This window comes from Oryctolagus cuniculus, chromosome 5 (genome assembly GCF_051225735.1).
Source record: "Oryctolagus cuniculus isolate XC-2025 breed Fujian yellow rabbit chromosome 5, ASM5122573v1, whole genome shotgun sequence".
Taxonomy (NCBI): domain Eukaryota; kingdom Metazoa; phylum Chordata; class Mammalia; order Lagomorpha; family Leporidae; genus Oryctolagus; species Oryctolagus cuniculus.
The window spans coordinates 37,045,145-37,189,323 of record NC_142871.1 but is presented as its reverse complement, the minus strand read 5'-3'; the positions used below and the strand labels follow the sequence as shown (position 1 = coordinate 37,189,323).

The 144,179-nt window shown below is 40.8% G+C and overlaps 1 protein-coding gene and 1 pseudogene across 3 annotated transcripts; both read left to right on the top strand.

The window, feature by feature from the left end:
• The first annotated feature begins 53,704 nt into the window (after positions 1 to 53,704).
• ENPP1 (ectonucleotide pyrophosphatase/phosphodiesterase 1) lies at positions 53,705 to 129,772 on the top strand. Of its 3 annotated transcripts, NM_001082742.2 has the most exon segments (25): positions 53,705 to 53,947; positions 85,060 to 85,132; positions 87,288 to 87,404; positions 88,126 to 88,251; positions 88,689 to 88,749; positions 90,413 to 90,510; positions 92,296 to 92,375; positions 95,533 to 95,652; positions 98,018 to 98,127; positions 100,118 to 100,183; positions 100,448 to 100,520; positions 102,958 to 103,066; positions 104,672 to 104,803; positions 106,839 to 106,870; positions 109,936 to 110,063; positions 111,428 to 111,497; positions 112,165 to 112,252; positions 113,277 to 113,446; positions 114,271 to 114,322; positions 115,464 to 115,618; positions 117,988 to 118,117; positions 119,529 to 119,609; positions 120,414 to 120,546; positions 122,988 to 123,150; positions 125,905 to 126,075. In NM_001082742.2, coding segments are annotated over 25 exon segments (2,781 nt in total).
• LOC103349887 (RNA-binding protein FXR1 pseudogene) lies at positions 93,551 to 95,208 on the top strand (annotated as a pseudogene).
• Positions 129,773 to 144,179: the final 14,407 nt, after the last annotated feature.

Sequence of the window (144,179 nt, the reverse complement as noted above, 5' to 3'; positions counted from 1 at the left end):
GGAACAGAGTAGAAACCACAGAAATAAATCTATGAATCTACAACCAGCATCTCTGGTAAACATGCCAAAATTCCTGCAGAAAAGACATTCTCTTCAACTAATTGTGTTGGGAAAATTAGATTTCCACATGCAGAAGTTTGAAACAAAATGTCTACCTTACACTTTATTAAAAAATCAGCTCCAGGGGCCGACACTGTGGTATGGTGGGTAAGGCCACAGCCTGCTGTGCTGACATCCCATATGGGTGTCAGTTCAAGTCCTGGCTGCTCCACTTCTTCTGCTTCTTTTTTTTTTTTCTAAAGTGTGTGTGTGTATAATTCTAGAATTTTTTTTTTAAGATTTATTTGAAAGGCAGAATTACAGAGAGGCAGAGGCATTGAGAGAGAGGTCTTCCATCCAATGGTTCACTCCTCAGATAGTCACAACAGCCAGAGTTGTGCCAATCTAAAGCCAGGAGCCAGGAGCTTCTTCCAGGTCTCCTACACAGGTGCAGGGGGCCAAGGACTTGGGCCATCTTCTACTGCTTTCCCAGGCCATAGCAGAGAACTGGATTGGAAGCAGAGCAGCCAGGACTCAAACCGGCACCCATATGGGATGCCAGCACTGCAAGTGGCAGCTTTACCCACTACCCCACAGCGCTGGCCCTGCTCCATTTCTGATCCAGCTCTCTGCTATGGCCTGGGAAAGCAGTGGAAGATGGCTCAAGTCCTTGGGCCCCTGCAACCACATGGGAGACCTGGAAGAAGCTCCTGGTTTCTGGCTTCGAATCAGTGAAGCTCTAGCCATTGTGGCCATCTGGGGAGTGGACCAGCAGATAGAGGGCCTCTCTCTCTCTGCCTCTGCCTCTCCGTAATTCTGCCTTTCAGATACATAAATGAATCTTGAAAAAAAAATCAGCTCCAAATGTATCAAGGAGCTAAACTTAAGACCTGAAACTATCAAACTACCAAAGAAAAGCAAAGGGAAAACATTGTAAGACATAATTCTTGGGCAAAGACTTTTTGGTAAGACCCCCAAAGCATAGGCAATAAAACCAAAAATAGACAAATGGGATTATATAAAGTTAAGCTTCTGCACAGCAAAGGATACAGTAAAGTGAATAGACAACCAACAGAATGGGAGAAATATTTACAAACTATGTATCTGGTAGACGATTAATATACAGAATACACAAGGAGCTCAGAAAAGTCAACAACAACAAAACAAATAACCCAGTTAAGAAATGGACTAAGGAGGGGCTGGTGCTGTGGCACGATGGGTAAAGCTGCTGCCTGTGGTGCCAGCATCCCATATGGGAACGGGTTCAAGTTCTGGCTGCTCCACTTCTGATCCTGTTCCCGGCTAATGTGCCTGGGAAAGCGGCAGAAGATGGCCCAAGTTCTTGGGCCCTTGCACCTACATGGGAAACCTGGAAGAATCTCCAGGCTCCTGGCTTCGATTTGACCCAGCTCTGGCCATTGTAGCCATCTGGTGAGTGAATCAGCAGATGAAAGATCTCTGTCTCTCCCTCTCTCTCTGAAAATCACCTTTCAAATAAATGAATAAATCTTTTAAAAAAAGGAAATGGATAAAGGATATGAATAGACAATTTTCAAAGGAAGAAATACAAATGGCCAACAGACATAAAAAAATGCACAAGTTCACTAACCATCAGGGAAAAGCAACTAAAAATCACAATGATTATTCCAGTTGCAAATGGCTAGTACTAAAAACAAAACAAAACAAACAAACAAACAAAAAAAAAACAAACTAATGCTGGCAAAGTTGTGGAGAAAAAGGTAGCCTAACACACTGTTGGTGGGAATGCAAATTCGTATAACTATGGAAAGAAGTATGGAGAGTCCTCAAAAACTAAAAATAGATCCTCTACTATATGAGCCACCTATCCCACTTCTGGGACTATATCAGAAGGAAGTGAACTCAGCTATAAAAGTGATACCTAAACTCTCATGTTTATAGCAGCCCAAGTCAAAATAGCAATGATATGGAATCAACCTAGGTGTCCATCAATGGATGAAATGTGATATATATATATATATACACACACATACATAGATGATGGAAGATTGTTCAGCCATTAAAAAAATGAAATCCTGACATATGCAACAAAATAGTTGGAATTAGAGGTCATTATGTTAAATAATGCCAGACCTGGAAAGACAAATATCACATGCTTTCTTTTATAGGTGGAAATTAACATAGAGTATAAAACTTATATGGATGCTGTATTATTTGGTATATAATTATAAATATTGTCTTCCCTGAATTATACCACATCCATGATAATATACCATTCTTTCCTCACTTTATGATCATTGTAGTGAATTCCACATTCTGTGGGATTCATGCTCCTGTTTTCAAGAAAAATGGTATGTATGTGTATTTATATGATACTTAACTAGGCAGTGAATATAGCAAAATGTTAAAAATTGTCAGATCTAAGCCGGCGCCGTGGCTCAATAGGCTAATCCTCCACCTTGCGGCGCCGGCACACCGGGTTCGAGTCCCGGTTGGGGCGCCGGATTCTGTCCCGGTTGCCCCTCTTCCAGGCCAGCTCTCTGCTATGGCCAGGGAGTGCAGTGGAGGATGGCCCAGGTGCTTGGGCCCTGCACCCCATGGGAGACCAGGAAAAGCACCTGGCTCCTGGCTCCTACCAGGATCAGCACGGTGCGCCGGCTGCAGCGGCGGCCATTAGAGGGTGAACCAACGGCAAAAAAGGAAGACCTTTCTCTCTCTGTCTCTCTCTCACTGTCCACTCTGCCTGTCAAAAAAAAAAAAAAAAAAAAAAAATTGTCAGATCTTAAAATTTTTTAAAAAATTAAAAAAGAAAGGAAAAGCAAGTGTTTGAAACTCCCAAACAGCAAAGGTGAAAATGGAAGAATAAAACTACCTCGTGCTTCAAAAAGCAACTAGGGACCACCCTCACACTGCACGATAGCCCTGGAAATATGTTGTCTGAGGTTTTAGCAGTACCAATGCGTAGAGAAAAGTTTCCATACAGCTTTAATAACCAAGCAGAGTCAGAGTGACTCAAGACCCGTCTGGACTTTAGACTTATTTGATGGAAACTTTGTAGGCTGGGTTTTCCTCTTTTCCCACTCGGACTTTACAAGCCAGGGCCCACATACTTGGAAACAGTAACTGGGCAATTACTAAATGGTTGCTGAGTGATGGTGTAAATAGCTGGAAAAAAGCTTGAATTTGGATTCATGACCGTGGTCAAGGTAAGTCTTCAAACTCTTGTGTTCCAGTTTTATATGCTGCTAGGGTGGACGTACAACTATTGAGGGAAAGTAGAAGTCTTCTTTGTATTTGTGGTTAAAACTCATCTTCTTCATCAAATCTATTCTGCAGAGAAAATCACTTTTTAGACTTACAAAAAGAATTTTCTGCAAAGATGATTGTGTTAGAAGGTTTTATGTGCTCACAGAAACTGCTATAATGTGCTTTTTAAAAAAAAAAATTCATTGCATAACCTTAAGGTGTACAACATGATGTTTTGATAGGCATTTACATGGTGAAATGGTTACTCCAGTCAAGCAAATCAACATATCCATCATCTCACATAGTTACCCCTTTGGTGTGTCAAGACACCACAAATATACTATTTTAACAAAAATCCAGAATTTTGAGAGGCAATACACAAGAGGGTTCCCACATAAAGGAAGCTTAAGTCAAAAAGTGCTGGTCCCATCACTGGCCAGCCCATCAGAAACCCAAACTCAGGGAAGCAATAGGCTGACAGCAGGCTTGAGCGAGTCTTCGTTACTTTCATATTGTTTATTTGTCCATCTGGTGGAAATAATATTATCTAAGCAGCAGAATTCCACCACCAACACATCCCTTCCTCCCACACACAGCTGTGTCACAGGTGAATGTTTTCATAAACTATGGGAGATGGAAGGTGTAGCAGAATGGACAGATTTGACTAACATGGAACATTTATCAATCGGGTTTTTGTTTTTACTTTCACAGGTTTTGTGGTGATGATGATGGATGGTGTTTGTTGAGGGCTTTGTTGACTGCCTACCTGGGTTTCTTTTTGGTAGCAGAAATGGAAGCCAAAGACTAGCTTTGAACGTCAGGCTAATGGATGAAGTATTTTAATTGACAGGAGATAGAAATGAGTTTGAGGCCAAATAGTGAAACTGACCACTTTTGAAATTTTGCTGGGTGGTATATGATGTAGGTTTGCTTCCTAAATTCCCCTAGAAATTGTCAGAAAAAATGGATATGACTTAAAGATTCACTGTAGTGTTAGATTTTCCTGGGAGATGAGGCAGAATGTTGAGTCTGGCTTCAGACTAGGCACAGAATAAGAAGATGAATTGCCCCAGTATTCCAGGTACATCTGTGTTCCTGCAATGACCCATTTCTTCTTCATTGAAAATGCTGTTGTGATTGTTAGGTTATCTGCTAATTAATACCTTCCCTCTAAATGTAGAATGTTCAAAAAATTTCTAAGTATTTTCTTTCATGCTGTATCTGTAATTTATACACATGTTAAACTCCTAACAGAAATAGAACATTTTACAGGTTTTTCCCATTTTACAAATGGGTACTTTCCATTATACAGTTAACAGGGAAATGGCCAGGGTATAAAAAAATTCATCAGTACTGAATTTAAAATATTATGAATGTAGAATCACCCATTTATTTTACTTACTATAAAGTTAAGGCATTTATTAAACAGAGAAATGTTGATAGGCAAAAGAAATAAATACTCAGGGTACCAGCAACCACAACAAATTGCTATCGGGCGACGTGTCCTTCTAGAGCTTCTGGTGTAGGATGTCGTACTCCGTGTATTACTTACTATCTGCTGTGTTACTTACATCCAAGCACTGTGCTGAGTTCTCTGCACACATTATTTCCGCTACTCCATTTTTAAAACTGTCAGGTAAATGCCATTTTTACAGATGAGGAAACATTTGGAACTTCAAAGGGGGTATGTGGAACTCCTCTGTGATTTCGCAAAGATTGGTCTTATTTCCTTATGGCCTCTGGCACATCAGATAGGTCAGCTCCATGGCCAGTCATGGTGAAACATCAGCCATAGCTCTAGCTGCCTCGATGCTGGCTTAAGTTGGAGAATTCAACTTGGAGGAAGTAACAGGAAGATCAAAAACTAGGAAACAGGGAGGGAAGCGTCACTATGCTCCTAAATCTATATATGAAATAACTTGCATAACAAATAAAATTTTTTAAAAAATAAGGAACCAAATCTAACCTCTTTATGTACTGAGGAAAATTTTCAGAAGTATCTGACATAAAAAGAATCCCCTGAATGCAGTAGAATGTATCTTCCTACTGGGTCCATTTTCCGCTGTGGAAGTGTTAGGATTGTCAAGGGAAAAACTGGGTGGACCCAAGTAGAATACTCAAGGTGGCCATGTTTGAACTTCCATATTTTTGGTATATTTGGAAATCAGGTAGTATGATAATTATTGACAATAATTATGGTTGAAAAATGAATGTAAAGACAATATGATGATATGAAATTATATTTTGCTATAAAAAGTACCCCATAGAACAATTTCCAGCTTTGGTAAGCTGTGTACAATTTCTTCACATACTAACGTGATCACCCAGGAGTTGAAAGTAGAATAGTGGCTGAGGAGAGAAGGGTGCAAGGAGGGATGGGAAAGGTTGATTAATGGGAGCTATGTTCTATAAGAGAAAAGTTCTGGTGTTCTGTGGCATGGCCGGGTGACTACAGACAATGATAATATGCCATTTATATACAGATGTAAAGCTACAAGGTGGGATTTTTAATGTTTTCACTATAAAGAAGTGATCAATGTTTGAAGAGACAGTTATGTTTTCCCTGATTTGGCCAATATTTATTATACATGTGTGTCAAAACATTACAATGTTATCTATCAGTTAAAACTTTTTTAAAAATTAAAAACTAAAAAATTCTTGATGTATTTTTAACACTTATACTATCTTTTTGGGAAATATGTAGATTTTCTTCCAATTAATCCTTAAAGGCAAAATCTTTGAAACATGAGTCACCGGCGAGACTTCCAAGAAGTGAGTGCTGCTGGGTGTCCTTATGCAGAGTGATTCATGCTTCCAGGATGTTTAAGCAGATATCCTAGAAGGTGGGTGGCAGAGAAACTAAGAGCAGCAGTGAAATATTAAGGAATAGAATGTGTCTCATTTTACACAAAGCTGTTTCTCATCCAAATGCATGTTCCTGCTATTCTCACCTATTTTTTTAACTACCTGTTATTTGGTTGGTTTTTTTTTTTTTTTTTTCATTTCATTCCCTTTGATGGGTGGTAGTTTGCTGAGAGTACCAGGGGTGAGGCTTTTGAAGAAGCTATAATGTTCATGGGCCTGAAGGCTTACATTTTAAGAAGCAGTATTTAAAACCACAATGTTACTGTAAACTGTAATGCAAAATGCATCACAGCCTTTCCTGCTCTTCCAAACAGATTTTTGTAAACATAATCACCATTTTCCTGAAGACCCTGTTCACTGTCATGAGCATCCACATACTTTGCCCCTAGTTTAGTCTTTCTGTCTTGATACTTTGCACTTGATCTTTATTGTGCTGTCACCCCTCCTCCCCTGCCTCCTGCCCTGAGCTCCGACCTGCCTGCTGCTGTGTTCTCTCCCTGGGTTTCAAGTTGTCAGATGTTTCTTCTGTCTCCACTGTTGTATGACTTCTTATCCAGCTCTGCTTATCACTGTTCTCATTTGCATAACAGCGATGAAGAAAAGATTACCTTAGTTCTGTCTCACATGGAAGAAGAATTTCCAAGCAGACACAGCAAAGACAGAAGCAAGATGTATTGAAAAGCAAGCTTTATTTAAGTCAGAGACCTCCATCCAGAGTGGCCTGGAGAGGGGCTAAAGAGAGGAAAACCCAAAGGGGCTGGTGGTGGTAGTTTTTAAGCACAATTTTAGGCAAGAAAAAAGCTTATCAGCTTGACATTCAGTTACAAGGCAAGGACAAACCCATCAAAAGACCTGATCTGTAATCTTATTTGCCAGGGGTAGGATAGGTAACTTGTCTTTACAGTAAACCGTGAACTCAGAAAGATGGAATCACCACTCCCTCGCTATGCTTATGGTAAAATTGGGAGCTCTCAAGGAGAGGAGCAGGCATTTTGAACTTGCTAAAGATAATTTTTTGGGGGAAGCAAGCACTCTGCACCCTCAGTTTCCACTGGGACCAACCTGGCTGCCTATTAACCCATCTGACTTCTCACATCACAAAGAGAGCTCCTTACAGAACCAAACATGTTGACACCTTGAAGTTGGGCTTCCGGCCTTCAGAACTGTGAGATAATAAACTTGTGTTGGTTAAGCCACCAAGATTATATTATTTGTTACGGCAGCCAAAGCTAATTAAGGCACATAGCCCAGAGCAAAAGCAAAGGTTCCAGAGGAACTCAGGAAGAGGGTTTAATTATTTATCCTTTTAGTTGTTCACCTGATTGGTTACACATTCATTTACTTATATTTCTTTATTCATTGTTCTACAAAATTTACTCAACATCATCTATGCAACAGAAACTCTGTTAAATATTTGTGGGTTTTTTTTTTTTTTTGAGATTTATTTGAAAGTCTGAGTTATACAGAGAGAGGAGAGGCAGAGAGAGAGGTCTTCCATCCAATGGTTCACTCCCCAGTTGGCCGCAACGGCTGGAGCTGCACTGATCCGAAGCCAGGAGCCAAGAGGTTCCTCTGGGTCTCCCACGTGGGTGCAGGGGCCCAAGGACTTGGGCCATCTTCTACTGCCTTCCGAGGCCACAGCAGAGAACTGGATCAGAAATAGAGCAGCCGGGTCTTGAACCAGCACCCATTTGGGATGCCGGCACTTCAGGCCAGGGCGTTAACCAACTACGCCACAGTGCTGGCCTCCACATATTTGAAATACAACGGTGAACAAGCAAAGTCCTTAGTCTCACAGTTTGCATTCTAGTGAAAAGGTTGATAATATACCAACAAACAAATAGGTTACTTGCAGATTATGAATGTGCAATGAAGGGAAGACGTAAGAATGGTGAGACAAAACCAGGAGCTAACAGATAGAATGCCCAAAGTAGGTGTTTCTGAGGAAGCGACATTTAGCTAAGTCCTGAAAAATGAGAGTCAGGCCAAGGGACAGTGATCCAGGTAAATCTGCATTTTCCAAGGCTAAACAAGAGCTGCACACATTCTAGGAACAAGAAGGAATACAGCAAATAGGGGACCATAAGGGAAGCAATGAGTGAGAGAAAATAGAAAGAGAGGAGGCTTCTGTGTGCCATGCCCAAAGCTTGTGGACAGTGGGGAATTCTATGGTGAGCATTTTGCTCACTTTGATGGTAACATTGAAGATGTATTTGTAAGGATGCCAGATAAATTACAAGTTGCCCAGGCAAAATTTGAGAAACATTGACACTGAATAACTATTAGCTATGTATCTCAACTCAAACTTAGCTGAACAGCCTGTATTCTAATTTGCTAAAGTTGGCAACTCTAGTTGCACAAGAACAGAGATGTGATGGCTCATATGAGAGTTTGAAATTGAGGAAAGTGGAGGATTGAGCAAAAGAAAAAGGAGGCAGAACAAGGTAGATACATAAGTTAATCACTTTGGACAGATAGAGCTTCAAGATTTCTGATGTGCTGTTATGGCATTATCTATCATTTGGATATAAAAGAGAAAGCACATTCGGGGGTTGGGATGAGTTTGGTTTGAAAAATATTGAAGTTAGGACTGGTAGGTTAAGACAGGGCAGAATGCAGATTTCAGTCCTGGCTGCTCCACTTCCACTTCAGCTTCCTGTTAATGCCCCTGAGAAGACAGAGGGAGTTGGCCCAAGTACTTGGGCCCCTGCCACCTGTGTTGAGAGACCAGAATGGAGTTCCTGGCTCCAGGATTTGGTTTGACCCAGCCCTTACTGTTGCAACCAGTTGTTGCAACAGGGAAGTGAGCTAGTGGATGGAAGGAAGATCTCTCTCTCTCTCTCTCTCTCTCTGACACTCTTTTTTTTTCAAATAATATAAAAATTTAAAAGAAAATATTGAATTTAACATGCCCGTGGCCCATGCAGGTGAAATTATATACAAGAGGCAGTTGTACATGTAAACCTGGGGATCAGAGCATTCTGGTTTAAAAACTCTGGGTTCCTGGTTTGTGTGCCATCAGCATGTCTGTGCTGGTTTTATCTATGAAAGCGACCACACAGCAGGTGAATATAGAGTGAGTGAGAAGGGATTCAGACAGACCCTATGATAACTCTGGTGTCTAAAGGGGAAGAAAACAGGAGAAGAGGGAAGAAGGGACTCCACAGAATGTGGTGACACCAAAGAAAAGGAGAAAAATTCAAAGAAGAAAGTAGTAAGCTCTCAGTTCAGTAATAAGAAGGACCAGAAAAACAGGAAACATCCTTGTAGAGTGACATCTAGATAAATTGAATAAAATGTGACAAACACACTCTAACTGCGTAGCTACACTGGCGTAAATGAGGGCTATCCCCTAGCCTATACCTCAGGAGCTCAGTGCTTGAGCCGAGTAAGTGTGTGAGCTGATGCCATAGCAGTCTTGAGGTGAGAAGCTTGGCTTCCATGAAGGAGCAGGACATGATATATTGTAATTTTAAAAAATTAAAAATAATCTACATATGCATACAAAGGCAACATGTGAACAAATTATACCACGTACATGCTGTGAACATACTACTAAAATGCAGTCACCGTGAGCTATGTCATATGTAACATCACATATAAATCTCAGAAACAACACTGAAAGAACAAAAGATGTGTAAGCATGATTTGATACTATGCCATATAAATGGAAATTTTAAGAGGGTTAACTGATTAAATAGTATTAAGTTAGTATAGTACAAAACTAATATAAGATATAAGCCATAAAAATTGGAGTCATGTTAGTGGTTACTTCTGGTGAAAGAGAGCCAAGGCAATGAACAGAGAGAGGTTACATAAAAGCTTCTGTAATAGTTATAGTGTATTCCATTCATAGGATGGAGGAAAGCATTGCAAACTATTAACATTGGCCATAACTCAGTGTTTAGTATGTGGGGCCCTGGAGTATGCGTGAAAGACCTGTCTCAGTGCGCTTGTGCAGCTATAAAACACTCCATGGACCGAACAGCTTAACAGCAACAGAGACCTTCTCCTCAGGGTCTCAGGCCAAGAAGTCTGCCACAAACGTGCTGACGCTGTCTGGTGAGGGCCCACTTCCTCAAAGGTCTTCTCCCAGCCTGCCCTCGATTGGTGCGAGGGATCTGTTTCTGGGTTTTTCTGTCAGGGCACTAATCCTATATGGGATGTCACTGATGTAATCACTGATGTCATGATGTGATCACCTCCCCCAAAACCCCACATCCTCTTAGCATCACCTGAAGGGTTATCATTTCAGCATATACTTTGGGGGACACAACACTTAGATCATAGTCATACATTAATAATATTTTTAAAGACTAAGAGAAGAAGTGGAGATCTCTACCAGGAAGCTATAGAAGCCAGGGGTGACACAAGAGTGCATAGTGTAGCTTTAAGTGTGGGTGCACAGGAAGGTGAGCATGCGAGTGTGTGTGATGAAGGAGAACTGGAGTGATTTGATAAGTTGTACAGGAGCCAGTGCAGATTTTCTCAATTGAGTGAGCATAAGAATAAAAATAAACTAAAGATGGCCTTAAGGTCCTCTCTCATCTGCAGAGAGAACAGAAGCCAAGGACTTGAGACCTGGTGGAATTAAATACTAAGTTCTGTGAGGCAAGGAAGAGGAAGCTGTCTGCAAGGGGTCTTTGAAAAATTCATGAAAAACGCATAATATGATAAACCATGCATGGATTCCAAAAGTTCCTTGCACTAAAATAAACTGATCTTTTAATTCCATTTCTCATGATGTTTTGAAGTGCTCTCCAGGAGGTAAAAACAAACAAACAAAAGGTGGATTGAGTTTTGGAAGCAAACCCACCAGAAGGCTGAATTCCAAATACATGGAATATTATAGTGTATGTGGGTGCAAGTATCTGAGTGCATCCACCTCCCTCCTATGTCTTTTAGTGCACTGGCACACTCAATCATGTTTCTGCTTGGTTTCAGTGTCTGTCCCAAGTTTATAGTAGCAAGGAGATATGACAGAATGGGACGTAGTTAGAAGACATGTTCATATCCTGATTCTGTGAACTAGTGAGCTGAGTAACCACAAACAAGTCATCTTACCTTTCTTTTTCTTAAAAAATCAATCAATAAATAAATGTGTATTTATGTATTTGAAATCAGAGTTACAGAGAGAAAGAGAGAGAGAATCTCCCATCTGTTGGTACACTCCTTAGATGGCTGCCAGACTGTGTTGGGCCAGACTGAAGCCAGGAGCTAGGAGCTTCTTCTGGGTCTCCCATGTGGGTGTCAGGGGTTTGAGCACTTGGACCATTTTCTGCTGCTATCCCCGGGCCGTTAACAAGGAGCTGGATCAGAAGTAGAGCAGCCAGGACACAGACAGGTGCCCTATCAAGCATGGCTTCTCCCGCCATGACACTATGCCAGCTCCTCATCTAGCCTTTCTAAGGCTCCAAACTGCACAAATTGGTTGTTTTGGGATTACATGAGATGATATTTCTCAGAGTTTTTGAAAATATAGTCTTAAATATCCCAATTATGATTTATTGAAGAAAAACTGGATCTTTCCAAGAAATGAAGTCTTAGAATTAATAAATGGCAAATGAAACTAGGGCCAAATCAGGTACAAGTAACAGGTTTTTGTCTAAAGTGATTTTAGGGGGCTGGTGCTGTGGCACAGCTGGTTAACACCCTGGCTGGAAGCGCTGGCATCCCATATGGCCGCCAATTCGAGACCCGGCTGCTCCACTTGTTAGGCCGTCACAAAACACACCAAACACCAGAGTAAGGGAAAGGGTTTATTGAGGAAAACCCAGCAGAACAGAGGGAAGGGGCAAAGAAGGAAAGAGAGAAGGAGAGTGTAACAGAGAGAAGGAGAGAGAGAGAGGAATGGAGCTAGCGAGGAGAGAAGAGACAAGAGAAGAGAGAGTGAGCAGGAGAGAAGAGAGACCAGAGGAGGAGGCTAGAGAGCCACGTGTTCAGGAACAGGTCCTTTTATTTTATTTTTTTTTATCTTTTATTTAATGAATATAAATTTCCAAAGTACGACTCATGGGTTACAATGGCTTTCCCCCCCATACCGTCCCTCCCACCCACAACCCTCCCCTTTCCCACTCCCTCTCCCCTTCCATTCACATCAAGATTCATTTTCGATTATCTTAATATACAGAAGATCAGCTTAGTATACCTTAAGTAAGTATTTCAACAGTTTGCTCCCACACAGAAACATAAAGTGAAAAATAATAGATGATTTTTTTTTAAATGATGATGAAATCAGATCAGACCTATTGTCATGTTTAATCCCAGTGAGAGTCAAGTTGGGAATTGATAATTTTTTTTTTTTTTTTTACAGAAGATCAGTTTAGTGTACATTAAGTAAAGATTTCAATCGTTTGCACCCCCATAGAAACACAAAGTGAAATATACTGTTTGAGTACTCGTTATAGCATTAAGCCTCAGTGTACAGCACATTAAGGACAGAGATCCTACATGAGGAGTAAGTGCACAGTGACTCCTGTTGTTGACTTTACAAATTGACACTCCTGTTTATGGCATCAGTAATCTCCCTATGCTCCAGTCATGAGTTTCCAAGGCTATGGAAGCCCCTTGAGTTCTCTGACTCTTATCTTGTTTAGACAAGGTCATAGTCAAAGTGGAGGTTCTCTCCTCCCTTCAGAGAAAGGCACCTCCCTCTTTGAAGACCAGGAACATGTCCTTTTAAAACTTTGCCATAGGGCGGGCAGGGAAGCAGGAGCAGCAAATCCCATTAGGATGGGGATGGAGCTTGACACCGGTGGTTGGGCCATGTGGCCGCCTGGCTTCCAGCAATGGCGGCGGGGGCTACAGTCTAGGATGCTGTCAGGGTATAGATTGCACCATAAATAAAACTGAGCCATTTTCCTAACACTACTTCCGATCCAACTCTCTGCTGTGGCCTGGGAAAGCAGTAGAAGATGGCCCAAGTCCTTGGGCCCCTGCACCCACGTGGGAGACCCAGAAGAAACTCCTGGCTCCTGGCTTCGGATTGGCGCAGCTCTGGCCTTTGCAGCCAACTGGGGAGTGAACCCTGGGATAGGAGACATTTCTCTCTCTCTCTGCCTCTTCTTCTCTATGTAACTCTGACTTTCAAATAAGTAAATAAATCTTAAAAAAAATAAAGTGATCTTAGCTATTAAGCAGATTTTTGTGTATAGAAGTAGGTGTTCATTGTGTTTACTGTGGCAATATCATATAAATGATGCTTCCTGCTTGACTAATTAACCCATATGAGGAGACTTCCTAAAGTTCATGGCAATTCAAAAGTAAAAATTAAAAATGTAAATTTTATTTCTTGGCTCAATAGGCTAATCCTCCGCCTGCGACACCGGCACCCCGGGGGTTCTAATCCTGGTCAGGGTGACGGATTCTGTCCCAGTTGCTCCTCTTCCAGGCCAGCTCTCTGCTGTGGCCCTGGAGGACATTGGAGGATGGCCCAGGTCCTTGGGCCCTGCACCTGCTCCTGGCTTCAGATCAGCGTGGTGCACTGGCCGCAGCGGCCATTATGGGGTGAACCAACGGAAAAAAGGAAGACCTTTCTCTCTGTCTCTTTCTCTCTCTCACTGTCCACTCTGCCTGTCAAAAAAAAAAAAAATTATTTCTCAACATAAGCTTTATCAAGTCCCAGAAACCTTTTGTAAGTGATAATACAAGTCATTTGGTCCATCCCTAAACAACATAGTGTCCTGGGAATTTAACCATGTCAATGTTGTCTTTTTTACATGATTTTTCAAAGTTCCTTTGTTTTTTGCTTGAAAGAAGAAAAAGAGGGACAGAGAGAGATCTTCTGTCTTCTTGTTGATTGCTGAAATGCCTTCAAAATTTGGGACTGGGCCAGGCCAAAACCAGGAGCGAGGCTCTCCACTCAGGTCTGTGCATGAGGGTGGCACTAACCCAGGTACATGAATCATGACCTATTGCCTCCAAGGGTATGCTTTAGCAGGAAGCTGTTATCAGTATTGGAAGTGGGACTTGACCCAGGCATTCCAATATGGGATGCGGGTGTCCCAAGCAGCAGCTCTACCTACGGCACCACAATGCTTGTATTTTTTTATGCTATTAATTTAGAAAAATGGGTGCTGCCGGAGACCAGCTCCAGCTAGTCCAGGGGCCCCAAGGTGTGAGAGGTGTTGGCACTGGAAGAAATGAGAGACACTCACAGCAAGGCTGATGGCATGGCTCTGGCTTTCGAGCACCAGACTTTATTTTTATATCATGTCACACAATGATTCTTTCTTCTTACAATGAAAAGTCTGTTGTCCATTTTTTTTAAATTACAATTTCTTTTATTTTCAAGGGCATATTTAGAGTACAGGTTACAATCACAGACAGGTGTGAGTAACGGGCTGCCCACATCAGCCAAGGCCTGGAGTGATGCTAAACTATGCAGAAATTGGCTACACAAGCTAGAATAGTATCTTCCTAATCTAATCTTTTTTTTTTTTTTTTACAGGCAGAGTTAATGAGAGAGAGACAGAGAAAAAGGTCTTCCTTCCGTTGGTTCACCCCCCAAATGGCCGCCACGGCCGGCGTGTTGCACTGATCTGAAGCCAGGAGCCAGGTGCTTCCTCCTGGTCTCCCATGCAGGTGCAGGGCTCAAGTACTTGGACTATCCTCCACTGTCCTCCAGGGCCACAACAGAGAGCTGGACTGGAAGAGGAGCAATTGGGACAGAACAGATGCCCCAAACAGGACTAGAACCTGGAGTACTGGTGCCACAGGCAGAGGATTAACCTGGTGAGCCGTGGTGTTGGCCTCCTAATCTAATCTTTACTAGAAGCCCCAAGTTCAAAGCAGACCCTTTTTAAAATGTATCCCCTCTTTGAAGTTCTTTTTGTAATTCTTTAATTTCTTTATTGTACTTATTTAAAGGGGGGGTGCACCCACGCAGGTGCAGGGGCCCAAGGACCTGGACCAACTTTCATTGCTTTCCCAGGCCATAGCAGAGAGCTGGGCTGGAAGTGGAACAGCCAGGTCTGGAACTAGCACCCATATGGGATGCCGGTGCTTCAGGTCAGGGTGTTAATCCACTTTGTCAAAGCGCTGGCCTGTAAATATTGTTTTAAATAATTAAAAAAAGATTTGTTTTATTTATTTGAAAGATAGAGTGACAGATTGAGAAAGAGATCTTCCATTTGCTAGTTCACTCCCCAAATGGTCACTATACCTGTGGCTGTGGTAGCATGAACACAAGAACCTGAAACTCCATTCAGGACCCCCACGTGGGTGGCAGGGGCCCAAGTAATTGGGCCATCCTCCATTGCTTTCTCATGCCCACTAGCAGGGATCTAGATTGGAAATGAAGAGGCCAGGATGCAAATCAGTGCTCCAACATGGGATGCCAGTGTCATAGGTGGTATTTAACCCACTGTGCCACAATACAAGCCCCAAAAAGTTTTTCAAAGATTAGGAAATAAAAAGAAGTCAGGAAGAGCCAAGTCAAGACTGTTAGGTGGATGCCTAATGATTTATAATTAAAACTCTCAAAAAATTGCCACTGCTTGATAAGAGAAAGGAATGAGCAGAAGCATTGTCTTGGAGGACTCTTTTTCCCCCCAACTGTCTGAAATGTCTACAACCTTGCTATGGATTGAGCAGGGCAAGGCTTCAAATCATTCAAAACTGTCCTGGCCAGCACTGTAGGGTGCACGGGGTCACAGCAGGGTGGAGAACTCCTGAGGTAGCTTTCCCAGCATTTTTATGTCAAAGCTTAATTTAATTTTCTCAAAACTTTTTTCCTAATAAGCAGATACTATCAGTCTTTGGCCCTCCAGAAACTCTACAAGCAAAGATCCTTGAGTATCCCACCCAAAAACTGTTGCCATGCCCTTTGCTCTTGACTAACCTTTGCTTTGACTGGACCATTTCACCTCTCGGTAGCCATTGCACTGATCATGCTTTGTCTTCAGGATTGTACCAGTAAAGCCATGTTTTATCTCCTGCTACAACTTTTCAAAGAACTACTTCAGAATTTCAATCCCATTTGTTTAAAATTTTCATTGGAACCTCTGCTCTTATCTGCAACTGATCTGAGTAAAACAGTTTTGACACCTACAGAGAAGAACTTTAATTCAACTTATAATTTAACTTTACTCCACTTTAATTCAACCAATTGATATGTCTCCTCCTCACATGGGGCACCAAAATGTTAGGAAAAGAGGCACAGAATAGAGAGGAGGCGGTGTACGAATTTACAGCCAGACTGTAGAGTTGGGTGACCAAATGCCTACATGAACATGATGGAGCATGAGGCAGAAGGCCTTGACTCCCAGGGGTCAAGCCTTTTTAAGGAAGGCTAGGGCTGGAGGTGTGGGTAGGGAGCAGCAGGAGGAGGGGATTTCCTGGAACTGAGTGAGGCCTTGGGGACCTGGAAAAAAAATGCAGGGTGGGGTCTAAAGGCAATAGGGTGTGAGACCCAATTGAGTTTCAAGGGCAAGGAATACATTCCAGAGTTTATCTCTTTTGGACAATGAGGGAGAATGGCTGAGGCTTATGTCCTTGTTCCATCATCTGTAGTATTTTTTTTTTAATTTTTTTTTGACAGGCAGAGTTAGACAGTGAGAGAGAGACAGAGAGAAAGGTCTTCCCTCCGTTGGTTCACCCCCCAAATGGCCGCCATGGCCAGTGTGCTGCGCAGATCTGAAGCCAGGAGCCAGGTGCTTCCTCCTGGTCTCCCATGCGGGTGCAGGGCCCAAGCACTTGAACTATCCTCCACTGTCCTCCAGGGCCACAGCAGAGAGCTGGACTGGAAGAGGAGCAATTGGGACAGAACAGGTGCCCCAACTGGGACTAGAATCTGGAGTACCAGTGCCGCAAGTGGAGGATTAGCCTAGTGAGCCGAGGTGTCAGCCTCATCTATAGTATTGACTATTGATTCTGTTGTAATCATCAATCTTCTTCAAGTAAGATCCAAACAGGATTAATTTTTAATTTTTCCCTCAAAAGTTGATGTGAATGATCTGCCCTCATGGAAGTTATCGCAAGTATCAGTTCACCTCTTCTCTCTTTTTTTTTTTTTTTTAAGATTTATTTATTTACTTAAAAGTCAGTTACACAGAGAGAGAAGGAGAGGCAGAGAGAGTCTTCCATCCACTGATTCACTCCCCATATGGCTGCAACAGCAGGAGCTGTGCCAATCCAAAGCCATGGGCCAGGAGCTTCTTCTGGGTCTCCTATGCCAGTACAGGAGCCCAAGGGCTTGTGCCATCTTCCACTGCTTTCCCAGGCCATAGCAGAGAGCTGGGTTGGAAGTGGAGCAGCTGGGACTCAAACCGGCACCCATATGGGATACTGGCACTGCAGGTGGCACTGCTACACCACAGTGCCGGCCCCTTTCACCTCTTCTTAAAGCAAGTTTTCCATTGATAAATGACTGATTTGGGGGACACCTTTTTCTCATAAACATGTTATAAAGCATCAATGATTTCACCATACTTCCACATAGGTTTACAATCAAATTGTTTACTCTTGCTTAAATCTTAGCAGAATTCATGTTGCTCCAGTAGAAGCTCTTTTCAAATTTATGTCTTATCCTTAGTGCCTCAAACTAGATGCTACTCAGGTATGTTATAACAAGCTAGAGTGAACTTATTTTGATACAAAATGTGAAATTCATGCACCATTTTTTCATGATATTCATGTTTGTGAACTTTTTGAAGACCCCTCATGTATGCAGACAGAATTGAAGATGCCCTTAGCTGGATTAGAGACATCCTCTGATGAGCTGTACTGTGTTGCAGTTTGATACAAGGACCCTAGAATTAACTCTAACAAAGTACTTAACTTCTTCCTATAAAAATTAGGATAAAAATGGCATTTGTCTTATTATATGGCTATTACAAGAATTAAATAATGCTAGATTTATAAAGCATTTCAAAGAATAGTTGATACCAATAATCACTAGATAAGTATTATATTAATACCTCTGTACCTCTGAAGCATCAGCTTTAACCAGCCATTGCAGACTAGTTCTTAAACCAAATGTTGTTTTCCTCTCATTTTTTACCAACGTTAATACACCTAGCATTGTCTTCTTTGTGAGATCCTCAAGGATTCTTCACTGTTAGGCAATAATCATCTAACTCTGCTCTGTGTCCTTTTACAACTTTGGGGTGGGAGTGACAGAGTAACAGTGGCTTACATCATCTTAGTGGATTGGAAGAGTCCCAGTGGAGGGGACTTGTGGTAATGCAGTGAAACAGCCTCCTCCTTCGCCCAGGATTTTTCCTGGCCTCATTGGTTTGCTCTGCTCTTTTAGATGGGCTTAATGGCATTTTCAGTATTGCTAGTGAAGCTACGCTATCGGGTGCCGTTTTTCTCAGGATGTTGTTTCAGAAGCCTTAATAGGGGTGATGGTTCAGGCCGTGGCAAATTATATTGAGGCAATAAGTAGTGCTCAAAGAAGCATGAAGGATGCTGTTGACATGTTGTTTACAACAATAGCGAGAAGTGGGATACCACCTAAATACTGAACAAAATTGAACTGATTTTTAGATGATGGTGTTCATATACTACAATTAACAGTGCAATAAAATGAGAAAAATTCCTACTTTTACAAGAAAAGGTCTTTGTGATCTATTGTTAAGTAAAAAGCAAATGACAAAGTCTTGTGTAGAAATTGATACATTTTTTAAAGTAGTAGCTTTCATATGTTTGTATTTGGATAGGAAAAGTGCTTGGGCCCCTGCACCCATGTGGGAGACCAGGATGGAGTTCCTGGCTCCTGGCTTTGGCCTGGCCCAGGCCATTTGGGGAATGAACCAGTGGGTGGAAGACCTCTCTCTCTCTCTCTCTCTCTCTCTCTCTCTGCCTTTTAAATAAATAAATACATAAATCTTTTTTAAAAATCTGCTCATAATTATGTTTTGAGTGTTTTAATTTACTACATTCTTTTGGTTTATATTTTCTAAATTTTTCAATGATCATGAATGAAATGCGTAAGAGTAGGAAAGGAGAAAATCATTTGGAAGAGCACGTTCATTTGTTTGGCTGGTTTTTGTCATCAAATTATTGTGGGGGTGGGGAGGGGGGAGTTCTTGATGCAAGAACCCAAAGAGGCTGCTGCTCACCTTAAGAAATCACATTTTTTACTCCTGACTCTGCAGTGCCTGGCAAACGCCTCGGGCTTATCTGAAGGCTGCTGATGTAAACACTGTGCTGCAGAGTGGTACAATGGACACTTAACTTCTTCTCACCTCCCCCCCTTTCTCCTCCAGTTATTTTCAATGGGAACCAGGGTATCCAGTGCACAAGGTCAAAGGCCTCTCCTATCTAAAGCCTCCAGAGGGAAAAAGGAGAGAGAGAACAATCCTTATCTCCACCTCAGTATTCAATGGTGGGCTCTCTGAGCCACAATGCCTTCCTTCTGCTGAGCCCATTATCTTGGGTGTAAGACTATCTCTGAACCCCTCCCAACAGACTCAGCAATCAAGAGAGAAGTTTTGGAGCTTTGGGCTAACAACTGCTGGGGGCTGCCAAAGGTCTCCTAAGGCTGTTCTCAGCCTTTGCTGGCAGATTTCCAAGGGCAGAAACCAAAACACATTAGGAAAAAAAAAAAAAAAAAGCAAAATCAGAAAAGGGTGAGATTCTCCTTTCAGGCTTACAAAGCAAAGCTGTGGTTGTGGCTGCAGGTGCACTAGCCATAAGACCCAATCTCACACCTGCCAGGGCTTTCCTTTGGTTTCTACCGGCTGCACGGCCCAGGTCTCAGTAACTCATTCCCACTTCTTATATCGCAGGCTTGGCTTAGGCAGCCATGGAACCAGCCTCTGTGATGGAGGACCTTGGCTCAGGAAGTGCTTGAGCAAAACAGTGAAAAAGTAGGGCTTTGGATTTTCGTCACCACTTATGAGCCAACCAAATGTTCAAGCAGAATTTCTAAGCCTCAGTCTCTGCCTGGACCCACTTCAAGAGGATACTGTGATGGTTAAAGTCAATCATGAACTTCAGGGAAATGCAACACACAAGCAAACACACACACACACACACAAGACTTGGGAGGGAAAGATTGGCCTGATTGTGGTTTGAGATCCTGAGGAAGGACCCCTTGCAAAGAGACCATGTCTAGAATTCATGCATTGTGGAATGTGATTCCCCACCCCATCCCAACCCAAGCCAAGTATTCAAGGCAGTTACTTTCTTAGTAAACAGGACACCTTTCTATCCCCTCACCCCACAGCATAGTATTTAAAACAGCACTACTGCTTAATGAAGGTGATGTTTTAAATGCCTGTTTTCTTGAATAGTTCTTAAATGAATGACCCTAGCTTTCCACAGCTACAGAATTTTAGGTGTGCAGAATCTACTGGAAAAGTCACCAGAAGAGAGAAATGCTACTGCTTACGTTGTTGGTGTCCTTGTGAAGGAAACAACAGAAAGCTCAGAATATGCAGTTTAGTAGGAAAAAGTGAAAACTAAAAACCAAAAATGAAGACAAGTCATTGAATCTAGTTAAGCTGTTCGCTGCAGCTGGCAGTAACTCATTGAAAGTCAGTTCCACAAAATGTGATAGCTTTCAAAGAGGCTTTTCATATATTTTCCGAGTCTCTATGAAAGGACTCTTTTCTTTGTGAACATTGGTATTAAGGAGGACTTCTATAAACCAAAACAAATTTGAAGGTAAGCATGGTTGTTAAAGGAACAGAAGCCTGGTTCAGAAACGCTTGTTGAACTGGAATAAGCTAATTGATTTTCCCATTGAGGTAAGCTAATTTTTCTCATTTCTAAAGCCGATCAGGCTTTTTTTTTTTTTTTTTTTTGACAGGTAGAGTGGACAGTAAGAGAGAGACAGAAAGAAAGGTCTTCCTTTTGCCATTGGTTCACTCTCCAATGGCCAGCGTGGCCAGCGCGCTGCGGCTGGTGCACCACGCTGATCAGAAGGTAGGAGCCAGGTGCTTCTCCTGGTCTCCCATGGGGTGCAGGGCCCAAGCACTTGGGCCATGCTCCACTGCCTTCCCGGGCCACAGCAAAGAGCTGGCCTGGAAGAGGGGCAACCGGGACAGAATCCGGCGCCCCGACCGGGACTAGAACCCGGTGTGCTGGCGCCGCAAGGTGGAGGATTAGCCTATTGAACCGCGGCGCCGGCCCCGATCAGGCTTTTAAAAACTTATTTTTATTTATTTTCATAATTTGAAAGGGAGAGGGAGAGGGAGAAAGAGAGGGAGGGAGAGGGAGGGAGGAGGGAGGGAGAGAGAAAGAGAGAAAGAGAGAGAAAGGGCATCCATCTGCTGGTTCACTTCCCAAATGACTGCAACAGTCAGGGTTGGGCCAGGCTGAAGCCAGGAGCCTGGAACAGGTGGCGCTTTAGGCTGTACTCTCTGTGTCTTTTCAGATTACCAAGTCAGCTCTGATTTCCGGAGCAGCTTAGGTGCCTCCCACGATACTTACACATCTGTCCAGAAGGCCAGTGTACTTTTTTGTTTTCCTCTTCTAAGTCTTCCCTGGCCTGAACTGCTTTGAACTTTCCCAAGCACTGAGAATTAGCTAACACAAGAACAGTCTCACAGAGCCCTGGGAAGATGAGTCTGTCCACACAGAAGAGATGTCTTCCGGTGTTGCCGGCTTGGGGAAGGAGATGGGACGTGTTTGTGGGCAGAGTTGCACGCTCTTAAAAACTCCAAGTAAGAACCAAAGGACACGATGTCCCTGAGGCGTTCCTGACTCAGACATGCCCCATAAGTGTTCAGTCTCTTCCTCCTGTTCCGCTCCTCCTGCAAGTTCCTTTCCACATCGAGGAGCTGTTACGCGTTTCCTGAATCTTCTTTTTCTCTGAGGACAAACACCTTGTGCTTTGCTTCTGTTTTCAGTTGGCCTTCATATGACAGAATCTCTGTAGTGCCTCAGCATTTTTGTTGTTGTCCTCAGCTCAGCTCAGCTTAACAATGTTTCTTTTCTTTTTGATTGGGGGGAGGGGGCTGAACTCAATACTACAGGTGAGGAGCACTCCCAAGCATGGGGTGGCCTTTCAGCCTCTCTGAACTTGATTTCTCTCCTTGATCAACCCACAGCACCTGCTTGGCTCGCTCTGTGTACTGTTCATCTACATTGGATCAGCAGTCTCCTACAGATCTCTCCTTGTGTCAGTCAAGCACCAGTCCCTCAGCCTTTTGGGAAGATAGCTACTTATTAGTGTCTTGTGAAAAGCTTTGTCAGACACTCCCTGGAGATCCAGCTGCACAGCAGAGCCCCACTGCTTAGGCGGGAGCATGGAGTTATTTTACAAGTGAGTGGGGATTTTTTTTTTTTTCAAAATGACAATTCCTGAGTTCCTGGCATATGGTAGATGCTCCGGAAGCGACTTTTGAATGAAGGAGTGTTTCTTTTCACGGATACATGGACTCTTATAATTCTCTCCGACTAGTTCTAATATAATGTGTCTTAAAGCCAAGCCATGACTTGTACAATTTACTTTAGGGAACACTAGCAGCCTTGGCTGTCATTTTCTGACCCTAAGCAAATATTATTTCTCAGGTCCCTTCTCAAAAGTCACTGGAGATGGCTAGGAAATCTCAAGTGCACTTTCTATGAGTGAGTGCCTATCACTTGAACTTACGAAGGTGAAGCAGTTCAAAGCATGTCCCTTTGTCTCACAGTCTCAGGATAGAAGTGTATCTTATCCTCCTATATCCCCCCATTCAAGCTTCCTCTTCTACTCTTGGTCTGAAGTCCATTCTTCTTAAAAATTAACTGAAAAAAGATTGAACCAGTTTTTATTCCTGCTTTCTCTCTGTCATCTGTCTTTATTGCACAATTTGTCCCAAGAACTGGGCCTGTACTCTGTATTTTGCTAATTTTAAATGTTATTAATGAGACCATTTTGTTATCTGTAGGCGTTCATGACTTAAGAAACTCTGGGTATTAGACAATTCTACCTTTTATTTGCTGGTATATTCCAGTAACTTACTGAACGGGTGAAATCTTCGCAAAGTCAAGAGGATTTATGCTATTGATGAGCTTGAATAGTTTGAGTAGAATGTAGGATGTCAAAGTGAGTGCTAATTTTAGTATTGAAAGTATAGCTATGATTCACAGAAGATTGGAAAAACACAATGCTATGTGTTTTTAAAAAAACTAACATAAAAATATTGTATTACAAGTAGAGTAAGTACACTTAACAAAATCTAGGCCATGCTGGGTATTTCACGCACAATTCTCATGATGACACTATTCATACATTTTCACAGGTGAGGAAACCGAGGAGTCAGAGCACGTACCAAAACTTTCCCAAGCTTACCCAACTGGAAAGTTCAAACTCAGTGTTTCCTACTCAGAGCCTATTCTTCCACTATGTTAGAGGGGTCTTGAAAAGTTCATTATAAAAAAAAAAACAAAACTGTGCAACAGTTTCAATTGTTTTACATCAAAGCAACCTTATTTTTCAAATTCATTTTCCCATGAACTTTTTGAAACACCTTCATTTTATTCTGCCTACTGAATTATCTACTTCTATTTGAATAATATGTATTGAGTGCATAATTTACAGCAGGCATTGTTGTAAGTGTTTAGAATATAGCTGAATAGAGACAAAGCTTTCTGTCTTCATGAAGTGCGGATTCTAGTGAGAGACAGATGAAGAAATCTTGTAACTTTATATAAAATTGCGCACATACTAACAAGTGCCAGAGGAAACAAGAGAAAGAGGAACAGAAGAAAAGGAATCAGGAAGACTGGTCAATGAGGTAGGAATAGGTCAAAATATGGAATGGAAGGCAAGCCTCATTGGAAAGGTGTCACTGAGTAAAGACATGAGAAGGGAGAAGCAGGTCTCTGGCCATTCCAAACAGGTGGAACAGCCAGAGCGTAACCAGCCTGTGCCAGGCATGTCCCAGGACCAGCAAAGAGGGAGGATGGTGGAGTGGAGGGGACGAGGGACAGAGAAACAGGAGATAGGTCAGAGGGAAATGATGGTCCCTAGTCAGGCTGTGCAGGCCACTGTACCTGAGTTTAATGGGATGGGTGGAAGGAGTCATAGACATTTTGAACAGAAAAGTATTACATTCCTATATAGTTTTTTTTTTGTTTTTTTTTGGACAGGCAGAGTGGACAGCAAGAGAGAAAGGTCTTCCTTTTCCGTTGGTTCACACCCCAATGGCTGCTGCGGCTGGCGCACCATGCTGATCTGAAGCCAGGAGCCAGGTGCTTCTCCTGGTCTCCCATGCAGGTGCAGGGCCTAAGCACTTGGGCCATCCTCCACTGCCTTCCCGGGCCACAGCAGAGAGCTGGCCTGGAAGAGGGGCAACTGGGACAGAATCCAGCACCCCGACCGGGACTAGAACCCAGGGTGCCAGCGCCGCAGGTGGAGGATTAGCCTATTGAGCCACGGCGCAGGCCCATTCCTATATAGTTTTAGCAGGCCCACTTGTTCAGCCTTGTTCAGGCCCACTTGCTAGCATTAGCCTGCTGGCAGAGAAAATGTGGAAGAAAACAGGCAATATAGGAAGTTATTACAAAAATCAAGGCAAGATTTAGTACCATTTAGTGTTGCAATTCAAGACCTCAGTGGTATCGGTGGAGGGAGTAATAAGTCAGATTCTCTGTGTGCTTTGAAGGAAGAAACCACATAGCTATAGGATTAGAGAGGAGGGCTGAAGGAGAGAGAGAAATCATGATGGCGCCTGGGCAACGGAAAGAATAATGCTGACATCAGCTAAAACAGAAAGAGATGGTTTTATGGGCAAGATAAATAGCTTAGTTCTGACACATTACAGTTTACATGTTGATTGCCTGTGGCTTTAATATATATCTTTTAATAAGAATATATATTTATACACACAAACATATATACATAAATTATGCATCAAAAATTGTCCACTTCACATGGGTGGCATCTGCAAAATAGAAATATATACCAATTGAGAAGAATTTACTTGATTTATTGATAATATAAGTAATACCAAACTTTCCTATATTATCACAAGCTAGTGAAGGGAAAGTGATTTCTTATTAAATGTATGGACTAAGTAGATAGCAATGGTGACAGGGAAGTGAGTGAGTGAGTGGAGGAGCCTGTAGCAAAAACCACTGGGAATCTGGGTTTTGAGATAGGCATTCCTCTCTAGATAGCAAAATCCATTGGTGTTCAAGCACTTTATATAAAATGGTATAGTATTTGCATCTGACCTATACATATCCTCCTGTCTAATCTTAATCGCCAGATTACATATAATACCTAATGGAGTGTGCATGCTATGTAAATAGTTGTTATACTGTATTATTAGAGAATAATAACAAGAAAATTGTCTACATATATTTAACAATTTTTCCACATATTTTCAACCTGTTGTTAGTTGAATATATGGATGTGCATTCTGCAGATAGGATGAGCCAGGTTCACTCGCCCCCTCTGCCTGATCCTGAGTGACCAGACCATTAGAAAAGTAAGCCATGCATCTTTGCAATATCCCCAGTGTCCTCACTGGAGATATTTTTCTGGACTTTTGGGGCCATTTCTCTTCTATCTGCTGTGATTGAGGTGAGGAATGGCTAAGACCCTTAGTGTATAGCCTACTTATTTCATTACCATGGAGATCTTTCTGGGTTTCTTGTCCTGAGGCTAAGAGGAGACAACCAAATCGCTTAGGGGCAGAGTTGGGAAATATCTCAGTTCATTTAGCTGATTTCCATGATTTTTTTTCTAGGCACAAATTCCAAACTACTTGGTTGAAACTGGACTCAGTTATGGAAAAAATGAAATCGTGTGTCTGTATCTATTTTTACAAGGTCTCCAGGCTAACAGGCAGGCCCATAAAATCTGAACAAGCCAAGATTTCCTACAGTTTCCTGACCTACACTCAGCTCTCTGGAGAGAGAGTCAGAGAAATCTGTCGGGGAACACACTAGATCTAAAAAAATTCACAAGGCATGTCTAATGGATGACTCAATACATCTTCAGAGCAGAATGTTGCACTAACGTCCTATATGCCTCCGTCTGCAACACAGGTGGTAATATGTGCCATTGGCAACTACACAGTGCAATGCTTAGGAGCCCTTGGGAAATTTCTTAATCTCTCTAAGCAACAATTTTTCCATCTATAAAATAGTACAATAATAGCATGCTCCAGGGATTTTTATGAGCTAATACATACAAAGAGTTAAGCCTTGCTTATCATAGGTCTGGCACTGAGTTATTGTTCTAAATAGTAGCCTCTAATATAGAGAGAATTTAAGAGACTTTATTGTGATTACAAAGAGTAAGGTGGGGGCTAGAATCTAGTGTCTATTGATCACTAGTGTCAGCTGAGTAATGCTTAGCCTCAGATTCAATCTGTGTGAACTTGAATTATTCTTAAAAGGCTTTGCCCTTTTAAAATGCTATAATGACTTTTGCATGCTGTGAAATATGAAATAGATTGAAATAGTTTGAAATATAGCAGCACTTTACTATCAAAGTTTTCCTACTTTATGGGTTAGGGTTTGTTTACTCTGTGCAGGGACAAATAAGAAGGTCTAGGCCCTGGGGACACCCTGGAACAAAGGCAGGCAAAATGCATGCCTTGGGGTTCACAACCACATGTCTCATCATTATTTTAGTTCAATTTGCTTAATGAGAAAAATGCCGATGTCGCTGGTTGTCAGTTCTCCCTTATATGACCTCTGTCCCATAGTTGTAAAAAAAAAAAAAAAGTCAACAGCAAGCAAATTCCTATAGACCTATGTCTCTGTAGCAACTAAGAGCACACAATTCTTATTTAAAAAGGAATCCACTGATACATCTGCAATTGAGGGAAACATGAAATATGTAAAGATCCACTTGCAGAGGTTCCAAACAGGGCAGAACATCTAGATGCACACAGCAAATCCGCTGACTGCCCTCAGAAACAAGGGCTATGAAGTCCTTATGGGTCCCTTAAGGGATGTCCCACAGTGGTGTTCAGTGTTTCTGGGATTTGGGGACCCAAGGAAGAGTTGGTTGGAATTATTGTTCACTAATAAAGCTCTTCATGGCCTGGCCTTTTTGCATATTCACCTCTGCCCTCCAGTCTCCTCCTCCACTAACTGTGTTCCTGCCACACTTGTTTCCTGGGGGTGTTCCTCAGACTGGCCGGGCAGGCTCCAGCTTCAGCGCTGTGCACCTCCTGGGTTCCCCTTTCTGCAATACCCTCCCCCATGTACCCTCTTTCACTTCCTCAAGTCTTCATTTAAATGTCACTTTCTCAATGAGACCTCCCCCTGATCACCATGATTAAAATTGCAATTATCTCCTCCTAACATACCTTCTTTCTCTCCACTTAATTTTCCTCAGTAGAATTCACAGCTCCCTAATATAATATATGCTATACTTATTTATTTTCCTTATTGTCTGCATCCCCATACTAAACTATAATGCCAGCAAGGCAGGGATTTGTGTATATTTTGACCACTGCCACCTTCCCAGTGCCAGTCATGTGTGAGAGGTCTTCAAAAAGTTCATGGAAAATTTGCATTGTGTTTTCATTCCTCTTTTTCATGAACTTTTTGAAGTGACTTCGTAGTGGGCTCCCATTGTCTGCCTGTCTGATACATTGATGGATGTTCATAAGCAACGGGCCCGAGAGCCTTGGTAGTGGCAATGATGACAGTAGTAGATACGGGTTGGGGAGATGCAGGGGCTGGGCGGATCTGAGGGGGTTGGTGAGAGTAAATCTATTTCTGACCTGCTGGCTTTAAATTGGAGGTAGAAGAGAACTCAGGTGAGATTTGCGTCCTCATGCTGCTGATACTAAAGAGGAGCACAGTGTTCTGGAAACAATGGCCTAGGAGGACAGCCAGGAGCACAAGGTCGGAGGGGTGGAGGACACCAAAGTTGGTAGAGTGTGAAGGAGACAGCTTGGTGGGGGCAGGAGCACGTGGAGAACATTGGGGTGCATCAGAAACCAGGGCAACTTCAGCACTTTGGGAATACGGAACACCACGGCATACCAAGGCCACGTGTGTTGTTAGGAGTGCCTAGCCACTAATTGTGGCTGTTCTTCATCCTCTGTTGACTGAGGAATGTTCCATCTTGTCCATCTTGCTCCATTTGCCTTATCAGATGGGGGATTTTGGTTAATCCTGTCTACTGGGTTCTGCTTCCTTTTATCTAGATGACTTTCACTGTCCTGAGAGACAAGGCTTCCAGGAGAAAGATTCAGCAGAAGGGTGGGCACTAAATAAGCAAGCAGAGATCAGAGTCCAGAGTCCTCTTGTGTGTGCCCTCCTTTGCCAAGGCCATTTCAGATACCCGGGACCCTCACCCTCTCTTCCTGCCTTCCCTTGTTAAGATTAGCTCCCGGGTTTCTTTTTTGGTTTGTTTTTTTTTTTTTTTTTTTTGACAGGCAGAGTGGATAGTGAAAGAGAGAGACAGAGAGAAAGGTCTTCCTTTGCCATTGGTTCACCCTCCAGTGGCCGCCGCGGCTGGCTCGCTGTGGCTGGCACACCGCGCTGATCCAAAGCCAGGAGCCAGGTACTTATCCTGGTCTCCCATGGGGTGCAGGGCCCAAACACTTGAGCCATCCTCCACTGCCTTCCCGGGCCACAACAGAGAGCTGGACTGGAAGAGGGGCAACCGGGACAGAATCCGGTGCCCCAACCGGGACTAGAACCGGGTGTGCCGGCGCCGCAAGGTGGAGGATTAGCCTATTGAGCCACGGCGCTGGCCTCCCAGGTTTCTTAACACTGTCTCCATTAAGAGACAACATGAGACACAATATTATTATTACTGTTCTCAATATTTGTGTTTAGGGGCTGGCACTGTCACGTAGCAGGTAAAGCCTCTGCCTGCAGTGCCCGTATCCCACATGGGTGCCAGTTTAATTCCTGGCTGCTCCACTTCCAATCCAGCTCTCTGCTATGGCCTGGGAGAGCAGTAGAAGATGGCCCAAGTCTGGGGCCCCTGCACCTGCATGGGAGACCTGGAGGAAGCTCCTGGCCTGGCTTCGGATCAATGCAGTTCTGGCCATTGCAGTCAATTGGGGAGTGAACCAGTGGATGGAAGACTTCTCTCTCTGACTCTCTTTCTCTCTCTGTGTAACTCTGACTTTCAAATAAATAAATAAATCTTTTTTAAAAAAAATATTTGATTTAAAATTTGTATTAATATAAACAGATTACAAGTAGTTCATAGATACAATTCTAAGAATTTAATGATAATTCCCTCCCTCCTTCCTCCCTCCTTTCTGTTTTCAACTTTTGCAGTAGCATATTTTTAATTTACCTTATATTCTCTTATGCCACTTAAGAATATTTGCATTTTATGAATAAATATTTGTTAAGCCAATTGCATGCTGTTGAATGGTGGGACACTGGAACCCAGAAGCTTTGGCTTCTGAAGTCAGAGTTGATGCAAGCGAGTGCATAGACAAGATAATGTGGGCCTTGCCTGTGAGTCTGACACCTTCCAATCTGTGCATTCTAAGCTGGGGAACCTGGGATCCAAGAAAGACTGCTCTGTGTGTAATGAATGCTCTGTTTTTAACTGCACAGTATACAGACCATAAAAATCTTTACATTTCTCCTTTTTGATTACAGTTTCTTCTGGATCAAGAAAAATTAATTATCCAGTAAATCTTCAGTATAGAAAACTAACCAACTAATTATCTCTTTTTTTAAAATTTTCCCAGTTCCATTTGATACCTCTGATTTGGAAAGATGGTTAACACTCAATCTTTATTTTTTTATGAGAAATAATCAACATTATGACATGAATGCGTCAAGATTTCCCAATACAACACCAGCCTTTGTGACTTTGACTTTCCTATGTGGTTTCTGAGAACGTTGGTTCATAATCATTAGCAGAACTGTCTTAAAAGGATTCAGAGAAAGCAGTTAATCATGCAAAATATTTTCTGAGTATAGTAATGAAGTCTGGTTTCCATATGTTTTTCTAAGTTTCCTAAAAGGCTTAAGGAAACTCATAGTGATAACTGGGGGTTAAGTTTCCCCTTCTCCTTCCCAGCCCCCTTCTCTCTCAGGAGCTTAGTATGGAGTAAAACTCCTCTGCCCTGGGATATCCTCCTCTTGATTTCCAGAAGCTCTTCCAGACTCCCTTGGCTCACTCTACAGGCACATAACCAGAGCTTCCTGTGCCCCTGTGAGTGTTGGGGTCATAGCTACCATAAAAAGGCCAGTTGAGAAAGACATGGGTGGGAACCAATACAAGGCTCCTGCCTGCTGGGCCATGAAGCTGACAGAGGCTGGATTTCTTTCTCTTGCATCTCCTTGACATGAACTCCCAACACAGACCTTGGATCTGGCACAAAAACAGATACGTTTTTGCATGAAGTAGAAAGGGGGCAAAAGTCTGGACAGAATTTCTCTCTTTCTCTTTTTTTTAAAGATTTATTTTATTTATTTGAAAGAGTTACAGAGAGGTAGAGACAGAGAGAAAGGTCTTCCATCCACTAGTTCACTCCCCAAATGGCCACAAAGGCTGGAGCTGCACCGATCCAAAGCCAGGAGCCAGGAGCTTCTTCCAGGCCTCCCAGATGGGTGCAGGGGCCCAAGGACTTGGGCCGTCTTCTACTGGTATCCCAGGCCATAGCAGAGAGCTGGATCGGAAGAGGAGCAGCCGGGACTGGAACCAGTGCTGATATGGGATGTCGGCCAGGACATTAACCTGCTGCGCCACAGTGCCGGCCCCCAGCATTTCTTAATATTTCAACTTCATGTCTCCTCCCATGGAAAACCAAATCAGTAATAAATGAGTTGAAATTTCAAAATAAGCATTTTTATTTGGTTTTCCAGAGACTAAATTGTATCATAATATTGGATATGTGTGTGTGTATGTGTGTGTGTGTTTTTCTCAAAACAAGCATGCTCCTTGCAGGTCTGATATCCTCTACTCCATAAAGGATCGCTATACTGAAATAAGGGTGATCTCAGCAAGGGCTCAGGTCACCCAGGGCTTGGAGGTGGTGGGAATGAAGACCGACTGCACTTGGCCAATTCCCGCTCTGATCGAGTTCACTTTTATTACCACTTCTGGTATTTTGGTTCTGTTTGGAGTGTGTGGAATGCTACCCAAGGGGAAGGATTTGGCAGTTCATACCAGTGATTTGATGAAGAGAACAATCAACTGGAACAATCCAATTTGATGAGCATATTTTCTTTCTTTCCTTGCAATTTGCCTACTGTTTATTCAATAAAGCAGGAGGTCCTCAAATCTAAAACTTGTGCCTATAGTAGTGCTCATAATGGTAGAAAATTACCAACAGAGAATGCTATGCAAGCTAAAAGATTAATAGCTCATTAGATATGCAGAATAATCATTTATTCCTCAGCTGTTTATTTAACGGGATATTTTCAAAGACTTCTTTCTACTATTAGCCAAGTAATAGTTCAAAACCAGCAAAGAGTAATTATTTGCAATAATAGCAATAATAAATCTTTCCATCATTTTTCCTATATATTAATTTATGTAAATTAATTGCTATTTATATTATGTAATAATAATACATCTTAGATATATAAGGAAATAGTGATATGGGAGATAATGAGTGAGAGAGGGCAAAGAAAATGAAAAAACACCCAGAACATATCTTTAGAAAGGATATTTGAATGCTGAAAACGCTACACATCACCTGGGAACAACAAATGCAAAGGAAATGAGAAGAGGCCAGAACGGGGCCAAAGGAACAGCATTGAGAAGCAGCGATCTCATGTGATTTCTGCAGGGAAGAGAGAATTACAGTGAAGAGAGGAGGGAGGGAGGGCAGGTCTGTTTATCTCAACACAGATCTCATACAAAAACACTTTTATTTTTAAACCTAAATTTTACTTTCTCACACAGGGCTCTGTATATTTAGAAATTTACTTTGCATCCTCAAACACGTCTAGAAATTTATACAAGTATTACCTCAAGGTGGAATGTGCTTTAGAGCAGGGAGGAAAAACCAGTTTGTCTTCTCTGAGGTTATCATCTGTAGGTTTGTTCTGGGAGGGGGGGTGTGTTAAATTTTTTTTTGTAATATTCATGCTATGAAAGTAGAAATGGAAATGATATTTTTTAAGATTTATTTATTTATTTGAAAGGCAGAGTTACAGAGAGGCAGAGGCAGAGAGAGGGAGAGAGGTCTTCCATCCACTTGTTCAAGCCCCAGATGGCCGCAACGGCCAGAGCAGCGCCAGTAGCCAGGAGCTTCTTCCAGGTCTCCCATGTGGGTGCAGGAGACTTGGGCCATCTTCTACTGCTCTCCCAGGACATAGTTGAGAGCTGTATGGGAAGTGGAGCAGCCAGGACTCCAGCCAGCGTCCATTTGGGTTGCTGGCACTACAGGCAGTGGCTTTAACCTACTATGCCACAGTGCTGGCCTCAGAAATGAATTTAAAACATTTGATACTTACAAATTACATTTGTGAATATTTATTTAGTTTGAAATCTTAAAAAAGTAAAATTCTAAGGTTTTAAGAGAAAAAAATCCCATCATTTCAAGCACAAATTCACCCTTTAGGAACCATTTACCCGTAGTTTACAACTATCCAATAGTAGTTACAGCGTCCATCACCAACCCAGTGGCCCCTTAAAATTAGCAAAGTGCATTCATGCCTGGAGTCATATTTAATATCTCAAAGAGCCCATTTTTGAGACTGGAACTTTTAAAATGTGAGAACCAAGGCAGAAAGAAGTCAGATATCTTGACTTGGGTCATCCTACTATTAAGTTCAAAAGCTTAGACTTCAATATATTCTGATGCCAAAGCCTTTCTCAGTATTTGATACTTCTTTAACTACCTTTATTCATTAACAGTTGCAGATGACCCTAGAAGAATTCTACCTGGGTGCATTCCAGTTAGGATTCATGCTTACTGGACACAACCTGACCATGAACTTCCCTTCCTTCCTGCCTGCCACCTCCTCTCCTTTTCTTCACCCACTCCTCAAACAAAAATCTCCTAATAAAATACCTGCAATTGAAGTAGGAAGTTGTGTGAGTAAATATATTTAGGAAGCAGAGTTTCCAAACATGCTGGAGTCTGAAAAATAACTATTTCTTAACACATCTTATAACCACTCAGGGATTCACATAAACAGATGGAACTGTAAGTTCTTGGGATGACTTTGCAAATCATAGAAATGACATCAAGAAAACAATGAAACAGGATGTGAAATACTGAAGCAGTAATACAATGTAAGTAATAATGTTCCTTGCTGTTGGTACAAACGGTCAAAAACAAAGATTTACATGCTTTTCAGAGATGATTACAGGAATTACACAGCAACATCTGTGTGTAGCCGTGGGACCACAGCCCGCATTTCAGAAGAATTTGTCTCACCACCCTTTAAGGCCTCCCGGTTTTCTGTTGGGAAACAGGACTGAAAAACGGGCCTAGTAATCCATTTCCAAGGCTGTACTCCCACCTTGAAGACGACACGAGGCCTTGTAAGAAATCACTTGCCCATCCTGAGATGCTGTTTCCCTGCCGTCTGCTCATCAGACCAGTAACTAGGATCAAGTCTCAACATAGCCCAGCTGGGGGTGTGCTAGGCTTCCACAAATGACACACAGGATCTAGTTCACATACACAAGTAGTTTCTAGGAGAGAAACTATGGCAGTGGGTTTTGAGTATGCTGAATCTAGGAGGCTGGAATATGATATATATATTCAATATAATAAGAGTTTATTGATTGAGAGCCCTCTTCCCTGACACTGGACTTGACACCTGCGGAGTCCACTGACGATGATGCTAAAACATTGGGAGGTTGGTTTTGGAAACCTTAGGAAAATTAGGGTTTACATTCAGGTAAAAATTCCAGAACTCCATGATAAATAGTTGAGTAAAGGATCTGAGCACTTAAACAAATGGGCTTATTAGAATGAATATAAGATGTCAGGCCAGAAAGCATCCCAGCTGCATCTCTTCTATAGGAAACACCAGAAAAACGGTTTACCAAGCCCACAAAGAACGTACTGGTGTGAGGGCACCAGTGTTGATGCAGTGCTCAGTGGTGTTCTCTACTGGATGCCAGGGCTGAAGCTAGGGAAGCTTTACGGAACAGGGCTCCCTGAGAGCCCAGGGGTGCTGTTAAAGCCTTTGGAAGCAAGGTGTCTGCAATGATCACAATGAACAGCCATGTAGGAGTAGATCCTGGGTCCTGAAGATGGTTAACAGGGCTTGGCATTCCTAGGGCAAGATGGCTGAGCAGATAACAAGGGTATTGTTCAACCTAAACTAAAAAGGGAACCAAGTATAGATAATCAAGAGGATTAGTGCCAGAACCAATAAAGGCTCACAATCTCTCATGCAGTTTCTAGAGCTAATTTGACTCAAGTAGAGACCGAGTCCTCATGAGGCTACATTGACACAATACAATGTCAGATGGATACATTGATGATTTCCCCCAAAGCGTCTACAGTGATTCACTTAAGTAACTGTTTTCTAGGGAAAGGAATATACCCAGACCTTTTGGAAAACCGTTGAACCTATGGAGTCAATATCAATAGTCAATAGAGTAGGAGTGTATGCAGGTCAAGCATCAGATTGATTCCTGGCTCCTGTGCAGCTCATCTGCAGCTTTTGATTCACAAAGTGTCAACTTTCCAGTCCCTGGATATATGTGTAATGGGGGGGAGGGGAGAAAAAGAGAGAGAGAGAGAGAGAGAGAGAGAGAGGGAAAGAGAGAAGAGAGAGAAAGAGAAGGAAAGGTAAAAAAGAAAATTTATATCTCATAGCAAAATAAATTCCAAATATGTCAAAGAGTGAAATTTAGAAGTTAAACAAAAATGTTCCCAGGATAACATTGGAAAAATAATATGGAAGATTTTTTAAAGTATGATATAAAATCCAAGACTAAAAATGGAAAATCAATAAGTATATTTCATAAAAATAATAGTACACTTCTTAGGAAAAAACCACTTGTGAGCAAAATTCAGAAGAAAAGTTAAAAACATCTTGATTGTGTAAAAAAAAAAGACCACCAACCCAGTAGAAAAAAAATGGACAAAAGAAGTGAATAGCCAATTCATAGAAAGAGAAACACAAATTATTTTATAAAGAATGTCCATCTTACTCCTTATCTGAGAAATATGTCAGCACTGAAATGACATATGCCTTTTATCTCATCAGTTTGGTAGAAGTAAAATTTGAATAACATGGGATTACAAAACATAGACCCTGGAGCCTGAAGCCTGTTGGCTGACTTGTGTCAATTTTGGCAACTTTAGCAGCATCTATTCGCCTGAATTTCCTCACCCATAAAATAGTGATGATAATAATAGTCTTTATGTCTTAGAGTTTTGTTTTTTTTTTTTTTTTGGTGATTAAGTGACTTAATATGAGTACGCCATTCAGAGCAGCCAATGGGATACAGCAGGCATCAATGTGTGATTGCCTTTATTAGCAAATGGGAAAGTTGGGAGATAGAATGGAAACTCATGCAGTGCTTGTGGAGAGTAGAGTCACTCACCCTATAAAAAGGACTGTTTGCCAGGGTCTTTTGAAACTAAAAAAGTGATGATCCTGCATGTCCACGGGTATGGGCCTTGCAAAGGTAATCACACTTAAGGGCCATACTGTGTGTGCAAAGATACTCATTGGAACACTACTTGAAGTAACAAGATTAGCAACAACCTACTAACCAACTGCAAAGGGAATTGGTTTAAAAAGTGGCTCATTGGTACAACAGAATATTGTGAAATTATTGCAAGCATTTCAATCTTAGTTTCTGCAGGTCTCCCATGGGGTGCAGGGCTCAAGCACTTGGGCCACCCTCCACTGCACTCCCGGGCCACAGCAGAGAGCTGGCCTGGAAGAGGGGCAACTGGGACAGAATCCGGCGCCCCGACCGGGACTAGAACCTGGTGTGCCAGTGCTGCTAGGCGGAGGATTAGCCTAGTGAGCCACGGTGCCGGCCCTATTTTACTATTTATCATCATTTATTTTCTTGATCTAGTAGAGTCACATCACAAGGATCTCAGCCTTTGCTGCAAGAAAGCAACTTCATCTCTCACGGCTGCAGGCCAGACTGGTCTCTCACCAGCAGCTGCTTCACTGCCAGCACTGGGGGGTCTGACCGTTGACGAGCACCCTTGTGTGAATCTAAAGTTTTTTTTGCCTCTGCTTGTGATTACTTCTCTGTATTTACAGTGATGCAACTGGAAGACACCTAGGTTGTCTGAGCTGGGGGCCCAATTGCTTCCTTGTGGACAGACTGATAATGGCTTAACATTGTGACCTACAGAGTGTGCATTCCCTGTTTTAAAAGATAGAAAAATTCACAAAAATTCTGATGCATCTTATAGTTTACAACCTATTAGGTTCACATGTCTATATTCAGAGGAAAATGTAAAAATTTCCAAAAGGAATCTGTATGTCACATTCAATCGGCCAGGTGTTCATCGCTACAAAATGTTTTTGCAAGTTTATATAATTGAGGAGAAAAACACATGAGGCATTCAATTTCCCATTATAATATACAATACCACACTTGCAACTTACAGTTAAATCAAGTTAATTGAATTAAGTCAAAATTTATAAAAATCTTTAGTGACTTCCTTCCTAAACATGATTCTATGACTTGATTTCTATTCTACTGGGCTTTTAGATATACACATTTTCTTATTTATTGTGACTTCTTGTTTTCAAAATGTGTATTTGAAAATAGACTAAAATACAAAATGTAACTGTTTTCTTTTTTTAATTTTTTTGACAGGCAGAGTGGACAGTGAGACAGAGAGAAAGGTCTTCCTTTTACCATTGGTTCAACCTCCAATGGCCGCCACGGCTGGTGCGTTGCGGCCAGCACACCGCGCTGATCCGATGGCAAGAGCCAGGTGCTTCTCCCGGTCTCCCATGGGGTGCAGGGCCCAGGCACTTGGGCCATCCCCCACTGCACTCCCTGGCCACAGCAGAGAGCTGGCCTGGAAGAGGGGCAACCGGTGCAGAATCCGGCGCCCCGACTAGGACTAGAACCCCGTGTGCTGGCGCCGCAAAGTGGAGGATTAGCCTAGTGAGCCGCGGCGCTGGCCAAAATGTAACTGTTTTCAAATCGATATTTGAAATATACATGTGGCATTTACTACACGGATAATCCCTAACTACCGTGACTCCACATAGTTTGACTTCACAATGAGGCAAAAGCTATACACACTCAGTAGAAGCTGCACATTACTCATACAACCATTAAATAATTTTTGCCTAACTATACACTAATACGTATGTTCTGAGCACATTTATGGTGAGTTATGGTAAGCTATGATGATTGGTAGGTTAGCTGTATTAAAATCATTGTCAACATAGAATATTTTCAACTTCCAATGAGTTTATCAGGACATCACTCCATTGTAAGTAAAGGAGCAACTATAGCTGAAAGTAGATTTAAATCTGTTTTACCTAATTTACTTTCTCTTCTTATTTTCAAAATGTACTTACTTGAATCACACTTCAAAGCAATATTATCATTATCAGCCCTTTGAAATTGCCTTAGCTAAAAGTTCAAATGCCTCCTTCTCCTCTGATTTCCCAAACTATCTCTGGCAATGTTGGAGGATCTTGAATCATTCTCATGTACACAAGGGAACCTGCTAACTTGATGGCTTAGCAACTGATGTGTGAATAGTCTGAAGGCCATGACTCAGGAGGAATTTCTTTCATTTTTCCTATATGCAGAACTTACATGACAAACAAAATCCATGTTTCAAAATCTTCTTGGTTTGTGGTCATACCTCAGCTTTCTCCAGCTAAGTCCCATTTATCCCTCAAGGCTGTGTTCAAGCACACTCCCATGACCACATCCGATTCCTGCCACAGATTGGGTCAAATACTCTAGTTACATGTTCTCTTAGCCATTTCTACTTTTTCTTCCTAGTGATAACTGCAATTTAAAATTTGTATTTCTCTGAATTTAATGTAATATCTGTCTGTCTTCCCCAGACTCTAAACTCCCTGAGGAGGTTCATGTTTTGTTTTTTTTTTTTTTTTTTTTTAAATGATTTACACAGTTTAGAAGAGTTCTTGGCTCATAGTAAGGGCTCAATAAATATTTCAAAAATAATTGAATGAAAAAGAGATGAAAAATGGATGAGTGACTAAAGTCTCAAGCACCATGACTAGCACAAGGGGACACTTAATAAAATGACAGATAATATTACACATAGCAATACTCCTGCAATTCTTTCTCTTGGACCAGAACATCATAACTCACCCTGTCTCTTAACAGGCTTGTCAAACTCAAGTAATTTCATTTATCTCTTATTTTAGTTGTAGAAAATAATTTTTCAGGATATGATTGGTCTTAGAGTTCCCGAGTCACCTATTCATTCAGTGCCTAGATGCGAAATGCATGTCTCTGGTCTCTCTGTCCGGCTGATTGGGCTCCAGCCTTACCTAACCAGCTGCATTGCAGCTCATAGAAGGAGTTGTAAGTCTCTGTGTATGCTGCTCCTTCAGCATGGAACACCATCCTCCATCTCATTCTTTGCCTAATTCTTGTTGGTCTTTCAGGATTTGTTCAGACATCATTTTCTTCAGGAAGTTTTCTGTGACTTACCATGCCTGTCAATATTGTTTTTGCATGTAACAAAAGAAGTCAGTGTAAGATTAAACAACGGCAGAAAAGAAAGACATTGTTTTAAGGATAGTGAAATAGGGTGGGTGTCTGACCTAGTGATTTCGATGCTTGTATCCCGTATCAGAGGGCCTGGGTTTTGGTACCCACTTCCATCTCCTGACTCCTGTTTCCTGCTAATGCAAACCCATGGAGGTAGCAGGTGATGGTGCTAGTACTTGAGTCCCTGCTATCCACATAGGACACTTGAATTGATTTCCTGGTTGCTGGCTTTGGCTGTGATCTAGCATGTTGTGGGTATTTGGTGAGTGAATCTGTATTTAGGAGATCTCTATCTTTCAAATTAAAACAAATGTAGAGAAACAGGTAACATCCAAAGACAATAAACAAAGTAGAACTGAGAGAGAGAGCTTGGGCTAGGGCACAAAATCAGTCCATTTCATGTTCTCTCCTCTCTTTTTTCCCAGTGTCTACTCCATGCTTCCCCTCCTGTTTTAACAGATTTTTCTGATGAGTCATCTTGCACACAGCCAGACATGGTCTCCATCTACCCCTTTATCAACATGATTCTCATGACCTTCCAGCTACAACTGGGACAAAATTCTCAGGCAACAAAAAACCTCACAACTCCAGCACGGAAAATCTCAGTCACAGCTGAATCAGTGGATTGGCTGGATTTATGTGACGCACCTCTATGTTCAAGTCAATCATGATTTTAGGGGCTGCTCCTGCTAGTGGCTGTCAGGGGAATAGGTTTCTAAGGCAGACTACAGATGTAAACAATGATTATAAATAGCATTATCACCTTCAATTTGGTAGTGACACCTTTCCTCTGGGCTCCCAACACATACATGGTACTCACTCGCCTGTCTATCTGCCTATCTTGTCTGTTTTTCTATTTGTCTTCCCCAAGGCTAAACATTTCTTATGAAAATGGGCTTTTTTTTTTTTAATCTCCAGTGTTTCTAATGCAGTCCTTGGCATACAGTACATAACCAACAAAAAGTGTTCGAAGGACAGGTGTATTAGCATTCACTATGAGTGCTTGAAATCCATCTCACATATTATTTTGGTAACTGTATGGTAATTAGTGAGCTTTGTTCACATGGTAACTCCTTGACTCTGTTGTAGAGTCCTAGAGTTCAGAGACTCTGTTTTAGTTTCTCCACAGAATAAGCCTCCAATTCTCAACGGATAAAGAGGAAGAGAATCACCAGTTAGAAAGAAAATCTGACCCTCTGTTTCTTCTTCTTCTTTTTTTTAAGATTTTGATTTATTTATTTACTTGGGAGGCAGAGTTACAGACATAAAGAGAAACAGAGAGAGAGAGAGAGAGAGAGAGAGAGAGAGGTGTCTTCCATCCACTGGTTCACTCCCCCAAACAGCTGCAATGGTCGGATCTGGGCTGATCCAAAGCCAGGGGCCAGGAGCTTCTTCTGGGTCTCCTACATAGGTGCAGAGGCTCGAGCACTTGGGCCATCTTCCACTGCTTTCCCAGGCTATCAGCAGAGAGCTGGATCGGAAGAGAAGCAGCCAGGACATGAACCAGCGCCCATATGGGATGCTGGCACTGCAGGCAGAAGCTTAACCTACTATGCCACAGTGCTGGCTCCACTCTGCTTCTTTATACATTTTATGTGCTTATTTGAAGGGCAGAGAGACAGACAGAGTCAGATAGAGAGATTTGTCCATCTGCCAATTTATTCCTCAAATGCCCGAAGCTACTTTTTTTTTTTTTTAAAGATTTATTTATTTATTTGAAAGTCAGAATCACACAGAGAGAAGAGAGGTAGAGAAAGAGAGAGAGGCCCTCACAACTGCTTCACTCCCCAATTGGCTGCAACGGCCAGAGCTGTGCCAATCTGAAGCCAGCAGCCAGGAGCTTCTTCCGGGTCTCCCACGCAGGTACTGGGGCCCAAGAACTTGGGCCATCTACTGCTTTCCCAGGCCATAGCAGAGAGCTAGATTGGAAATGGAGCATCCAGGTCTTGAACTGGTGCCCATATAGGATGCTGGCTTTACCTGCTATGCCTTGGCATTGGCCCCCAAAATGCCTTTCAATTCCATTGATTTTCTTTATGTCTTATTTCTGTGTTCAATTTCATTAGTTTCTTTTTTAATAAAAGAATTATATATTTAATAAGGCACAGTTACAGAGTTGGGGGGAGAGAGAGATAGAGATGGATCTTCCATCTTCTGGTTAACTCCCCAGGAGCCCGGAACTCCAAACTCCAACATGGGTAGAAGGGAACCAAGTATTTGGGCCATCTTCTACTGCTTTTCCAGGTAGAAGGGAACCAAGTATTTGGGCCATCTTCTACTGCTTTTCCAGGTGCATTAGCAGAGAGCTGGATCAGAAGTGGAGATACAGAACTCTGGCCAGTGCTCATATGGGATGCTAATGTTTTAGGTGGAGGCCTAACCCACAATGCCACAATGCTGGACTCTAATTTCATTACTTTCTTTTCTTCTCTTTATTATTTTTTCTCTCTGATAATCAGAATTTAATTCATTAATCTCTAGATGGTTCATTTGAGACTTCTTTCTTTTCTAATGTATATGTTCAGGCTATTCAATTTTCAAATATCTGAGGTTTTTTTCTCTCATTTTTAGCTTACATCTATTTAGGGAACATGTTTTGTATGATCTCAATTCTCTTAACCTTATTGAGGTTAATTTTAGTATCTATATTTTATGTGCCTATGGACATGAAAAGAATGTGTATGTAGCTGTGGAGTGAAGTTGATACATGGCACCTACATCAACTTGGTTGCTATTGGCTATTCAGTTCTTCTACATCCTTGCTTATTGTGCATTTGTTCTGACATTACTAACAAGGGACTATTGAAATGGTCAAGTATTATTGCAGATTTGTCTACTTCTTTCAGTTCTAAACGGTTTTGTTTTATGTACTATGTTGTTAGGTACATTCACATTTTATATCATATTCTCTTGAGGAATTGGCTTCTATTTTAAAATTAAATAGCTTTTAGCCATGGTAAGTTCTGTTTTTCTAAAAAAAAACTGCTTTCATCATATTAGTGTTTGCATGACATAATTTTTAAAAGATTAGTGCATTTATTTGAAAGTTAATTTTTTTCAAAATCAAATAATTTTGTTATTATTTATTCATGTTTTTCTGAAATTCTAATACATATGTTAATTATATGTCACTCACATCTTTGATTTTTTTTGTTAATTTCTTTTTATTCATTTCCCCTCCTCTGTGCACTTATTTTGGATGGGTCTATTGTTGTGTATTTAATTTTACTGCTTTCAGCTGTCTGCTATTTCTAATGTATTCTTTTTATTAAAAAAAAAGATTTATTTGTTTATTTGAAAGTGAGGGTTGGGTTGGCGCTGTGATGTAGCAAGTAAAGCGATAGCCTGCAGCGCCGGCATCCCATATGGGCGCCGGTTCAAGTCCCGGCTGATCCACTTCCAATCCAGCTCTCTGCTATGGACTGGGAAAGCAGTGGAAGGTGGCCCAAGTCCTTAGGCCCCTGCACCTGTGTGGGAGACCCGGAAGAAGCTCCTGGCTCCTGGCTTCGGATCAGCACAACTCCGGCTGTTGCGGCCATCTGGGGTGTGAACCAGCGGGTGGAAGACCTCTCTCCCCCTCTCTCTTTCTCTCTGCCTCTCCTTCTCTCTGTATAACTCTGACTTTCAAATAAATAAATATTTTTTTTTTTTAAAGACAGTGAGAGTTAAAGAGAGAAAGAGGGAAAGATAGAGATCTTCCATCTGCTAGTTTATTCTTCAGATTACTGCAATGGCCAGGGCTGGGCCAGACCAAAGCCAGGAGCTGGGAGCTTCATCCAGGTCTCCCAACACTTGGGCAATCTTCTGCTGCTTTTCCCAGGCCATCAGCAGGGAGCTGGATAGGAAGCAGAGCAGGCAGGATGTGAACCTGGGCCCACATGGGATGCAGGGTTTGCAGGCAGTGGCTTCACTGCTATGCCACAACACTGGCCTCTAAAGTATTCTTAAACCCATCCAATGTGTTTTTCTTTTCAGATATTATATTTTTCATCTCTAGAAATTACATTATCCTTTTTGCACCTTCGATTACCCTCTTCAGCATGGTAATATTTTCCTTTAGCTTCTTTAAGATAAGGACAACATTTATAAATCTTTTTTTTTTAATTTTTTTTTTTTTGACAGGCAGAGTGGACAGTGAGAGAGAGAGGCAGAGAGAAAGGTCTTCCTTTTGCCGTTGGTTCACCCTCCAATGGCCGGCGCGGCCGTGTGGCCTGCGCACCGCACTGATCCGATGGCAGAAGCCAGGAGCCAGGTGCTTTTCCTGGTCTCCCATGGGGTGCAGGGCCCAAGCACCTGGGCCATCCTCCACTGCACTCCCTGGCCACAGCAGAGAGCTGGCCTGGAAGAGGGGCAACCGGGACAGAATCTGGCGCCCCGACTGGGACTAGAACCCGGTGTGCCGGCGCCGCAAGGCGGAGGATTAGCCTAGTGAGCCGCGGCGCCGGCTTAAATCTTTATCTGTAGAACCATCACCCTGTCATCCCTGAACGTGTTCCTTTCATTGGCGATTCTCTTATTATTAGTGAGATTATTGCTTTGACTATTTTCTTGATCATGTGCTTTCTATTTCTGCTAAGAGGCAATTCTAACATTTTTTAATCGTCACATTTTTGCTCCTCTTCCCATCCAGCTCTCTGCTGAGGCCCGGGAGTGCAGTGTAGGATGGCTCAAGTGCTTGGGCCCTGCACCTGCATGGGAGACCTGGAGGAAGCACCTGGCTCCTGGCTTCGGATTGGCGCAGCGCGCCTGCCATAGCAGCCATTTGGGGGGTGAGCCAATGGAGGGAGGACTTTTCTTTCTGTCTCTCTCTAACTGCCTGTCAAAACAAAGTTTAAAAATTTACTTTAACATTAGTTTAACTTATGATGTATTTTTTTGAATTACGTATTAAAAATATAATACATTACTTCTCACATTCATTCATTCTGTCAATAGGTATTTGTTAAAAGCACTAGGAGCTATGAGATAATTTTTGACAGTCGCCCATATTCTCTTAATATGCATTCATAGTTTTTTGTGTACATGTTTAAATTTTTACCTTTTAGAGGTTTATTTTAAAATAAAATGTGAGAGTGCTATCTCCTTCTGAAAAATCAGCTTTTCCAATGTTTTGGTTTCTGATGGCATAAGGTATAGAGGTGTGTAGCTTTTTTTTTTCTTCCTATTTTTTGTATTATGAGAAATAGCAAAACTTATAGTAGAACAGATCTCCATGTTTGATGCCCTGGATAATGTCATCAGCATAGTGAAGAACACATTTTATTTTTTTTGGGCTTCACAGCTACCATGCTGTTCCCCATATCTCAAAGTTTCAGACTATACTGCAACTGTGGCATCTTTGCCACAGCTGTTCTCTCAGCTGGGTGAGAGGGCCAGTTGTATACTTTCCTAAGTCTTGGTCCTCTGGATGTCCCAGCTGAAGAATTTTAAAATGTAGGATTTATACACACACACACACACACACACATATATATATATATAATGTATTTATATACTTTCAAGGACATAAGTGGGTAACATTTGAAAAGAATGATGAGATTTCCTTTTCGTTTTCCAATGTGTCTGAGCTGAATCCACCTATCTTGGAGCAAGGGAAGGAAGATAAGAGAAGGGAGGTTTGGAGTTATTTTTGCCAAATATACAAAGTTAAAAAAATATTGTCAACTTTCATCTAAAAAGGAGAATTTTTATTACCTACCAAAGCAATAGTCTTCACTATTGGAGCTGTAGAAAGTACTTGAGTTGATAACCAATGGAGTAATACTGCGGACCTCATAGTTAAATACAAAGTGACCCTGATTAAGAGAGCCCAATATAACGAGTTTACACCATGTTTGGATGTAGGAAATGACAGATGCATAAGTGTCTGATGTTCTACAATGAACTTAGTAGAGTTTAAGGAGTCAAAATGTATACCTGAGGCTTAAGGAAGCCAGGAAAACAAATGAGCAATTTACCTGCAGCACCTCAGAAGACACAAGGGAAAAGTGCCCAATGACCATATCAGACCAGACACTGGCCACACAGATCAGCAAGAATGTAAAGGACTTGAAGAAAGGCAAGGCAGTGCAATGCCTACCCCACACTTCATGAGAGCCATGTCCAACCTCTACCAATAAGCACCTGGACACTAGAGTCTCAGGTAGTTTCATCTGCAGAATTGTAATAAACATTGTAAGAAAGACCTAATACCAATACTACACAAAAGAAACCACATTTTCAACTAATTTTATGTGTTCAATACTTACAAGTGATATCACAGGCAAGTAGGTATTATAATAAAAAGAAAATTAAGGAATAAGGAAATGTAGATTATAAAGGTAAAAATAAATTTGTCACTATTTGAAAATAACTTGACTTTGTACATATTTAAGAAATTCTAAGGAATCTACCAAACCAAATCAAATTATTAGAATAATCAACAAGTTCAGCAAGATCATAGGAAATAAGATAAATATACAAGAGCTAATTGTATTGTTGTATCTTGGTCTGTGTGTTAAAAAAGCAAGCTGTTTTTCTTTAATTCTCATATACAGCGACCAACACACAAGAGTCCTGGAACTTGGGCATAGGGATTTCTTCCCCTCTGGAGGTAAGTAGGCAATCAGTTCTGCAGCAGAGGGCACCAGCTGAACAGCCCCAACTCAATTCATTCCTGACACTGTCTATCTGGAACTAGCATCAGATCCCACAGACTGGGGACTCAGGCCCCAAGACTGTAGCCCCTTTTAAGTGCCAAGTTGTAAGCCTCCAGCTTTACCCGCACTTCTGATCTACTGGCTCTAAAATGGAGGTTCATACAACCCCCTTGGTTTGATTAATTTGCCCAAGTGGCTCACAAACCTCGGGAAGATGTGTTTACTGCTTTAATATAGAAGCTATTACTAAGGATACAGATTAAGAAATGCAAAGGGCAAGGCATGGGAGAAGGAGCGTGAAACTTCCATGTCCTTTCTGAGAGGAGTGCTCTCCAGGAACCTCCATATGTTCAGCTACCTGGAAGCTCTATGTAACCTGTCCGTTTGGGTTTTTATGGAGACTTCATTGCATAGGATTTGTTGCTAGTAGAATAGATGGGAGAAACCCAGCGAGATCTGTCTATTCATCCAGATTCCCCCGCAGAGCTCTTCTGTAGTAAAGGGGGTCTGATGACCTGCTCTCTGAGTTTTGATGGCCTGCCTTGGGGAGGAAGTTCATGAGTCAGTAACCATGGGTATAAACCAAAATGTACATAGTTTAGTTGACTTCTGTCTGTCCCAGATCTGGCTGTTGCAGCCATCTGGAGAATGAATCAGAAAATGATTGATGCGCCTTGCGGCGCCAGCACACCGGGTTCTAGTCCCGGTCGGGGCATCGGATTCTGTCCTGGTTGCCCCTCTTCCAGGCCAGCTCTCTGCTGTGGCCAGGGAGTGCAGTGGAGGATGGCCCAAGTGCTTGGGCCCTGCACCCCATGGGAGACCAGGAGAAGCACCTGGCTCCTGCCTTCGGAGTAGCGCGATACGCTGGCCGCAGCGCGCCGGCTGTGGCGGCCATTGGAGGGCGAACCAAAGGCAAAGGAAGACCTTTCTCTCTGTCTCTCTCTCACTGTCCACTCTGCCTGTCAAAAAAAAAAAAAAAAAAAATTAGAAAATGATTGATGATTCTCTCTCTCTCTCCCTCTCTCTCTCTCCCCTTCTTTCCCTCTCCTCCCCCTTCCTCTTTGTGTTGCTCTCCCTTTCAAATAAATAAATAAATAAATCCTTTAAAAGATATAAAATGTTAAGAAACAAATTTGTCAAAAGAAATGAAAACTTCTATAATGAGAACTATAGTGTACTGCTGAGAAAAGTTAAAGGTGGTCCAAATAGTAACATGCCTTGTTCATAGATTAGAAGACTAAATATTAAGGTGGCAATCCTCTTCAGTTTGATTCATAGAGTAAGCACAATCCTATCAAAATATGTAGACATTTTAAAAAGAGAAATTGGCATGATAATTATAATATTACATGGAAATACAAAGGGCCTATAATAAGCTAAAGCAGTTTTGAAAAGGAAAAAAAAGTTGGAAGCTCTATGCAAGTTGATTTCAAAAATTAATGTAAAGCTACAGTAATCAGGAAAAATGATATATGCATAAAGATATATACAGAAATTAATGAAATGGAATAGTGTCTGGTAATAATATAAGTGAAATAAGCCAGACGTGGAAAGACAAATACCATATTATCTCTCTTATTTGTGGAACTCTTAGAAGTAGAATAGGATGGTGCTTACCAGGCGCTGGAGCGACCATATGGTGGTTGAGGGTATATTGGCCAAAGATTGTTCCCAAGAGAGATAACCCCCCAGCATGGTGAACTGGTTTTTGACAAGGTGCCAAAGTAATTCAATGTAAAAAAAACATAATCTTGAACAATTGGCCATTCATGTATAGAAGGATGAATTTAGAACCTGTCTGACACAGTAGACAATAATTAACTGGGAGTGAATTCTCTATCCAAATAAAGGCCAAAACTACCAACTTCTAGGAAAAAATGCAGGGAGAAATCTTGTGATTTTGAATGAGGCAAAGATTTTCTAGATATACTACCAAAATCATATTCCATAAAATGTTGATAAATCAGATTCTATCAGAATAAAAATGTTTATTCTTTAAAAGATACCATTAAGAAAAGAAAAAGCCACAGACTTAAAATATTTGCAAATCATATATATAGTAAAAGACTTGTGTGTAGAATACATAAAGAACTCATAAGTTAATAATTAGATGACAAATAAAAATAAGCCAAAGATTTGAGTAGACATCTCACCCAAGAAGACATATGAATGGCAAATAATCATATGAAAAGATTTTCAACATAATTTGTCATTAGAGAAATTTAAATTAAAGCCACTTTGAGATACCATCAAACACTCCATTCAAATAGCTATTTTCAAAATACAAAAACAAAGACAATAACACCGCAACGAGTAAGTGTTTAAAAGTAGGTGGACTCCTCATGCATTTCCATGCTGAGACCAGTAAGTGTTGGAGAGGACAGACCCTTTACATGTGCAATAGTACAGCCTCTTGGGTAAGCAATTTCCCAAAAAACTTAAATATTTATAATTTCCACCAGATCTAGCAATTCCACTGCCATGTATCTATTCAAGGGAAATGAAAATATGGGCTCATGAAGACATGCATGTGAATGTTCATAGCGACATTATTCATACTAATTCAAAATGGAAACAATCCTAATGTTCAGTAATTGGTTAAAAGATAAACAAAATGTGACAAAGCCATAGAATGGAATACTACTCAGTAATAAAAAGGCATCACTGAACCATTCATCATCACATATGAACATCTAAATACCGTGCCAAGTGTGAGAAGCCAGACACAAAGGACTTATTGTAACATATAATTTATTAGAATTTCTTAGGAAAGGCAAAGCTATATCCAGAAAGCAAAGCAGTCTTTGTTTGGAGCTGGAATGAGAGCAGTTTTGAACTGCAAAAGTGCAGCAGGAAACTTCTTGACTCAGTGGAAGTGTTCCAAAACTGAATTGTATAAACAGATGTACAACTGCATAAGTTGCTAATTGTTGAACAGTAAAATTATGCTGGGTAAATTTTATAATATGCAAATTATATTATAATAAAGCTATTACAATTACATTTATCCGGAAACTTAGGTTTTGTTAGAGATAGAAGTGTAGGGAAAAAAAAAAAGAAATAGAGATGTGGGATACAATATGGGCAGTGGCAGCAGACTGTGTACAGCAAAACCTGAAGAACTAGGTGGCCACTTCCTTAGATGGGGTGTGCATTTTAAATGTTTGCACTTTCTGTGATTCTCAGTTGCATCATACACGCTAGCTCCTCTTCGCTTACGTTGTGTCCTACTGATCCCTATTGGCATCTCTCCTCCTCAGGGAAGTAGGTGCTCCTTCCGACCCCTTTGTGGAAGCACATCCAGGCGGCTCTGAACCTTCCCAGGAATTGTAAGTCATGTGTAATTTATGCAAAAATAAAATCATTGTAAATTTATTTTTTAAAGATTTATTTATTTGAAAGTTAGATTACACCCCTTCTCTCTGCCCATTAAAAAGTGTATGTGGCTGTGAATACATTCAGACATGTTCGCTGAAAAAAAAAAAGAGAGAGGAGAGGCACAGAGAGAGGTCTTCTCCTGGTTTACTCCCCAAATGACTACAACGGCCAGAGCTCAGCTGATCTGAAGCCAGGAGCCAGGAGCCAGGAGCTTCTGCTGGGTTTCCCACATGGGTGCAGGGGCCCAAGGACTTGGGTCATCTTCTGCTTTCCCAGGCCATAGCAGAGATCTGGATTAGAAGTGGAGCAGCTGGGACTTGAACTGGCGCCCAAATGGGATGCCAGAACTGCAGATGGAGGCTTTACCTGCTACGCCATGGAGTGGGCCCCAGTCATTAAATCTTAAAATTGATTAATGCCATGGGGAAATTGTTCTTTTTCTAGGCCTCATCAAGCTGAAAGGGCTGTGTGCCTTTTCCCTTCTCAGTTGCGGCTGCATGTCTTTGGAGTTTTACCGGTGAATAAGAGAAAGCTGGAACGCTCTGTAGCAGCCACTCAAATAATGACTCTCCAGCACATTTCATTTTTGAAGAGTTGAGAAGAGTCATTTCTCAACTTTGAGAAGTTGTACTTCCAACATAGACAAATAGGTTTTGCTTGGTGTTTTGGCATTATTACCATTTGTTTCTGGTACTAAGTGAGAAGTGCTTAAATATTTATTGTTAAGATAAAAGTCAAGGAATTTATAAAATGGTAAACTGTCATCTTTACTGCTGCACTAGGTTAGCATCCTCAATCAGTCAAGTAGACAGATTAGAGCTGTCGCATTCATCATTCTCCTTAGTACCACTGAAATTGGAGATGACCCCCTAAAATTTACACCAAAATGTGGGTCCTTAAAGTTCCCCAGAAGTGCTATCTGGGGTGCCACATATGCTACCGGAATTTGGGGTGCCATACGATTTCACCATATGCTTACTAATAAATTCCCAATATTAATAAGCCCCAGAGGGTTCTTGCCTAATATTTAGAGAAGAATTCTAAATACTGGCACAGATAAATGAGGCAGCATGGTACATTTTAAGCTTTTATTTAGTGCGAAAGATGCATAGGAGAGTGAGGGCTTTATTAAGAGAGAGAGGTAAATCTGGGTTTATACCGAGCACCAGGAGGAGGAGCATCTAGGCCAGGAAGCCTAGGGCGGGTGGCCTGAAGGCCATGCACCCTGGAGGTGCAAGGCTACAACAAGCCCCCTCCTGGCAAGAGGCCAGGGGAAAGAGAAGGGCCCAGGACACACCATGTTCCAGGTTTTTAACCCACTTCCAAAGGAGAGTGGTTAATGAACCTGATTGGCTGGTGGGGACCCAGGTGTGGCCAGGTAGAGGGATGAGGCCACACAGGAGCGTGGTGAAGGTATCAGGTAGGGCGTGAGGTCACACAGGGGCGTGGAGAAGGCGTGGTCTTCCAGCTCACAAACCTAAGCGATTTGAACCTGTTTGTCTGCCTACTTCACCACTGGGGGCTGGCACTGTGACCAAGTGGCTTACAGTCCTGGCCTGCAGCACTAGTATCCCATATGGGTGCCTGCTGGAGACCCAGCTGCTCCACTTGCAGTCCAGTTCCCTGCCCTGCTAATGCCCTGGGAAAGCAGTGGAGGATGGCCCAAGGAGGGCCCAAGCGCTTGGCCCCTTCACGCTCACGGGAGACCTGTCACCGGAAGCTGTGGGGTTCTTTTCTTGACACAAGAAAGAATTCAGGCTTGAGACAGAGAGTGAAGTAATAAGGTTTTATGGGGGATAGGGCATCCGTCAGAATGAAGGGACAGCTACAGTGCCCAGTCACTGGGACTTGGGGAGAGCGAGATACGTGGTTGAATGGAGAGAATACTCCTGGGCAGGCCTGGCAGGCAGCTCAGCAGACAGCAGAGAGCTGAGTGCAGCCTTTGCTTGGACTCCCGGTTTTTAAGGGGCGTCTCTTTACCCGCCTCCCCCTCTCCTCCAGGACAAAGGATGGGGAGTCCTGGCAGAAGCGTTTGGTGAAAATGAGCAAATTCCTCCTCAGATTTGCTAGTGCTGGGCAGAGCACAGGTGTTTCCCTTAAGGCATCTGTGTAGGTGTTGTTGTGCCATGTTATCAGGTCAGGTAACCCATATGCTCCTGAGAGAAAATTCTCCTGGGCGCTTTCCTTGGGGGAAGGCCTGGGACCATCTGGAAGGTTATCAGGGTCTGAGCAGGACTTTGAAGTGAAAATACTGGGATAATAGAGCTTCCACAGCAGGTGCTGGGCTTTAGGCCCTTCTCACACACACACACACATAGGCTGATTTCTAACTTCCTGTCTAACAGACCCAGAAGAAGCTCTTGTCTCCTGGCTTCAGATTAGCTCAGCTCAGCTCAGCTGTTGCGGCCATTTGGGGAGGGAACCAGCAGATGGAAGACCTCTCTTTCTCTCTCTCCGTAACTTTCAAATAAATAAAATCAATCTTTAAAAAAATTACATAAGACTGAGGCAAGACTTCATTAGAGGCGTTGTAATGTCTTTACATAAACAATAGAAGGGACATACTTGACCTGTTTTGATTCCTCTGATTTTAGAATTGTAATTCGGTTTTTATAAGTAGGCATAAAAATGGCAACTGGTGTGGCCGAGTTATGAACATCGTGAAGAGGCCACATCCTGGTGGCCTGTGTGCCAGATCCACCCTGTAGATGTGTTCCATTTTGTTTGGCCTTTGAATTGTTGAAAAAATTGTTTTTCTGAATTTTATAGACAGCGTTTTGTAACCTGGAGAATTTACACAAACGTTCAAATTCCCTGCTTCTCTTAAGAAGTCTGCCACTCTGAGCCCCACAATCCTGCTAAGTGAATCTGGCATCCTTCCTTAACAAGGACAGACAGAGTCCACTTCTAGCCATGTGCACAGGGGCTGCCTCACTCATTTAGGGTTCCCGCTGCTCCACAGATGTTGGGATGTTTATGACCCTGCAGACTGCCCTGCCATTTCCAAAGGCTGACATTTAAGGTCACACGTTGCCTTGGGATGAGGAGAGTACATGAAAGTCCATTTGTTTTGTCAGGTTCAAAGCCACTTTGGAAAGGCTCTTCCGAGTTGTTTTAGAAGTTTTGACACTGTTTTTGACAAGTCTCAGTGGAATAAGTCTTTGTCCTTGAATCTGATTTCTGGAAATAGTTAAAAGAAAATTTGGAGCCAATTTTGGGGTAAAAAAATGTGTGACTTCGAAATAATGAAAACCTGTTTCTGTTGGATCATTTGTTAGCTGACCCAAAGGAAACTTGAAGAGGTTTAATAATACTTTGAGGGATGGACTCAGCTTTTTCCAGTGCAAGAATCCTTTCTCCAAAGCTCTCAGAATATTGGATGCATGGCATTGTTATGTGTTTAAGACTTTCCTTTTTTTATCTGTTGGTTCTTCTCCCTGCTCCCAGAGTCAGAACCACTTGAGGGAAAGATCTATTTTGATTCATTTTAAAACCAAGACATGGACATTATTTTTTTTAAAGGCAAGGCCAGATGGGTTTAAGGTCTTTTAAATTTTATTTATTTGAAAGGCAGAGTGACAGACACACACACACACCGACAACTACACCCCACACCCAGAGTGAGTGAGACAGACAGAGAGATCTTTCCTCTGCTCCTCACTCCCCAAATGTCTGCAACAACTTGGGAGGTCAAAGTCAGCAGCCAGGAACTCAATCAGGGTCTTCCACGTGGATGGCAGGGACTCAAGCACTTGAGCCATCACCTGCCCCCGCCCAGTGTGTGCAGTAACAGGAAGCTGGATCGAACCTGGATTCAGGAGTTGAACCCAGACACTCCTAACCACTGTACCACAACTCCCGTCCCTCACTTTTGATCCAGTTTGCAAAGCTGGAGATCAAGAGACTGAACCACAGGCTTTATGAATGAATGAATCAGGATAGATGGGAAGCATCCCAAGTTCACTATTTTCCAGGGGACAACAGTCACTTGATATTGGCTAAACACACATTCTCATATTTGAAAATTGGAATATATTTGTGTCTCTGCATATATTTGTGTAACCTAAATGAACTAAAAGTGAATTGTCTGTGGACTGTTTGACTTGGTCCCTGAAGTGAGCCCACTTACCTGGAAGCATTGGCACTGGTTTGCTGTTGACAGGCAAGAGGCGCCTCATGCACATTTGCGGTCTTGCTAACTGATGAGCAAGGAAATGTACACGCGGTCGAAATCAAAACTGGAACAAACCCCACCAAGAGTGGCCGCCTACTGTCCAGATCAAGGTTCCCAAAACAAGGCTTATCGACGTGTTTCAGATGGCGTTAAAATTCCACGTTCAAACCAGGTGCCAGAGGTAACCTCAGGGGCGGCTGGGACTGTCCATATGGAAAGTCTAAAAGGCGACTAGGTCTATGCGAACAGCGGCAGCGGCAAAATCCCAGAAACCCACCCAAAACCGTGCAGAACGAAATCGTGTGTGTAAGCCCGCATCTTTTAGGACTCTCTCTGTGGCTTCGCGAGTGGAAGGAGGGCGCGTAACTCTGCGATTGCTCGTAGGAGCTGCTCCACCGCGGCCGCCGGCATCCCCGCGCGCAAACGCGCCGCCCTCGCCGTGCCCCTTCTCCCGCCTTTGCGCCGCGGGCACCGCCTGGGCAGCCGCATCCTTCTCCTGCTCCTCCCCGCTCTATTTTGGAGCCCCGTGATCTCATCCTGCCCTTGGCCGGCCAGCCGGCCGGGCGCAGCCAGCGCCGCCAGGCCGCTCAGGGCGATCCCGGCGAGGGTCCGGCCGGCCGCCCGGGGCGCGGGAGGGAAGAAGGCTGAGGCGAGTTCAAGGCGCGCCCACGCCAAGCACCCAAAATAACCGGCGCGCGGAGGGCCCCAAATCAGACAGGAAGCCAAATAATCCGGGGCGTTGAGCGGCTCTCCCCTCACCGGGCGCGCTGGGCGGAGGGACAGGAGCCCAGGGTCTGACCGCGAGGGGCGGCGCGGCCAGCCGGGGCGGGGCCGGCGCAGGGCCTATTAAAGGCGCTGTGGGGCGGCGGGGCCGGAGCGCCCGGGGCCACCATGGAGCGGGACGGCTGCGCTGGGGGCGGGAGCCAAGGCGGCGGCAAGGGCGGGCGCGGCCCCCCGGAGGGCCTGGCGGGGAACGGCCGCGACCCGAGCCACGGCCAAGCCTCCGAGGCGCCCGGGGACCCGCAGGCAGCCGCGTCCTTGCTGGCGCCCATGGACCTGGGGGAGGAGCCGCTGGAGAAGGCGGCGGGCGCCCGCCCTGCCAAAGACCCCAACACCTATAAAGTGCTCTCGCTGGTAGGTCCGCGGCCGGTGCTGCGCCAGGGAGGGCGGGGACGGAGGGCGGCGCCGAGCCCTGCGCGCGGTCAGCACCGGGCCCCGGAGAGAGGCAGCGGCCAGGGGCGCCCCTCACCTGCGCGCTCGACCCTGCAGCCTCGCAGGAGCGCGCGCAGCGCTCGCCTTTGCCTGGTTCCCGCGGAGCGTGTCTCTCGGGCTTCTAGGGACCTGTTCTTGCAAGCAAGCTGTGAAATGTCTGCCATTAGAAATACCAGTCCCCCGCGCAACCTCGGAGAGCACTGGGGTTTGAGAGGGAAAGCGACCTGCCCAAGAGCTGTTGGTCTGAAGGAGGTGCAATGCCTCACCTCTTGGGGCGCGCCGGGGTGGGGGGGCTCTCCTGGTGCACTATTTAGAACTTGCGTTAACTGCTTCCAGTTGAGAAGATTTAAATTTTATCAGGACCTTGGAAAACACTCTGTCTTTTGGCTCTGTTTTGGAATTTCCTTACAGCTGCTCAGGAATTCCATCAATATTCACACTGTGTCACTCTGGAGAAGTTTGTGTTTCTTGCCCACTCTTTTAACCATAGGCTGGCTGTACGGTTTGCATCGCTCACAAAACTACCTCTCATTAGTTGAGGGATCCGCAGCCAACTTTACGCGATGTGGGGGTTGTTTTTATATTCTGAATCGCTGGTGGCAGAACTGAGGGAGAGTCGGAGGCCTGGGTTCTTGTTTCTTAGCCCTTAGTTGCTCAGGGCTTGCGTAACTTTCCAAGCTCAACTGCCTTGCACATTGCCTGTGATAAGGGTGAGTATCAAACGGAACAGTGTGTGTATGGAGGGGGAGGAAATTGAAAAACCAAAAGTAGACAATCATTTTCACAGATTTCCCTGCATAGTTCACCCGGGAAGATACTTTGTTAAGATACATCCTTTCTGATTTTTGAAGTCTCCTTTTTTTGTAAGCATTGCTTTTTTCAGTGTATTTTAGATATCATGGAAGCGTTATAATCCTTTGAGGATCCAACATTCCTAGACTTAAGAGATGATGTCATACACTTAGTACCTAAAAATAAGCCTAAGGTGCAAAGAGTAAGTGTCCCAACCACATGATATATACATATATGTAGATATATTTTTGCTTCCTAGTTAGTTAGACTCTTTAATACACAACACTGATGAGAACTTGTTTTAGTCTGTTGAGTCACAGTGTTGTGTGTTTCCTAATGGAAGCTTAGAATTTGCCACATAGCCATTTAGTACCAATGCTTTCACATGGTTAGCACACTGTGTGGTATTCAAAAGTTGTTCACTGAGTCTGTGTGAGATTACAGTGTAAAACCCTTTTTACATGTTTGTAAGTCTTGAAAAGTTTTCCAACTGCTGTATTCAGTTTTTAAACCTTTCCTGCTCATGCACTGAGATGCATAAGAAGTATCAACAAAGATCCTTAACCTTTGGATTAAGCCTTCCTGTCTTTGCAACCAGCTAGTCAAGCGGCATTCCATCAGGCCCTGATGATTCAAATCTGGGCATTTGACATGCAGATATCTTAGGACCTCTTCCATCTGTATGCCTTTCATGGATATTTTTTAGTCTATTTTATGGGTGAGGTCTTTAACAGACATTGAATTGAAAAGAATTCTGTTTATCTTTTGATGGGATACTGTAGGACATTAATCTACAGGTTGAGTATCCTTAATTTGAAATCCAAAATACTCCAGAATTCAAAATGTTTTGGGGTATTTATGACTTTGGATTAGGGCCACACAACTGATAAAGTCTATACCAAGATTCCAAAATTCTGAAAGAGTTCTGGTCCCAAGCATTTCAGGTAAGGCATTAGATTACCCGTGTATGTAATCTAATGCATTTTCAGTGAAAATCTTATTTAATGACTGCACTGAAAGTGAAAGCTCTTACTCATTCTTCTTTCCTTTCCGTATTTCAACACCTTTCTTCTCCCAGACTTTCCCAAAATACTTGTCAAAAGGGATCTGACAATTGTCATCAAAGAGTTTTGGGGCATGTTGTCTAGAGAGAAGCTGCAATTATGGAATTCCTTTTTTTTTTTTTTTGAAACATCTGCACACTTTGCATAAAGCTGAAGAAGCAAATTGGACTAATTGCATTCTAGAATTGAGATTAGGAGAGGCCATCTACTCCTAAGCCACACAGTTTCAATCCAGCAGCTAAACACAAACACAGGAGTAGCTTTGCAGAGAGATTGCTAGGCAGTGGCAATGGGACTGTTACATTTTTCTGAAATTTTCCCAGAAACACTGAAAGGGTATAGATGTGTGAGAGTTAATGGAGAAGGGAAGAGCTATCCTCTCTTGCTTGTCCCCAGGGTGCTGTTTGACCCGAGGGTAACACCTGCAAAGTCTGGTCTAGAGATTTTGGGCCCTGTGCCCTGGGAATGCTTATTGTCTAGGCACTGAGCCAGACTGAGGAAAACAGCAGAAGGAAAAACAAGTAGTAGCTTCTATATGTTTCAGTAGATGTGTTAACTACTAAATGCCTTTTCTTGGTTCCAAATTAAAATTTAAAGTGAAGACTTCCACTGAGGTCAGATTGGAGATTTATGAGGTCACTTCACAAGATTCTTAGAAAAATGGAATTAAAGCTCTGAGTTTATTTTGATGCCAAATATTTTTGAAATCAATGTATTCTTTTTTATAATGTACATTTCCCACATATAATGGAAAGTTTTTTTGGCACCAAAATTGCACTTTAAATTTTATTTTTCCCCGAAGCTTTTTAAAATCACCTTGTTTTTGAAATTGCTTTGTTGTTCCCTGACATGGTGTTGAAGAGTCAGGTAATTTTCAGCTACATAGCAGTACATTGCTCCAGTTAGCTCTTCCCAAGCATTTGCATTCGTGAACTTCTGCATATATATATATATATATATATGAGCTCTTTTTTTTTTTTTAAAGATTTATTTTATTTGAAAGAGTTACAGAGAGAGGTCTTCCATCTGCTGGTTTACTCCTCAATTGGCCACAAAGGCTGGAGCTGTGCCAATCTGAAGCTAGGAGCCAGGAGCTTCTTCCGGGTCTCCCACATAGGTGCAGGGGCCCAAGCACTTGGGCCATCTTCTGCTGCTATCCCAGGTCATTCAGCCGACTTATGTTTTTTTAAAAAAGATTTATTTAGTTTATTCAGAGTTACACACAGAGAGAAGGAGAGGCAGAGAGAGAGAGAGGTCTGCCATCCACTGGTTCACTCCCCAACTGGCCGCAATGGCTGGAAATGCGCCGATCTGAAGCCAGGAGCTAGGAGCTTCTTTCCGGTCTCCCATGTGGGTGCAGGGGCCCAAGGACTTGGGCCATCTTTTACTACTTTCCCAGGCCATAGCAGAGAGCAGGATTGGAAGAAGAGCAGCTGGGAATTGAACCGGAGCTCATATGGGATGCCAGTGCCGCAGGAAGATGATTAACCTACTGCGCCACAGGGCCGCCCCCCTGCTTACTTATAAATACACATATGTGTGTGCATTGTTAAAGACTACTTTCCCTTTCCCTGTCACAGCTCTTTGTAAGAGACAGAAGTTGGCCTTCCTTACCTGAGATTTGCATGTGAATGGTATTTTTTTCAAGGTGAATTTTTAAAAATGTATATATTTGTTTGAGAGTGGTGAGAAAGACACACACACACACACACACACACACACAAACAGAGACAGAGCACTCCAATCTGCTGGTTCACTCCCCAGATGCCCTTAGTGGCCTGGGCTGGGCTGAGATCCAAGCCAGGAGCTGAAAATTCAATCCAAGGCTCCCATGTAAATGGCAGGAGTCCAATTGCTTGAGCCTTCACTGCTGCCTTTCTGGGAGTGCGATAGCAGGAAGCTGGAATCAGGAGTTAGACTTAGTAATTGAACCCAGGCACTGATATGGGACATGGGTATCGTAACCACTTGGTAAGATATCCACCTCTGGATATGAATATTATTAATTCTATTACCTTCCTTTCCTTTCCCTTGAATATGACATGAAGAATATTCATGATAACTGGAATTGAATTTTCGGTTTATAAAATTTAATAGCTGTCTAGTGATAGTTTAGCATTTTATTTAAAAATGACCAAAGCATTTTGGGGCCAGAAAAGTCTCCTGCTTGTCCCTCTGTTTTTCTTTTTCCTCTCTGCTAACAAAATGCCCCAAAGCTTTTTAGGAACTCAAGAGTGTTGTATCTCCTGCAGAGTCTAAGATAGTTCCTAAAACTCAGTGTCAGCTTTTGGTTGGCTGAGTGAATGCACTGCATTTTTAGTTACACAGAGCCACACTTTACCCAAGAGGGAAAGATGGGAAGACCACATGCACTTCCACAAGGTCCGTGTGACCTGTGAGGGTAAGGACTTGAAATACAGGTAATACTTGGGTGTAGAGTCAGAGGTAAGGTCAATGCTGGGGAATCATTTTATTTGGGCATAGGGAGGAGGAAGAGGTGTGAGTGAACAGAAGGCCAGAATGTTTAAGAAGGCAGACAAGGGCCTCTGTGACGTCTTGGATTTGGAATTGGAAATCTAGCCCCTGGACACTTGGAATAACCCAAGTGTGGTTGTCTGACAGGCACAAATGAGGCTACCCTGCCCATGCAAATGCAGTCTCCTTCATCTGTGTCAAGGCCTCGTAGTCTTGGTGACTTTGCTGTTAAACTGTGAGTTCAGTCTTTTGCCCCTTGTAGACAACTGTGTTCCCCAACATTGCTTTCTGTTACTTCGCTTCTACTGGTATCCCTCTCCTAACATTTGTATCTCAGCTGGTCTCCATGGAGTCTCCTCCTCAGACATACATAGCCGTCTTCCCAACACCTTTCTGATTTGCCTTGTTCACTCTACCCTACACACTTTTACCATCTTCTGCCCCAGACTATCCTAATCTTGTTGCTGAAGAGAACCCCACAGTGACCATGTCGAGAGACCTCATGCAGTGTGTGTAAGAAAGAATTGGGGACTATGGGCTATTAAACTGCAACTTATTTACAGAAATTTTTACTCTATCATCTTTCATGTAACTCTTTTTTTCCCCCTCAGGTTTCAGCATTAAAAGGAAATGAAAATAGTTCCCTATTAATTTTGTTTTCTGGTGGGTTGAATATAATTGCAAAATACTTGTGTAATTTTTAAGGTATAGCAAATGTATTTCATCTATTTTATAGGCTTTTTGGATGAGCTGGAGAACTTAATCCTTTTTTTACTATATATATATATATATAAACATTTTTTTTTTTCCCGAAGAGTGGAGGCATTTCAAGCTCCAGACAACTCAAGAAGACATAACTCTTGAAGTACAACTTCCAATTAGAAATCTGCCTTTGGTTAAAGTAAACATACCTCCATCAGTCATGAAATATCCTCCAAACAACAAAAAATAAGCAAGAAACTTCTTTAGGAAATGAACTCGGCCGGCGCTGCGGCTAACTAGGCTAATCCTCTGCCTGCGGTGCCGGCACCCTGGGTTCTAGTCCCGGTCGGGGCGCCGGATTCTGTCCTGGTTGCCCCTCTTCCAGGCCAGCTCTCTGCTGTGGCCTGGGAGTGCAGTGCAGGATGGCCCAAGTGCTTGGGCCCTGCACCTGCATGGGAGACCAGGAGGAAGCACCCGGCTGTACTGGCCACTTGTGGGGTGAATCAATGAAAAAAGGAAGACCTTTCTCTCTCTCTCTCTCTAACTCTGCCTGTCCAAAAAAAAAAAAAAAAAAAAAAAAAGGAAATGAGCTCAAGGCACAATATAAATTACTCTTCTCAGATTAAGTCTGAGCAAGAAGAACAGATATTTCCCTAGTTTGTTGGTTATCTAAAATTTAATTATAATCATTAAGATAACATCTGTGGTATTTTAATTACTTTCTCTTGTTTTTTTTAGAAGAGTTGTAGAAATGTAAGTGGTAAGTGTAGGTGATTATAATCGCTTATAGTACTTTGCAGGTTTTTTTTTTTTTTTTTTCAGATTTATTTGTTTGGAAGGCAGAGTTACAGAGAGCCAGAGGTGGGGGGGCGTCTTCCATCCACTGGTTTACTCCCCAGCTGGCTGCAATGGCAAGAGCTGTGCCCATCCAAAGCCAGGAGCCAGGAGCTTCTTCCAGATCTCTTATGTGGCTGCAGGGGTCCAAGCCACTTGGGCCATCTTCTACTGCTTTCCCAAGCTATAGCAAAGAGCTGTATCAGAAGTGGAGCAACCAGGACCTGAATTGGTGCCTGTATGGGATGCTGGCACTGCAGGTGGCAGCTTTACCCTTTATGCCACGGTGCCAGCCCCAACTGCAAAATCTTTTAACTACAAATTTTTATTGTGGACTAATGGCTAATGCCAGGTCATTCCTTTGCCTTCTCTGTGAGGACTAAATGTTTTATCTTCATCCATCAAGGTTAGTCTGCCATTGAGTTTCTGTCTTTCCTTTGCCTACTTCAATATAAACACTTCATAAATAGAACCTAACAGCTTCCTAGGGTGATGATGCCCAAGATTTCTTATATAGTGAGATACAATATGGTCATCCGATAGTAATATGTCTTAACTTTACCTGGAAACCAAAATTAGTGCACAATTTATTAGTGCACAATTTATTAGTGCAAAGTCAATAATCATGTGTTTTTGTGAGCTTCTAGTGTATCCAAACTTTTGGGAAATGGCTTTATTCTTTTTTTAAAAACAGATTTTATTTATTTATTTCAGAGGTACAGTCACAGACAGAGAGATCTTCTGTCGCTGGTTCACTTTTCAAATGGCTGCAACAGCCAGAGCTGGGCCAGTGCAAAGCTGGGTGCCAGGAGCTTCTTCCAGATCTCCCATGTGGGTGCAGGGGCCCAAGAACTTGGGCCATCTTCTACTGCTTTCCCAGGCCGTAGCAGAGAACTGGATTGGAAGTGGAGCAGCCAGGACTTGAACTGGCACCCATATAGATGCTGGCACTCCAGGCAGTGGCTTTACCCACTGCAGTACAGTACTGGCCCCTCTTTATTCTTTTTGATTTAGTTTCATTTTTCTGATGTATGAAAATAGAAAAATAGGGTGTCATGATAGAAAGTCATTTTGGAGGGAGTGAATTTTCATACGTGTATCTCCTTAATGGATTGATCATTTGTTCACTGTATCTTAAGATTTCACACTCGTTTTCCTGGCAAACATTCTATTAATGTGATTTGGGAACCTTGGAGATCACCATAATTTGGTTTTCATGAGAATGTTCTTTAGAAAGTGCCCATTCCTAATGCTGGATTCTTGGAAAAGCTTTTGTCATTAATGAGCACCTGGGGTCTTCGTCATCTTGGGCCATGGTGAGCCATCTGGGGCTGTGGTCTCTTATGGAGAGAGACAGCTGGAAAGAAACTCAAGTAGTTTTTTTATGATGACATTATGCAGCAACATAAATGCAACTGTCATGATGAGATTTATTCCAAATAAGGTCTCACAGTACTCCAGAATGTCTTTAAGTGATTTGGGATTAATATGTTTATCATTGAAAGACAACACAGACAACGTAAAGCTTCCACCCAAACATTTAGACCTCAGTTCTCCATGTGTGGTCTATGGATCCGTGGCGGTTCCCCAAGATCCTTACAGGGCACTGAGAAGTCAAAATTATTTTAAAAGCAGCAGTGTGGCAGTTGTCTGCCCTTCCATGGTGTTGATGTTTACACTGATGGTGTTGAAGGAGTGGAAGGTAGAACTGCTGCAGCAAGTGAGCAGAAATCAAGGCAGAGGCACCCGTTGTACAAGACGTCAGATTCACTTAAAAGAGTGTCCTAGATGAAGCAGTAAACATGTCCTTTATGAAACAGATTTTATTAGATCTCCAGCCTGGGTCACTTATCTTTCTAATATTCTGACAAAATTGGGAGTACTCATACAACATGTCTGCTGCATGCTAAAGGACTGTTGCTTCCTGGAGGAAAGGCAATTCTGTGACTGTTGAAATCGCAAAATGAACTAGCTGCTTTTTGCTTTTTCCATAGAACACCCATTTTCTTTAAAAGAACTGCTATTTGTTATTCAGTTGGGCATTTGGCATATATTTTCTGAAAAATGAATGACGGCTGGTGCCACAGCTCACTAGGCTAATCCTCCTCCTGTGCCTCTGGCACCCCGGGTTCTATTCCCGGTCGGGGCGCCGGATTCTGTCCCGGTTGCTCCTCTTCCAGTCCAGCTCTCTGCTGTGGCCCGGGAAGGCAGTGGAGGATGACCCAAGTGCTTGGGCCCTGCACCCGCATGGGAGACCAGGAGAAGCACCTGGCTCCTGCCTTCAGACCAGTGCGGCGCACCGACCGTAGCGGCCATATGGGTAGTGAACCAACGGAAGGAAGACCTTTCCCTCTGTCTCTCTCTCTCTCACACACTGTCTAACTCTGCCTGTCAAAAAAAAAAAAAAAAAAAAAAAGCTGAGCTTTCAAGCAAAAATAAAAATTTTGGGAAATTTTCGGTGAACTTGAGAGCGTCCCAATCTTAAAAGACTTTTACAATGAAATGGATTAAGATAGTACGTCATGAGATTTCTTTTTCATATTGTTTAATGGCTTGTGTCAATATTTGAAAGAACAATGTAACTCAATGTTCAGTATTTTCCAAAGAAACAATGGATGATGTTACAAAATTATGCATTGGTATAAACTGCATTCAAAGTAGATTAATTGATTTTAATATAGCAGTTTGAAAAATTGATTAATAGAGTGTCAAGTTTTGTGTGACAGTTTACTCTTTTTTTTTTTTTTTTTTGGTGGGGGGCAGGCAGAGTGGACAGTGAGAGAGAGAGAAAGAGAGAAAGGTCTCCCTTTTTTCCATTGGTTCACCCACCAGTGGCCGCTGTGGCTGGTGCATTGCGGCCGGCGCATCACGCTGATCCGAAGCCAGGAGCCAGGTGCTTCTCCTGGTCTCCCAGGCGGGTACAGGGCCCAAGCACTTGGGCCATCCTCCACTGTACTCCTGGGCCACAGCAGAGAGCTGGACAGGAAGAGAAGCGACCTGACAGTTTACTCTTAAGACATTAACACTTGGGGCCAGTGTTGTGGTGGAGTGGGCCCTGCCTATGATGCCGGCATCCCAAATGGGTGGTGGTTTGATTCCTGACCGCTCTACTTGTGACCCAGCTCCCTGCCAATGAGCCTGGGAAAGCAGTGGAAGATGTTCCAAGTGCTTGGACCCCTTCACCCAAGTGAGAGACCGGAAGAAGCTCTTTTCTCCGGGCATCTGCCTGTCCCAGCCCCAGCCATTGTGGCCATTTGAGGAGTGAAACAGTGGATGGAAGATCTGTCTCTCCTTCTCTTGGTAACTCTTTCAAATAAATAAAATAAATCTCAAAAAAAAAAAAAAAAAACTTACAGAATTTTGGGTTAGTGTTACCTGAAAAGTCATCTTAGGGGTATCAGTAATTTTTGGAGGTAGAATGGAATCCTGAGACCAAAAGGTTTGAGAATATCTGCTTTATGGAAAGGTGTGCATTCAATAATATTGTAAGAAGTAAGTAGAGGGTGAGGGAGAACGATTGCTATCCAAAGGCAGTAGCCAGGAGTTTCTTCCAGGTCTCCCACATGAGTGCGGCAGCCCAAGGACTTGGGCCATCTTGTACTGCTTTCCCAGGCCATAGCAGAGAGCTGGATGGGAAGAGGAGCAGCCAGCCTCTATTTCTTATAATTTTATTTTTATATTCTAGAGAGTTTTATAATTTTTTTTTTGCTTCACACGTGGTAGTTGTGCACATTTTTGGAGTACAGTGTAATATTTCAAGACATTTATACTATGTGTACTTATCACTGCATGGTACTTAGCACTTCCATCTCCATATATTTATGTATAAAATCCTTTGAGCCACTCTCTCTAGTTCTCTATAAAATAAATAATGGATTATTGTGGATTATGGTCATCTTCTGTGCTGTGAACACTAGAATATATTCTTTCTGTTGAATTCTGCTTTAGTACCCATTATCCAACTTCCTTTTGTTTCCATTCCCTCCCACCATTCTCTACTACTAGTAATGATTATTGTACAACAGATTGACTTTTTTTTTAAGTTTTCACATATGACAGAGAACATGTGGTATTTGTTTTTCTGTGTCTGGTATATTTCATTGAACATGCTGTCCTTCAGTTCTGTCCATTTTGTTTTAAATGACAGGATTTCATTCTTCTTTATGAATGAACAATATTCCATTGTGTATCTAAACATTTTCTTTATCCCTCCAACTGTTGATAGGCATGCCGGTTGATTCCATATGGTGACTACTGTGAATAGCACTGCTATCTCTTTTATAACACTGATTGCATTTCTTTCATATGCAGACTCAGAAGTGGGATAGCGGGATCATGTGGTAGATCTACTTTTAGTCTTTTAAGGAACTTCCATTCTGTTTTCCATAATGTCTTTTTAATTCAAATTTCCACCCACAGTGAGTTGTCTTGTCTTCATATCCCTGTCAGCATTTGTTATTATTTTTTAATAATGGCCATTGTAACTAGAGTAAAATGATATTTCATTGTGGTTCTGATTTGCAATTTCCATGATGGCTAATGATTTGAATATTTTTTCATGTACTTATTTGCTATTTATATTTCCTCTTTTGATAAATGTTCAGATAATTTGACCATTTTTAATTGGATTATTGCAGTTTGGTTGTTTTTTAAGTTCCTTACATATTCTGAATATCAGTTCTTTGTCAGATGCGTAGTTTGCAAATATTTTTTCCCATTCTGTGGGCTACCGCTTTGTTGATTGTTTCCTTTGCTGTGCAGAAGCTTCTCAGTTTGATATCATCCCATTTGTCTATTTTTGCTTCTGTTGCCTGTGCTTTTGGGTTTTTCCCATAAAATGTGTGCCTATTGCTATGTTGTAAAAGGTTTCCCCTATGTTTTCTTCTAGTTGTTTCATAATTTCAAGTCTTACATTTAGTTCTTTGATCTGTTTTGAGTTGATTTTTGTATATGAGGGGCAATAGAATCAAAATATAATGCCCATTTTGAATGAACATCTTGAAGGTCATATTGAGACACAGGGGTCAGGACTCAGTCTTCTATGTATGAATATGCAGTTTTCCTGGAACTATTTTTTTTTAAATATATTTATCTCTTTTATTTGAAAGACAGACACACAGAGAGATTGTCTATCCACTGATTCACCCTCAAATGTCTGCAACAGCAGGGGTGAGGCATGTCTGAAGCCTGGAGCCTGGAACACACTCCAGGTCTCCCGTGTGTGTGACAGCGACACAAGTACTTGAGCCATTGCTCTGCCTCCCAGAATGCATATTAGCAGGAAGCTGTGGTCAAGAGCAGAGCTGGGACTCACACTCAGTCACTCCAACATGGGATGTGGGCGTCCCAAGTGGTGTCATAGCTCCTGTGTCAAAATGCCTGTCCTCCACCCCCAGCAGCATTTATGAAGAGGCTGTCCTTTCTCCATTGGATGTTTTTCGCACCTTTGCCACACTGCTTATATGTTAATTGCCCTTTCCTTACTCTGCACTGGCTTGTCCTTTAATTGTTCTTTATTGTCCTCGGCTGGGCCAGTTTTCTGTCTTTGTTGTCACCTGATAACATTCAGATGTTTTTCCACTTCCCCATCCACCCCTCAGAATGTGATGTAATTTCTCTTTACATTGCACCATCAGTGGAGCTCTTCAAAGTTTCCACTGCAGTACCTTATTGACGATTTACAATACACTTGATGTAAAACCCAAACAAAGGAATATTATACCTGGGCTTTTTCAGGTGACGTTCATTTAGGTCAAATGTCATTGGCACAGAGTTTGTTCCATAATACTTCATAATACAAACACACCGGTACCCTTTACGGCATCATCCAGCATTATCTGGGTGAGAATTTCTTGGAGACTAGGAAACAGGTGAATGAAATACATTCCTATGGGAAGGGTGTGGGTTAGGAGCATTAGGAATAGGTTGTATTGCACTGCTTTATTTTGGGGTTAACCATGGAGGTAACTACTGAACAATTCTGCTTATAACAAGATTTATTTAAATAACTGATCAGCTTAAAGGAAGTAAATATGAAGAATATGAACATATATAAATATTTATACTTTTTTTTTTCTCTTGGAAACTTTGAAAGGAAAAGAGAACATTGATTTTTCTGAAGTGATTCAAAGTCCTTGAAAGCTAGGGATTACGTAGACTCTGAACTTGGAGTCACGAGAATTATTTGCTATCTGACCTCTGGATTTTACTTTGCTTCTCTTTCAGTTTCTTAATGATAATGTGAGGGGTTTAGGTTATGTAGTTTCTACCAGACTAAAATGTTTGTACAGAGAGCTTACAGTATTGCCTTCCTTGGTATAAAAACACCACTTATTGCTGAAAATGCAGAAAATGCAAAAAATATAAAGAAGAAAATTTAAAAAATCTTCAGTCCTACCTGCTGTTAACATTTTTCTACCCAGAACTTGTCTGTGTGAATATATTACTTATTTTTTTAAATGGGCTCATACTGTATATAATATTTCCTTTTTTCATTTATATTCAATGTGAGATTTTTATTTTCCAGACATTTCAAAATGTGCCTTTTATAAGATTTTGAGAGCTTTACTAACCTTAACATAAGACAGTTTTTGAAACTATCTACTCAGACTTTAGACATAATCCCCAAGAAGTTTTAATTTTGTACCACATGTTTTCTGTTTCATTTATTACTCATCTCTGTCACATGTGTCTATTTCTTATGCGTAGAGTATTTTCCTAAAAGGATGATTTCCCTGCATTATGTATCTACTCAGAATCTTCCAGAGTCTGCAACAATATTGGTGGGAAAATCCATATTTCTGGGGCTTAGTCTTTTTTTTTTTTTGGTGTTATTTCTCATCACTTGTGTAACAGGAGACCTTATCAGTCGAGGGCTTATCCTGAAGAGTTTTATCCATTTGGAGTAGACCTAAAGGTTCATATGTATAGCCATCTATTAGTTAATATTTGTCAACCACTCAGAGTAGACTCTTACACATAGGAAGTACTATGTAAGTGTTCATTAAATAAACACAATTTTGTTGACTTTGCTGTTTGTCAAATCCTTTGCTAAATGCTGTATCTCCTTCAGTTGACAGTCCTGTGAAGTACGAGGAGACAGACTTGTTGGCTGGTTAGTCTGGTCTTCCACCTGTACCTCCATGGGACTGAGTGTCCCATATGTTGTATGGGATGTGCATATTACATGCTTCACTTGGATCTTGCAAGCCTCAGGTATTTTTCAGGCATCTACTGCTGTTGTACTTTGCCAATTTAGAGTCAGTAAAGGAGCTCAAGGTGCAGCTCTCTTTCCATTAGGTCAGCTCTGTTGAAATAGACCTTCCTTTACAGCCAGTTCTACTGGTACTGCCCTAGAAATACTGTAGACAGATTACTTCTGTTCTCTACCCCAGAAGTGGTCTTTTCACCACCCTTTTCCTAACCAACACCAGGTGTTCCATTGGATCCAACATGAAAGATCCCTTAGCTGTTCTTTGGCCCCATGTCTCCTGTCCCCAAGCCACTCAATTGCCATTTAATCACAGGGGTCATAGTGCTCAGTGGTTAAGGACCAGACTCTGGAGTAAGACTGCTGGGGTAGAGAGTCTGTCTTTGCCAATCACTGCTGTGTAGCCTCTGGCAAGTTCATTAACTCTCCTGAGTCTTAGTCACCTCACCTGTCTGTTGGGAATAATAGTTGCTACATCATGGGTTTGTTTTCAGGATCAAATGAATTTATGTGTATAAACTAGTTACACAAGTGCTTGATAGACAACAGATACTAGATAAGGTTTATTATTGTCATTGGTATGGTCTGTAACTTATTCAGCAGATGTTTAGAGTTTCTACTGTGTGAATATCCCTGTGCAAGAGGCTGGGGGCTGAAGGGTCACAGGAAAAGACTTACTCCTCTGTTCTCACGGTCCAGCCCCATGGGACCAGATAGTTGTCATTGAATCACAGAAGAAGATCTCAAGTAGGCTGCTGTGTCAAGTGCTACCTAGAAGCTATACACAAGGCTATGAGAGAGACAAGAGAGGGAAACTGTTCCAATCATGGAGATCAAAGAATGAGTGCCTTTGGAAATAACGGACGTGCAGAAGAGGATTGGAAGGGAGGAAGTGGCATGGATCAGGGCCCGTGGGTGGGATGGGACATGGTGCACCCTGGACTGGGAGAAGGTCAGGGCGACTACAGTGCAGGGCTGAATGGTGTGTTATGAACTGAGCAGGAGGCTGGGAACACTGGCAGGGGCCAGCTCCACCCAGGGCCTGGCAGGGGCTTGCTCCACCCAGGGCCTGGCGGACTGGCTGAGGGATTTTGCCATTCGTTTTAATAGCAATTGGATATCACTAAAATCTTTTTGTTTGTCTTGTTTTTGTTCTAGTGACAGGGCAATATCTGATTTTGGAAAGACCATTTGCATTTTAGTGGCAGGAAGAAATTAAAGGGAGCATGAGAGCGGGCATAGACAGAGCATGCTGTCTTATTTTTCCTTCAACAATTTTCTCTTTCCAGTTACATTTTCGTTTGTCTAGATGGTTTGCTTCAATATGGTAACCAGTAGGCAATGTGATTATTTGGATCAAATTTTAAGTTAACATCAAGATAAAAATTCAGTTCCTCTCTCACATGAGCCACATTGCACGTACACAGCAGAAGATGTGATTGTAGCCACTACGGTCTCAGACAGCAGATGCATTGGGCATTTTTATTACTTTAAAAACTTCTGCAGATAGCACATAATGACTGTCTCATAACTTTTTAGTTTAACTTTTTAGTTCTTCAGCTAGTGAAAATGAAGATGAACGTAGCCCCTTTTCAAGAACTATTTACTAAAAAGACCAAAATAAATTAGGATGGTTAAGTTGTGACCGTTCTTATGTAATTGTAAGATTCCTCATGCAAGGAACAATTGTTTGTATTTCTGTGTTACTCCATTTCCTTTCCTTTTCCTAGGAAGAACTACTAAAACCTAAAACCTTCTATAAAGTAGTCCTTTTGTTGGTTTCCACTGAACACATTTTTCAAGAATAAAAACAAGGTACTCTAATTCCAAAAATTATTTCAGACAGAAAAAAAAAAACAACACAGAAACAAATCAGGTGTACTTAATTGTACTTGCTGTTCTTTCCACTTTTTGTTTCTCATCTGTGACTTTACTACTGCATGTATGGGCAAGATACCTGCCTTGGCAGAAAAACAGTGTGTTTGGATAAGACCCATAAGGCTTTTATCTTTCAGTCCATCTAGTTTGTCCTGTGCCTGAGAGTAAGGGCTGTCCTGTTCCTTATATGGACTACTTTTCCTCCTTTTCATAACTTATAAGCTTAATTAAATTTAAACATTTTCCCCTAAAGTCATTTAATACTATTATTTAATAAGCCCTATTTATCTTGAAAGAGACAAACAATTTTTAGGGTTTTAGGGACAATAAGAAAAGATTTAAGGCCGGCGCTGCGGCTCAATAGGCTAATCCTCCACCTAGCGGCGCCGGCACACCGGATTCTAGTCCGGGTCGGGGCGCTGGATTCTGTCCTGGTTGCCCCTCTTCCAGGCCAGCTCTCTGCTGTGACCCGGGAAGGCAGTGGAGGATGGCCCAAGTGCTTGGGCCCTGCACCCCATGGGAGACCAGGAGAAGTACCTGGCTCCTGCCTTCGGATCAGCGTGGTGCGCCGGCTGTAGCGCGCCAGCCGTGGCGGCCATTGGAGGGTGAACCAACGGCAAAAGGAAGACTTTTCTCTCTGTCTCTCTCTCTCTCACTATCTACTCTGCCTGTCAAAAAAAAAAAAAGATTTATTTATTTGTTTGAAAGGCAGAGTGACAGAAGCAGGGGTGGGGGAGAGAGAGGGAGAGGGAGAGGGAGAGAGAGAGAGATCTTCCATCTGCTTGTTCACTGCCCTCATGGCTACAACAGTCAGGACTGATCTAGGCTAAAGCCAGGAGACAAGAGGCAAGAGCCAGGAGCCAGGAACTCCATCTTGGTCTCCAACATGGTGACAGGAGAGACCCAAGTACTTGGGCCATCTTCCACTGTCTTCCTAGTGCATTAGTAGTGAGCTCACTAGGAAGTAGAACAGCAAAGACTCAAACTGGCTTTGCAACACAGTGCCTGTGCCAGGGCATTGTTTGTTCTTAAAGTGCTTGAAATCCAGCTGAAGTAAGTCTAATTAAAAATTTTTTTTTGCATCTAGGAAACAAGAATTACAAAAAACATGAATGCTCAAAACGGAGTTCTTTGCCTATATTAACTTTGCACCTTGGGATTTATTACTATCTGTCATTATCATTTATCTATTTACCTATCTATCTATGTCAGGTCCAATCAGCAAAACCAGAGTCATATGTGGTAATTTAATTAGGATGATTTAATATAGGAGACAAATTACAAAAGTTTTGGAAAGACTGCAAGCCAAACAGGGAGTTGTGGGGGAAATGCAACCACCCAGAGAAGAGTAACAGAAGGAAGCTGCTACCGCTGGCAAAGAAAGGGAAAGGTGCTGAAACCAAAGCTCGGGTGCTGGGACCCTTGAGGGATGCAGCCGCTGCAGGGGTCCTGTCAGAAGTGGGAAGATCAGGGCAGAATTAGTTGATCTCGTTTTCATTGCCCACCCCTCCTCCAATCTTCTGTCATTGTTTATCCCTGACTTATAATGGCCTGATGCCTAGAGTCAGGGCGCCTGAGAGATGTAGATAGCCAAGATCATTATTCCAAATTAGCGCACTGGGAGAAAGGCAGTGTTGCAGTTTGAGTTTCTTGGGAAACAGACTTGGAACTGGGGAACTAGCATGCCCGGGATTGTATGTGTGTGCTGTAGAGATGAGCACTTGTACAAGGGAGAGGGAAAGGAACAGCATAGGGCTGTGTAGAAAATCATGGTGGGCTGTGATCCATTGCTCAATGGATGCAATGCTCAATGGAGGCTCCACCCGCATGTTGGGGCCCCTTAGGCTAGTCCAGGAGGGAACAGGAGAAAAGGGTGCGACCTTGGGCAATGTGGCTTCTTTAGCTGAGGCAATCCCTGAGGGGAACCACTCCCAGCAGCTGAGCTGAGGGCAGTGGAGGCGGAACAATTCCTTCATTCCTGAAAGGGAGTCCCGGCAGCTGACTCACAGGCAAGAAATGGAAATGAAAGCAGAGTGAATCCACAGGGTCCCTTCTAAAAAGTCATACATTGCTGAAGCGAAAGTGCAGCTCGCTTTTTTGCTTAACCATACCATCTATTGTTTACTAGATCTACCTTCGTATATTTAAAAGTTTTATTGATAAAATATTTATGAAGTAGCATTACCTGTAAAAAAGATGAGAGGATATTGCATATAGAATAATTTCTCAATTATATACACATGTGAGTTTATGTGTGTAGATGCATTTTAAAAAAAGAAAACAGACCCAAATTTTTAAGCAATGGAAATTTTGTGGAGAATATGAATTCATGCATGGTTTCTTTTCAATGTCAGTTCAGCTTTAGAATAGTTTTAGATTTGCTAGCACAGTTTCCATATACCCCTCACCTAGTCCCTGTATCATTAATGGCCAGCATTAGCCTGGCACATTTATTAGAACTAATGAACAAACATTGGTATTGATTCTTATTAGATAAAGTCAGTCCTGTATTTTAACTTCCTTTATTTAGACTTCTTCATTTTCCATTTGTTGTTCTAGTATCCTATCCAGGAACACCATGTTACATTTAGTTGTCATGTCGCCTTAAGTTCTTCTTGGCAACATTTTCAGACTTTCCTTCATTTTGATGACCTTGACAGTTTTGAAGTGTATGAGTCATGTATTTTGTGAAATGTTCCTCAGTGAAAATTTGTCTGATATTTTTTTTTGGTGGTTGGACCTGGATGGTGTATTTTTGGGAGGCAGACTGGAGGTAAAGTGCTGTTCTCAACACATCACATTAATACTATATAATATTAACAAGACTTACCACTGATGATGTGAATCTTGATTGCCTACCTAAAGTAGTCTTGTTCAGCTTTCTTCTTCAAAGATACCCTTTTTTGTCCGTTTTCCATCTCCTAGCTTTGGAAGAAAGTCACTATGCTCAGTCCACACTTAAGGGGCCGAGAGTAATAATCTACTTCTTGATGGTGCTGGAGTATCTACCAAGATTATTTACAATCTAACTGGAGATTTGTCTATTCTCACCCATCTCTCCGTTTATTCAATCGTTTTTATATCAGTATAGAGTCATTGATCTTTGTATTATATTTTGGATTTTAATCCTATGCTGTTACTTACTTCAACAAATTCACTGCTCCCACTTAATAATGTTCAGCATCTGGTTATTATCTCTGCAGACTCAAAAATTTCTTGTGGGTTTTGATGAGTCAGGAATTTGGGAAAGGCTTGATTTTATAGGTGCAGCCCAGGGTTTTTCAGGCAGCTGTAGTCAGATGGTGATTGGAGTTGGAACAGCAGGGGATGGAACATCGAGGGGATGGCCAGGCCTCTCTCTCTTAATGTGGTCCCAGGGCATCCCTGTGTGGTCTCTGTGCATGGAATGGTTTGGGCTTCCTCAAAGAATGGTTTCTTCTGTGTAAGAGTAACTGCTTACCTATGGGCTGAAGACTTCAAGAGCAAATGTTGCAGGGCTGGTGTTGTGACGCAGTGGTTTCAACCACGGTCTGCAGTGGCAGCATCCTTATAGGAGTAGTTCAGATCGCAGCTGCTTTGCTTCTGATCCAGATCCCTAATGCACCCGGGAAAGCAGTAGAAGATGGCCCAAGTGCTTGTGGTCCCTGCCTCCCATGTGGGAGACCCCAGTGGAGTCTTTGGCCTGGCCCAGCTTTGACTGTTTGAGGGCATTTGGGAACTGAACCAGCGGATGGAAGATCTCTCCCCCTCCCTTGGTTACTATGCCTTTCAAATAAATAAAATAAACCTTTTTCTTTTTAAATTCATGTTGGATTTAAATAATTAAAAATAGTTGGATGATGTTTTATTATTTGATTTACCATAGTATTTACTTCATTATTTGTGAACAGAAATATACAAACAATGTGTTGTAGCACAATGTTACCAGTATACAAACAGTGTTCATATGTTTGTATACTTATGTGAATATTTCCATCTGATAAATTAGTAGAATTGGAATTGTACAAGAAGAAAATATGCACGCTTTGAGTTTACATAGATTCATTTGATGATCTTTTAGGAAGGAACTTCCAATTCTGTGAAGACAGTGTATGCCTGTTTTTCCTCACATCCTGGCTGGTACCTGCAATTATCATTCTTTTTAACATCTGTCAGTTTCATTGGATAGAAAAGGGACTCATTGGTTTTTAGTTTGCATGCACATAAATTCAATATATATATATAATTAAAAATATTTATTTGAGAGGCAGAGAGAGAGAAAGAGAGAGGACATGCCCCTCTGCTGGATTATTCTCCAAATACTTCCAAAAGCTAGAATTGGGAACTCAATCCACATCTCCCAAATGGGTGGCAAGAACCCAATTACTTGCGCCATCAACTGCTGCCTCCCAGGATATGTAGTAGCAGGAAACTGGAATCAGGAGCAGGAGCTGCATGTGAAGCCAGGAGTTAAACCCAGGCACTCCAATATAGCGTGTAGGTGTCTTAACCAGTATCTTAACTGCTAAGGTAAATGCCTACCCTGACTTAAAAGTAATGGGCAGGCATCTGGCACAGTAGTTAAGTGCCACTTGGGGTGTCTGCATCCCATATTACAATGCTTGTGGTCTAGTCCAGCTTTGCTTTCGATCCAGGGAGGCAGCAGTTGAGGGCTCAAGTACTTGGGTCCCTGCCATCCACGTGAGAGACCCTGACTGAGTTCGTTGTAATTTATGGATTTGAGCCATGATTGTAAAGATGTCTGCCACCCCAACATTATGAATGTATTTGTTTCTAGTGATTTCACTTATATCTTTAAATATTTGCTCCCATCTGTCATTTTATTTTGTTGTAAGACAAGAGCTAGAAACTCCATTTATTAGACACTTCCCTTAAGATCTCTTACTAGATTGTTTTTCTTAAGGAGCTGAAGTGAATTAGAAGAATATATATATAAAAAGACATGGAGCCAGTGCTGTGGCATAGTGGGTAGAGGCGCTCCTTGCTGTGCCAGCATTCCAAATAGGTGCTCGTTCGAGACCCGTCTGCTCTACTTCCAATCTAGATCCCTGCTCATGGCCTGGAAAAGCAGTAGAAGATGGACAAAGAGCTTAGACCCCTGCTACCTTCGTGTGAGACCTAGTAGAAGCTCCTGGCTCCTGGATTCCGCCTGGTCCAGCCCTGGCTAATGTGACCATCTAGGGAGTGAACCAGCAGATGGAAGACCTTTCTCTCTGTCAAACAAATCTTTTTTTCTTTTTAAAGCCACAGAAAGCATTTTACTCTACCAACTGTGCTATTGAAGACAGAAACAATGAAATGAACCATCAAACCAAGAATAGAAGTGTTGCTACTGAATAATTTTGTGATTACTCCTTGATATTAGCTATTTGTGGTTATCACCAACATATACAGGAGATTGTATCTGAGGAGTTCGCCTGTAGTTGTTATCACTGCTTTGCAGTGCAGTATTTCAGTCACTGGCCTTGTTGGGGTACTTGTGTCTCAGGATTCAGTGAGTAGCTACATGTCATGGAGTGCGGGTGGACATCAAAGCTGAGTGAAACCATTACTTTGTTCCATCAAGTGGGCATTTTGTTTTTTTGTTTGTTTGTTTTTGACAGGCAGAGTGGACAGTGAGAGAGAGAGACAGAGAGAAAGCTCTTCCTTTTACCGTTGGTTCACCCTCCAGTGGCCACTGTGGCTGGCACGCTGCAGTGGGCGCACTGTGCTGATCCGAAGGCAGGAGCCAGGTGCTTCTCCTGGTCTCCCATGTGGGTGCAGGGCCCAAGCACTTGGGCCATCCTCCACTGCACTCCCGGGCCATAGCAGAGAGCTGGACTGGAAGAGGAGCAACCAGGACAGAATCGGTGCCTCAACCGGGACTAGAACCTGGGGTGCCAGTGCCACAGGGGGAGGATTAGCCTATTGAGCCGCGGCACCAGCCTCAAGTGGGCATTTTGTTCTTTGGCCTTTAATTTCAGAGAACAGTGGTCTGTGAAAGCACTCAGTGAGATCTTGGAGAAGTGATGTGCACACTGAGGCAGAAGTTATAAGTATAGGTTATTTTCTTCTTTGAAAATGCATCTTACTCACTGAAACCAAAATAAAGGAGTGTGATAGGAATTGAGAATAGCTGCCCTAGATAAACTAGGAGGACTTGCAGGGTCCCAGGAAAGGATACAAAAATGAAGGGTGTGGTGCAAGTGTGTTCTCAACACTTGTCTACGTTGCCTGGAGAAGTAAGGTCCCAGGACTGGTGCTTCTCATGACAGACCTCAGAGTTTATTCCAGTGGCCTTTGTTCAACCAAGAATCTTAAGCATCTACATCTGTGGAATAATATTCTCTACTAAAGGAGACTACAGGAAGTAGAGTTGGGACAAGCCAAATTAAGTTAGGACCAATTGTCAGGGAGAAGTAATTTTCACAGATATTTTAGATTTATGAGAGGTCATAGAAAATATCCAGTCCCACACTTTGTGTTGACAATGAAGGGACTACAGATGATGACATTTTCAGTGTCACAAAGCTCTACATGTAATCCATTTCTTCATTCAGAAATAAAAGCTTGAGAGTTACTGGTCCCTTAGTGATTATGGCCATAATTTTGCCATATTTATATTTCTAACTGAAAATGGCTAGAATTTTAATAATCCCCATACAGCTTAATTAGTGAAATAGTAGTCATGTTTTTGCTTTCTTAAGCTAGTCTTCAATTTGGTTTTTAATTTTAACCTATCCTCCTTAAAAATTATTTTACAATTATCATGAGAAGCTCCCCTATCATTGATATACATTTTCCTTGACTCTTTTCTTAAAATGCTTATTTAATAGGATAATTCGTTGAAAACTAGGGAAACATGGAATGACTGTCAAAGGTGCCAAAATCTTTTTGGAACTGCTTACTTTAGAGAGGAATCATAGTTTTATCTAAGAGGCTAGGTTAACCAAATCCTGTACTATGACTATTCAAAATAACCATTTTTAGACTGTGTTTTCTCTTATAGTAACTCCTAACTTGATTTATATTAGGTTGAGGACATTGGGTTCTTTTTCAAGTGTATAGTGCTGTATTTGAAAGTTAAAAAAGATATACCTGCATTTTATCTTTGTTTCTCCATTGGGAAAAAGTTAAAAGCTCAGAGCCCCTAAGTGACACAAGAGGAACATTTAAAGGCACCAGTATTTATTTCTTTATTTATTAGCATTTTATTTCAGAATAATTTTAAATGCACAAAACAGAAATTGTGAGGCAGTAAACCAAAGATTTCCCATATCCTCTCACCCCAGTTCCTATATTAACATATCTTGTTAGTATCTTTGTGATAATTAATGAATCACACCCAGCTTCCCCTACTTTTTTTTTAACCCGGACTTCATTTATCCTTCTCATTCCTGCCTACCATCTCTAGAAATCAGCATTCTGTGTTCATATTAAGTTTATTTATTTTTTGCTTTTATCTCCCACATATAAGGGAGAACAGTATTTGTCTTATAGTGTCTAGCTTATTTCACTCAATGTGATGTCCTCCAGTTCCATCTATTTTGCTGCAGATGAAGGATTTCATTCTTTTTATAGATGAATAGTATTCTATTGTGTATATGCCACATTTTCTTTATCCATTCATGTGATGTGGACACCTTGGTTGATTCCATATTTTGGGTGTTGTACACAATAGTACTATAAACATGGTAGGGCAGGTATGTCTCTCTGTTTAATATTTATTTTATTTATTTGAAAGGTGGAGTGATTGAGAGAAGGAAGGATGGAGGCAAGGAGAGACAGAATGAGAGAGAGAATGAGCTTCTGTCTGGTGGTTCATTCCCCAAATGGCCACAACAGCCAAGGCTGGTCCAGGACAAAACCAGGAGCCAGGAGCTCCATCTGGGTCTCTCACATGGGTGGGCAGGGCCATCTTCCATTGCTCTCCCAGGCACATTAGCAGGGAGCTGGAAAGGAAATAGAGGGGCCGGCGCTGTGGTGTAGTGGGTAAAGCCGCTGCCTGCAGTGCCAGCATCCATATGGGCACCGGTTCGAGACCTGGCTGCTCCATTTCCAATCCAGCTCTCTACTATGGACTGGGAAAGTAGTAGAAGGTGGCCCAAACCTTGGGCCACTGCACCCACCGGAGACCTGGAACAAGCTCCTGGCTTCAGATTGACGCAGCTCTTGCAGCTCTGGCCATTGTGGCCGACTGGGGAGTAAACCAGAGGATGGAAGACCTCTCTCTCTGCCTCTCTTTCTCTCTCTGTGTGATTCTGACTTTCAAATAAATAAATAAATCTGTATGGGATGCCAGCATTTCAGTTGGCAGATTAGCCCACTGTGCCATAGGGTTGGCACCCCAGCAGTTATCTCTTTGATACAATGAGTTCCTGTCTTTGGTATACATACCCAGTATATACCCATTGCTGGTTCCAATGACAGTTCACTTTCTGTTTTTTTTTTAATATAAAAATATAAATTTTTAAATCTAAAAATATAAATTTTCATACTGTTTTCCACAGTGGCTACACTAATTTACATTCCCACCAACAGTGTGTAAGAGTTCCCCTTTCTCTGCATTCACACCAGCATTTGTTACTTTTTTTTTTTTTTTTTGATAACAGCCATTCTGACAATGGGGGAGGTGATATCTCATTGTGGTTTTGATTGGTGTTCAATCACAGAACTCCTCTACCTCCTTCTGACTTTTCTTCCATTCTTTATTTCTTTAAAATTTTTATTTCTTTGTCTATCTCTCAAATAAGTAGAAAAAGAAAGAGACAAAGGAGAACTCCCATCTGCTGGTTCAGTGGCTGGGCTGGGGCTGGGCGAGGCTGAGGCTGGGAGCCAGGAACTCAATACAGGTTGCTTACCTGGGTGGCAGGAATGTAATCCCTTGAGCATCCATGCTGCCTGTGAGGTTCTGCATTAGCAGGAAGCTGGAGTCAAGCGGGAGCCAGGTGTTGGACCCAGGTATGCGAGGTGAACACAAAAACAGGGACATGAAGACCCCCCACAACGGGTATATGGTTTTTCAATGTCAATATAGTTCTCTTTATTCACTGCTAAAATCCACTTTGGTAAAGTCTTTTTAACTTGGCCTGCTCCTGACTTTTCCTCTTGTTCTTACAGTTGTGTACCGAATATGATTTTAATGCCAACTTTTCCCTCTCATGTTTATGGAAAGTGGTGTGCTGGCATTCATAGAGCAGGGATTCTTTTTCTCCATGGAAGTAGGAGTTTCGCTCAGGAAGAGCACTGAGACTGTGATCTTAGCTTGCTTGGAACTGACACAGAGATCCTACAGTGGCGTAGCAGCTGAGCTTGAGCAGGCTGTGACAAGTCCTGCCTCCCATGGATGGATCTGTGCAGAGGCAAGGCAAACCACCACAGTGTCCCACATCACCTTTAGCCTTCTGATTAGTTTCTGGCCCAAGGCTATGTATATGTTAAGGTATTTGTTTTAGGAATTTTCTATAGCTTTTTGTATACAAAATGCTTAGATAAGTCTCAGGCTAAGCTTTATTAAGAGTGCGGGGATAAATCTTTAGAAATCTGTGCTACAGCAGTTGGTCTGTACTTGTGTCTTCCTTCTCACAGCATGGGATACAGAGCTGCTGTATAGATAGGATCAAAGTGTCTCATAGCATTGTTACCAGCAAAATAATATTTTGATTTTCTTCTCACTATTACATCTTTTGGATAGATTTTCTTTCTTTCTTTTTTTTTTAAAGATTTATTTATTTATTTGAAAGAGTTACACAGAGAGAGAAGGAGAGGCAGAGAGAGAGGTCTTCCATCTGCTGGTTCACTCCCCAGATGGCCGCAATGGCAGGAGCTGCACCAATCTGAAGCCGGGAGCTTCCTCTGGGTCTCCCACACGGGTGCAGGGGCCCAAGGACCTGGGCCATCTTCCACTGCCCTCCCAGGCCACAGCAGAGAGCTAGATTGGATGTGGAGCTGGAGCCCATATGGGATACTGGTGCTTCAGGCCAGGGCATTAACCTGCTGGGCCACAGCACTGACCCCATGGATAGATTTTCATTGCCACTGAATGGTCTTCAACTGAAAACAGATTATTAGAGATTTTGAAAAGAGGGAGAGGGGAAGATGGGAGAGAAAAATTAATGTACTAGTTTATGGCATTTTTTTTGCAAGAAACATAAAGAATATTTTGTAGTTTTAGACACTGGGAAGACTATATTGTCCCCCTGTAAGACGTCTGGGTGGCCCAGTCCTCTTGGAGAGTTGAATATTCCTAGTAGGACTGGTCATTTGTTGAATACCTTTGGATCTTAGTTATCCATTGAGGCATTTTCTGTGCATTTGTTCCAGGGCTCCTGCTAACTTTGTGAAGTGGATCCTTTCTAGATTAAAAAAACAGTAAGGCTTAATGAGGATGTGAAACACTTGCAGGCCTCATAGCTGGTGACTGTCTATCTAAAGTCCCCAGAATGCAAGACTTGCGAGAGCACTGATGTGAACCAGCCCCAAATAAGTTCCTCACATGTCACAGGGTCTTCAGAAACATTTGTTAAATGAGGAATAAATGAATTTGAACCTTCTTGCCTTTGAATCTGAAGCTGTTCCACTGGGTGAAAGTCAACTTCATTTTGCTGGGAGAGGAAGTGGGAGGTTTGCCCTGCTGTGCTGGGTCAGTGCTTGATGTCTCTTCCCTGCTTTCTTGGGACCACTTATGTAAATTGCTTCGTTTAAAGTTTCACTGCATTTGAAGAGGATCTTCTTCAGATAAGTCAAACAGAACTCCAGTGACTTGCGTGGCTGAGAGGACAAGTCTGCTGAAGCAGACCGAGGAACTTCCCTTTAGAAAGGATCTCACTTCAGCTTTGGACTGCGTAATGCTTACCAGTTCTTCAGGAATGTATTTTTGAACCTCCTGGAGAAGTTTCTTGGCACTGGGTTGACTGATCAGGAGCTAATCCCCATCTTTGAGGAAGAGAAATCCCCCAAAGAGCCAAGTGCAGCGCTGCTCAGCGTTCTCACAGAAATGTTTGCAGAGAGCAGGCGGCTTTTGGGCCAAGGTCATTGGATTGTGAGGCCATCTGGTCAAGTAATTCACCAGCATTTCTGTTCCATCGTCACGTTTAGATACCAAACTAGCTTCTACCATTTCCTGATAAAGCTTTCTTGTACTTACTGTGTGTGTTTCTTATATAAAGTAGACACAGAAGCACTGAAACAGACTTCGTCAGCTCTGATGAGGAAAGTTGGGAGATCTGTGTGCTTCTCCAAATCGTGTTTAATTACATCTCAGCTTGCTTGTTTTCACTTCAGTAATTAGTTGTTGAAACTTGACCATGTGCAAAACACCTGCTAGATGTGGGAAATATAGAAATGAATAAATAAATACAGAAATGAGTCAATAAATCCATGCCTCGTCTAGTCAGAGGCAGCCAAAGCAGATCTCATGGAGCAGGGTTGGTCCGGTCTGCAGTAACCAGGGGGTGAGCAAAGACTGAGAGGAGCCCAGAGCACCTCCTGGGAGAAGGGAGGCAGGCAGGTCCAAGCCCTCATTTCCCCTTTGGCCTTGTACCACGGCTTCCTACAGTGTTGCCAAAAATCTTTTTAGAATCTCTCAATCCAGATGTGTCCCTTCCAAAGCTGAATGCCTAAGCAGCCCCCTACTGGTTGCCTTGAGGCCTCTGTTCCCCTTTGGCCTCTCCTGGACCCTCTCTTGCCTCCTTTGCTTTGCAAGCTCCCTGCCTGATTTCAGATCTTGCCAACTGCGGCTTATTAACTCTGTGGTCCAGGCCCAGTGCTCCAGTACTCTCTGGAGCTTGGATTCCTTAAACTGGGTTAATTCACCCTCCCACCTAGTGATCCTTTGTTTTTTTTTTTGTTTTGTTTTTGTTTTGTTTTTGTTTTTTTGATAGGCAGAGTTAGACAGTGAGAGAGAGAGAGAGACAGAGAGAGTTATAGACAGTGAGAGAGACAGAAAGGTTTTCCTTCCGTTGGTTCATCCCCTAATGGCCGCCACAGCTGGTGCTGCGCCGATCCGAAGCCAGGAGCCAGGTGCTTCCTCCCAGTCTCCCATGCGGGTGCAGGGCCCAAGCACTTGGGCCATCCTCCACTGCCCTCCAGGGCCACAGCAGAGAGCTGGACTACAAGAGGAGCAACTGGGACTAGAACCCAGCGTCCCAAACGGGACTAGAACCCGGGGTGCTGGCGCCGCAGGCGGAGGATTAGCCTAGTGAGCCACGGCGCTGGCCCCTAGTGACTCTTTGTAAGGATGGGAGTTGCTTTCTTTGTATTTCTGGGTTTTTGCACAGGGACTGTGCATAGTAAGCACTCATATTTAAATGAATGTTTGATAAAATGCATGATATTAATATTAACGTATTATAACTGTTTTTTAAAGTACCTATTTCTTATGGCTTATAAAAGCTCTACGAAAGACCTAGTGATTTAGGGACTTAGCCGAAGAACAGGAGACTTCAAATCAATATTCTTTGAACAGAGAGGCAAAACATTCCAACAATGCTGCTTTTACTGGTTATCTCCCAGATGCATGTTTTCTGAGGTAAAATATTTTTTCTGTAGTTTCTAAGAAAATATCAAATTGGGGCTGGCACTGTGGTGTAGCAGGGAAAGCCAACGCCTGCACTGCCAGCATCCCATATGGGCGCTGGTTCATGTTCCAGCTGCTCCACTTCTGACCCAGCTCTCTGCTGTGGCCTGGGAAAGCAGTGGAAGATGGCTCAAGTCCTTGGGCCCCTGGACCCCTGTGGGAGACCCTGAGGAAGTTCCTGCTCCTGGCTTCGGATCGGCGCAGCTCTGGCTGTTGTCATCTTGGGTATGAAGCAGCAGATGGAAGACCCCTCCCCCCGCTCCGGCTCTCCTCTCTCTGTGTAACTCTGATTTTCAAATAAATAAATAAATCTTGGGCTGTCGACGCGGCTCACTAGGCTAATCCTCCGCCTTGCGGTGCCAGCACACCAGGTTCTAGTCCTGGTCGGGGCGCTGGATTCTGTCCTGGTTGCCCCTCTTTCAGGCCAGCTCTCTGCTGTGGCCAGGGAGTGCAGTGGAGGATGGCCCAAGTCCTTGGGCTCTGCACCCCATGGGAGACCAGGAGAAGCACTTGGATCCTGCCATCGGATCAGCTTGGTGCGCCGGCCGCAGCGTGCTGGCCGCAGCGGCCATTGGAAGGTGAACCAACGGCAAAGGAAGACCTTTCTCTCTGTCTCTCTCTCTCTCACTGTCCACTCTGCCTGTCAAAATAAATAAATAAATCTTAAAGAGAAAATACCAATTTATAAAAACATCCACATTATTATAGAGATAAAAATGGATGGTGGATTTTTATTTTGCCACTTTGCATTAAACTACTTAGTGAAGAGAATTCTAACTGAATTGTATTTCTCTGCCCTGAAAATCATTGACAAAACATTTCCCATAGAAGACTTTTTTGATTGGTTGTTTTGTAACAGTGTAGGAGGTATTGTTAATTTAATCTTTATGGATGTGACTGAAAGTGAGAAATGATTATTGTCATACTTTTGTTTCAATTCCATTTTATGCATTATCTTTTAAAGGTAAATCCAAGTGCCTTCCTTTTAACAATGAAGAAGGTGATTTTTGAAAAATCAGCATGTGTGTTCTGTTTAACAGGAAGATAAATAGCTGTAAATACCATGTGTATTTTAGACCAGTAGTTAAAATTTAACTGTTTATTCACAATCAATATTGAAACAGTTCTTCACCAGGTGCTTCCAGCTTCCTCGAGCCATACCTCAGCTGTGCGTGTGTGTGTGTGTGTGTGTGTGTGTTACTTTCAGCCTTCTCACACACCTGTCTCTGAGGCTCTTTCAGACTGTTTCATTATATGGGTAAAACATGGTTTATTAAATCAGTTTCCTTAAAGTGATCTTAGCTTGTTTCTGGTTTGTTTTATGAATGCAAGTAATTTTAAAATAAACATCCTAAGATAGCTGTATTACCCAATTGTGAGAGCAGAGGCATTGGTAGCTTTGCATGATTCTCCAACAATTTTGATTACCACAGTTTAATTAACACCAGCCCCTTAACTATATAGTTCAGATTTCAGTTACCAGGCCATACTAACTGTGAGTAATAGCATAAAATACAAACATTGCTGCTAACTCGTCAGTCTGCAAATCACTGTGTAAAAAGCAGGTGTGAAATATGGTTGGTGACCAATCACATAACTTCTTTAAAAGTCTGGCAATGACTGGCCATTGTATATCTTTTAGTTGACTCATGTACATACAGCAGAGCATGTAGCTATGTTGCTGCTTTGTCTCCTGTAGGTAATTCCATGTAACACTAAGTAAAAATGGATGTTTGTAAAAGGGAATTGGTTTTAAAGAATGAAAATACAGTGAAGAAAATAAAAGTGACAATGCTTAAAGTAAAATCCCAGTTGAATGTGAATGGAGTTATGGAATAGTTAACTGTGGGAATTCTGATGCTGCCCTGGTTCAGTAGACTCTGGCTATGAAACCAGAGGAACCTGGTGAAGGTAAATTTCTCATAGAGGAGGGGCGTGCTTGTGAGAAAAAGGATGAAGATTCCCAGAGGAAGTGACACTGGCACAAAACTTCACATAAAAGGAACTCTTGGAGATATTTTATGATATTGAAATTGCAAAGGTTAAGACTGGAAACTGTTCTAAGCTTAGAAAGGAATAAAACAATTTCCCAAGGCAACAGAAAGATTCTCACTCAGTTATATGATGGAGGAGATGATATATATTATTTTAACTATCCTAGGTAAGTTTTATAGAGAAATGAAATTTTAGTTTTATGTATAATTTATGTTTTTTGATTGTTTCTGTTTTTTACATGCAAAACCAATAAATTTTATTTTTGTGGATCTCAATGGCATACTATATCTCACTATTTATTTTCAATATATTGTTTTTTTTAACCTAGAAGCCCTTTAAGGTATACAAACTTCATGCATTTCTTTTTTTTTTTTTTTTTAGAAAAAAGATTTATTTATTTGAAAGTCAGAGTTACACAGAGAGGAGAGGCAGAGAGAAAGAGTGGTCTTCCATGACGGTTCACTCCCCAATTGGCCACAACGGCTGAAGCTGCGCCGATCTGAATCCAGGAGCCAAGAGCTTCTTCCAGGTCCCCCACACAGGTGCAGGAGCCCAAAGACTTGGGCCATCTTTTATGGCTTTCCCAGGCCATAGCAGAGAGCTGGATCAGAAGAGGAGCAGCTGGAACTAGAACCGGCGCCCATACAGGATGCTGGCACTTCAGATGAGGGCGTTAATCCGCTCTGCCACAACGCCGGCCCCAAGATGTGATTTTCAATAGCTCTTGTCTCGACTGTTGAGGAACAGTTTTTTTTAATACTATTTGTTGAAGTCTTTACTTAGTGTAGGATTAATCTTATATGTATAAAGTTAAATGAAAATAGATGTTAGGAAAAAATAAAGATGGGAATAAGAGATGGAGGAGGAAGAAGGGTGGGAGAGAGGGTAGAATAGGAAGTATCACTATGTTCCTAAATTTGTATATAGGAAATTTATGGGAAATCCATGTAGTCCAGTCTTTTATAGATGAATGAAACTAATGTCTGGAAAGCTTAAATGATCATGCCAAATCACACATCTAGTTTGTGCCAGCATTTGGGCTCTGGACGTAGTCAGCTAAGTGGTCATTTACTCAAGCTGTCATAGTGCATGTGAGGATATTATGTTTAGGCCTGTGTAGTTACTTGGTAAGAGTCATATACTTGTAATGTTCTCATATTCATCCTGTCTGTAATGCATTAACACATAGGAAATTGGGTCTCAAAAGTCTCTAAGTAGATTTTCCTGTCTTTAAATTGTTAGAATTTTTTCCTAATCCCCTTATCATAATTGGGTAATTACTGATGCATTAACTTTGGGTGTACAGAATCGTTTGCTGACATTTAAGTCAACTTTGTGTTGAAGTAGAACATACTTTCAAAAATAGTATATAAATTACAAATGTAGAGTTTGAATTTTCAAAAAGTGAACACGGCCATATGACCAACACATGCATGAGGACCAGAGAAGCACCAGCACGTTTAGCAACAGTTGGAGAAATAAAAGGATTTTGAAATTATCTTGTTTTCTTTCTTCCCTTTCCCCCTAGGTATTATCGGTATGTGTGTTAACAACAATTCTTGGTTGTATATTTGGGCTGAAACCAAGCTGTGCTAAAGAAGGTAATTAGTACTCTCTCTGTGTATGTGTGAGTGAGTGTGCCTTATTCAGAATGTGATTGAGTTAAGTCACCTAATGCTGTGGGTACCCTGTAGTTATTTCAAATTTCATGCTGGCTTGTGCCTTCTTATTGAAGCGCTTGTACTGTTTTAGCCATATACAGTTTTATTTACTTGCAAACCTTTATTTCCAAAACAAGGAAGAGGGGCTACAACAACAACAACAAAAAACCCCAAGCAATATAAAATCAGTAGATAATAAAAGAAACACACAGGTTTGGAGCTGTGTGCCTGGAGCTCTTGCTCTCTGGCTTCCTCCAAGGACTCCTGGGATACTTACCCCTTAAGGAGTTAGTTCTGAAGCTGCCCTCGGGGTTACCACCTAACCAGTTAGGCTCTGGACAATCAGAAATTCATCATTATGTGCTCTGAATGTTTTTAACGCTGCAGACATCGGTGGTTTCAAAGCAATGGTTCCATTATAAAGTTTCTGTGTATTTTTTCTTCATATCAAGTGCAGATCTCTATCCTGTCCTAACAAGATTTATACAAATAACCAAACTGAATACAGTAAATTATAGTAATCATTATTTTGTCTCCGAGGTAGGTTTTTGTTTTTGTTTTTGTTTTTTTTTACTCCCATAAAATCATCAACAGTTTTCCTTGGGAAGTCAGTTTTAGAAAGTTAATGTTTTTATCCTATTAAACTATTGTATAATTATACTATTCCTCATTTAAAACATTTTCATGATTGTTAAGCTATCATGTATTGCCAAAATGAATGCAATGTGGTAATTATATGTGTTTAGTTAGCAAACTACTTAGAGCAAATGTTTCTAAGTTTAACTAAAGAAAGAAGCTGTAGACTTTAGTATTTATTGTGTTATCATTCAACAGGAATTAATTCACTGAGATTGATGGTCTTGTAAAAGTAAAAATAAAGGATTGAAAATAGTGATTTTAATATGCACTCAATATAGTATATAAGATATATTTTTATAATTTATGAGATATATATTAATAAACTTCAAATAATAGCTTTTATTGCAATAGTTTTCCCAGCTTTGGGCCAGGAAAGTTACTATTTCTGACCTAATGATTGTTATTATTATATCTCCTTTTAAACTTTCTAATTTCTCAGTGTCAAATGAGAGTTCAATTCCATGGAAGTATCTTGTTGGTTCAGAAGACCAGAGAAGTCAAGAACTAAGATTATTCTCCTTTTTGGTTGAATGTCCCTTACTTGACTTTTTTTCCCCTCCTGTTTCCCAACATCCTAATTTTCACTCAAGGTATCTAGCAAAGAATTTCAGCAATAAATTGTTGTTTTTAATGAAAAGTATTTTCTTCTGTATCGGCTGTTTGACGATATAGCAAAAGCTGATTAGTTCCAACTCTGCGTCAAGCATCTGCTAGGGCTAGAGACACTGTACGCTGGGCTGTTTGTTCTTTGGGAATTGGTAGTCTGGTGTGAGACCAGGATGTTAACCAAGGAACCGTGTTACAACTGAGTGGCTTGGAGGGAAGGACCAGGTTTTATAAGAGCTTGAGAAAAAGAAATTGGGCCTAGGCTGGGGAGTTGGGAAGGCTTTTGGAGGGAGCTGGACCGGATCTCCAGGTGAAATGGGTGTTTGGGATGACAGGGTGCTGGTGAACCTGTTCTCTGCACACATACTATTACTTTCTACCAGACAGAAAGGGAGGTATATTAGATGTTCTTTCTCTTTCTGAAATACTTCTAGATAAACACTTTATAAAGACTTTTCCCATATTTCTGGATTTTAGCAAATTCATTCCTGCTTAAGCTGACTTTTTCATAACATAAATATTCAGAATAAGCCCTTAGTGTGACTTTTGTTTATCACATCATGGGTATTTAAGTCTTATCTGATCCAGAAGAGCTTGTGATAAATAAAATAAACAAGTTTTCTGTGTCTAGAAAAAACATTGGCCATCTTTGTGCATAAGATTATTTTCTGTTGGGGTCCCTGTGTGTGTGTGTGTGTGTGTGTGAAAGGATTCTTGGGTAATATTGTTACCTTATCTGTGTTTTCTAAGCAGTATTTGAATCTGATATATATAACTTAGGTTTATTCACTGATACTGCTTTGCAGTTATAATTATTAGAAATATCTAACTTGTTGTTCAACATTTTTAGTTAAAAGTTGCAAAGGTCGCTGTTTTGAGAGAACTTTCGGGAACTGTCGCTGTGATGTGGCCTGCGTTGACCTTGGAAACTGCTGTCTAGATTACCAGGAGACGTGTATAGAACCAGGTGAACATGTGCAGGGAAAAAGATGGCATCATGGGCATTAATCTCAGATCAAAGCAAAGTTCTGTGTCTTTTAGGCATGTGATTTCCTTATTCATATGAGTCTTAATTTAGCATATGCACCTATTTTAACATTGGCCTTTGTGTTTCAACAGTTCTGTACAGAAACTATTTCACCTAATTTACCTTGCTAAACATTTAGTGGATAACAAAAATTTGCATATATTTAATGTATACTGAAAACTTTTGTAGTGTCAATTGCATTTAAATTAAGTTTTAAAAGGCTGCCTGAAAAAAAAAAAAAAGGCTGCCTGACCTATATAGATATTTTCAGTATGGGCCTGTTAAAGCAAATGTTCTTGGTTACATACCTACACTTTAAAATAAAACTATCAGAATATGAAATTTTTCTCTGATTTGGACTTCCTGACTTATGACATGGAATAATACTGAAACAGGAATGAGTCACATTTAGATTAAATTTTGAGGATGCTGAGTTCTACGTATGAGTTGTATAATAATAATTATGACTGTCCACCTTTTAAAAATGATACAGTTCTGGCTTTTTAGTGACATAACAACAGTTGGTGCCTGCATGTTTTATTTCTGTTAGTTCCGAGTGACTGCAGTGGTGGCAGATTCTACTCCAGAAGACAATTCTGAGTTCCTTTAGATTGCATTGCCTTTGAACCATAAGACACATTTTGTTGCTATTTGTTTCTAGAACGCATATGGACTTGCAACAAATTCAGGTGCGGTGAGAAAAGGTTGTCCAGAAGCCTGTGTGCCTGTTCCGACGACTGTAAGGAGCGTGGCGACTGCTGCATCAACTATAGCGCTGTGTGTCAAGGTCAGTGTTCCCTGGGCTCCCTGGGTTCTGCAGCAGCCTGGCACCTTCCAGAGTCCTGGCTGAGTTTTACATGGGTGTTTTGCTTTGGGAATAACAACAAGAAAAAAACCAGCACATGTTCAGTACAGATGAAATGCTTTCGTGTTTTGATCCACAATTGGTTGAATCCGTGGACACAGAACCTGTGGAGACCTAGGGCTGACTGTGGTGCAGTTTAGTCTTGTAGTGAGACATCGCTTTTTCCTTCCTCTCGTTAGCTAACACCCTTTCTGAAACAGAACGAGCTCCTTGATTCATTAGACTTCTCTAGCGTCATCCCTATGTTGTCTACATACCTGTTAACGAAGATTGCTTTGTTTTTGTGTGTCTCACAAGCATCACAGTTATCGTCCTTATTAAGTATGTTTAACTCATTTTGTTTCTTGAAAATATTTTAGGTGAGAAAAGCTGGGTGGAAGAAACATGTGAGAACATAAACGAGCCTCAGTGTCCAGAAGGGTAAGATTCTATCCTGACGTATTAATCTTTTCCTTTTTAGAAACACCTTTTGTTTCTTTTTCCAAGTTTAGAATAGAAACATAATAATCACTGGTTCATTAAACATTATTTTTATCCAGATCTGCTTGGCACTGGTAATATTATATGACTGCAGTTGTGACCCTTACTTTAGAATCTGGTGGAAAAAAAGGCGGCCATGAATATTTGTTATTCTGGAAGTCATTACACCAGTACGTTCACCTAAAAGCCCACTAAGTCACTTTAGTTCTTTTCTGTTCATTAAATAGAAATGGTATTATGCAGATATAGAACATGGACACTGTGTGCACCTGATTCTGTAGGGTCTCCCAAGGATGCTATGTAGTAGATATCAGTTAGTAGAAATTGGGGTTGCTTCCATGTATATATGTAAGGTGGGAAAGGGTAGAGTTGAAAAGGCAAATAAGTATTTATGTTAGATTTTAAATTACTGCCTGAAGGCTGGCATTTGGTATAGCAGTTAAATCTCTATTTAGAATGCCCTCATCCCATTTCAGAGTGCCTAGTTTAAGTCCTGGATTCACTTCAGATTCTAGCTTCTCGCCAATGTGCACCTTGGGAGGCAGCAGGTGACAGCTCAAATGCACAGGTCTCTGCCACCCATGTGGGACATCCAGATTGAGTTCCAAGATCCTGGCTTCATCCCAACTCAGCCACAGATGTTGCACATTCAGAAAGTAACCAGTGATGGGAAGTCTGTCTGTCCCAGTGTCTTTGAAATAAAGTTAAATAAATAAATAAATAAAAATTTAAATGATGAAAGAACAAAATTACTGAGTAAACTTTCTGTGGAAAATCTTTTCATGGTTCTCCTGTGATACTTAACTACCCTGCCAGCCACCAGGTGCTAGCTACAGAATTCCTGAAGCATGATTGTTTTGCTGTAGCCACGTAGCAGTCATCTATAGCAATTTTCTTTTGCTGATGATGTCCTATATGTGGTTTTTGGCCACTATCTTTGGATTTCTGCGAAAAACATCATAACTCTGCATTTGTGTATGTATGTGTGTGTGTGAAACTTCATTGTTTGATCATTCCAAGCTCTGAGTCCTTTCTTTGTATATTTAAACTTAGTGCATATTTCTTATATTTCTATTTTAAGTATTTCTATGTTTTAAATATACTAAACTTAAAGAAATACACTATAGCATATAGATACAAGTACAGACGATACGAGAAAGTCAATTTTTCAGGAAAAAATTAATGGGAATGAAAACAGAAAAAAATTAATGGAAGTAAAAATTTAATAGAAATGTTATTTATTATCATTTATTTTCCTGCAAATTGGAAAAACCCTATTGCATTTAAGTAGTATTTGGTCTAGCTTTTATAATGGCATGAACCATGAATGATGTTTCTTCGATGGTGGCTCAAAATGGTCTGGCAGTCTAATAAATACTGTTTGATGATAGATGGGTGCTGTTAAACAAGAAAGCATGCCTGTGAATACAAATTCAGGTAACACATCCTCTATCAGTGTGCTTGCCCAGCTTGTTACTTTTCAAGGTGATAGACCGACTAGAGTGGAAAATCTTCACTGGTCTGGGCAAGGAGGGAGAGCATCTTCATTGGGTTTGTCTTCTTTTTGCTTCTTCAGACTTTTTTTTTCTTTCTCATTACCCAGATTTGAAATGCCTCCTACACTATTATTTTCTTTGGATGGATTCAGAGCAGAATATTTACACACTTGGGGTGGACTTCTTCCTGTTATTAGCAAACTAAGTGAGTAACTTCAGAGTTTACTGCTTTGCGTCACAACTTCAGTGAGATAGACTAGAGAGGCTGTCTTTTTTTGGAAAAGTACTGGTACAACCTAACTATTTTACTAAGCTTCTCTATTGCCAAGTAATTGAACCTGATAACAAGGCCCTCATTTTTAATATTATGGTAGCTATGAAGCTGTGCTTTAAGTACTGAAAAGATAATATGGTTGGGATTTTAATCCTTGGCCATTTTTATACATATTTATTCTTTCCTAGACTTTTGCATTCTGTTGGTGGAAAAATATCTTACTTATTCATTCTGTAAGTATTCATTTTAAAATATAATTTCAAAACCAGAGTATTTCTGATACAGAACTGGTGTTACAGACAGAAAAATAGTTGCCTACCTGGTAATCTGTGTCATCCTTTGGATTGAATTGGACTCTTACAATTTCTATAACTCATTCTATGTCTTAACTGAATGATTAGTTTTATAAGTTATTAATAGAATAGTAGAATGGTCTTTTCTTGATAATGGTGTCAATGTTTTAAATCACTTTAACAGTCAGCAGAATGGGTGTCCATTGTATCACTGTTATTTAAAAAGGAAAAAAAATATATATGTGGATCTAAAAACTGTTAAACTTTGCAAATTGTTAGTGCTCAATATTAAATAAAAGTAAATAAAAACAATTTTTAGTATCCTTCTAGAATTCTAAAATATTTATCAAAATTGGGTATATGAGGTTGCTTTAAACATTAAAATCCCTCTCCATTAATGCATATGTACTTTATTATGTTTATCTTATGAAGTGCCAAAATAATTTCTGGAGAGCTTCTTAAAATTTTGGTTTTTAATTTCTACCTGGCAGAAAGTAGATTTTTAAATAAACAAGCATTTGGCATAGAAAGCCTTTAGTTTTGCACAGAGAAAGCTCTGTTCTTACCAGCAGGCCCAGGACTTTGAAGTGTGAATCCAGCCCTCTGTGACCACCGGGAGGAAAGTTTGCCTCCATGGCACCAAACTTGGCTCCCTGAGTTCAGAATTAAGTAGCTGTAGGTTCCTGTATATGAAGAGTAAAAGATATCAGTACAGTTATTCTCACTCCTAGCTTTGGGTAGTTGGGAATATAGCCTGCCAGGAGAGCAATGAGATCTATAGATACATGCCAATCCAAGGACATTTCAGGCAATTAAATATTGTAATAGTAGAGGCAGGGAAGGAGGAGAGATACCAGGGCTAACTGACCAGGGTTGTAAGAATAGCCTGACTTCCATACTTTCTCTCACATGAAGCCAAAATGTGCCTATGGTTTTAAAGCAGCCAAGTTTGTCCAGGGTCAGCTATTTCTGCATCTATGGCCTAGGATGCTATCACCCCACCTACTACTTTACCCTTATTTTAGTTTGCAGATTTAGCTAATAGTGTAGTGTTTTGTTTTTTCAACTGTCTTATAATTTAAGTATTTGACCACCAAGTAGTATCAAAGACCTAGCAAACATCAAGTTATTAGAAGTTGCCCGTCTTGAATGTAATGTGATTGATATGTATGGGGTAGCTATTATATTGTTTTAATTATTATTTTGTCCAATGTTTTTCTGACTCAAAGAAAAATTAACTCATGTAGTTAAGAATTTGGATCCAGAGTGTTGCTTTAAAATTCATCCTGAGTTGTATCTGGTTATAAATCTTTCCTGGGCTAATTTTTGTACATGATTTAGGCTGCTGCAATACCAAGGCTAAATGGGGCAGGCAGATTGTCTGATGTGTTTTCTAATGATGCTTCCTTTTTTTCCCTTCTAGAAAAATGTGGAACATATGCAAAAAACATGAGACCAGTATACCCAACAAAAACCTTTCCCAATCACTACAGCATTGTCACAGTAAGCTCTGATTTCCAACTTTTGTCTGTTCACAGTAGTGAGATGCAATGGCAACATTTTTTTTTTGAGAAAATAATTAGATTTTTGGATCTGAAAAAAGTAACTTTCTTTTCAAAGTGTAATTAAGCAAGGAAATCTAGTTTCTGATATTTGCAAGCTCTGATCTTGGAATGGTCAGTTTATCTACAGGGTGTTATCTACAGGGTGTCCATTTTCTCATATGAAAAAAGCAGAAGCTGAAGACCTCAAAATGATTTCTTGGTTTCTCTTCAGTATGAAGATTCTCTGGTTCCTGCATCCTTTTTTTTTTTTTTTTTCATGAATTTTATAACATTTTATTTGAGCCAAAAAACTGTCCCCTCAGCTTGTGTTTCCAATCATTTTGATGCTGTTTGAGCAAATCACTCTGCCTTACTCCAGATTGGATTACAGTCCTCTTTTGCTTTGATCAAACTTTCCAGATTTAATTTGAAACCCAAAGCGTGTGCTAGCTTGTGTTGATGAAAGCTATTATTGGACTCAAAGAGGAGTTGCTTCTTGGCAATGCAAAAAGACAACAATATTTTTTTTTTTTTCAAAATTTGGGAGACTACCTATTTATGTAGAATTTCATATATATCATTTCTGAATTACTTTTGTTGCTGTAAATTTAAAACAATCACAGTTCCAACATGGTGGCACTCAGGTTGGAGGTTCTCAGTTCCAAGGGGACTTTCTACAAGGGATTTATCAAAGATGTTCATGAAGACTTCCTCACCATTGTTTTTGAAAATCATTGGCAACCAGAGCACCAGGTTCTATTTAATGGAGTTAGATTAGCACTACTGCTAATATAAAAAAAGAAATTGGCCGGCGCTGCGGCTCAATAGGCTAATCCTCTGCCTTGCGGCGCCGGCACACCGGGTTCTAGTCCCGGTCGGGGCGCCGGATTCTGTCCCGGTTGCCCCTCTTCCAGGCCAGCTCTCTGTTGTGGCCAGGGAGTGCAGTGGAGGATGGTCCAAGTGCTTGGGCCCTGTACCCCATGGGAGACCAGGATAAGTACCTGGGTCCTGCCATCGGATCAGCGCGGTGCGCTGGCCACAGCGCGCCGGCCGCGGCGGCCATTGGAAGGTGAACCAACGACAAAGGAAGACCTTTCTCTCTGTCTCTCTCTCTCACTGTCCACTCTGCCTGTCAAAAAAGAAAAAAAAGAAAAAAAAGAAATTAGTGTTGGGGATGAAGTAGAGGTATTTCTGGAGTAAATGACCAAGAATCATGTGGATGGTAGTTGGCCAAAATTTGGATGATGAAAGGAGAGTTTTATGTCATTGAATATGCTGCTTGTGATGCCACTTACAGTGAAATGGTAACATTTAAATGACTTCAGCCTGTCAATCAAAATAAAACTGTCAAAAAAATACCTTCTTTAAAAGCATGATGGGTGTTCCTTAGGATTTGAGAGAGGCGAGTGCTAAGGAAAATGCATGTAAAGATTTTAAGAAAGCAGTAGAAGAGTGCAGAATTTTTTACCAACCAGTAACCACACAACTAATGATACTGCCTGCCAGCGAAGCAACTGTGAAGAGAGTAAATATTTTAAGTGAAATGCATTTGCGAAGTATTCGTATGAAGCTGGTACTTACATCCAGAAGTGAAGAAACCACTAAGTATTTAGAATGCACAAAACAACTTGCAGCAGCTTTGCATGAAGAATTTGTTGTGAGAGAAGATTTAATTGGCCTGGCAATAGGAACATGGTAGTAACATACAGCAAACTAAGAAGGTTCCTGGAGTCACAGCTGTTGAGCTAGAGGAAGGTATTGGAACATTTAGAATCTATGGAGAGAGTGCTGATGCTGTGAAAAAGGTTAGAAGTTTCTTGGAATTTGTGGAGGACCTTATTCAGGTTCCTAGGAACCTCTTTGGAAAAGTAATTGGAAAAAAATGGCTAAGTTACTTAAGAAATAGTGAGCAAATCGGGTGTGGTTTGGGTGAGAATTGAAGGGACAATGAAAACAAACTAACTAGAGAAGATGGAATGGTTCCATTTGTGTTTGTTGGCACTCAAGAAAGCATGGGAAATGTGCGGGTTCTTTTAGGGAATAATATTGTTTCTCTGAAGGAATAGTTAATGGAATGCCTACAGACTGGTGAACAACTATCACAGATTGGTTCTAGGTCTTGTAGTGGAAGAGGCAGAGGTTGTTGGGGCGCTAATTACACCTCCGGTTATGGTACAAATTCTGAGCTGTCTAACCTCTCAGAAATAGAATCTGAATGTACAAATGAGCTGAGTGCTTGGTCATTGCGCGGAGAAGATGATCGAGAGAGCCAACATCAGTGTGACAGCAGGAGATGCCCAGGAAGAAGAGGCAGAAGTGTTTCAGGGAGTCAAGGTCATGGTGACCATGTGGTGGCAGGTCCTCCATCAGTTCTGTACTAACCGTAGTAGGTGGTCTCCCAGAGGAAGGACTGATGAAGATGCTGTTCTGATGGATGGAGTGACTGATTCTGATACAGCTTCAGTTAATGAAAGTGGTCTAGGCAGAAGATGTGATTGAAGAGCAGGGTCCTTCAGAAGAGGAAGGAAATGGCCCGAATACTGCTTCTGGCGCTGACATTCCTAAGCTACAACGTACTCCAGGGGAGGAAGAGATTAATATCTGAAAAAGAAGAAAACACTCAAGAAGCAGCAGTCCTGAATGGTGTTTCATAAATTGAAGAAGTTCCTAGTTTACAGTTCTTTTACCTTACATTTACAGTAGTGCTGGAACAAGCTCACCAGAGGCAGAGTATGGATTGCCCGTCTTTACATTGCACTTTCAGTTCTTCCATTTGGAATTCAGGAAGGGGTGGGATCCTGAAGAATCCATATGTTGACCATACTTTGACACCTATTGTGTTATAAAATAGATCATCAGATGTGCCTTAACGATAGTATATGTAACGTTGAAACATTGCTGGCTATAAAAAAATATAGAACAAAAATACTGTGTAAAATCTTCAGTGGTGGATTATTTCTTGACAACACCCATTTTGTTGTTCTTCTCTCCTTAAACTTTATTATAATTAATTTCATCTTTGGTTATCAATTTCTGTGTTGTAGTTTTATGCTGTGACTTTATTTAACAGTAAGTAACTCATGATTTGCATAAAATCTGTATTTTATCTTTTTTAGGGACTTTATCCAGAATCCCATGGCATAATTGACAATAAAATGTATGATCCCAAAATGAATGCTTCCTTTTCACTGAAAAGTAAAGAGAAATTTAATCCTGAGTGGTACAAAGGAGAGCCAGTGAGTTTTTTTTTTTTGTTTTATCTACTAAAGTAGTTTATATTTATTATTCTTATCTATTTCAGTCAGAATAAAATAATTAGACTTCCTGTAGCTAATGATAACCTAGTTCATTGCCTGTATATGTGGACACCTTTCCTAAATGGAGGTGAATGATAATAATCCCAAATATAAATTGTTTGCACAAAATGAGAGTGATTTGTTTCAGAGATGGATTTGAGTTGTATTGAGTCCTTTTTCTTCTCTGCTTGATTCTTCCTTCTTGTGATATTAGCATAGAGCAGTAGTCTGGGTGTCTGTGTGATAGTTTAGATCTCCACAAAGCTACTTTGTTTTGGAAGAGATGAACCTTGGCTTTATTTGCATATGTGCTAACATAGAGGTTCTTTCTGATGGTGATTTTAGATGCATTCTCCTTTTTATTTTTTCAGATTGCCACAGTAATTACATAGGGTCTATTTGGATAACCTTGACATTCCTCTGAGAAGGATAAAGAGCATAATGTTAATTTGCAGGTTATGAAGTCAAATTTTAGTTCTGATATTGTATGAATTTGGACAGATCATTCTTTCTGTGCCTCAGTACTAACTATGTCATAGGGTTATTGTGAGGATCATATAAATTAATTATGTATACTATTTCAGAAATATTAATTAGAACTGTGATTGGAATAAATACTTAACAAATGATAGTTACAAAAGCAAAGCTGTCATCCTGGTTTAATTCTGTAATTATCACACAGTTATTCTTGAGTGTTGAAAATTAACTGAAATGTGATCCCTGTTGAACGTAAGAGTGGGAATAAGAGAGGGAAGAGATGTGTAATTTGGGGCATGCTCGGGCTGACTTGCCCCAATTGGTAGAGTTGAAAACATACCAGGGGATTCCAATTCAATCCCATCAAGGTGGCATGTGCCAATGCCATCTCGCTATTCCAGGTGATCAATTTCAGTCCACAATTGATCATAATGAAAGGACTGAGAGTCAAGGGGAGCACATGGGCAAGTCTAGTATCTGCTGACACCAACCGATAGAATGGATAAAGGGGAGAGTGGTCCAGCATGGGAAGTGAGATGCTCAGCAGACTCATAGAATGGCGGATGTCCTAAATAGCACTCTGGCCTCAGAATCAGCCCTGAAGGTACTCGGATCTGGCTGAAAAGCCCATGAGAGTATTTCAGGCATGGAAAACCAAGACACTCTGGCAAAAAGATCTCTGTGAGTGAGATCCCAGTGGAAAGAACAGGTCTTCAAAGAGGGAGGTGCCTTTCTCTGAAGGGAGGAGAGAACCTCCACTTTGACTATGACCGTGTCTAAACAAGATAAGAGTCGGAGAACTCAGGGGGCTTCCATAGCCTTGGAAACTCATAACTGGTGCATAGGGAGATTACTGATGCCATAAACAGGAGTGTCAATTTGTGAAGTCAACGGCAGGAGTCACTGTGCACTTACTCCTCATGTAGGATCTCTGTCCTTAACGTGCTGTACACTGAGGCTTAATGCTATAACGAGTACTCAAACAGTATATTTCACTTTGTGTTTCTATGGGGGTGCAAACGATTGAAATCTTTACTTAATGTACACTAAACTGATCTTCTGTAAAAAAAAAAAAATTATCAATTCCCAACTTGACTCTCACTGGGATTAAACATGACAATAGGTCTGATCTGATTTCATCATCATTTAAAAAATCATCTATTATTTTTCACTTTATGTTTCTGTGTGGGAGCAAACTGTTGAAATACTTACTTAAGGTATGCTAGGCTGATCTTCTATATATTAAGATAATCGAAAATGAATCTTGACGTGAATGGAGGGGGAGAGGGAGTGGGAAGGGGGGGGGTTGTGGGTGGGAGGGACGGTATGGGGGGGGAAGCCATTGTAACACATGAGTCGTACTTTGGAAATTTATATTCATTAAATAAAAGATAAAAAAAAATCACATTGATTAGTAACATTTCCAACCTCATATAAAGTGCTTAATTATTGAGATATTGCCAAGATCACGTATTTTATAAAATTTTATCACTCACAAAAAATAAAGTCAGCTGTTTTCAAAAAAAAAAAAAAAAAAAAGCAAAGCTGTCATCAATAAATTAAAGACATGTATTTGTCAACTTTTCTTCATTCAAAGTTGGCAACAGATTTGTGTCCATCTTATTTGAGGTGAATTTAATGTCTGATTATTTAATTTCTTTTTGCTGCAGTCATATTACGAGCTTGTTATTATCTAAGTGTTGGAACTTGCTGCCCTTGGAAGCATTCTAGCATCTGAGAAGAATGCATGGGCGTTGCATGAGCACATGCTTCCCTAGGAGGCTCATGCTTGCATGATTTCCTAACTTCCCTTCATTATCTTCCCCAGATTTGGCTCACAGCGAAGTATCAAGGCCTGAGGTCTGGCACTTTCTTTTGGCCAGGATCAGATGTGAAAATTAATGGGATTTTCCCAGACATCTACAAAATATACAATGGGTATGTGTAGATGAATTTTTCTGGGTCCTGTAATGTACAACAGCGTATTTTTATCTCATGCTGTCCTTTTTATCAAGTTCTGAGTTCCACCTTTTCAGTGATACATTGGCTGAAAAATGCAGATTCTCAGAATAAGATTTCTAACTGAGTTTTGGGTAGATGGTAAATAGACAACAAAACTAGACAAGTGTTTCTTAGAAACACTGATGACATGTTGTGTTAGGCTCTTTGGGCAAGAACAGTAGATGAGGTTATGGTAGAAAGAAAGATCTGAAAGTGGAAGCGCTGCCTATTTTAACTCTAGGAAGAAAAAGAGATATGAAGAGGAGGGGATGTATTGAGGATGTATTAAGTAAGACAGTTAACTCTTGGTGTCTGAAAATATTGCTTAAATATTAATGACACCTCTGGATTTCCATTTCTAGATAGTTTTTAAAGTTTATTTTTACTTATTTGAAAGACAGTGACAGAAAAGAATGGTAGAAGAGGGGAGAGAGAGAGAGAGAGAGGTGTTCCATCCGCTGGTTCACTCTCCATATGCCCCACGTAGCAAGGGCTGGACCAGGCCGAAGCTAGGAGGCATGAACTCCATCTGGGTTTCCAAGGGACTCAAGTACTTGGGCCATCATCTGCTGCCTCCCAGGTGCATTAGCTGAAACCTGGATCCAGAAGTGGAGGTGGGACTCAATCCAAGGCATCCTGATGAGATGCCTGTATTCCAAGCAGCAGCTTAACCCACCAATGCATCACAGTGCCTGTCCCTCTAAATTACTTTAATAAATGTTTTCTAATGTAAGAAACTTATCAGAATAACCTCCTTGTAATATTCAAAATCTGTTATGTATTCAGGAAAAACAAAAACTTATAAGGAAGACTCCATGTGGCTGATTTTAGTGAGACTACCAAAATAATTTTATTTTATACTAGTAAAATTCCTATTGCAAAATTGATATAACAGCATATTTCAATTTTCTTTACTAGTCTTATACTCTATTATATTCTGGTTCACATGAAAACACTGCAGTGCATCTATCCCACCTTATTATTGAGCATTGTTTTCATTCCACTGATGAAATTGAGATGGTTGGGTCCAGTTCTGTGGCATAGCTGATAAAAGCTGCCTCTGTGGTGTTGGCACCCCATGTGGGAGCTGGTTCAAGACCTGGCTGTTCCACTTCCGGTCTAGGTCTTTTATGGCCTGGAAAGGCAATGGAAGATGACCCAAGTCCTTGGGCCCCTACACCCGTGTGGGAGATCTGGAGGAAGCTTCTGGCTCCTGGCTTCAGATCTGCCCAGCTCTGGCCATTGCTGCCATTTAGGGTATAAACAGGCAGATGGGAGACCTCTCTGCATCTGCCAGCTCTGCCTCTCTGTAACTCTGCCTTTCATATGAATACATAAATATTTAAAAAAAGAAATTGAGATGGTTAATGATATTTTAGATGTCATGTACTGTACTACATACTGAAATATTAGTGATATCAGGTGTTGAGCTTTTCAAGATCTTATAGAGAACAGATCTATTAGCTGTGCCACCTGTAATTGGATTGGGCAAGTGCTCTGATGGAGGGAACTGATTCTGCATAACAAACATTGCCTAGAGGACTGTTACCTGCTCATCAGGTGCCAACTTCCCTGTTGCGCTAAGTCATCAGTGAGTGAGTTCCTTATGAGGTGCCCTTTATAGAATGTATTAACATGTGGCATGCAGTGGTGATTCTCAGGTGCATGAATAGTATCTTCAAGTAGGGCATAAGAAGCAATTGTTTAAGCACCATTACAAAATTGGTATAAAAACTTAATGTTTTTTAATTGGGAAAATAAATTTATGCATTCAAATGAAACTTCTCCATGAACTCTTCCATGACTTTAAAACACAATAGATGTGCTGACTTATTTCTCTCAATCCTATCATCAGTAAGAAAAATACATTTAAAATCCAAACAATGATTCTATATATTTTTTTCATTGTGTTTATCCTTCATTTCAGTTCAGTGCCATTTGAAGAAAGAATTTTAGCTATTCTTAAGTGGTTACGGCTTCCTAAAGATGAAAGGTATGTAGACAATTAATTTCAATTTTAAATGCTCCTTTGTTGTATGGATGTTACTTGGTGCATTAAAATAGACTACACCAAAACTTTGTTATTAACTATGATGTTTTAGATCCAAATTAACTCTTTAGTGAACCATTACACATTTTAAAGAATGTTATCCCCGTGTTGTAGAATTTTTAATCACTGTCAGTTGTTGAATTATTCTTTCCACTCTGTTTTTCAATGTGTTCGTAAAATATTACATTTTGGTACTGTTTGATTTAGACCACACTTTTACACTCTGTATTTAGAAGAACCAGATTCTTCAGGTCATTCATATGGACCAGTCAGCAGTGAAGTAAGTACCTTTTTTTATCAGTGACTCCTTCATTAAACCTAGCATCAGCTAACTGAACCTTGCTTTGAGGCAGATTTTGAGACCATTCTGTAAGATTCTGTGATTTCTGTAGACTACTAGGCATGATTTAGAAACTAAAGAATGCACTCAAAATAAGAGTTGGAAGAATTGTTTTGCTAACCATTTTCACAGTGCTAAATGGAACTAATGATGTATTAATTTGCATATTTTCAATTCCAAAGCCTTTAACTATTCCATTTCCTCCTTCTTTGGGCTAAAACCTAAGAGCTTTTTGAAAATTTTATAAACAAGTACCACTCCAAATTCAGTGAAAATAGTGTTATTAGTGGCATAGCAGAAAAACATTTATCTCTCTTAGGAGATAAGTCTGGCCGCTTGAGAGCATGCTTAAAGGATCATCAAAGGATAGGGAATTTTATGAGGAGTACAGAAATACTCAAATAATCACTTCTTATTTAGTGGTTACTAGGAAGGTCGAGATAGAAAAACAGCTCATGGACCCTAGCACTCAATGTAAAATCGTGTTTGACCTGTCAACCTTTGAGGAACTTAGGCCCTAGCTTTGTAATTTGCACAGGGCTTTAAAACAACACATGTTTCTTTTACTGTTCAGGTAGCTGTATCACTTGTATTTCAGAGTGCAGGAAACATTAGAAGAGAAAATGATTTGAGCTTCTTTGCACTTCTAAGTTGATTTCTTCCTGGCAAATATTTTGTCTGTGACCTAAGATTCGAAAGACAAAAAATTTAAGGCCCTATGAATATTATCCATCATGGTAAAAGGGATGAGAGGCATTGGTAGAATCATCCAGAATCCTTGTCTAGTAATTTCTTCCTCCTTTGATTCCAAGGGACCAAAGATTACAAACACCTCCTTAACCTGAGCTTTACCGCAGATTCCTATCAGTTCTGCCCAGGGAGCCAAGCTGGATGGTTTGTGAGCCTCAAGGACTCCTGAGATGAAAGTGTAGCCTGATATGTTTATGGAGAGCCCTGATTTGAAGGTGCTACTTGGTCACTTTAGCAACAACAGAGTAAGAGAGAGCAATAGGCACAGCTGTGATTGCTTCTATTTCACATAGAAGAGAGTGAAGAGGGAGGCAAGCTGACCCTCACGTGGGCCTGTTCTACACTGTGTGTTTTGTCCCTCCAAATCTGTCTCCAGCAGCTCCGCTGTAATCAGTGACCTCACACTTCCTTGCTTTCTTTGGTCCCTCAGTGAAGCACAAATGTCCCTTTTTAGAGGTGTGGTAAGGAAGATGCGTGGCCAACAATGAGGCCAGGTCGTAACTGGTCAAAGGGAAAAGTTTCTCGCAGGGGTTGTCCTGGTTGGAACGGTTGACAAGGTGCTGCTGTTTTTACTTTCCCTGTAGTCATTGACGTCTAAAACACACGTCTAGATCAGTTTGGCTGCAAAAAGGTTTAAGGATCATTTTGTTGTTTGATTATCAGGTCATATAAATTTTAAAATTTGTGCAGTGTTTTCTAATTCACTAGTGATTTTCTTAAATACCTGCTTTCCTAACGCTTCTTCATTCAGGACTGAACCCACTGCTTTACAAATACTACTCACCAATCTGTAAACTCTGTGAAATTCTAATATTACTGACATTTCAAAACCCACTTTATCTTAATACTTAAAAGTTCCAATTCTTGTATTTTATATTTTGGGTAGATGAAACATCATATTAAAAAGAACTTAGAAATCTCAGAGTGAAATATTCTGACTACAAGTGAAGATTAAACTGATTTGTTACATTAAAGAAAAAACACAAAGTTGAACAAGAATGTTTTTCAGCTGATTTTGTAAGGAGAGAAGAAAAATGCCGGAAAACTGTTTGCCAGAACCATTTGCCATGCTGTATCCTTGTAATATTCATATACAAAATACATGGAATTTGTAAGGAAGTAATAGGTTGTATCCCTGAGAGCTCTACATTAAAAAATTAAGTAATAGACCTGTTAGAAAGCATTTTAACAGTTAATGATTTTATAAATTAAGAAGCATTGTTCTTTATTAATGACCATTTAAATGATCAGAAAGTGGAAGAAGAAACTAATTGTACAAAGGAAAGTAATAATTAAGAATAATTTCACTTCTGGTCAAGCATTGTGGGTTGGAGCTGATGTTATATTGGCTTGTATGGAATCTGTACTAAGTGATTGCATTCCACTCATTGAAGGAGTGCTAATTAGATCAGAGACTGGCATTTCTCATGTCTAGGAGTTGGGCTCTTCTACTGTTCATGGTCAGCCATTATTTACTGCTCTTCATGTCTTTGATCCTCAGTTTTAGTCTCATGTGAATTCATTCATCACAGTTGCATCCACTGAGCTTTTTCTTTCTGACCAGTGATAGCTTTTATAGAAATAGTTATTGTGGAATGCATCCCATGAAATTACTTCCTTTTCTCAGGTCATCAAGGCCTTGCAGAGAGTGGACAACATGGTGGGCATGCTGATGGATGGCCTGAAAGAGCTGAACTTGCATCAGTGTCTGAACCTCATCCTCATTTCAGATCATGGTAATCTGAGTATGCAACATTTGCTCTTTAGGTTAAATAGTGCCAAAAGTTTGCTTGATTGATTTTTGCTTCATGATTTCCTCTGAATATTAGTTAATTTTTTAAAGAAAGATTTCGTTATTGAAAGGCAGAGTTATTGAGAGAGAGAAGGCAGAGAGTGAGAGCGAGAGAGAGAGCGAGAGAGAGAATCTTCTATCTGCTGGTTCACTCCACAAATGGCCACAACAGCCAGGGCTGGGCCAGGCTGAAGCCAGGAGCCAGGAGCTTCATCCAAGTCTCCCATAAGGGTACAGTAGCCCAAGCACTTGGGCCATCTTCTGCTGCTTTCCCAGGCTCATTAGCAGGGAGCTGAATTGGATGTGGAGCAGCCAGGAGTCAAACCTGCTCCCATATGAGATGCTGATGTTGTAGGTGGCTTAACCCACTCATGTCATAGCAGCAGCCCCTAATTATTTTTTAAAAATGTAGCTTCTTATGGAAAATCTTAAGGAAAAAGTTATTTTAAATATAAAATGTGAATGAGGCAGAATTCCCAGAAAACATAGGAGCCTGTCAACTGCAATACACTGCTATTCTAAGTTGGGAAAGGAATAGTTCAATTTTTTTCCACATTAAATTTTGCTAAGTCTGTAATTTTAGATTTAATTGAAATAAATTATTATTACTCTTGAATTTTTTAGCCTGCTAAATCTAACCTAAAATGCAGTATATTATCAGTTTATATTAATTTTGATATTTTCATTTAATTTTATTTTCCCGTGATTTTAACAACTTATTTATTTGAAAGGCAGAATGAGAGGGACAGAGGGAGAGAGAGAAGTCTCCCAACTATTGGCTCACTCCCTAAAATGTTGCAACAGCTGGATTGGGCAGGGCAAAGCCAGAAGCCAGGCACGTGACACTTGATCCCTGACGTGGGTGCAAGGGCCCAAGTACTCAGACTGTCATCTGCTGGCTTTGCCAGGCGTATTAGCAGGGAGCTGGATTGAAAACAGAGCAGCCAGGACTCAAACCTGCCCAGTGATATGGGATGCCAGTGTCATGGGGGCCATCTTAACCTGCTGCACCAGAATGCCAGTCCCTTCTGCGATTTTTGCAAACCTGTTTGTGTGAAGCTCTGGGACTATGGAAGTGGTGTGCATACAAGAAAGTAGGAAGCAGGTTGCTTTTGTCCTTTGTAGATTCAGAAATAATTGTAGAATCCTGTTTTTAGATACAGTCCTAAGAAGTTATGTGATAAAGCAGCTTCAGTTCTGGAACAAGACTGACATGATGTCGGTTAATATAGGTGACTTGGAGCACGCAACTGGGCTTTCATAATCTGTTTGAAACTGTGTGACTTCCTCTGTACTTTCATAATGGTATTGTAATACATTAGTAAGAAGAAACATTAACTAATTTTGAGTGGAAGAAGGAGAAATATAGAAAAACAAGAAAGTGGTGGATCTAGCTGAAATTCTGGGTCATACTGATCGATGTTCAACTAATATGAGCCTTGAGCCCCCGTTAATAATTAAAATTCTGGAAATGAAAGAAATACTGCTGTAGCTATTAATTTTTTGTTAAAGTGGCCACATATTTTGGGATTTTTTTTTAACTTTCTAGGCATGGAACAAGGCAGCTGTAAGAAGTATATATATCTGAATAAATATTTGGGAGATACTAAAAATATTAAAGTTATCTATGGACCTGCAGCCCGATTGAGACCCTCTGATGTTCCTGAGAAATACTATTCATGTAAGTCTATCTGTGTGGTAACTTTGGCTGTCCTATTGTGATTCTCCATATCATTGTGCTTCTAAATTTATGGGAATCCAAGTTAATTTCCTTTTAGTGGTTAAATCTCCAGTGTAGATTTTTAAACTCAAAGAGATTTTATGGGATTAGATGTGAGCACACAAGTCTGCCTAGTTACTTGCTGCTTGTATACTAACCATATTATTTGATGATCTTAATACAATTCCATGTTGTGGGGTATTTTACTTGTACTGGCTTAAGTTTATTCTAGGAAAAAAGTGTAAGAGAAAAATTGAGCAGCCTTTATGAACATTTGATTAATGACATTCCATTAAAATGACTTACTTTAGTTTAGAATAATATTCTGTTTTGAGGAGAATGCTGGCAGAGATCATTAATTCTCTAATAGTTGATTCCAAAGAACAGTCTTTCCCAAGAAAAATTACATATTTTAAATAGGAAAGGAAAAGAAATTTCATAATCTGTCCTGATCACAAATAGAAAACGAATTACCACAATATTTTTACTTTTTTTTAAAGATTTATCTATTTATTTGAAAGGCAGAATTACAGTGTAAGAGGGAAACAGAGGGTGGAGGTGGGGAGAGAGAGATCTTGATAGGAAATGGAACAGCTGAAAGTTAAACAGGCACCCAAATTAATGCCAGTGTTGCAGGCAGAGGCTTAACCCACTGCAATACAACACCAGCCCTATCCAAGATATTTTTAAAAGATATTCCTTCTTTTGCAAGTCAAGCCTGTTTCATAACTGTTTTGACCTCTGCTACCTCTCTTTTTGAGTACTAGCCTTGATAGCTTTCGATAGTAAGAGCAAGTTTTGTTTATCTTTATGTTACAAAAAACTCTGAAAGAAAGAAGCTTTATCTGACGGTTACCAGAATTGGATTGGAATTTAGGTTCTGCAATAAGATATATTCTGCAATGAGATATGTTTCAGTGTATACTATTGAATATTAATGAAGAAAAATAGATTTTTACTGTAGAAATAGTTATGCAAATATATCCAGTGACAAAGCACAGTGACAAATTTTCATTAGTATTTTTTAATTTAGAAAAATAGTACCTGGTTTTTATGATATGTGTGTAAAAATTGTAAAGGCAATGGGAGGCCCCAAGGATGATTGGAGTACAGTGGATGAGCTTAGGCATCTTTATCTCAAATAAGCCCCCAGATTAAATCAGAAACTTATATTACATATCATGTATATAATATATAATTGTATATCATAACTTATTATCTATACATAATTATATAATTTATATTTTATATAAATTTATAGAAATTTCATATAAAGTAGAATGTATATAATATTATAATACATAATACACATAATCTACATATATACATATATTTTATATGGATAATTTGTCAAGTTTACGTAAAGTATAGCTAAAAAATTTAAAAAGCTAGATGGTTATTGATTTATGGCATAAACACTAGATTCATGGGCTAACTATGGAAATTCAGTTTTAAAGCTGTTTTCTCAGATGCTAAGTTTTCCTGTGCCTCTGTTGTTTTGAAATTCTGGAATTATCAATTCTGGAATATTAAAGTAAGCAAAGTGAAAAGTAACACTTTCCTGTGTTCTTCTGCTTCAAAACTCAGTTCCCTTCTCTAGAGATAAGCTCTTTTAAGTTAGGAATGTACCTTCTCAGATATTTGCTGTGCATATATTAAACACATAGTTTTTATTTTTTTAAAGCATAACCATACTAGATTTAGATGGATTTATAGATAGATGCCTATTTGGATGAATGGATGGATAGACAGGCAAATGAATAGTCAGAGGAATGAATGTGGTTGAATACATAGATAATCTATAGCTTGCCTTTTCACTTAAGAGTATGACAGTATTTCATGGCCTCCGTCTTACTCTTTTCAATGGCTAATATGTAATGACTTCTATACCTTCATTGGTATTTAAATGTAGAATTTGAGTCTCACGTTCTTTATTTCTGTATTTTTTTAATCAGAGCATAATTCAAACGCTAATTCTTCTATTTTCCCCCTTTAGTTAATTATGAAAACATTGCCAGAAATCTTTCCGTGAGTATCTTTATTTTTCCATTGTCTAGTTATTGTTAGTTTTGTATAACATGTATTTAGAGAAAAGATTTAGTGTTTATTCTTTTGCTGGTAATGGTTTTACTTTATTTTTAAAATTTTTAACTAACATATAATATTTACTTGTATATTTATATGGGGGCAGTCCAGTATTTCAACATAGATGCACAGCATTAAACAGTCAAACCAGGAAGTTGCTTTTCAGTTGCCTTATCTTCTTGTTGTGTTCAGAGCCTACCAGTTCCTCTCTTCCAATTCTTTTTATAGTGTATAATACATTATTGTGAATTATAGTAACACCACTATATTGTAAAACATTAGAAATTATTAATCCTGTCTGACTGTGTTTTAATACTGGTTGTCCAGCCTCCCTCTGTCTGCCCTTACTCCTCCTCAACTTCTAGTAATCATGATTCTAATTTCAGACTCACTATTTTTTTAAACTTCCAGAGATAGAAAATATGTTATTTGACTGTATCTTACTTAGTTTTCTTAATACAATGATACCTAGCTTCATTCATTTTGCTGTAAATATCAAGATTTTATTATCTTTATGGCTGAATTATACTCCGTTGTTTATATATACAATATTTTCTGTATCCATTCATTCACTGATGGACACACAAGTTGATTTCATAGCTTACCTATTGTGAATAGTGCTGCAATACACATAGGAGAGCAGGTATCTCTTTGATATACTGACTTAGTTTCCTTTGGTTATATCCAGGAGTGGGATAGTGGGGTCAGGTAGTGGGTCTGTTTTTAGTGTTTTGAGGAACCTCCATACTGGTCTCCATTTGGCTATGCTCAACGGCATTCCCGACAGCAGTACGGAAGGATTACCTTTTCTCTACATCCTCACCAGGGTGTTATTTTTGATGATAGATGTTCTAACTGGAATGAGATGACACCTCATTGTGGTTTTGATTTGCTTTGCCCTGAAGGAAAAGCTGAGCACTTTTATATGTATTTGTAGGTCGTTTGAATTTCTTCTGAGAAATGTCTGTTCAGACTATTTGCATATTTCTTTCGTGTATTATTTAAGTTCTTTTGTTGTTGAGTTTTTTAAATTAAATTTTATTTTTTTTAAGATATTTATTTCAAAGTCAGAGTTACAGAAAGAGAAGAAGAGACACAGAGAGAGAGAGAGAGAAATCTTTCATCCTCTGGTTTACTCCCCAAATGGCTACAATGACAAGGACTGGACCAGGCCAAAGCCAGGAGCCCCAGGAGCTTCTTCCATGTCTCCAACATTGGTGTAGGGGCCCAAACACTTGGGCTATCTTCTGCTGTTTTCCCAGGCTTGTTAACAGGGAGCTGGATTGGAATGGAGCAGCTAGGGCTTGAACCAGTGCCCATATGGACCACTGGTGTAGCAGGTGGCAGCTTAATCTGCTGCACCTCCACACCAGCCACTGTTGTTGATATTTTGAGTTCTTTATATATTCTGGATGGTAATCCTTTGTCAGAGTTTGCAAATATTTTATCTCATTCTGTCAATTGTCCCTTCACTCTGTTGGTTTTGCTTTTGTTGTGAAGAAGCTTCTTAGCTTGATGGAATCCCATTTGTCAGGCTGGCGTTGTGGCACAGGAGAATGGGCCTGCACCTGAAATTCCAGGGTCTCATACGGGTGCTGGTTCGAGTCCTGACTGCTCCACTTCCACTCCAGCTGTCTGCTAGTGCACCTGGGAAAGCAGTGGAAGATGGCCAAGTGCTTGGGTTTTTACACCCACATGGGAAAACCCAAAGAAGCTCCAGGCTCCTGGCTTAAACCTGACTCAGCCCCAGCTGTTGGGGCCATTTAGAAAGTCAATCAGAGGATGGAAGATCTCTCTCTCTCTGTCTCTCCCTCTTGCTGTGTAACTCAGCCTTTCAAGTAAATAAATACTTTTTTTTTTAAAAGAATCCCATTTGTCTTTTTGCTTTTATTGTTAGTGCTTTTGAGATCTTATCCAAGTACCTTTGCAAATGTATTCAAGTGTGGTTGCATAATTTCAGGTCTTATGTTTAGATCTTTGATGCTTTTTCATTTATTACTACAAAGAGTGAAGAAGATAGAGGTCAAGTTTTAGTCTTTTACATATAAATATCCAGTTTTACTGGCATTATTTATTGAAGAGGCTGTCTTTTCTTCCATGTATGTTTTCAACATTTTTGTCAAAGATCAGTTAGCTGTAGATGTATGGATTAATTTCTGGAATCTCTGTTCTGGTTTTCTATGTATATTTTATGCCTGTATGGTGCTATTATGGTTACAGTAGCTCTGTAGTGTATCTTGAAATCTGGTATTGTGATGCTTTTAACCTTATTTTTTTGTTGTTCAGAATTGCTTTGGCTATTGAGAGTCTTTTGTGCTTCCTTATGAATTCCAACATGGTTTTTTTCTAGTTCAGTGAAGAATCAGTATCTGTTCTTAGGATTATAGGATTAGAATTTTTATGTATCTGGGCCATTGTATAAATGCTTTATATAGATTTTAAAGACTTGAAGATTCTGTCCCAATAATCTGAGTTTGAAAATTTTTAAGAGTTTGTTCATTGGCACTGTAAAATTTATATGATATTATAATACTTTTAAGATTAGAAGGAAAAAGTATTTGTACCACACAAATACTACCCAAATTCTACCTTCTTGAGGCTTTTTTAAAAAATGCCTGCTTTTTTTAGCATGAAAGTTATGCCCTAGTGCTAAGTTATCTACACTACATTTTATACTTGATATATTTTAGGTCTTAAAGAAAATTCCTACAATTGTAGTTCTATTAGAATTGTGAGTAGTAATTTGAGTATAATCTAGTGACAAGTCTAGGAGACCTGGGGATTTTATGTAGTAATAATTATCATTTCCCATAAAAATTTCACCTAGCTTGAGATATTCATCTTATAAATTATGCAAGTAATGCAAGTTATTTTTTCATCTTTAACTTTTTGGAGAGGCTAGTAAAATGTTTGTGAGCAAAAATTCATATAGAGTTATAAAGCAATTTTAAATTTACATTTAGATAATGTGTAATTAATAGTTTTTTCTTTGCTTACTTCAATTTCAGTGCAGGGAACCAAACCAGCACTTCAAACCTTACCTGAAACATTTCTTACCTAAGCGTTTGCATTTTGCAAAAAGTGACAGAATTGAGCCCTTGACATTCTATTTGGACCCTCAGTGGCAGCTGGCACTGTAAGTTCTGATAGTCTCCTAGGTAACTTTTGCCTGATTGGTTAGAAATTCAAGGTAACCATTGGGCCCCTTCTCATGGTGTTGTATGTGAAAACTGTATGAATACAATTCTTTTTACCAACTGTCTTTGCTATGGAAACTGTCTTGTACATTGTGGAATCTTTGACAGACCCCGGGTTTTCCCCCTAATAGATAAAAGTACCACTGTTTCTCTAGAAAACATCTCCAGATATTGACATAAATCGAGTTGAGTTGGGTTGTGGGGATCGCACACAGCTAGGAACTCGTTCTGGCCTTCTACATCTGTACTAATAATTTCTTATGGTCTATACTTACATGTTACCACTTGTGATTACATCTCTCTCTCTCTCTCTTTTTAAGATTTATTTATTTACTTGAAAGGCAGAGTTACAGAGAGGAAGAGAGAGAAGAAGAGAGAGAGGAAGAGAGAGAGAAGGAGAGAGAGAGAGATGTCTTCCATACTGGTTCACTCCTCAGATGGCTGCAACAGCCAGAACTGAGCCGATCTGAAGCCAGGAGCCAGGAGCTTCTTCCAGGTCTCCCACATGGGTGCAGGGACCCAAGCACTTGGGCCACAATCTACTGCTTTCCCAGGTGCATTAGCAGGGAGCTGGATCAGAAGTGGAGCAGCCGAGACTCAAACCGGTGCCCATATGGGATGCTGGCACTGCAGGAGCAGCTTTACCTGCTACGTGACAGCACTGGCCCCTACATCTCTTCTAAATATTACAGTTATGTCTGATGGTATCCTCAGAGTCTACCCAATAATTAATAAAATTGTACACAGTTGCTTTAAACTTTTTTTAAATTTACTTTATTTTATTTGAAAGGCAAGAAGAGAGATATATATCTCCCATCCACTAGTTCATTCCCCAAATGCCCACAAGAGCCTGGACCAAGCCAATCCATAGCCAGAAGCCAGGAATTCAATTCTGGTTTTCTGCATGGGTAGGAGGAATCCAAATTCGTGAGTCATCCCCTGCTGCCTCCCAGGGTGCATATTAGCAAGGAGCTGGAAAGAGGAGGCAAAGCCAGGACTCAGACCCAGGCTCTCAGAAATGAGATGCCAGTGTCCCAAGTGTCCCAAGTTAACTGCTGTCCCAAGTGTCTGCCCTGACAGTTGCTCATGTCATTCTCATCCCATCACTCCACGTTGTATTGTTCATAGTTGATCTTTCTGCAAAGTGAAAAATAGAGGCGACCCCTTAATGATTTTCAAGGCCAAATGGTGTTGCCTTTATGTTGGCTTAACAATATAGTTATGTCTTCCTTACTATTGAAAATAATAGTATGATTACCAGTTATGCATTGTAAAATAACTTTATATTATTAATTTATATTAGGAGTCCCTCAGAAAGGAAATACTGTGGAAGTGGATTTCATGGCTCTGACAATGTATTTTCAAATATGCAGGTGAGTAAACCTTTTATACTTCTTAAAAAAGATGTAATATGAAGAAAAATTTCAAATTTAAAAGCATGGACTGATTTTGTGTCTTGAAAGAGAATTAATATATCTGTTTTCTTTGGACATTAAGGGATTTTGTTAAAATTTTATATTTATAGTTCACAAATGTGTGACTTAATCATCCTACTAAATGTCTTATCTTCATTTTGATATATTTGTGCTCCTGTAAGTGTATTGCATCATAAGAAGAGGAAGCCAGTGAGCCAGTGATTTAATAGATGAAAAGATGTCATACTTAAGTTCTGAAAGCAGATAATATCTTACATTTATTTACCTAGCGCTTTAAAGTTTTCAAAATACATTCACCATAATGATCTAATTTCACCCCTGCAGCACTGTGTGAAGTGGGCAGGGTGAAGTTTACATCTCATTTCAGAGATAAGAAAGATTACACCATCCATTCTGTTCTGACTGGCATCAGGAATTACAGTTAAACTGTGAGAAATATCCTGATGTCCTTAGATTGTACGTGTAATGGGAGTGAAAGTGACGCCCCACAACATACGCAGGGCATGATGGTTTTCCCCTTATCTTAATATAACCAGTTTTTATATGTGCAATGTGAATAATATACAACTGAAATGCCCTGATAAACTGTTTCTGGCTAATGTAGGCCCTCTTTGTTGGATATGGACCTGGATTCCAGCACGGCATTGAAGTTGACTCCTTTGAAAACATTGAAGTCTACAACTTAATGTGTGGTGAGTGTGAACAGATGGCTTTCATCCCTCCTGGAAGCAGAGGTAGACTAGGACCATGATAGAGCTCACATGGGCACCTTTGTGGAAATGATGGTGGGACAAGACAGACTCTCACATTTTCACTGGTCCTTGTCTTGATCCCAAGTTGCTGAAAGAATATGCAGAACATACCATCTTATTATTAATTTTTCTTCCCACCAGACTGCCCAATGAGGTGGTCTGCACACCTCTAGTGTGGCTTAATTAAGACTCTTGAATCAAAGCAGTGACAGAAGCCAGAGAAAAGGTTTGGGGGAAGGGAAAGCTGGAGCCTCTGGGGCAATAGTTGAATGGATGAAGAAATGAAGGAGAATCCGTTAGCTGTATTCTAGATTTTTGCTGTACCTTCTGAAGTAGTGCTTTGATGGTAGGATTTTGAGTTTTAAATATTATTTCCTTTTTCTGATGATACAGGGTGTTTATAAAATCTTAAATATGTCTTGAGGATAATTGGAACCCATGAACTTTAGATGAGTTAATATATCCTAAATCACTTAAAACAGCACCTAGCATGTAGTAATATATTGCTACGTAAGTGTTTGCTATTACTATGAAGAGCATGAATCTGACTCAATGCTGATTTTGAATTTTAAGTCTACCTTAGTAGCAGCTTTGAGACCTTGGGCAAAACACTTTATTTCTTTACCAAATATTGATTATAACTAAATTGTTTCAAGGATTCAATAAGAAAAATACATTAGTACAGTGGTTGGCATATACTCTGTATTCAACAGATGAGTAGCCACATAGTACCTGTCTTAAAATTCAGAAAATTTTTAGAGAAGTATATCATACATACCGTATTTCTGTTAAGAACAGCATAGTCATAAATACTATAAAACCCAAGAGAGTTTTATAATTTTATTTTAGTTCAAGAGCAGAAAACACTGAGATATATTTGGTTTAAAAAATCCCAGCAGCAATTTGCCATTTATTTGGTTTTGAAAATTCTAAGTAACTGTATACCATTGTTGAAATTATGCAGATTTACTGAATTTGACACCAGCCCCTAATAATGGAACACATGGAAGTCTTAATCACCTTCTCAAGAATCCTATTTACACCCCTAAGCATCCTAAAGAAGTGCAGCCCTCGGTACAGTGCCCCTTGGCAGGATCGCCCAGAGATAGCCTTGGCTGCTCCTGCAACCCCTCAGTAAGTATTGCCGAGAAGTTTAGCCTCACACCCTCCAGAGTATGTGCTGCAGAAACACAGTGGGCCCTCAGTAGCATGGCAGATTGATTCCAGGACTCCCATGGACACTACAAGCTGTGGTGCTCAGGTCCCTTAAATAAAGTGTCAGCATATTTACATATAACCTACACATATCCCCCATTTACTTAGTCATCTGTAGATTATGTAAATGCCATCTAAATAGTTGATATATTGTATTGGTTAGAAAGTAATGACGAGAAACAAAGTTTGTTCAGTCCAGAAGCATTTTTTTTCTTCCAAATGTTTCTTTGCCATGGTTGGCTGAATCTGCCATACATGTGGAGGGCCCGCTAAAACTAATAATCACATAAAGGTTTATGAGTGATGATAAACATGCTTGTTTTTAATTCTAGGGACATGTAAGCCTCTTATTGCTTATTTTTCCTTTTCTTAGTTTGGGCAACAAAATTGATAACATCCATCGAGATAGCAGTTTGGGAATATTTTGCCTTATGCTTTCCATTTTGTTTAGAGTTGATTTTGGCTTGTAGGAAGACTGTTGGAATAGCAATAAGCATGATAAAGCAGTAATTATATTCTTATTTTCAATTACTAGTGTTAGGCTCATGCTCACAATTTATCTTTTTGCAGATGTCATTCTGCTTTTATCCTCCTAATATAAAACAAATAACTTTCACTTACACAAGATTGTTGTAAATTGTATCTTCGTTGTGTGTTGGATTACTTGTGCTATTAGAAGCTGTATGCTATAAAATGAAAACATGTCTCTCCGTTCTTAAAAACAATTTTGTAAACTTTTCTAGATTTTGCCCATTGTGGATTTTCAGACACAGTTTAATCTGACCACGGCAGAAGGTAGGTCCTGTTATTCCCCAGCTTGGAATGTAGCAGCTGGTTTCTTCTCACAGTGTGAGCCACAGAGACTTGGTTTGGAAGCAGTATTTGAGAATACCAATGAAATTAAGGGAATGATGGTGGGCCATCTGATGAAGCCTAGAGATTTCTTTGCTTGACAGTCTAGACTGTTAGTCATAGGAAAGGAGGGCTATTTTACAGTGGAAATAGCATCTCACATATTTAGTGGAAGCTGAGTCACTCTTTATGAGCATGTTGGAAGTGTTTTGAGGTTTTCAAGGTTTTTATCGGTTTGATGGAGAGCCAGATTTCTATTGAAAATACCCAAGTTCCTATCTCACTTGGTTCTTAGTTAAGTACAGCAAGTTATAAATTGCTTTATTTATCTAAAGGTGTTTCTTTATACATTTTGAATAAAAATTAAGAATATGCATAAAACTGATGAAATTTTTCACTTCTGACTTGGATGTGTAGTCACTTTGGTACAATATCTTATTGTTAAGGTACTGGGCTCACTTTTGTTTTCTGCTGGGATAAAGAGATAAGTTGTGTATTAATTCATGTAAATGTTAGGATTAGAGAAATATTTTATCCCTGACTTGACAAAGTGCTGTAAAGAATGACACTTTCAGAACTGGGAAAAACTGAATTTGACTATGGATTAAGGAACTATACATCTATGAAAAAGGCACTTATCCTCTGAGCCACTGTTTCCTTTTCTGTAAAATAGATAGAAAACTTTCGTTCATAGGGAATGTAATAATTAATTAGATGATATGTACTAAGCCCTTTAAAATGTACTTGTCAGTTTTTGGTAATATAAGCTCTAATTATCTGAAATTTCTAGCAGTTTTATATGTTGTCCTCTTGTGATAGTCTTGCTATCAAATTGTTCTTTCTATATATTTATAGCAAAAATTGTAGTGAACACTGTTTTGTTAACTGTTTATGGTTTGGCTCTTTGTAATTAGTTGTATTTTTTGTATGGTTAGAATATTTGTTCAATCTCATTAAACAAAAAGGTTAGGTGAGTGTATCATTATGTATTGTCTTATATATACACACATACATCGTGTAGCAGATCTTGCAATGCCCGCTGACTGTGTTTAAACGGTGATTTCCCTCTCCCCCGTGACTCCAGAGAAGAACATTAACCGTGCGAGTTTACCCTATGGCAGACCTAGACTTCTCCAGAAAAAAAGCAGTGTCTGTCTGCTTTACCAGCACCAGTTTGTGAGTGGATACAGCCATGATGTCCTCATGCCCCTTTGGACCTCCTACACTGTCAACAGAAATGCAAGTATTTGGCACCTCTTTTGCCATGTATGGTTTTTCAAATGATTGTTGGGCAAAATGTTGAAAGCAAAATTTCTCACTGTTAGTCTTTTTTTTTTTTTAAATATTTGTTTATTTATTTGAAAGGCAGAGGCAGAGAGAGAAAGAGAGTTCCTTCATTCACTGGTTCAGTCTCCAAATGGCAGCAGTAGCCAGAGCTGGGCCGATCTGAAGCCAGGAGCCTGGAGCTTCTTCTAGGTCTCCCACAAGGGTGCAGGGACCCAAGGACTTGGGCCATCCTCTAATGCTTTTCCAGGCCATAGCAGAGAGCTGGATCAGAAGTGGAGCAGCTGGGACTCGAACTGGCACATATATGGGATGCTGACACTGCAGGAGGCGGCTTTACCCACTACGGCAGAGTGCCGACCTCCTCGCTGTTACCATGGCTCATTATCCAATTAGAAGAACACAGAGCCAAGAGTCTGAAATGTGAGGTTCTGGTTCTAGTTCTGCCACTGTTGAGCCATGTGACTGTGAAACTCAGAAAGAGCAAATTTCTTCCATGAAACCTGGGGTGGGGAAGGGACATATAGGAAAGGAAATTCCTTCCCCCCCCACCATGGTTTTAATGGTTTATGATGCGGACTTTAAATTTCATGAAATCAGTTTTAAAACCAGTCACTACGATTCATGTCCCAATATGTGATTGTGTGAGCACAAACGTTTCTCTCAGCTGCCCAAATCTCAGGGTTTCCTGACTGATGGGAAAACCATTCAAGCTTGGCACCATCACTCAGGTTGCCATGGACAGGCAGGCCCCCAGGCACCCAACTCCTGCCTAAGTACTTGGGTGTGGAAGGTAGACTCTAAATGAGGGCAATTTACTGCTTAAAAGCTTAAAATTGTCTAAGAACAGTACACACAAAATTTGTACTGCAGAACAGGAAGATATGTGCAGGTAGGTGACACGCAGTATCCTTAAACTTGTAAAAAAATTTTTGCACTTCAGGTAAAAACAAAGGTGAATGCTTGAGTAGAAGGAGAGGCCAGACTCCTGTCCAGTACCAAGGCCCAGGGTGGGGGTGGCGTGGAGGGTCAGCCTCCAAAGGAATGAAGCAAGTACCCCAGGAGTCAGATCACCCACCAGGGGCTGCAATGGGAAGACAAATGATCAAAGAGAGAGGAACAGGAGACAAGACTTAGAACTCCTGTGGCTAGCACTGTGGTGTAGTAGGTAGAGCTGCGGCCTACAGTGCCAGCATCTCATTTAGGCACCGGTTCAAGTCCTGGCTGCTCCACATCCAGTCCAGCTTTCTTCTATGTCCTGGGAGAGCAGTAGAAGATGGGAGACCCAGAAGAAGCTCCTGGCTCCTAGCTTCAGATTGGCGCAGCTCCAGCCATTGCTGCCAATTGGAGAGTGAACCAGTGGATGGAAGACCTCTCTTTCTCTCTCTCTCTCTCTATCTCTCTCTCTCTCTGCCTCTCCTTCTCTCTCTGTGTAACTCTGGCTTTCAAATAAATAAATAAATAAATCTTTTTAAAAAAATACTTAGATCTCCTATGGAATTCCAATTTTCAACTGATCTGACCAGATTTTCAGAAACCATAGTGACTGGCAAGCTATAGGATGCTGCTGAGGGGTGGAAAAAGGGATCTGAGATGACTGAGCTGAGGGTAGCAGTTAGAATTAAAAAATAAAGAGGGTATGTAAATCAAAAGACAGGGCTATGCGTTTAAATATGAAATTTCCATGTTAAATATGTATAGTATGCATTCATATTCATATAATTATGTAAGATTCCTTAGACTTGATTTTTAAAGCTTTTAATGATTGCCTTCAACAGCCATAAACATAATTTTTGGCTTAACTTTGTAATATATAGCAGTCTACCACGTGTTTTATAGAGAAATGGCTCTAATTTCTGTGTAATACTTAATTATGGTGTCCTTTGATTTTGGCTGAATTTTCAGTTTTTGCTGCATGAATTCACATCATTACTCCTGAGGTTTCTGCAGTGCTGTTCTTTGGCCGTCCCCCCTCCCCTCCACAACTCCTGCCTAAGTAGTTGGGTGTGGAAGGTAGACTCTAAATGAGGGCAATTTACTGCTTAAAAGCTTAAAATTGTCTAAGAACAGTACACACAAAATTTGTACTGCAGAACAGGAAGATATGTGCAGGTAGGTGACACGCAGTATCCTTAAACTTGTAAAGAATTTTTGCACTTCAGGTAAAAACAAAGGTGAATGCTTGAGTAGAAAAAGGGGGAAAGGTGCTAAGTATGAACAGACTACTGGAGCGCCATTACTTTTTGATGACGTTCACCTGTAACTGTTTGCAAGCGCCTACCTCTCTGCCTGATACTGATGGCTGTTTTCACTTTGTTCTTCAGGACAGTTTCTCTACGGAAGACTTTTCTAATTGTCTCTACCAGGACCTTCGGATTTCTTTCAGCCCCATCCATAACTGTTCGTTTTATAAAAATAATGCTAAACTGAGTTACGGGTTCCTCTCCCCACCACGTACGTATCTCCCTCCATGAGATCGCCTTTCCTTCTCCTCATCCTTACTGTTTTCTTGTTTATGAAGCTGCTATACATTATGGGGCAATGGACATAGACTCTTCTATTTATTTGTAGAAATCAGAAATTACAAAAGGATCTATTGAGAAGTGAAAGCATCTAATACTTGAATTTAATAAACTTTTGTTTTTAAAAAACATTTATTGATTTGAAAGACTGACAGAGAGGGAGAGCAAAGGGAGTGAGAGAGAGAGATCTTCTGCCTGCTGATTTACTTCCCAAATTCCTGCAGCAGCCAGGGTAGGGCCATGCTGAAGCCAGGAGCCTGGAACTCCATCCAGGTCTCCCATGTGAGTGGGAGGGACTCAAGACCTTGAGCCGTCATTCACTACCTTCCCAGGCACATTAGCAGGAAGCTGGATTGGAAGCACAACAGCTGGGACTCAAACCAGCACTGCAATGTGGGATGTGGGCATGCCAAGCAGTGACTTAACCCCACTGTGCCAGAGTGCTGGTCCCTATAAAGCTTTGTTGATGATTGGAGGATAATGTCAGTGCAGACACTGTAGGTAGAACAGTGTTTTCTCTTACCTCCTTCTTTTAAACAGAACTGGAGAAAGTTAGTGAGTTGCAAAGAGCTTCAGTGTCCCTGGGAAGGAGTTGTTATTTTGGTGTTTTAAAGAAAATGTGGTTTGTTCAAGAATTAGGTAAAGGTAGAGCTTTACGTCCACTTGCTTTCTTCATTGACCCAAGCCCTCTGGGGAATGATGTTTTTGAAGCTAAGTATTCTGTTTTTTTGAATTGACAAATTAATATGCTAATGAGAAGACTTTTGGGGGCCAACCATAAAAGGCAATAATCAGCAGGCTGCAGGCGCTCACATACCCACAGCGTCCAGTCCAGGCCCCAGAGTAAGTATCTGAAGTCAGAACTTGGCTGTTGCATTATGAAAATAGACCAGGTCCAAGCCTGAAATTTGTACAAAGAAGCCTTGTGCAGCGTTTCGAGGCAGACATCCTGTGATGTTTTCTGGGCAGTAGGTGTTGCTCTGAAGCCAAGTATTCACCTTTTCCTTTTCACGATAGAAAAGTTTAAGGACAAGAAGATGACCAACACAATACTTCAGCTGAAGTAAGGCAAATATGATGTTTGTTTCATTTGGGCCCTTTTTACTAAAATTTTTGTTTATTTGACAGATTCTTCTTAAAGAAGGAAATTTTTCATATTTTATTTTTTTAAGGGACTGGACCAAATCCATTTCATTTTTCCCTTGACCCAGTATTGGGAAAGTTTTACAGTTCAAGATAATACTCAGCTAATTTTTGAAAATATCCCTTCCTACTCTGAGAAACTATAACCTCTAATGTTATTTATGAGGAATGAAGAAGTTCTTTTTTTTTCCCATTTGTAGAACTAAGTAAAGATTCAAGTCAAATCTATTCTGAAGCTTTGCTTACCTCTAATATCGTCCCAATGTACCAGAGTTTTCAAGGTAAACACATTTTAATTCTGTAATATAATTTCAGAACTCTTAGGTGTAATTTGTATGGAAAGGACGTGTGGCTTAAATTAAATTGCTGTGTATCAAATACATTCATGAATATTTGTTTAGCTCTGAGAATACTAGTACACCAAAAATTCTATAAGTACTAGAATTATAACATATTCCAATATATTCTATTCTGCCTTGGATTTAAATATTTATAAATATTTTTGGTGTAAAAGTACATAACACTCTTTTAAAACTTATCTGGCTAATATAGTCTATTAGCTTTAGTATGTGAGTATGTTAGTTAACTCTTTGGAAACTCCTCATAATTTTTTTTTGTTTTTAAAATGAGTAGATTTTATATCATAATTAACTATTGCAACATTTGATTTATCTAGGAATAAATATACATTTATCATTAAACTGATATGCATAATATCAAAATATAGAGCCTCTGAAGAGATTTGTTCTGAGAATGCTTGGAAATATTTCAGAGGGAGCTCAGATGTTCACAGTCAGTATGTGATGTCTGTGTTTATGATGTAGTTATACTTAATCAGGGCATTTGGCCATAACTTCACATGAGGCGCATGTTCAGGGATGCCCGAAATAGAATCGAACTCATCATCATTGGCTTCTGAGTCCTTCCAAAGCCAGAGCTGAGCGTGGATTTTTGTCTTCACTTTAAGACAGAAGCCAAACTTGACTTTTTCTTTCGTTATTGCAAAGACTAATTTTGAGTCATGATGCTGATTGGTTTCGCGTGACAGCACAGTACCTTGTTCATGTTGTCTGTCCTCCTTGTAGTGATCTGGCGCTACTTTCACGACACCCTGCTGCAGAGGTATGCTGAGGAAAGGAACAGCATCAATGTCGTCAGTGGTCCTGTGTTTGACTCTGATTATGATGGACGTTACGATTCCTCGGAGGCTCTGAAGCGGTAAGAACGCATCTCATGCCTCTGAAAATTAGCTACGGAATGGGATTATCATCTGATTGAGTCAGCACAACTTTTTCTACCCAGACTTTGTAAACTTTTATTTGTTTTTAAGATACACACACACAGAAGAGGGAGAGGGAAAGAGAGAGAGAGGTAGAGGTAGTGAGTGCGCCCATCTGCTGATTCTCTCTCCAAATCCTTGCAATGGCCGAGTTGAGGCTGAAGTTAGCAGCTGAGAATTCAATCCAGGTCTCCCACATATATCACAGGCACCCAATTGCTTGAGGCATCATTGCTGCATCCCAGAGTCTGCATTAGCAGGAAGCTGGAGTCAGCAAGTGGAACTGGGCATTGAACCAAGAGGCTTCTATGTGGGATGCCAGGGGCTCCTGTGAAGGATGTCCTAACTGATGTCTTAACCATAGATTAAATATCCACCCCTAACCAGTACTTTTTATATCTGTATGAATGGCGTTCCTGACTATGCTGGGAACCATTTGAAATATCTGATTACGTTAGGTTAAAGAAGTAGTGTTCTTCCCCATTCAGTTCAGTTGAGTAATTCTTGAGCTCAACTTAGATGCCAGACTCAGTGTTTAAGATCTCTGTGTGGCTATTGTTGAGATACTAGGTTAATTAATGTGTCAGTCAGAAGATGAACAACTCTACTGTGTGACTACAGATATCCTGAGTCAAGCAAAGAATAAGTTATAAACCATAGTGCCTCAAATTTGGTGGGCGTGGGTTAATGTCACAGCTTTTACCCAACTCTGGAGGGAAGTGAGAGCAACCGTCTTGAGGAGAGCAGTGATGCTGGTTTTGCAAAAGGAGGGGGAAAACATTTTAGGAACTGGTTAATAGTTATTAAGACAATAATTCTAGATTTTTTAATAAAGATTATTTATTTGAAAGGCAGAGGTACAGAGAGGCAGAGAGAGAGAAAGAGAGAGAGAGAGATACAAGGTTTTTCATCCACTGGTTCACACCTCAAATGGCTGCAATGGCCGAAGCTGGGCCGGTCCAAAGTCAGGAGCCAGGAACTTCTGGGTCTCCCACATGGACGCAGGGGCCCAAGCATTTGGTCCATCTTCCACTGCTTCTCCAAGCCATAGCAGAGAGCTGGATTGGAAGTGGTGCAGCCAGGACTTGAATTGGTGCCCTTATGGGATGCCACCACTGCAGCTAGCATCTTTACCCACTACGCCACAGCACAAGCCCCAATTCTAGATTTTTGTAAGCAATTTTGCTATTAAGGCTGTGAGAAAAAGACTGAAAACTCTTCTCAGAGCCTCTCTCAGAACTTTCCTGCACTTCCAGGCTAACTTAGGGGTTTCTGCTAACACACATAGATTCGTGACCCCTTAAGTTTGCAGAATTACAATTTTTAACTATATCCCTTGAGGCATAAAGGTCCCACATACCTGCCTTCTAGGCCTTTGCTGTAGAATGCATAAAGCAGAGATTTCACATGCTTCCCTCTGTTTTGTATGTTATGATTCCACATAAGATCACATCTGAAAACAATGGTCCCAATATCTTAAATTTTGAAAGGTGTTGAAAAAACAAGCATAGCTTTAATACCAAGAGAAATAGAATCATGAGGAGGCAAACGTGTGTTTTGAGACAGCTTTGCTAATATGCAATAGTTAAAAATTAAAATCACATTTTGGGATAGGAAGGAAAACCCAATTAAAGCAGAATTCACAGTGACTTGTCCTCACTGAAAGTGCTAGAGTGAAACATCCCCAATCCATTCTGCCTGTTCCCTGTTAGTCTTAAACTCTGTGCAGTTACAGACAATCTGGGATGATTAATAAGAGTCTTGTAGGTGTTCAGAAATACTTATTCAGTGTCTCAATTCCAGTATCTTTAGGAAAGACTGAAATTATTTCAAAGTTTAGTAATTCTATAGAAAATGAACACTATTTGGATTTCTAGTAATTATTCTCAACCTGGCAGAATATGCTAAGGCATTTTGATGACCAACTTCTTAGAATATATTTAATTATTTACTAATTTTTTAAAAAAATATTTATTTGTTCCGAAGGCAGAGAGACACAGAGAGATCTTCCATTCACTGATTCATTCTCCCAAATGGCCACAATGGCCAGGGCTGGTCCAGGCCAAAGCCAGGAGCCTGGAACTTCATCTGGGTCTCCCATATGGGTGGTCGGGCCCCACACACTTGAGCCATTTTCCACTGCCTTTGTAAGTACATTAGCAGAGAGAGCTGGGTCAGAAGCAGAGCGGCTGGGACCTCAACTGGCATTCCGATATGGGATGCCAGCTTCACAAGCAGTGGCTTAACTCACTGCACAACAACACTGGCTCCGTATTGATTATATTTAGATGTGTTATGTTAAAAATGTTCTCTACTGAAATGTTCATTAAAAGGAAGATGGCTATTTCTTTCTTAAAGAGAATATTGGTATATTTTACAGAAACAGAAGAGTAATTCGTAATCAAGAAATTCTAATTCCAACTCACTTCTTTATTGTGATAACAAGTTGTAAAAACACGTCCCAGACTCCCTTGCAGTGTGACAACTTGGATCCCTTAGCTTTCATCTTGCCCCACAGGTCCGATAACACTGAGAGCTGTGTGGTAAGTAGACTTTGTTAATTTAACTAATACATTGAAAAATGAAACATATGCATTTGTCTATGTGTCATATCTGACATTACTGCTAGAGAAAACGCTACTCTTGAATATGCATAGACTATGAAATTATGGATTAGTTTTTTAAATTTGATACTCTAAGATAACATATATTTGGATGAATCTGTTAAAGACACTAAAAATCAGATTGAATTGAAACTTGGTATGACATAGCCACAAAATTTTAAGTTTATTTGAACTACGAGTTTTTTTCTCATTTCAAAACTGGATTTATAATTCTCAAAGTGTCAGCACTGTAATAAATTAGTTTTAAAGTTTGTGGTAAGGCAATATTTCAAGTTCATTTCCTGCCACTGTGTTATAAATATCTCCTTTCTTATTCTTTCATTATTCCAATGTTTATTTGCAAAGAGTTGTTTTATATTATCTTATTTGCTCAAAATTTTAAGACCCTAAATTAAATATTTGAAATCAAGGCTGCATAAAACTAGCTATTTTTAAGTCTTCTCTTAGGGTGAGCCAAAATGTTTTTCTTTCAGAGTATTTCCCACATAGCCTAGTTTTTTTGTTTGCGTTTTGTTTTGTTTTCCGACTGAAATTACACAGTCAGTCTAGACCTGAGTCAGCAAAAATATTTGGCCTTCATAGCAGACTCAGTGGTTGATGGTGGATACCTGGAGTTGTGTGGTCAAAAGGATTTTGAGGCTCACCCTGAGCGTGGCAGGAGCGTGCAGCGTTGGCTCACTCACTCATCACTTCTTTGATTCAGCTTCTCATTCCTTAACAAATGTTTGTTGCCAGGAGCCCTAGGTACTGGCAGTAAACAGAACAGTGATCTCTTCCATGAGCCCAGGAATGGAGAGTGGAATACGGTGATCCCCTTTGCCATCTCTCATCTTGCAGTCTGCATGTCCATCATGAGAGTGGTGAAGATATGTCTTGCCTTCATCATTCCTATGATAAACTTTCAGAATTGTTAGACTCTTCCTCATAGAACACACTTCTCATTAAGTTAGTTTTCCCTTATTGTTCAGAATTAGGTGTAGAGTAGTAGGACATTAACTCTCTGGACTTTAGCTTTTGGTCAGTTTAGCTGCCTGCCAGGTATCTAGCTCTGCTGCAGGGTCAGTGTTGTGGACTTTCATGGACATACAAGTGCTGCTCTCTTCATTACCTTCTTTTCCTTGAGAGATCAAGTAGTCAGTAAGTTTATCAGTTAAGGCTGTGTTTTGTGGCAAATAGAAGCCGAGTTATAGTGACTTACACAAGTTAGGGGGGTCTTTGTGTGACAGGAAGTCCAGCGGGATGTAGTTGCTTTGGGCCGGGGGGCACTGCTAGGAACCCAGACCTTTCCTATCTTGTTTCTCCCCATTTTGAGCATGTGGCTTTGGCCATGGCTTCTGCATCTCTAGATACCACGTCTGAATCTTATTCCCCTAATCCAGAAAAACAAGGCAGCCACAAGCTTATGCTTACATCGCATTGGCTGAGTGGTGCTGAGTGCCGTGAGTTACCATTCCAAAAGCTGTTATACCACTGTCTTAAATGAAATAATTTTTATCAAATTCTGTAATTTCAGTGTATCTAGATGATACTAGGCATTGGACTTGAACCAGAGAGGATTATTTAAGTTATGTCATACATATTGATTCTTTCTATTCTATCTCTGAAGTAGTTACTAAGGATTAGTTGGATTCCAGCCTGAGAGAACAATGCCTTGCATGTACCTGTCATCTAGTCCTATCATTGCTGGGACAGATGGCAGATATCTAGTGATCAGAGAGTCTTCTGAGTCAGGGCTGGTTCCTTTACAGCCAGAGTTTGGATTTCTATAGAGAGGGAGACTAAATATTGATGATGAGAGGCTAATGGGAAATTGAGGTTGTGTGTTTCATATGTGAAAATTCTATATTTATCATTTCCAACTAACAGTGCTCCAAGAGTAGAGTATATGAACTTTTATTGGAAGAATATCCTTAAATTACAGTCATCATCCACCAGTTAGTGGATACTTTCTTCATTTAACATCTTCCGGGGTTCATTTTCAGAAAGGCTTATATTAACACATGGAATTTTGATTTCCATTTATATTACATGCATCAACTACAACCATAGCTTCCATTTGCCAGTATGTCTGCCTTCGATTCTTTTCTAATCCCCTAACAATTTATACTTGACTCGGCCACCAAAATGAAACGATGTTTCACCACTTCCTCCAACTCCATTCCTCATCCAACCATGTAGACAATGCGTTCTTGTAAGAACTAGTGTTTTGTCGTACATTTGCATGAATCATGACATTTGATCCTCAAAACAATCCTATAGAGGAAGATATGGGTAAAGGAACTCAAGATCCAGATGTTAATGATTGCCCTAGTTTACCTGATAGGCTAGTATAGAAGTGGGGTTTTAGTCCCAATGTTAATTCTTACATTCTTTCTCCTGTGCCATGTGTTTTCTATTTTCCTATATTTTTAACCTCTCTCTGTTGAAGTTTCTTGTACCTCCACAGTACATATCCCAGGTTTGCTTTCTTTTCCCCAAATATGATACCTGTAATTAAGCCTGCATGCTCACGCACACACACATGGCAGGGATTGTGCCTAACAAATCTTGTGACATCTGCCACTTCGGCACCTACCTGTAATAACTGGTTACGCTGGGGAGTCAGAGAGCTTAAAGGGGAGGTGAACTGACTGTTCTCTGGTGACGTTTCTTCTTTATTTCCCATTCTCGTAGCACGAGAAGCGTGAGTCCTCATGGATTGAAGAGTTGTTAATGATGCACAGAGCTCGGATCATGGATGTTGAACACATCACTGGACTCAGCTTCTATCAAGAAAGGAAAGAGCCAGTTTCAGACATTTTAAAACTGAAAACACATTTGCCAACCGTCAGCCAAGAAGACTGATATTTTTTACTCCAAAAACATACCGTAAATCATTTTGAGAGAACCTTATATTTTATACAGTCCTCTGTCCACACTATTATATTGCTCGGACACTGTCACCAGAGTTAGAACCGGGAGCCCTCTGTGATACGACATCTCAGGGAAACTTGTGACTCAACACAGCAGTAGGAGAATGTTGCTAAGGAGTCTCACACATGTTTGAATGTGTAAGAATTGTAAGCATCGTTCAAGTTCTGGGGAATAAAGAGAGACCATACCTAAAATTCTTCTACTTCTCGTAAGGAAGAAGTAGCCATGAACACCATCTGGACACCAGATATTTGAATATATGCCTTGTGGTATTGAAAATCACTAGGCTAATTAACAGGATTCAAATAGTTTATGTTGTGTTAGTATCTTTGCAAGAAAATGGCTCTGAATTCACTTATTTTAGTTTTGATAATTACAAAACAGAACAAGAAGAAGAAAGAGAGTTAATGCAAATCTAAATATTTGAGATTTTTTTTTACTTTTTCTATTCTCTCAAGACTAACTTATTAATTCCATGTAACATTTTTAAAATTGTGATTGAATTTCTCCAGATTTAAAGCTCTGACGTGTTAAATTTAAGGAGACTGTGAGTTGAATGTATCTATTTAGTATAAAATTTTAGACCATATTTGCACAAAAAGAGAAGTATTCCCATCCTGCTTAATGGTATTTAATATAGATTGAAAATATCTCTAATCTAGATTTTTTTAGACAGATAAAATTGTGTCAGAAACTTGTCAGCACATACAAAGTGGAAATTTTCATTGAGATGCTTGAAATGTTTTTCCTCTGTGCATACGAACGACCCCACCAGCAGCAGAGCTATACTGAGCTGAGGTACTCATTTTGGAGTCCCATAAAGTTGAAGAGATCATGCTACTAACCACTTATCTTCTCCATGAACGTGACAAGCAACACACGCTTGATTTCCCTATTGCATTTAGTGTATCCTTTCATTCCAGCCTTGAACCTTCAAAGACCACATTAATTTTCAGATTATCTGGGTCCAATGTAGCTATTAGTATACCCAAGGTGTTTTTTTTTTTTTTTTTAATGGCTTTATGATAAACCTGATTCAGCAGCCTAGGGACCAACCACAAAGACTTTTAGACAGTACAGTTTACAGCCTAACCTGGAACATGTCATTGGTTTCGGTTTTTAGTTCCACAGTGTCCTGAGGCTGTGAGACTTTCAGTCAGTTTTCCCTCTGTTGTTCAGATTGGGTAATGTATACTGTTCTGTCTTCATGTTTAATGATCGTTTCCTCTAGTTCATTCTGCTGTTGAGCCCATCCGTTGATTTTTGTATTTTAGTTATGATGGCTTTTATTTCTAGGATTTCTGATTGGCTCCTTTTCATATGTTCTTTTTACTCAGAGTTTCTGTCTCTTTGCCAAGACTTTCTGTCTCTTTGCTGAGACTCTCCATGTTTTCATGTGTTTCAGGTGTGCTTGCAGTTCCCTGTTGAAGCGTTTTATGATGGCTCTTGTAAAACCCTGATAGATAATTTCACCTTGTGTATCATGTCAGTGTTTGCATCTACACCTGGTCTTTTTTCATTCAAAAACATTTTCCTACTTTGTGTGATGAGAGATTTTTATTTGAATCCTGGATATTTTCAGTGTTGTGAGATTATGGACCTGATATAAACATGCTGTTGCTGACTCTCTCTGATAGCACGGTAAGAGGGATTTTAGAGAGTTACTGCCTCACGACTACCAAGTGTCCAAGTTCCCTACTAGTCTTGAGATAAGAAGGGACCTTGTTGCCGCTCAGCTCGGTAGGGATTTGTCTCCCCATTAGGCTTCTGTTGATGCCTCCATGATTGGGATTTAAATATGTGGCATCTTGTTAATACTCCCACGTGAACTCTACTGATGCTATGGGTTGGGGAGGCAAGAAGGACTTCATTATCACAGGTGGGGATGGAATTCCTGCTTCTCTACCCAACCTTCTCTGACATCACCCTGTCAGGGACCCCTGTTTACAGCCTGGCAAGGTTGGAAGTCTAGGCTCTGCACTCAGCCTTTGCTGGTGTGTGTGGGGCCACTTCCATTTCATGGTGTTTGGTTTGAGTAGAGAGTATTTGTTTTGTCTTGCTATGCTGCTCCTTTTCCGGTCCTTTTACTGGAGAGAGCAGGCCTGTCTTGGGCTTTTATTTTTCTTGCCTGCACTTGTTGGTGTTTATAGATGGCAGGCTTTTTCAGTTCTATGTCTGAGATATATGAGCTGAAAAGAATCTCAGGGAACTCATCACAGGGTTGTTCCTTGTGTCTCCAGGTTCCTAATCTGTCTTTTGTCTTCTGTCCATTGTTTGGAATCTTCCTATGTTGGTTTAGTTTGTAATATCCAATCTTTTTGTCTTCATGTAACAGAAGGATATCTATTCCATCTTTATAGAAGTATCTCACTGATTTTTATATAGCAGTACAAAACATTGTTGACTCAAAGCATATTAGCAGAGCTTAATTAAATGAGTAGATGCCCATTCCTTACAGAGAAGAACAAGTTACAATCCCTACAGTATCAGCAAGGGAAAAGAGGCAGCAGAAATGTAAATAATCCCTGAAGAGTGGTACTTGCTAGAGTGAGGCCGTGAGAGGGGAGACACAGAGGGTATCCATACCCACTTGTTAGCTTTTGGGCTAAGACTTGGAGGATGAATTTGGAGATCTCCAGTTGAATAAGGTAAAGAAGAGACATTCTAATATTCCTGAGATGCATTGTTTTTAGGTTTTTTTGTTTGCATTTTCCCATTATAACTATTTCCAACATTTTCCCCAAATGTCACTCTGACTACCTTGTAATGCACAACCACTTCACTTTCTTGCTTTGTTGTAATAACCTGTTGTTAAAGGAAATGTCAGATTGACATTCGTTACACGGACTCTTTCAGGAAAGAGCATCAAAATCTGCTTCTGCTTGACTTTTTTTCATTGCTCTTAAACAGTATTCCTTTTTTCCTCTTCCTGTCTTGAGAGAGATCTCTCCTTTTGCCACTTCATGATTTTAAAACATGTGACTGATATCCAAATTGAATGTAAATTGACACAACCATTCAGTGTTTCTTGATATCTGCAGGTAACATTTCACAGCTCCATGAATACCAGGAATCCAGTGATGTTCAAGTCCTTTATATAAAATGGTGTATTTAATGGCCCAGTTCCACTGTAATAGAACCCACAAATGGAAGCTGTCTCTCTGTCTGCTTTTCATGTGAATGTAAATAAATAAACAGGACTGTGAGGGCAATGGCAGTGGCTAGGTTCTGTATGAAGAAATAAGATAGGTATGGAGCAGAGACCACCTCTTGTTCTGGGCCAGATTATTTCCAGACACACAACAACCCCTCCCCCCTTGACGTTTTTATTTTTAGCCATAATATCCTTCCTGCCCTATACTATGAAAGTGCCCTTATCTGTCCGAGGAATTGGCAGTTGAACTTTGAAACTGAATGTGTTGGCTACACTTCCTGCTGAGGGCTTATCACATAGGTGAATGTGCTCATCAGCATCTGGTAAACTTTACCCTGGCTGCGGTCTCAGGACATTTTCCCCTGGTTTTTGGCCAATCTAAATACCGTAAGAGAGCAAAAGAAATTCCTCTACAGAATATAGGTGTCTCTAAGCTGAGCAATGTGGATTTACAAATAAAACATATATAGAGAATCCTGGCTGCTTTCCTGTGTGGCTGTGTGGGGAAGGTGGGGACAAGGCAATGGGCGATGGTACTGAGTCCAACGGTTGTTGACCATTAGCCACAGCTGTATTGTTAGAAGGAGAAAAAAAGATCCAAAGTTCATTTCCGGTTCACAGAGTAAACCTTTCTGATCTGTGTCCTCTATCCTTATTTTATGATGTTCTAGTAACATTTAAGAATGCTTCCAGGTTAGAACTCTCTGAAAACAGAAGGTTTCCAACTTGTAACTTCATAGAATCGTTCAGCGTCAGACATTTGCATTTACTCTTTTCATTACAATGATTGGAGAAGAAAGGAAGATGTTTACTAGAAATCATAAACATGGCAGAAACCGTAGAAGCATAAAATACATCTCAGTGTATTAGAACTGGAAGAGGCCATGGAAAAGATCCACTGTTAGAATGCCAAAAAGAAACAATGTGAGGTAATCCTTTCATTCCACCTGGAGGCTGGTTGTAAAATATTTATTTTCATTTAATTTGAAAGGCAGAGAGACAGAGTTAGATAGACAGACAGATCTCCCATCCATTATTTCACTACCCAAATGCCTGCAACAGTCAGGGCAGGCCAGTCTGAAGCCAGGAGCCCGAAACTCCATCCTGGTCTCCTAATTGGTGGCCGGAACGCAGCTACTTGAGCTGCCACCTGGTGCCTTCCAGGTTGCACATTAGAGGCTTGAATGGAGAGCAGAGCTAGGACTTGCATCTGGGCACTGATAGGGCATGTGGGTGTTTCAAGCAGTGTCTCAACAGCCGTGTTCAAAGTCCCCTGAATCCTGTTTTTCAAATTTGATTTTACTATTGCTCTTGAAAGAAAGGGAGAATGAAGAAGGATGGAAGGGAGAGAGGAGGAAGAAAAGACTATCATATTTTTAGAATTGTTTCTAAAAAACATACTTAATCCGTTAAAAACTAATTTAAAATTAAATTTTTAAAATTAATTTGGGGGAGATTTAAGATTTTAATAAGAATAATATTTTTCTTTAAAATCCTTGTCTAATTTCACTAAATGACAAAAGTTCATAACTTTTTACACCCTTGATAATTTTGCTCTATGTTCATATATTTTTCACTATAAAAAAATTATGGAAGCAGGAGTTATGGTACAGTGGGTTAAGCTGTTGCTTGCAATGGTCACATTCCCGATCGAGTGCCTGATTTGAGTGCCAATGACTTTGCACTTCTGATCCAGCCTCCTGCTAATGCACTTGGGAGGCAGCAGATGATGACCCAAGTACTTAGCATCCTTCCACCCATGTGGGACACCCAGAAGGAGTTCTTGGCTCCTGATTGCAGCCTGGTCTAGCATTGGCTATTACAGGTATTTGAGGAATGAGCTAGCAGGTGGATGATCTCTCTCTGTCCTCTCTGTGGCATTCTGCTTTTCAAATAAGTAATTAAGTCTTTAAAAAGCTATGCAGGCCGGCGCCGCGGCTCACTAGGCTAATCCTCTGCCTTGTGGCACCGGCACACCAGGTTCTAGTCCCAGTCGGGGCGCCGGAATCTGTCCCGGTTGCCCCTCTTCCAGGCCAGCTCTCTGCTGTGGCCAGGGAGTGCAGTGGAGGATGGCCCAAGTACTTGGGCCCTGCACCCCATGGGAGACCAGAATAAGTACCTGGCTCCTGCCATTGGATCAGCGCGGTGCGCCGGCTGCAGCAGCCATTGGAGGGTGAACCAACAGCAAAGGAAGACCTTTCTCTCTGTCTTTCTCTCTCACTGTCCACTCTGCCTGTCAAAAAAAAAAAAAAAAAAAAAAAAAGCTATGCATACTTAGATGAAATTGTGCTGGGTGTGATAGATGTAAAGGAATCTGAATTTCATATCTGAAAGTTTGTAAGATTAAAAACTTGAAAAAGTTCTAAATGAGACAGATTTTTTTCAGTCTAAAGAGTAGATCTTGTTGCTCAAATTTTTCCAATTTTTAAAATCTCAGAGGACACCTACAATTTAGAGTCCTTATTGTAAACAGTTCTGTTCTTTGTCACGATTTTACTATCTGTTTTGAAGAGGCACTCACTTGTACTAAGGAGCAAACTGAAACAAGGTGGTAACTCTGTGTGACATTTGTTTGTCTACCTATTGTTAGGATGTCACCATTGTTCTACTCTTAACACACTTTACAGCATGCCAGCTAGATTGGACTTGACCAGATTAGGATTGACAGGAGATCAAAGTGATGCCTACTCTTGGTAGGGTGTTAGGCGTAAATTGGGGGCCAGGACAGATGGATTGCCTGTCCCCCTTGGATGCTCATTTATCAACATTTTTACCCTATGTCAAGGTTCAGCTCTAGGCCTTGTGTGTCCTTAAGGAACCAGTCCTCTTATCTGTACCTCTGAGGCATTGGTCATGTGATTAGACCATGCTAGATGTTGGAGATAATAGGCAGCACGTGACCTAGACCAGTCCTAGTTATGCAGCTGCACCACAACTGCAGACGTACAATGTAATTTGCTGTTTTCCACTGTTGTTAGATGGTATCTGAACGAGCACGAGATGGTATCCAGACCCCAGACACTAAATCCAAATATGTGGCTTGCTAAAGGCAGTCCTTGCAGCCATAAAGTGTCAAGGTGGTGTGGTTGTAGGTACAAGAGGATTCTTGGCATCCAGCTGGGGCTTCCAGGGACTTGGCAGAATCTTATCCTAAAGAAAACACCATTACCACAAACCTCATAAATTAGAAAGTTCAAAGAAGTGGCACTATGGAAACATTTTCCAGCCTGTGGTTCTCTGATCAATTTGCTAAGACTGTATCCTTTGAGATTATTCTCAAAAATTTATGTATGTCATGAGATGTACTGGTCAAGAATATATTTCACAAGGGCTACAACTCAACACCATGGTTTTGTTTTTCCAGTAGCTGTAACTCTCATTTGGCATTTAGTGTATATTTCTTCTCTAAGAGACTCTTTTGCATGTATTTGTTGCATGTCTCCAAAGACATCATTATTGAAAGCAGAGTCATCTTTTATCTACTGTTTCTAGCATAGTGCCTAGCACATTGTAGTTGCTCAATGAACAATGCCCAGATGACTGAAGACCAGTGGAACAATCCCACCAAAACATCTAAGAAAGCTGAGGCATCACAGGTTACAGAAATTCAGCTGGAGGACAGTCACATGGAAATTAATATTCTGGGGCCAGCATTGTGGCACAGCAGGTTAAGCCACTGCTTGGGGTGCCAGCATCCTATATTGGAGTGCCAGTTCAAGTCAAGTCCTTGCTGCTTTGCTTCTGATCCAGCTCCCTGCTAATGCAACTGGGAATGCAGAAAAAGATGGTCAAGTACCTGTGCCCCTGCCATCTATAAAGGGGACCCAGATGAAGTTGCAGCTTCCTGGCTTAGGCTTATCCAAACACCGGCTGTTGTGGCCTTCTAGGGAATGAACTAGTAGATGGAAGACAGAGCTCGCCTGATCTCTCTCTTTGCCTTTCAAATAAAAAAAATATTTTTTATAAAAAAGAAATGAATTATTCTTTACCTGTCTCATTTTTAAGTGCCAGATGATACTTATAATGGGATATTTTCAAAAAGATGTTTATCTTCCCACTGAACAAGGCAGAATTTAAAAAAATAATAATAGATCAAGAATGCATTTCAAGAACCATTCCTAATTTTCTCAGTGACTCCATCTTGTAGAAATCTGCTGCCTTGTGAGCTACAGAACAAAGAATGAATTTTCCAGTTTTGACATCTCTCACACTGGGTACAAAGCTCACAATATTTCTGCAGCAACAAATTGATGTCCTATCATGTACCAGCAAAGGTGAGGAGGCATGCAAGTGTCACTTGGTTCTCACATCCATCAATTCCAGGCAACGCCAGCTGTGAGGAATAGCAGATCATTGTGGAAGGAATGAAATAAGTAGATGGGTGGCAACCACTGGGGCATCTGGACCAAAGATTCCAGGCAACTTCCAAGCCTTTTACCAAGGAGAGGAGACATTTGCCCGCTACTTCCTCTTAGCTTTGAAATTCAGGGCAATGTAAAATTATAATTGGCTAAGATTATGGTGAACTGAAAAGTGCTAGAAGTAAATAAACCGTTCCATTCATCAGGCACCTTAAGGACGATTGCTAAATAGGAAATTTATTTCTTCATATATCCAGTGAGTCAATAATGTTATAGCAATGACATCTCCAAATAGGTCAAATGTGATGATAATTATAACAATAGCTATCACTTACTACATGCTTGTTTTCTTTCAGGCATTTTTGCTGAATGATTTAATATTTTTTCTCAACAATTCCATTTTGTAAAAATACTGATCTCAATCCTGGCTAGTAATGATGAAGCCAGAATTTGAACCTGGATCTCAGTAAAGCTAGAATATTTAGGCAGTCCATAAATGTCCTCTTATTTTTTTTTCACACAAAATTCTCTTTATTAAATAAGCATTATTTACAGTTTGTTTTAAATAAGCATTATTTACAGTTTGTTTTTCTTCTATTCAAAGATAACCATAGAAAACAAAGAATCCAAGGCTGACTTTCTATCCTCATGCAGTATATTAAGACATGTTATGTAGTCTGCAAAACTGACCTGGATGAGGGAGCATCACTTGGGATCTTGTTTTAGGAACAAAAATCAAAAGATCAAACAAAAAACATAGATTCCAGCAGATCCACCAAGGAGAAGACCTCTTTTTGTGCTTTTATCATAAAAAAGACACACACGCACACATCTGAATATTTGAGGGGAATTTATTTTGTATTATTGTTTATTGACTTTTTAATTGTATGTATCATATTTTGTCTCTAGACATTCCATTTTCTTGGTTGTGAAAAATGTATATCACATGAAATTTGCCTTTTTAATAATTTTTAAATGTAAAGTTCAAAAATTTCCTCTTTCAAAAGCCCATTGAAGGAGCCAGTGCTGTGGGGTAGTGGGTAAAGCTGCCACCTGCAGTGCCGGCATCCCATATGGGTGCCAGTTTGAGTCCCAGCTGCTCTGCTTCCGATCCAGCTCTCTGCTGTGGCCTGGGAGAGCAGTAGAAGATGGCCCAAGTCCTTGGGCCCCTGTACCCACATAGGAAACCCAGAAGAAGCTCCTGGCTCCTGGCTTCAGATTGGCCCAGCTCCAGCCATTGCGACCATCTGGGGAGTGAACCAGTGGATAGAAGACTCTCTCTCTCTCTTTCTCTCTCTCTCTCTACTATCTCTCTTCCTTTACCTCTCTGTAGCTCTGCCTTTCAAATAAATAAGTAAATCTTTTTTAAAAAAGCCCATTGAAAGTGTTCAAGTTCATTCACCAAGTTCTACTGTATCAATTGCGTTCCTAATCAGCTTTTGAAATAGATTAATAAGCATTAGTAGCATGAATTATTGCCAATAAAATACTTAAGTAAGAACACTTAAAGTTAAGAAAGGTTAACTCTCAGTTTAAAAATAGGCAGGGTCTGGAATAAGACTTGATAGGAAACAAATATAAATGCTTACCATATGGGAAATCATTAAAAGTATTTAACTGGTTTTGTGAATGTGGAATTAGAATAGTCATACTTTGGGGTAATAGTACAAAGTATCATGATGTATCTGAAGACAGTTTGATAATTGTGTCCCCAAAGGCTATAAATTGCTCTTAGCCTAGACATTAAAATGCCCATGTACTACATCAGAGTACCTGGCTTTGATTCCTGGCTTAGGCTTCTCGCTGCTGATGAGATCCTAGGAGGTAGTGGTGGTGGCTCAGCCGCCTGGGTCCCTGCCACTCTTAAGAGAGACCTGGGTGGAGGTCCTCCTTCCCACCTTTGTCCCCAGCTCCACTGTGGCCGTTACAGGCATTTGGGAATGTGAGCTGATAGATGAGAGCTCTCTCTCCCCTTCTCTCAAGTGAATAAATAACTAAATACTTTCAAATATAATTAAGTATTTGAAGTGTCTTTACCCATATTTATATATGTGATAATAAGTGTCAATATAACAGAAAAGACCCAGGACCTAAGGGTATTGATTAGGTGCAGTTCAGTGAGCACCTAAGTGATATTCCCTCAGAATACTGCAATTTGCCATAGTGGTTGGAATGCCAGAAGGTCCATTCTGGCTTCTTGCTGTACTACACAAGACTGTGTGTATGTGTATGTGTTTAAATCGTCCTCATTTCCACTTTCAAGTGTTGAGTGATTGCAGCTGCCCACTTTCTAGTCCCTTACAGAACAACTATTTTCCCATGAGTTCTGACTCTTCCTTTCCTACAGGGCTTTGTTCCCTGAAGTACGAACCCTTCTCTCTCACATGCATCTGCGATGTCTACCCTTGCACTGCTTCCTCTCTCTGCTTGTGTATGCACTGCCCATGTACTTATCTTGTTAACCTCTGTCCCCTCCAGCTCTCTTTCACTATGGGTCTAACAAATGAATGCTGGGTTTATGTTTCTTCACTTTATTTCCCCACTAATCTCTTTTTCTTTTGAAACTCTGATAAGTTGTTTCTGACTACCTCCTCACCTACCACAACTACCCCTTTAAAAAATAGCAATGATTTCTTATTTGACAGTTTCTATTCTAAATTTTGGAAATTTAAGAAATATTATAAAGTATGAGAAGAAAAGAAACAATCATCTGTAGCCTACAACTGTTAACATCCTATCTACTTTATTAACGTCTTTATTATTTCATTAATCTCTTTTTTTTCTTTTTTTAATTTAACAAATGTGAATTTACAAAGTGCAACTTTTGTATTGTTGTGGCTTCCCCCACCACCACCTCCCTCCCTCCCGCGGCCCTCCCCTCTCCCACTCCCTCTCTCATCCCGCCCTTCATCGAGTTTCATTTTCAATTACCTTCATATACAGAAGATCAACTTAGTATATATTAAGCAAGGATTTCAACAGGCTGCACTCACACAACCGCACAAGGTATAGGGTATTGTTTGACTAGTAGTGTTGTTTTTAAGTTTCATAGTAAACCACATTAAGGACAGAGATCCTACGTGGGGAGCCTGTACCCAGTGACTCCCGTTGTAGATTTAACAATTGGCACCCAAGGCTCTTGCCATGAGCTGTCTAGGCTATGGAAGCCCCTTGAGTTCACCAACTCTGAACTTGTTTAGTCAAGGCCGTATCACAGTGTAGGTTCCTTCCTCCCTTCGGAGAAAGGCGCCTCCCTTAATCACTGATTATTTCAAATTTTCTTATATGCTCCGAGTCTGGTTTTCAGGAAAGCTTATTTTCTTCATTGTTCTTGCCATTTCTTACTTCTATACAGGTGACCCTCTGTATCCATGAGTTCTATATCCATGGTTTCTACCAACAGCAGATAAAAAATATTTAGGGGAAAAAAAACTTGGCACCTGTACTGAACAAGTTAAGACTTTATTTCCGTGTCATTAATCCCTAAACAATGTAGTATAAGAACTCCTTACATAACATTTACATGGTATTAAATATTATAAGTAATCTAGAGATTATTTAAAGCACAGTGGAGAAATTGTAACCTTTTTTGCATAGGTTATATACAACTACTGTGTCATTTTATGTAAGGGACTTGAGAAACCATGGATTTTGGTTATTCATGGGTTAGCCTGGAATCCATTCCCTGAGGATACGAAGGAGTGACCATATTATTTCTTGGAGCCTACTCTTCTTCTGTTTTGTCAAAACTTCTTTGAGCTTCTTTTTATTTATTGGATTCATCTTCCTAAAAGCCTGTTCTATAATATGAAGATTTCTTTTGATGTTTCTTCATTTTTAATCCATGTTTCTTCTAGATGGGGTAACTGGCATGAACCTTTCCTCCTTCACTTTTTCCTTCCTCCCTTCTTCTCCCCTTCTTTGTTTCCTCCTTTCTTGCTTCCTTCTTCCTGGTTTTTTTTTTTTTTTTAATCAGATTGAGAGATGACATTCTGTTGCACCTGAAGTGAACAGGTGACCATCTTGCAGTGGTTCTGAGTTCTCTGGTTCTTACTTTAAACTATGGTGCCAGCATTTTGTATTTTATTCACTTTTCTGAAATCCAAAGGTAGGGCAGATGTGGGAGAAAAGATGGATGAGATTATCTCTTTCCTTCTTCTGAGATTATGAGGTTCTCATGAAAAGATTCTCTTTATCCTGTGTTGGAATTTCTTGGACTTTGGTTTATTTCTCCAATGTATTGTGTACCTCGGAGATGTCACCTCTCTGCCAACCCTGTTTTCTTTTTCCTTTTTTGATGAGTTTTGCTTCCAAAATAGTTTCCATTATGTTTCCCACTTCACCACTGTGCTAAATTGTTTTGTTTTTCTGTTCCTGCATTTCCCTTTGCAATGTGACCTTGCAATTCCCTTCATCAAGTCAAATATGTTTTTGTACCCCTTGAATGTGGGTTAGCCTTATAGCTTGCTTTGTCCAGTGGAACCTGGCAGAAACTGCTGTGAGAATGTTCTGAAGAGGCCTTGCAGCTTTTGTTTTGGGTTCTGAAAATGCTCCCACGGTCATATATAGGTGTTAGGAGTTAAAGTTAAATTATTGAATCATGAGAGACTGTGGAAGAGCAACCCAGGCTCACAGCCAGCACCAAAGTCTCATATAAGAGCCATCTCATGCCCTCAGATAAGGCTTCCTCCTGTAATGCTGGCATCCCACATGGGTGCTGGTTCGTGTCTTGACTGTCCCAGTTCTCTACAGCACTCTGCTAAGGCCTGGGAAAAGCATAGTAAGATGGCCCAAATATCTGGCCCCTGTCCCACTGTGGGAGACCCAGATGAGGCTCCTCTCTCCTTATTCATGGTTTTCGCCTGACCCAGCCCAGGCTGTTGTAGCGATCTTGGGAGGGAATCAGTGACTGGAAGATTTGTCTCTCCCTCTCGCTCTGTAACTCTGACTTTCAAATAAATAAGTAAATAAAATCTTTATTTTTAAAAGATTATCTAATTAATTAATAAATAAATTTTAAATTTACAAAATAAAAACTGTGGGCTGGCACTGTGTGGAGTAGTACAAAGAATTCCCACATACCTACTCTCATCTTCCCCTGTTGCTAACATCTTAACTTAGTATGATATATTTATCGCACTTAATAAACCACACCCAGCTTCCCCAGCATGATATACTTGTCACAATGAACCATTCTGATTCAATCGATCTCCCTTTTAACTACACACTGAGTAAATTCTGAGGTTAATGACCTAAACTCTGAGAAACACTGTTGAGAATAGGTGTAACTTTTCAGTAAATAACAGGTCTGATTTTTCTTCTTTCTTTTTTTAATTTCATTCTTTTTTTTTTTTAAGATTTATTTATCTATTTGAAAGTCAGAGTTACATACAGAGAGAAGGAGAGGCAGAGAGAGAGAGAGAGAGAGGTCTTCCATCCGCTGGTTCACTCCCCAGTTGGCTGCAATGGCCTGAGCTGTGCCGATCCAAAGCCAGGAGCCAGGAGCTTCTTCCAGGTCTCCCACACAAGTACAGGGGCCCAAGGACTTGGGCCATCTTTGTACTGCTTTTCCAGGCCATAGCAGAGAGCGGGATCAGAAGTGGAGTAGCTGGGACTAGAATCAGCACCCATATGGGATGCTGGCACTGCAAGTGGCAGCTTTACCCACTATGCCACTGCGCAGGCCCTTTATTTTTCTTCTTTCAATACAATTGTTTGTGAAGCACTCTGCAGGAGATGAGACCGAGCTGGGTTGATCCACACTTCCTTTATGTCTGGGCATTGATTCTTTATTTAAAAGGACATATGGATGCACACTCCTGTTCATAGCAGCACCGTTCACTGCAGCTGAGAGGCGGGAACAAGTGTCCATCCATGGATGAGTGGATGAACACAATGTGGGATGTTATTCTGCTGAAAAGGGAAGGCAGTACTGTCCCTTGCTGCAACCTGGGTGGGTCTTGAGGACATTGGGCTATGTGATACAAGCCAGTCTCAAAAAGACACGTATTGTGCGATTCCACTTGTATGAGGTATAAAAAATAGTCAAATTTACAGGAACAAAAAATAGATGATGGGTTCCAGGGTCAGGGATCAAGGGAAATGAGTTGTTGTTTGATGGGTATAAGATTTCATTTCTAGAACATGGAAACACTCTGGAGATCTGTTGCACGACAGTGTCAATGTACTTAATGCTATCAAACTATACACTTGAAGATGGCTAAATGGTGGATTTTATTTTTAAAAATTATTTAATCTGTTTGAAAAGCAGATAGAGATAGACATATACATAGATATATAGATACAGATAAATACAGATATTGACATAGATATAGATATACATACAGATATAGATAGACTGATCTTCCATGTGCTGTTTCACTCCCTAAATGCTGGTGATAGCCAGGACTGGAGCCAGGTAGGATCCAGGACCAGGAACTCAGTCCAAGTCCCCAGGTGAGTGGGAGGGCCTCAGGAGGAAGCTGAAATGCAGAGTGAGCCCAAGACACTAGCACAGACTCTCTGGTAGGGGCTATGAGCATCCCAATAGCATCTTACCTGCTGTGCCAAATGCCCAGCTCCTATGCTGTTTTATTGCTTTATTATTATTATTATTATTATTACATGATGGGGTTAGGGTGTGTTGGGGAAGAGAAGGATGTGCTGATAGGATACAAGGTAAGTTTGTCCATGGAGAATTACCAAGTTTGTTATGAATGTTCCTCCATGGACACTAAAATACAAGGACAAAAACAGTTGAGCTTAACATTGCTAGCTCTGTAAATGCAGGCATTGGAAAAGATTGATTGGAAACTTCTTCAGCTACCTGTGAGTAATCGATTCCACGCTAAACTGGGGCGTTGTTCGCCCCCTGCTGGCCAATCCTGGAATTGCTCAGTTTGGGACAACGACCCAGACAATTGGAGTGAGGATGTTCTCAGTATGATGATCCTTATTACTGAAGCGTAGATGCTTTCAATCACCAAATATTTTCTGAAGAGAAACCCCCATAGCCATTTTCTGAAATTATTCACTAGCACTTTTTTTCCATTTCTTAAAAGGAAGGTATTTCAGGCCGGTGCCTCGGCTCACTAGGCTAATCCTCCGCCTTGTGGCGCCGGCACACGGGGTTCTAGTCCCGATCGGGGTGCCAGATTCTGTCCCGGTTGTCCCTCTTCCAGGCCAGCTCCCAGGCCAGGGAGTGCAGTGGAGGATGGCCCAAGTGCTTGGGCCCTGCACCCACATGGGAGACCAGGAGAAGTACCTGGCTCCTGCCTTCGGATCAGCACGATGCGCCAGCCGCAGCGGCCATTGGAGGGTGAACCAACGGCAAGAGGAAGACCTTTCTCTCTGTCTCTCTCTCACTGTCCACTCTGCCTGTCAAAAAAAAAGGAAGGTATTTCATTTAGATATGTCACTCATTTACCCCTAATATGCTCACTCATTTAATCTCCAGTATGTGCTATGCTTAACACCATGCTTTCAAAGATGACATGGTTTTGGACCTGGTTTTGATATTTAATAGAGGGGTATAGGCATATAAATCATTAAGTTAAATGTGTTAAACAGTTATAAACGTGATAAAAGTGGTCTATGATTTTAGAGTATAAGAATTGGGGAGAGGGTGGCACTGTAGCATAGTGGGTATAGCCACCACCTGCAGTGCCAGCATCCCATATGGGCACTGGTTGGAGTCCCGACTACTCCACTTCCGATCCAGCTCTCTGGCCCAAGTCCTTAGGCCCTTGCACCCACATGGGAGACCTGGAAGAAGCTCCTGACTCCTGGCTTTGGATTGACACAGCTCCAGCCATTGTGGCCAATTGGGGAGTGAACCAGTGGATGGAAGACCTCTCTCTCTCTTTCTCTCTCTCTCTCTCTGTCTACCTCTCCTTCTCTCTTTCTGTGTAACTCAGACTTTCAAAGAAATAATTAAATCTTTAAAAAAAGGTGCAAAACAAACAAACAAAAAAAGAATTGGGGCATTGTGGTGGCATTTTGTCTAGCAGTTAAGACACCAGCATCCCACACTGGAGTGCCTGGTTTTGAGTCCCAGCGCTGCTCTCATTTCCAGCTTCCTGCTAATGCACACTCCAAGAGTCAGCAGGAGGTGATTCAAGTACTCAGGTCACTGTCACCCATGCAGGGAACCTGGATTGAGTTCTCACCTCCTGGCTTTGTTTTAGGCATTTGGGGACTGAACCAGAGGATGAGAGCACCCCCCACCCTCACCTCTCTTCCTCTCTCTTTGTCTCTCCCTGTAGAAGAAATAAAGTAGGGAAAATGGAAAGAATTGGACATAAAGGGGGCAGTACTTCAGCCGGAGTATAATTAATTAATTGGATTCCTCCTGTTAAAATTTACTGAGAGATCATTTGATTATACGTAGGCACACAAATATATTCATTGCTGAAGAGCACTTCTTTCTGGTTGGGTTTTCTTTCTTTTATTTTTTTTCTTCATTTTTAATTTTTTTTTTTTGAGCAGCCTTTTATTTTGAAGGACAGGTTCACAGGAAGTGGCGGAGACAAAACAGAGAAGCTCTGTGTCCTTCTCACCCAGTTTTTTTCTCAATGACTTCAAAGCCAGGGAGTTGAAATGACATAAAATGTGTGCATGGTTCTGTGTCATTTTGTCCAGTGTTTATACTTGATAAACACCACTACCATCAAGACAGAGGGCCCTTCCATCCCCACAAAGGCCTTCAGGTGCCACCCCTTTGTGATCATACACATCTCCTTCAACTATTCCATAAACACTGGCAATTGCTCACCTGTAAAAGCGGTGTTGGCCCCAGCAATGACATCTAAGAGAGGGATGTGGCATGTAAATCCAGTAAATAAAGTAGATTAAGGTAGCTTGCATTTTTAATAGAAAGCTTTTATTTATTAAATATATATTTCAAAAGTATAACTTTTGGGTTATAGCAGTTCTTTCCCCCATACCCACCCTTCCACCCGCAAACCATCCCACCTCCTACTCGCTCTCCCATCCCATTCTTCATTAAGATTCATTTTTAATTATCTTTATATACAGAAGATCTACTCTATACTAAGTAAAAATTTCAACAGTTTGTACCCACACAGATACACAGAAGTATAAAGTACTCTTTGAAGACTAGTTCTACCATTGATTCTCATAGTACAACACATTAAGGACAGAGGTCCTACTTGAGGAGAAAGTGTACAGTGACTCCTGTTGTTGATTTAACAATTGACACTCTTATTTATGACATCAGTGATCACCCGAGGCTCTTGTCATGAGCTGCCAGGGCTATGGAATCCTCTGAAGTCCACAAACTCTGACCTTATTTATACAAGGCCATAATCAAAGTGGAAGTTCTCTTCTACCTTCAGAGAAAGGTACCTCCTTCTTTGATGGCCCATTCTTTCAACTGGGATCTCACTCACAGAGATCTTTCCTGTAGGTCATTTTTTTTTTTTTTTTTTTTTTTTTGCCACAGTGTCTTGCCTTTCCATGCCTGAAATGCTCTCCTGGGCTTTTTAGCCAGATCAAATTCCTTAAGGGCTGATTCTGAGGCTAGAGTGCTAGGGCATTTGTCATTCTATGAGTCTTCTGTGTGGCCTGCTTCCCTTGTTGGATTGTTTTCTCCTTTTTAAGTCTATCAATTATTATTATCAGATACTTGGTCTTATTTTTGTGATCCCTTTGACACTTAATACTACCTTTATGATCAGTTATAAACTTAAACTGATCACTTTAACTAGTAGGTTAGCATTGATACCTGCCAACTTAATGGAATTTGGACGCCCACGGCAGGTTTTTAAGCTAGCTTGCATTTAAAGAACATTCCAGGAATGGGATCTTGCCATATGTGAGCTTCTGAGATTGACATGCTGCCCCCACTCAGCACATTTTCCCTGTGACTAGTCTAATTTCTTTTTTTTTTAACTTTTATTTAATGAATATAAATTTCCAAAGTACGAATTATGGATTACAATGGCTTCCCCCCGATACCGTCCCTCCCACCCACAACCCTCCCCTTTCCCACTCCCTCTCCCCTTCCATTCACATCAAGATTCATTTTCGATTATCTTAATATACAGAAGATCAGCTTAGTATACCTTAAGTAAGGATTTCAACAGTTTGCTCCCACACAGAAACATAAAGTGAAAAATAATAGATGATTTTTTTTAAATGATGATGAAATCAGATCAGACCTATTGTCATGTTTAATCCCAGTGAGAGTCAAGTTGGGAGTTGATAATTTCTTTTTTTTTTTTTTTTTTTTTTTTTTTTTTTTTTTACAGAGGATCAGTTTAGTATGCATTAAGTAAAGATTTCAACAGTTTGCACCCCCCATAGAAACACAAAGTGAAATATATTGTTTGAGTACTCGTTATAGCATTAAATCTCAATGCACAGCACATTAAGGACAGAGATCCTACATGAGGAGAAAGTGCACAGTGACTCCTGTTGTTGACTTTACCAATTGACACTCCTGTCTATGGCATCAGTAATCTCCCTATGCTCCAGTCATGAGTTTCCAAGGCTATGGA

Excerpts from the sequence above, each read along its gene's own strand:
- ENPP1 (XM_089332337.1), top strand. Across the intron at positions 104,804-106,838 it reads TCCTGAGAAATACTATTCAT|TTAATTATGAAAACATTGCC; the intron begins GTAAGTCTATCT and ends TTCCCCCTTTAG. Across the intron at positions 123,151-125,904 it reads ATAACACTGAGAGCTGTGTG|CACGAGAAGCGTGAGTCCTC; the intron begins GTAAGTAGACTT and ends CCATTCTCGTAG.